Source organism: Phyllobates terribilis, unplaced genomic scaffold, assembly GCF_046119375.1.
Source record: "Phyllobates terribilis strain yellow unplaced genomic scaffold, ASM4611937v1 Scaffold_13__5_contigs__length_258822181, whole genome shotgun sequence".
Taxonomy (NCBI): domain Eukaryota; kingdom Metazoa; phylum Chordata; class Amphibia; order Anura; family Dendrobatidae; genus Phyllobates; species Phyllobates terribilis.
In genome coordinates, this window is record NW_027362773.1 from 135,474,784 (window position 1) to 135,618,962 (window position 144,179).

A 144,179-nucleotide genomic window follows, 5' to 3' on the forward strand; every position below is an offset into this window, starting at 1 on the left:
TGCAGATAAAAATTATTCTTAATTTGCAACCTGATGGAGGTCAGTATAGATGGACTAATAGAGAAAGTCCCACACACTGCTAGAAGGCCAAATATTTTTTCAGAGCTAGATGCAGAAAAAAATTATATTCAGTTTGCAACCTGATGGAGGTCAGTATAGATGGACTAATAGAACAAGTCCCACACACAGCTAGAAGCCCAAATATTTTTTCAGAGATAGATGCAGATAAAAATTATTTTTAATTTGCAACCTGATGGAGGTCAGTATAGATGGACTAATAGAGAAAGTCCCACACACTGCTAGAAGGCCAAATATTTTTTCAGAGCAAGATGCAGAAAAAAATTATATTCAGTTTGCAACCTGATGGAGGTCAGTATAGATGGACTAATAGAACAAGTCCCACACACAGCTAGAAGCCCAATATTTTTTCAGAGGTAGATGCAGAAAAAAAATATATTCAGTTTGCAACCTGATGGAGGTCAGTATAGATGGATTAATAGAACAAGTCCCACACACAGCTAGAAGCCTAAATATTTTTTCAGAGGTAGATGCAGAAAAAAATTATATTCAGTTTGCAACCTGATGGAGGTCAGTATAGATGGACTAATAGAACAAGTCCCACACACAGCTAGAAGCCCAAATATTTTTTCAGAGGTAGATGCAGATAAAAATTATTTTTAATTTGCAACCTGATGGAGGTCAGTATAGATGGACTAATAGAGAAAGTCCCACACACTGCTAGAAGGCCAAATATTTTTTCAGAGCTAGATGCAGAAAAAAATTATATTCAGTTTGCAACCTGATGGAGGTCAGTATAGATGGACTAATAGAACAAGTCCCACACACAGCTAGAAGCCCAAATATTTTTTCAGAGGCAGATGCAGATAAAAATTATTTTTAATTTGCAACCTGATGGAGGTCAGTATAGATGGACTAATAGAGAAAGTCCCACACACTGCTAGAAGGCCAAATATTTTTTCAGAGGTAGATGCAGAAAAAAATTATATTCAGTTTGCAACCTGATGGAGGTCAGTATAGATGGACTAATAGAACAAGTCCCACACACAGCTAGAAGCCCAATATTTTTTCAGAGGTAGATGCAGAAAAAAAATATATTCAGTTTGCAACCTGATGGAGGTCAGTATAGATGGATTAATAGAACAAGTCCCACACACAGCTAGAAGCCCAAATATTTTTTCAGAGGTAGATGCAGAAAAAAATTATATTCAGTTTGCAACCTGATGGAGGTCAGTATAGATGGACTAATAGAACAAGTCCCACACACAGCTAGAAGCCCAAATATTTTTTCAGAGGTAGATGCAGATAAAAATTATTTTTAATTTGCAACCTGATGGAGGTCAGTATAGATGGACTAATAGAGAAAGTCCCACACACTGCAAGAAGGCCAAACATTTTTTCAGAGCTAGATGCAGATAAAAATTATTTTTAATTTGCAACCTGATGGAGGTCAGTAAAGATTGACTAATAGAGAAAGTCCCACACACTGCTAGAAAGCCAAATATTTTTTCAGAGCTAGATGCAGATAAAAATTATTTTTAATTTGCAACCTGATGGAGGTCAGTATAGATGGACTAATAGAGAAAGTCCCACACACTGCTAGAAGGCCAAATATTTTTTCAGAGCTAGATGCAGAAAAAAAATATATTCAGTTTGCAACCTGATGGAGGTCAGTATAGATGGACTAATAGAGAAAGTCCCACACACTGCTAGAAGGCCAAATAGTTTTTCAGAGCTAGATGCAGACAAAAAATTATTTTTAATTTGCAACCTGATGGAGGTCAGTATAGATGGACTAATAGAGAATGTCCCACACACTGCTAGAAGGCCAAATATTTTTTCAGAGCTAGATGCAGAAAAAAATTATATTCAGTTTGCAACCTGATGGAGGTCAGTATAGATGGACTAATAGAACAAGTCCCACACACAGCTAGAAGCCCAAATATTTTTTCAGAGGTAGATGCAGATAAAAATTATTTTTAATTTGCAACCTGATGGAGGTCAGTATAGATGGACTAATAGAGAAAGTCCCACACACTGCTAGAAGGCCAAACATTTTTACAGAGCTAGATGCAGATAAAAATTATTTTTAATTTGCAACCTGATGGAGGTCAGTATAGATGGACTAATAGAGAAAGTCCCACACACTGCTAGAAGGCCAAATATTTTTTCAGAGCTAGATGCAGAAAAAAATTATATTCAGTTTGCAACCTGATGGAGGTCAGTATAGATGGACTAATAGAACGAGTCCCACACACAGCTAGAAGCCCAAATATTTTTTCAGAGGTAGATGCAGATAAAAATAATTTTTAATTTGCAACCTGATGGAGGTCAGTATAGATGGACTAATAGAGAAAGTCCCACACACTGCTAGAAGGCCAAATAGTTTTTCAGAGCTAGATGCAGACAAAAAATTATTTTTAATTTGCAACCTGATGGAGGTCAGTATAGATGGACTAATAGAGAATGTCCCACACACTGCTAGAAGGCCAAATATTTTTTCAGAGCTAGATGTAGAAAAAAATTATATTCAGTTTGCAATCTGATGGAGGTCAGTATAGATGGACTAATAGAACAAGTCCCACACACAGCTAGAAGCCCAAATATTTTTTCAGAGGTAAATGCAGATAAAAATTATTTTTAATTTGCAACCTGATGGAGGTCAGTATAGATGGACTAATAGAGAAAGTCCCACACACAGCTAGAAGCCCAAATATTTTTTCAGAGGTAGATGCAGATAAAAATTATTTTTAATTTGCAACCTGATGGAGGTCAGTATAGATGGACTAATAGAGAAAGTCCCACACACTGCTAGAAGGCCAAATATTTTTTTCAGAGCTAGATGCAGAAAAAAATTAAATTCAGTTTGCAACCTGATGGAGGTCTGTAAAGATGGAAAAATAGAGAAAGTCCAACACACTGCTAGAAGCCCAAATATTTTTTCAGAGGTAGATGCAGAAAAAAATTATATTCAGTTTGCAACCTGATGGAGGTCTGTATAGATGGATTAATAGAACAAGTCCCACACACAGCTACAAGCCCAATATTTTTTCAGAGGTAGATGCAGAAAAAAAATATATTCAGTTTGCAACCTGATGGAGGTCAGTATAGATGGACTAATAGAGAAAGTCCTACACACTGCTAGAAGGCCAAATAGTTTTTCAGAGCTAGATGCAGACAAAAAAATATTTTTAATTTGCAACCTGATGGAGGTCAGTATAGATGGACTAATAGAGAAAGTCCCACACACTGCTAGAAGGCCAAATATTTTTTCAGAGCTAGATGCAGAAAAAAATTATATTCAGTTTGCAACCTGATGGAGGTCAGTAGAGATGGACTAATAGAACAAGTCCCACTCACAGCTAGAAGCCCAAATATTTTTTCAGAGGTAGATGCAGATAAAAATTATTTTTAATTTGAAACCTGATGGAGGTCAGTATAGATGGACTTATAGAGAAAGTCCCACACACTGCTAGAAGGCCAAATATTTTTTCAGAGCTAGATGCAGAAAAAAATTATATTCAGTTTGCAACCTGATGGAGGTCAGTATAGATGGACTAATAGAACAAGTCCCACACACAGCTAGAAGCCCAAATATTTTTTCAGAGGTAGATGCAGATAAAAAATATTTTTAATTTGCAAACTGATGGAGGTCAGTATAGATGGACTAATAGAGAAAGTCCCACACACTGCTAGAAGGCCAAATATTTTTTCAGAGCTAGATGCAGAAAAAAATTATATTCAGTTTGCAACCTGATGGAGGTCAGTATAGATGGACTAATAGAACAAGTCCCACACACAGCTACAAGCCCAATATTTTTTCAGAGGTAGATGCAGAAAAAAAATATATTCAGTTTGCAACCTGATGGAGGTCAGTATAGATGGACTAATAGAGAAAGTCCTACACACTGCTAGAAGGCCAAATAGATTTTAGAGCTACATGCAGACAAAAAATTATTTTTAATTTGCAACCTGATGGAGGTCAGTATAGATGGACTAATAGAGAAAGTCCCACACACTGCTAGAAGGCCAAATATTTTTTCAGAGCTAGGTGCAGAAAAAAATTATATTCAGTTTGCAACCTGATGGAGGTCAGTATAGATGGACTAATAGAACAAGTCCCACACACAGCTAGAAGCCCAAATATTTTTTCAGAGGTAGATGCAGATAAAAATTATTTTTAATTTGCAACCTGATGGAGGTCAGTATAGATGGACTAATAGAGAAAGTCCCACACACTGCTAGAAGGCCAAATATTTTTTCAGAGGTAGATGCAGAAAAAAATTATATTCAGTTTGCAACCTGATGGAGGTCAGTATAGATGGACTAATAGAACAAGTCCCACACACAGCTAGAAGCCCAATATTTTTTCAGAGGTAAATGCAGAAAAAAAATATATTCAGTTTGCAACCTGATGGAGGTCAGTATAGATGGATTAATAGAACAAGTCCCACACACAGCTAGAAGCCCAAATATTTTTTCAGAGGTAGATGCAGAAAAAAATTATATTCAGTTTGCAACCTGATGGAGGTAAGTATAGATGGACTAATAGAACAAGTCCCACACACAGCTAGAATCCCAAATATTTTTTCAGAGGTAGATGCAGATAAAAATTATTTTTAATTTGCAACCTGATGGAGGTCAGTATAGATGGACTAATAGAGAAAGTCCCACACACTGCTAGAAGGCCAAACATTTTTTCAGAGCTAGATGCAGATAAAAATTATTTTTAATTTGCAACCTGATGGAGGTCAGTAAAGATTGACTACTAGAGAAAGTCCCACACACTGCTAGAAAGCCAAATATTTTTTCAGAGCAAGATGCAGATAAAAATTATTTTTAATTTGCAACCTGATGGAGGTCAGTATAGATGGACTAATAGAGAAAGTCCCACACACTGCTAGAAGGCCAAATATTTTTTCAGAGCTAGATGCAGAAAAAAAATATATTTAGTTTGCAACCTGATGGAGGTCAGTATAGATGGACTAATAGAGAAAGTCCCACACACTGCTAGAAGGCCAAATAGTTTTTCAGAGCTAGATGCAGACAAAAAATTATTTTTAATTTGCAACCTGATGGAGGTCAGTATAGATGGACTAATAGAGAATGTCCCACACACTGCTAGAAGGCCAAATATTTTTTCAGAGCTAGATGCAGAAAAAAATTATATTCAGTTTGCAACCTGATGGAGGTCAGTATAGATGGACTAATAGAACTAGTCCCACACACAGCTAGAAGCCCAAATATTTTTTCAGAGGTAGATGCAGATAAAAATAATTTTTAATTTGCAACCTGATGGAGGTCAGTATAGATGGACTAATAGAACAAGTCCCACACACAGCTAGAATCCCAAATATTTTTTCAGAGGTAGATGCAGATAAAAATAATTTTTAATTTGCAACCTGATGGAGGTCAGTATAGATGGACTAATAGAGAAAGTCCCACACACTGCTAGAAGGCCAAATAGTTTTTCAGAGCTAGATGCAGACAAAAAATTATTTTTAATTTGCAACCTGATGGAGGTCAGTATAGATGGACTAATAGAGAATGTCCCACACACTGCTAGAAGGCCAAATATTTTTTCAGAGCTAGATGCAGAAAAAAATTATATTCAGTTTGCAACCTGATGGAGGTCAGTATAGATGGACTAATAGAACAAGTCCCACACACAGCTAGAAGCCCAAATATTTTTTCAGAGGTAAATGCAGATAAAAATTATTTTTAATTTGCAACCTGATGGAGGTCAGTATAGATGGACTAATAGAGAAAGTCCCACACACTGCTAGAAGGCCAAATAGTTTTTCAGAGCTAGATGCAGACAAAAAATTATTTTTAATTTGCAACCTGATGGAGGTCAGTATAGATGGACTAATAGAGAATGTCCCACACACTGCTAGAAGGCCAAATATTTTTTCAGAGCTAGATGCAGAAAAAAATTATATTCAGTTTGCAACCTGATGGAGGTCAGTATAGATGGACTAATAGAACAAGTCCCACACACAGCTAGAAGCCCAAATATTTTTTCAGAGGTAAATGCAGAAAAAAATTATTTTTAATTTGCAACCTGATGGAGGTCAGTATAGATGGACTAATAGAACAAGTCCCACACACAGCTAGAAGCCCAAATATTTTTTCAGAGGTAGATGCAAATAAAAATTATTTTTAATTTGCAACCTGATGGAGGTCAGTATAGATGGACTAATAGAGAAAGTCTCACACACTGCTAGAAGGCCAAATATTTTTTCAGAGCTTGATTCAGATAAAAATTATTTTTAATTTGCAACCTGATGGAGGTCAGTATAGATGGACTAATAGAGAAAGTCCCACACACTACTAGAAGGCCAAATATTTTTTCAGAGGTAGATGCAGAAAAAAATTATATTCAGTTTGCAACCTGATGGAGGTCTGTATAGATGGACTAATAGAGAAAGTCCCACACACAACAAGAAGCCCAAATATTTTTTCAGAGGTAGATGCAGAAAAAAATTATATTCAGTTTGCAACCTGATGGAGGTCTGTATAGATGGATTAATAGAACAAGTCCCACACACAGCTACAAGCCCAATATTTTTTCAGAGGTAGATGCAGAAAAAAAATATATTCAGTTTGCAACCTGATGGAGGTCAGTATAGATGGACTAATAGAGAAAGTCCCACACAATGCTAGAAGGCCAAATAGTTTTTCAGAGCTAGATGCAGACAAAAAATTCTTTTTAATTTGCAACCTGATGGAGGTCAGTATAGATGGACTAATAGAGAAAGTCCCACACACTGCTAGAAGGCCAAATATTTTTTCAGAGCTAGATGCAGAAAAAAATTATATTCAGTTTGCAACCTGATGGAGGTCAGTATAGGTGGACTAATAGAACAAGTCCCACACACAGCTACAAGCCCAATATTTTTTCAGAGGTAGATGCAGAAAAAAAATATATTCAGTTTGCAACCTGATGGAGGTCAGTATAGATGGACTAATAGAGAAAGTCCTACACACTGCTAGAAGGCCAAATAGATTTTAGAGCTACATGCAGACAAAAAATTATTTTTAATTTGCAACCTGATGGAGGTCAGTATAGATGGACTAATAGAGAAAGTCCCACACACTGCTAGAAGGCCAAATATTTTTTCAGAGCTAGGTGCAGAAAAAAATTATATTCAGTTTGCAACCTGATGGAGGTCAGTATAGATGGACTAATAGAACAAGTCCCACACACAGCTAGAAGCCCAAATATTTTTTCAGAGGTAGATGCAGATAAAAATTATTTTTAATTTGCAACCTGATGGAGGTCAGTATAGATGGACTAATAGAGAAAGTCCCACACACTGCTAGAAGGCCAAATATTTTTTCAGAGCTAGATGCAGAAAAAAATTATATTCAGTTTGCAACCTGATGGAGGTCAGTATAGATGGACTAATAGAACAAGTCCCACACACAGCTAGAAGCCCAATATTTTTTCAGAGGTAGATGCAGAAAAAAAATATATTCAGTTTGCAACCTGATGGAGGTCAGTATAGATGGATTAATAGAACAAGTCCCACACACAGCTAGAAGCCCAAATATTTTTTCAGAGGCAGATGCAGATAAAAATTATTTTTAATTTGCAACCTGATGGAGGTCAGTATAGATGGACTAATAGAGAAAGTCCCACACACTGCTAGAAGGCCAAATATTTTTTCAGAGGTAGATGCAGAAAAAAATTATATTCAGTTTGCAACCTGATGGAGGTCAGTATAGATGGACTAATAGAACAAGTCCCACACACAGCTAGAAGCCCAATATTTTTTCAGAGGTAGATGCAGAAAAAAAATATATTCAGTTTGCAACCTGATGGAGGTCAGTATAGATGGATTAATAGAACAAGTCCCACACACAGCTAGAAGCCCAAATATTTTTTCAGAGGTAGATGCAGAAAAAAATTATATTCAGTTTGCAACCTGATGGAGGTCAGTATAGATGGACTAATAGAACAAGTCCCACACACAGCTAGAATCCCAAATATTTTTTCAGAGGTAGATGCAGATAAAAATTATTTTTAATTTGCAACCTGATGGAGGTCAGTATAGATGGACTAATAGAGAAAGTCCCACACACTGCTAGAAGGCCAAACATTTTTTCAGAGCTAGATGCAGATAAAAATTATTTTTAATTTGCAACCTGATGGAGGTCAGTAAAGATTGACTAATAGAGAAAGTCCCACACACTGCTAGAAAGCCAAATATTTTTTCAGAGCAAGATGCAGATAAAAATTATTTTTAATTTGCAACCTGATGGAGGTCAGTATAGATGGACTAATAGAGAAAGTCCCACACACTGCTAGAAGGCCAAATATTTTTTCAGAGCTAGATGCAGAAAAAAAATATATTTAGTTTGCAACCTGATGGAGGTCAGTATAGATGGACTAATAGAGAAAGTCCCACACACTGCTAGAAGGCCAAATAGTTTTTCAGAGCTAGATGCAGACAAAAAATTATTTTTAATTTGCAACCTGATGGAGGTCAGTATAGATGGACTAATAGAGAATGTCCCACACACTGCTAGAAGGCCAAATATTTTTTCAGAGCTAGATGCAGAAAAAAATTATATTCAGTTTGCAACCTGATGGAGGTCAGTATAGATGGACTAATAGAACTAGTCCCACACACAGCTAGAAGCCCAAATATTTTTTCAGAGGTAGATGCAGATAAAAATAATTTTTAATTTGCAACCTGATGGAGGTCAGTATAGATGGACTAATAGAGAAAGTCCCACACACTGCTAGAAGGCCAAATAGTTTTTCAGAGCTAGATGCAGACAAAAAATTATTTTTAATTTGCAACCTGATGGAGGTCAGTATAGATGGACTAATAGAGAATGTCCCACACACTGTTAGAAGGCCAAATATTTTTTCAGAGCTAGATGCAGAAAAAAAATATATTCAGTTTGCAACCTGATGGAGGTCAGTATAGATGGACTAATAGAACAAGTCCCACACACAGCTAGAAGCCCAAATATTTTTTCAGAGGTAAATGCAGATAAAAATTATTTTTAATTTGCAACCTGATGGAGGTCAGTATAGATGGACTAATAGAGAAAGTCCCACACACTGCTAGAAGGCCAAATAGTTTTTCAGAGCTAGATGCAGACAAAAAATTATTTTTAATTTGCAACCTGATGGAGGTCAGTATAGATGGACTAATAGAACAAGTCCCACACACAGCTAGAAGCCCAAATATTTTTTCAGAGGTAAATGCAGAAAAAAATTATTTTTAATTTGCAACCTGATGGAGGTCAGTATAGATGGACTAATAGAACAAGTCCCACACACAGCTAGAAGCCCAAATATTTTTTCAGAGGTAGATGCAAATAAAAATTATTTTTAATTTGCAACCTGATGGAGGTCAGTATAGATGGACTAATAGAGAAAGTCCCACACACTGCTAGAAGGCCAAATATTTTTTCAGAGCTTGATTCAGATAAAAATTATTTTTAATTTGCAACCTGATGGAGGTCAGTATAGATGGACTAATAGAGAATGTCCCACACACTGTTAGAAGGCCAAATATTTTTTCAGAGCTAGATGCAGAAAAAAAATATATTCAGTTTGCAACCTGATGGAGGTCAGTATAGATGGACTAATAGAACAAGTCCCACACACAGCTAGAAGCCCAAATATTTTTTCAGAGGTAAATGCAGATAAAAATTATTTTTAATTTGCAACCTGATGGAGGTCAGTATAGATGGACTAATAGAGAATGTCCCACACACTGCTAGAAGGCCAAATATTTTTTCAGAGCTAGATGCAGAAAAAAATTATATTCAGTTTGCAACCTGATGGAGGTCAGTATAGATGGACTAATAGAACAAGTCCCACACACAGCTAGAAGCCCAAATATTTTTTCAGAGGTAAATGCAGAAAAAAATTATTTTTAATTTGCAACCTGATGGAGGTCAGTATAGATGGACTAATAGAACAAGTCCCACACACAGCTAGAAGCCCAAATATTTTTTCAGAGGTAGATGCAAATAAAAATTATTTTTAATTTGCAACCTGATGGAGGTCAGTATAGATGGACTAATAGAGAAAGTCCCACACACTGCTAGAAGGCCAAATATTTTTTCAGAGCTTGATTCAGATAAAAATTATTTTTAATTTGCAACCTGATGGAGGTCAGTATAGATGGACTAATAGAGAAAGTCCCACACACTACTAGAAGGCCAAATATTTTTTCAGAGGTAGATGCAGAAAAAAATTATATTCAGTTTGCAACCTGATGGAGGTCTGTATAGATGGACTAATAGAGAAAGTCCCACACACAACAAGAAGCCCAAATATTTTTTCAGAGGTAGATGCAGAAAAAAATTATATTCAGTTTGCAACCTGATGGAGGTCTGTATAGATGGATTGATAGAACAAGTCCCACACACAGCTACAAGCCCAATATTTTTTCAGAGGTAGATGCAGAAAAAAAATATATTCAGTTTGCAACCTGATGGAGGTCAGTATAGATGGACTAATAGAGAAAGTCCCACACAATGCTAGAAGGCCAAATAGTTTTTCAGAGCTAGATGCAGACAAAAAATTCTTTTTAATTTGCAACCTGATGGAGGTCAGTATAGATGGACTAATAGAGAAAGTCCCACACACTGCTAGAAGGCCAAATATTTTTTCAGAGCTAGATGCAGAAAAAAATTATATTCAGTTTGCAACCTGATGGAGGTCAGTATAGATGGACTAATAGAACAAGTCCCACACACAGCTAGAAGCCCAAATATTTTTTCAGAGGTAGATGCAGATAAAAATTATTTTTAATTTGCAACCTGATGGAGGTCAGTATAGATGGACTAATAGAGAAAGTCCCACACACTGCTAGAAGGCCAAATATTTTTTCAGAGCTAGATGCAGAAAAAAATTATATTCAGTTTGCAATCTGATGGAGGTCAGTATAGATGGACTAATAGAACAAGTCCCACACACAGCTAGAAGCCCAATGTTTTTTCAGAGGTAGATGCAGAAAAAAAATATATTCAGTTTGCAACCTGATGGAGGTCAGTATAGATTGATTAATAGAACAAGTCCCACACACAGCTAGAAGCCCAAATATTTTTTCAGAGGTAGATGCAGAAAAAAATTATATTCAGTTTGCAACCTGATGGAGGTCAGTATAGATGGACTAGTAGAACAAGTCCCACAGACAGCTAGAAGCCCAAATATTTTTTCAGAGGTAGATGCAGATAAAAATTATTTTTAATTTGCAACCTGATGGAGGTTAGTATAGATGGACTAATAGACCAAGTCCCATACACTGCTACAAGGCCAAATATTTTTTCAGAGCTAGATGCAGAAAAAAATTATATTCAATTTGCATCCTGATGGAGGTCAGTATAGATGGACTAATAGAATGATGCTATGCCCAAAAGATTTTACTTCACTAGGTGCAGTAAAAAAATTGGTATTCTATACACAGGTGGTATATCTTGCAACACAGATAGGCTACTCCACTGACTAACACACTCTGCAATAAGCCAAAAAGGATTAGCTTTGCTAGATTCAGCCAAATGCTGTGAAAAAAACTTGCACAGCACTGGCACAGACCTGCCTGGCAAAAACTGATAGGAACTGATGTAACCTAGTCCTGAAAAGGACTGCAATTACAATTAGTCTTTACTCCCACAATCTATCTATTTAAGAGCACAGACCTGCCTGATAAAAGTCATAGGAAATGCTGTAACCTAGTCCTTAAAAGGACTGCAATCACAACTATTCCCTACTCCCAAGCTATCTGTAGATTTGTGCGAAAATTGGCTTGAAATTAACAAGGTATAGAGCACACAGCAACAGCGGTGCCGTCTAACACGCAGCTGCAGCAGTGAGAAAATGGTGGCGATGGGGAAAATGGCTGGGTCTTACAGGGCAAGGACATGTGACATACACTGCCAATGACACATGCCCTTGCTTGTGTGAAAAAAAGCACTTCGCTCCGTGTGTGCGCTGCTGATAGGCTGACAGATTGCACCTCCCCACTGTAAATGCGGGAAAGAGAAAAAAAAATGGAGATCTTCATTATTCCTGCAGAGATCCATCCCCTGCCCCTCCCCCCGCCCCGCTGTACACTCAAACTGCGGATTAACATTAATTTTCATCATTACTGAGAAAAATTCCAGCTATGATTTTGGTGCACGAACAGTTATCGAACATAACCTCGAACAGCCAAATTTTTCTGAAATCGTTCGTGTTCGCCGAACGACTCGAACACCGCCCAAAACAGCTCGAATTTGAGATTGGCGAACAATTCGAGTCGAACAACGCTCATCTCTAATCTATACTAACCTCCACCAGGTTGCAAATTCAATATAATTTTTATCTGCATCTAGCTCTGAAAAAATATTTCGGCTTGTAGCAGTGTGTGGGACTTGTTTTATTAGTCAATCTGTACTAACCTCCACCAGGTTGCAAATTCAATAAAATTTTTATCTGCATCTAGCACTGAAAAAATATTTGGGCTTGTAGCAGTGTGTGGGACATGTTCTATTAGTCCATCTATATTAACCTCCACCAGGTTGCAAATTCAATATAATTTTTATCTGCATCTAGCTCTGAAAAAATATTTTGGCTTGTAGCAGTGTGTGGGACTTGTTCTATTAGTCCATCTATACTAACCTCCACCAGGTTGCAAATTCAATATAATTTTTATCTGCATCTAGCTCTGAAAAAATATTTCGGCTTGTAGCAGTGTGTGGGACTTGTTTTATTAGTCCATCTGCACTAACCTCCACCAGGTTGCAAATTCAATATAATTTTTATCTGCATCTAGCAATGAAAAAAAATTTCGGCTTGTAGCAGTGTGTGGGACTTGTTCTATTAGTCCATCTATATTAACCTCCACCAGGTTGCAAATTCAATATAATTTTTATCTGCATCTAGCTCTGAAAAAAATATTTTGGCTTGTAGCAGTGTGTGGGACTTGTTCTATTAGTCCATCTATACTAACCTCCACCAGGTTGCAAATTCAATATAATTTTTATCTGCATCTAGCGCTGAAAAAATATTTTGGCTTGTAGCAGTGTGTAGGACTTGTTCTATTAGTCCATATATAATAACCTCCACCAGGTTGCAAATTCAATATAATTTTTTTCTGCATCTAGCTCTGAAAAAATATTTCGGCTTCGGCTTGTAGCAGTGTGTGGGACTTGTTCTATTAGTCCATCTATACTAACCTCCACCAAGTTGCAAATTCAAAATAATTTTTATCTGCATCTAACCCAGCCAATACTTTTGGGCTAATACCACAATTTGGCCACTCAACTCTGCTCCGTTCCCATCCATTGTTTTTTGTGCAAACAACTCCAGAGTTGTCAATTAGTTAACCTCCAAAATGAGTGGAAAAAGGCCTGCTGCTGGTGGAAAGGGGAATAGGCATGTTGGGAAGGGAAAAAAAGGTTGTGTTCGTGGGGTAGGTGTTAAAGCAACAGTAACATCTGCAGAAGAAAGACCATCTTCCAGCCAAACTAAAATGTCTACTTCTTTTAGCGGACAATGTGATAAGATCCCTTTCTTACGGCCACGCCAATCGCTACAAATTCCAGATGAGGCACAAAAACAGCAGGTGCTTCAACGGATATCAAGTGCTCCTTTAAGTGGGCTCTCCTCCACATCAACTACAACATCACAAATACTCCAGTCCTCAAAGGTGTCACCCCAATCGCACTTGCTTCCTCACAGCTCCCAAGTCCCCAGCTGTCCGTCTGAATATGGGGTAGAACAGATGGTTGAGTCTGCAGAGCTGTTTACTCATACTATAGCCTGGGAATCAGAGGTCGGCTCCAGAGCTTCTGTGAATCCAGATGAGGAAATGTTCTGCACTGATGCCCAGAATATTTAAGAGTCGGATCCAGGACCAGACGCAGAAGGTTCTGACCATAATGTAGACCCTCATTCCCAAACTGTAACTCCTGTTGGTATAGACAATGAGGAAGATGATGATGAGACTCAAATACCTGATTGGAGCGACAACTTGAGTTTTTTGTCAGGGCAGGAAGAGGTTTGCTCTGAGGACGATGGGTGTGATAACACACAGGGTGATGATGACGAGGTTGGAGATCCCACTTACTGTCATCCCACAGTTAGCCAGTCGATGAGGTCAGTAGAGGAGGTGGAGGAGGATGCTAGTGAAGACAAGGTCAGGTTGCGCCTTCCGGGACAGAGACGTAGTACTGGAAGCACGGCAACAACTGCATCCTCAAACTCAACTCTGCCTCTGACCACAAGTCGTGGTGGCTCTTCAGGTCGCATGGGTTCTAAGCCTTGCATAGCCTGGGCATTTTTTCAGATAGATAAGGATGACCCAACTCATGTTATCTGTAACATTTGTCAGCAAAAGCTAAGCAGAGGCCAAAAAATACATAGTTTGAGTACTACATGCATGAACCATTACATGGATATGAAGCAAAAGTTGCTGTGGGAAGCTCACTGTGCTACAATGCGGCCCAGCCGGCCGGGCCAACCACCGTCTGCCACATCTTGTGCATCCGCGGCCTCTTCACCTCTGTGACTTGGGGGACAGCAGTCACACCTGTTTTGGGATGCAGACCTGCCACCTCTTTACCCGCAACAGCCAGCGTGATTGGCAGGTCATCATTTTCTTTGGAGGTGGAAACACCAGCTGGTGTTCAGCGCTGTCCGACATCGATAGCACCACCTTTGGATCAAGGCAACCTAACATGTCCGCCTACATCTTCCTCACAGACAGGCAGTTTGCCGCGGACACCCTTCTCAACCCCGTCTAAGCACAACAGCCAGCCCTCGGTCTCTCAGATGTGGACAAGTAAAAGACCATTTCCTCCTAGCCATGAGAAAGCTAAGAGGTTGAATTTCACCATCCGCAACCTCTTGGCTACAGAAATGCTGCCATTCCGCCTGGTGGACACAGATGATTTCAAAACCTTATGTCCGTCGCAGTGCCCCAGTACCAGATGCCCAGTCGGCACTACTTCTCAAAGAATGATGTGCCTGCGCTCCACCAGCATGTCGCACACAACATCACCGCTTCTTTGAGAAACTCTGTGTGTGTCAGTGTGTATTTCACCACAGACACTTGGACGAGTAGGCATGGATAGGGGCGTTTCATGTCGCTGACTGGGCACTGGGTAACTATGGTGACAGTAGGACAAGGGGCTGCTGTCCAAGTATTCCCGTCCCCACGACTTGTGCGTCAATCCTCTTTATCTCGAAGTTACTTCACTGCTTCTGCCTCCTCAACCTCCTCTGGGTCCTCCACCTGCACCCAAAGCCTGTCTGGTCATGCCACAAGCTTTCTAACTGCGCAGAAGGGATCCTGCACACCTCCTTACTATGCTGGCAGCAGGGCTCAACCTCATCAGGCAGTTTTTACTTTGAAATGTCTGGGAAATGTAAGTCACAAAGCTGAGGAGTTGTGGTCAGCTCTGGAGAACAAGTTTCATGAATGGTTGTCTCCACGGGACCTGAAACCAGGGAAGGTCGTGTGTGACAATGCTGCAAACCTGGGTGCAGCCCTTCACCGGGGCAATGTCACACACGTGCCTTGTATGGCTCACGTGTTGAACCTGGTTGTCCAGCAATTTTTAGCCCACTATCCAGGACTAGATGGCCTTCTGCAGAGGGCACGGTCGCTGTGTGCTCACTTCCGCCGTTCGCATCCCGCAGCTCAGTGACTTACATCTCTACAGAAGTCATTGGGCCTGCCACTTCACCGGCTAAAATGCGATGTGCCTACCCGGTGGAATTCAACTCTGCACATGTTGCAGCGACTGTGGCAGCACCGACAAGCCCTGGTGCAATACATTCTGACGTATAGACTGGGGCAAATCACGCTGGAGGAGTGGTCTCAGATCAGGGACCTATGCACCCTTCTGCACAGTTTTGAAATGGCGACGAAGATGTTTAGTGCTGACGATGCCATTATCAGCATGACTATTCCGGTGATTTACATGCTGGAGCATATGTTAAACAGAATTCGGAGTCAGATGGTGGCACAAGAGGAGGTGGAGGAAGTAGAGGAGGAGGAGTTGTATGCAGAAGGGCTAACATCTGCAAGGTCCAGACGGTCGGCAGCACCACGGCGGCAGGCATGTGAGGGTGAGGGAGATGGTTTTACCAGGGCGCATGATAGCAGCCAAACTAGTGAGCAAGGTGCAGGAGCCCAGGAATAAGTGGAGGACGAACTGATGGAAAACTCATCAGATGAGGGAGACCTTGATCACATTTCTGTTGTGCGAGGTTGGGGGGAGAGGGCAGAGGAAGGAAGCATGATTGTTACCTCGCCACCAACACAACAGGGACTTGGTGCTCCTGGATGCGCAAGACACATGAGTGCCTTCTTGCTGCACTACCTGCAACATGACCCTCGAATTATGAGAATTAGAAATATTCCTGACTACTGGGTTGCCACACTGTTAGATCCCCGGTACAAAAGTAAATTTGCAGAAATTATTCCTGCCATAGAAAGAGATGCACGCATGCAGGAGTATCAGGAGACTGTTGCAGAATCTTACATGTACTTTTCCACAAAACAATAGTGGTGCACATAGTGAATCTCACAGTTCCAACTTGCCAACTATGGGACTGTCGAGTTTTCAGCACTCAAAACTTAACAGAAACACAGTATCTGCTGGTAACATCAATTTTGCGGAATCATTTCACAACTTTTTTAGCCCATCCTTTGCAATGCCACAGGAGACAAGAAGTCTGACACATAGTCAACGCCTAGAGACGATGGTACAGGAGTATCTTCAAGTAAACATTGAAGCCATGACTGTGTCACTGGACCTTTGCTCTTTTTGGGCTTCCAATCTGGATAATTGGCCGGAGCTCGCCACTTATGCCTTGTAGATCTTGTCATACCCCGCAGCCAGCGTTCTGTCTGAACGTGTGTTCAGCGCTGCTGGTATTGTGCTGACAGATAAGCGCATGCGGCACTCCACTGATAAGTAGACAAACTCACGTTCATAAAGATGAACAAATCATGGATCCGAAATGACTTTTCTACCCCTGTGTCATCCTGGGGAGAGTAAAAGCTTGATGATTTGTTATAATAACCTCACCAACCGTTTTAAGCTTTCAAATTACTAATCATGTTTATCTGTATCTTGCCTGGAAAATAATTTGGGCCTTGTAGTAGTGTGCAGTACTGATTCAATTAGGCCATCTATACTAAACTCCACCAGATTTAAAATTACTAATCATGTTTAACTTTATCTTGGCTGGAAAATAATTTGGGCCTTGTAGCAGTTTGCAGTACTGATTCTATTAGGCCATCTATACTAAACTCCACCAGCTTTCAAATTAATATTAATTTTTAGCTGCATCTAGCCCGGAAAATAATTTTGGGGCTCATAGATGCGCAAGACACATGAGTGCCTTCTTGCTGCACTATCTGCAACATGACCTTCAGATTGTCAGAATTCGAAATAATCCTGACTACTGGGTTGCCACACTCTTAGATCCCCCACACTCCTCGATCAACCTTTTCATTTTAAAAAATAACAATAAAAATCGTCATTTTTGAAATTATAAGCATTAGCAGGTTATTAGAAACTGAAATCAAACAGTTTTCATCTCAAAACTTTATTCTAGGTGATGTTGCATTTGCACATAGGACCCCTTGTTCGAAAGGAGCTTCTGAACTCTCTCGTCCATTGAATTTGTCAGGTTTTGGATGGCTTCTGCTTCAATTGTTTTGCATGAGGACAGAATACCCTCCCAGAGCTGTTGCTTAGATGTGAACTGCCTCCCGCCATCATAGACACTCCTTTTGATGATGCTCCAGAGGTTCTCAATGGGGTTGAGGTCAGGGGAGCATGGGGGTCACACCATAAGTTTGTCCCCTTTTATGCCCATATCAGCCAGAGATGCAGATGTGTTATGTGCAGCATGAGATGGTGCATTATCATGCATGAAAATGATCTTGCTGCGGAATACATGGTTCTTCTTTTTGAACCATGGCAGGAAGTGCTGTTTGAGAAACTCCACATATATTATGGAGTTCATCTTTACCCCTTCAGGGATCCTAAAGGGGCTGACAATCTCTCTCCCCATGATTCCAGCCCAAAATATTACTCCACCTCCTCCTTGTTGGTGCCGTAGCCGTGTTTGCATGGAGTGTCCATCAACCATCCATCCTCCACTCCATCCATCTGGACCATCGAGCGTTGCATTGCACTCATCGGTGAACAAAACAGTTTTGAAGTCAGTCTTCATGTATTGTTTGGCCCACTGGAGCCATTTCTGCTTGTGTACAGTGGATAGAGGAGGTCGACAGGATGACTTACGCACAGCTGCAAACCTCTGAAGGACCCTGAATCTTGTTGTTTGGGGGACGTTGGAGGCACCAGCAGCTTCAAAAACTTGTCTGCTGCTATGACAAGGCTTTTTTGCCGCTGCTCTTTTAACCTGACGTAATTGCCTGTAGGAAAGAGTCCTCAATTTTCCCTTATCAGCACGCACACGTGTGTACTGTGAATCAGCTACATACTTCTTGATTGTGCGATGATCAGGATGAAGTGTCTTGGCAATGTTGATTGTAGTCATGCCTTGACCTACACACTCCACAATTTGTTGCTTCTCAGCATTCAGCACATCCTTTTTCTTTCCCATTTTGGCAGAAAATGTAGGCTGCTTAATAATGTGGGACATCCTTCTTAAGTAGTCTTGCCTTTCATTGGACACACCTGCCAAACTAATTAGCACAGGTGTCTGCAATTGCTTACAGTGATATAAAGAGCCCTGACACACATCACCATCAATGAGTTTAACTGACAAACAAACAAATTCTTACCTTATCACTCCTAAACATTTTTCCATAATAATTTGGAACACAGTGTACATGTGCTTTTCCACAAAACACCAGTGGTTCACGTAGTGAATCTTACAGTTCTAACTTACCAACCATGTTCTGTATGGAGTTGTTTAATAAAGGGCCCAAAATTAAGACAACATAGACGGGAGAGGTCTCTATGAATACGAAATCCTAAGTATTTGATACCCTGTGAGGGCCAGGCAAAGGGAAATTTGGATTGGATGGAATCCTGTATGGATTTGGGGAGGGAGACATCGAGGGCCTCAGACTTCGCTGCATTAGTTTTAAAATTTGACCATGTAACAAAGTGATCTATTTCAGCCATAACAGCAGGGATGGATACATGTGATTGAGTGATATATACTAGGACATCATCAGCAAATAGAGAGCACTTGTACTCGGTGCCTCCCACCTCAATCCACCTAATATTGGGGTTATGGCGAATTGATGAGAGCAGGTGCTCCATCACTAGGATGTATAAGAGAGGGGACAGAGGACATCCCTGCCTTGTCCTATTGGTGATTATGAAAGGTGATGAAAATGTTCCATTTATCTTCAGCCTAGGTGACGTATTGCGATACAGGGCCGTGATTTTGCCTATAAAAGGGTCCCCTAGACCCCTACCCCAAGCTTTTTAAGAGAATAATATATGGCGTGCCAGGAGCCTCTATGGAATGCTTTCTCAGCATCCAACGAGAGTATCTTATTACAATTTTTTAACTGCATCTAGCCCAGGAAATACTTTGTGCCTAGTAGCAGTGTCTGCTAGTCAGCGGATTATCCCAGCTATTAAGAAAGCTACACCACCTGTAGTTTGGACACTTAATTTTTTCATAGGAAATGGTTCGGGCCCCCGGGACACTCAATGAAGAGCATCGGGGAGGCACACCAAGGCACAGGGTCTGGGACTGGCGGTAGGACGCCTTGCGGTGAAGCGCCAAGCTCGATCCTTATAAAAGCTTTTAAACTGCAGCAACTTTAGTGGACGCTACTGGAGCTGGAATTACGCGGCTGCTGGCATGAGACTTGTCGTCCAATAGATCCTTGTAAAAGGATTTAAAGTGTACTCATTCAAATTAGAGAGGCAATTTAAATTAAAAAGATTAGACTTGCCTCCACCGCAGGGGGGCTCGCTCGACCCACCTGCGGACAGGCACCAGTATTGGGAGAGGGGGGCTGGCCGTCAGGATCCACCGCGGCTCTGTCACAAACCCGGCGACACGGAGGTCGCACGGGCAGGAACGGACTGGCCGTGTCGGCTTCGCACTTTTTTGGTTTTAGAAGGGCATGACATGCCTATATTTGTGTTTCCCCCTCCTTTTACTCCTCCACCTCTTTTCTTTTCGCATGACTATATGTACTTGTCACTTTTCCATGTGTTAGTTTGTCTTCTGAGCAGTTTGTCAGCTTTTGGACACCTTTGAAGGTGTTTTCTATGTGTTTCTATGTGTTTTTGTTTGCCTGCAATTGGTTTTAACGGTGTTCGACGAACAGTTCGGCGAACATACGGGTGTTCGACGAACCGAACCGAACTCGAACACTACGGGGGTGGCTCAACACTAGTCTTGATCCCATATGATGGGCATAAAACCTAATGAATCCCTGGAGATTAGTTGTTCTAATTGGGGGTTCAACCTGTTGCCTTGAATATTAGAGAACATTTTTAAGTCAACATCAGGGGGGATATTGATTGATGTATTTGACAAAAGAAAGCATCTGTCCCAACCTTCAAGATAACTGTAATGTTGGCATGCAGGGTATTATTCAGCATCTTTCTCCCTCTAGAAAACAACCAGAAAACTAACCAGAAGTGTTGTTTAAACTGATAAAATCTAAACTGATAAAACATAAAATAATTTATAATTGGAGAAGAAAAACAATCTGGGCCATCAACTTTTGCAATTTGGATGTCTCAAAGTATAAGATAATTCTAATTCTGAAATGTGCTGGTCCACAATTTACAAAGCCTCTGAGAAGAATGTGCGAAAACTTGATCATTGGAGGTTCTCTTGATGGGAGTTATTGGGTCTGTATGACAGTTTTTGCATTAGAAAGCAAAGTGTACCATAAAGAATCATGTAGTTTTGTAAATTCAGCACCTTGTGTGGGGTCTAATGATTCTTTGTGGACCTTTTAAAGGATATTATGTGAGACAGGGCCGGCGTCAGCACCCGGCGTACCCGGGCAAGTGCCGGGGCCCTGGAAAATCAGAGGGGCCCAGCCGCCCACTCACTGTCGGGGCCCGGCCCACACACCCGCCCGCCCACTCACTCACTGTCGGGGCCGGGCCCACACACCCACCCGCCCACTCACTGTCGGGGCCATGGCCGCATCTTCGGCACCTGTTCAGTGACGCAGGCGCTGCTTGATTGCCGGCACTTCCCCCAGTCCCAGAAATGGCCGCGCACTGTCAGGCTGTGTCTGCTAGTAATGACACGGCAGGGTCGACGGCACTGCACCTTTAATTGTGCTTGTGTGTCGCCCCTGCCGCGTCATTACTAGCAGACACAGTCGCACAGCGCGCGGCCATGTCTGGGGGAGTGCCATCAAACACCGTCGGAGCGGAGGTCCTGCACAGATGGGGGGGGAGCGGCCCGGACCCGACCGCAAGTGGGCCCCTCTGATGGTCCAGGGCCATGAAGTCTGTGACACGCCGGGGGCCCTGCACTGCCCCATACCTGAGGAGCTGCTGGACAGGACACTGGACCGGGGACAGGTGAGTGAGGCTTCCCCAATCCCCATATTAAAAATACTTGTAATGGGTCTGTGTGAGTGCATGTATGTGAATGTCAGTGTGTATGACTGTGTATATATATTTGTCTGTTTTATATGTCTTTAAGAATTTGTGTAAAAATATGTGTTTGTCTGTATGTGTGCGCGTCTGCGTACCGTGTGCGCGCGTCTGCGTACCGTGTGCGCGCGTGTGTCTGCGTACCGTGTCTGCATACCGTGTGTGCGTGCGCATGTCTGCATATGTGAAGGATGAGGTGGCAGGCTGGGCCCTGTGTACTATATATATATATATTTCTCCGCCGTATCTGTGCATCATGAATCGTGTATGTGTTAAAAGGGCCCACTGAGACTCTTTCGCCCGGGGCCCAGAAAAACCTGGAGCCGGCCCTGATGTGAGAGACTGAATTAGAAAGATAAGTTGTTTTTTTTACGATGGGTACTTATTAAAAAAGACCTCTAATTTATGGACTTCCCATATTGGCACAGGATTGTTCATAGATTTTATTTCTGACAAGGTAAAACTCAATGTCCTTCTTGACTGCTCTAAGTATTGATGGATCATCTAGCAAAGTCTCACTGCCACCCCTTGGAGTGTATAGTGGGTAAGGTGAGGTGCACTGAGATCAAGACATGAACCGAGAAAGAGTTAAAGTCTATGCCTGCTGATGATAAGAGAGAAAGTTGAGAATGATGGAGAAATATCTAGTAAATATATAATCTACGCAGTAAGGGTTCGCTCATGATAGCGTATAAATTGAACAACTACAATCCAATAAAACAATCAGATTGCACTCAGAACAATGTTATTCAATGAGACAGTGCAGATCTGCATATTTTTTCTCAGCTGTATTTGGACAGTGTGAGAAAAAAATCGTATGCCATACACACCATCAGTAAAGCATCCAATTTTTACAGATTCATTACAATTCTGTAGATAAGGAAACTGTATTTGGTCCTCTTAAATATTAATAGCTGCTGGGTAAAAAAATTGATAGCATATGGACAGCACATGGATGACAAGTGAGAAAAAAATACCCCACTCTCCTGGATGAAAATGGGACCCATTTTATACACTATTGTGAGCGAACCCTCATAGAGAATATGTAGAGAGGAAAAGAAAGAATCATCCATCAGACCCTAGTGCCTTAGGGAAATGCTGCTACATAAATAGATAGTAGTATTAAATTGTTGCATGGCATGTGGAGTGAGGGATGGGGGGGGGTTACAGATTTGGCTGGAGGATTCAAGTTCACCTCTAGTTGAAGTGATGTACCAGAGAATTTGGTGTAAAATAATCACTAAACGTTCTAAGGGAAGTCTAGTTAATAGTGATGAGTGTGTATGTTTTGTTAACCCTTTCGCCGAGTATACTCGGGCGAGCACCGAGTATTTATAGCGTGCTCGGGGATAGGTTTGAATCACTCCCGTGTGCATGATTTGCTACGGTTTGACAGCTTTAATACATGTGAGGAATGTGTAAGAAGCAGACATTCCTCACATGTATTAAAGCTGTCAAACAGTCACAAATCATGCACACGGGAGTGATTCAAACATATCACCGAGCAGCTGTAACTACTCGGTGCTCGCCCGAGTATACTCGGCAAAAGGGTTAACAAAACATACTCGCTCATCACTACTAGTTAACATTAACAATGATTATACTACTGCATATGTGTTCAGTGAAGTAAAATCATAATAAAACTAGGTTAATCTTGATCGTATATCTCATCAAGATTATACAGTGATAGATGCAGGGTTCAACTGCGATATTGTCTGTGTAAGAACAATCACAATTGTCTTCAGGGACTGTGTTTAAAGGACAGGTGATCAGTACATTGTGTTTCAGAAGATTTAGTAGAACAATGACAGGTCAGACAATGTCACTTGTCCTCTGTTGCTTGCTTTTTACATCTGCAAATGTCGTGTTTGCTCTTTATCGACAAAATAGAAACTAGAAGAAAAAAAGGGAATTCAACTAACTTAAATATAAAATATTGACTAATGGATAATGACTTTATAACCTCATTAATACTGTTATCATCTTTGCCAGGGCTTTTATTTCATAAATCAAAGCAGGAATGTCAGCACCACAGAAAGATAAGAGACTATACATGGGTACGGAAAGTATTCAAACCCCTTTAAATTTTTCACTCTTTGTTTCATTGCAGCCATTTGGTAAATTCTAAAAGTTATTTTTTTTTCTAATTAATTACACTCTGCACCCCATCTTGACTGAAAAAAATCAGAAATGTAGAAATTTTTGCAAATTTATTAAAAAAGAAAAACTGAAATATCACATGGTCATAAGTATTCAGACCCTTTGCTCAGTATTGAGTAGGAGCACCTTTTTGAGCTAGTACAGCCATGAGTCTTCTTGGGAATGATGCAACAAGTTTTTCACACCTGGATTTGGGGATCCTCTGCCATTCTTCCTTGCAGATCCTCTCCAGTTCTATCAGGTTGGATGGTGAACGTTGGTGGACAGCCATTTTCAGGTCTCTCCAGAGATGCTCAATTGGGTTTAGGTCAGGGTTCTGGCTGGGCCAGTCAAGAATGGTCACAGAGTTGTTCTGAAGCCACTCCTTTGTTATTTTAGCTGTGTGCTTAGGGTCATTGTTTTGTAGGAAGGTGAACCTTCGGCCAAGTCTGAGGTCCAGAGCACTCTGGAAGAGGTTTTCATCCAGGATATCTCTGTACTTGGACGCATTCATGTTTCCTTCAATTGCAACCAGTCGTCCTTTCCCTGCAGCTCAAAACACCCCCATAGCATGATGCTGCCACCACCATGTTTCACTGTTGGGATTGTATTGGGCAGGTGATGAGCAGTGCCTGGTTTTCTCCACACATACCACTTAGAATTCTCACCAAAAAGTTCTATCTTCATCTTATCAGACCAGAGAATCTTATTTCTCATAGTCTTGGAGTCCTTCATGTGTTTTGAGCAAACTCTATGCCGGCTTTCATATGTCTTGAACTGAGGAAAGGCTTTCCTTGGGCCACACTGCCATAAAGGCCCAACAGGTGGAGGGCTGTAGTGATAATTGACTTTGTGGATCTTTCTCTCATCTCCCTACTGCATCTCTCGAGTTCTGCCACAGTGATCTTGGTGTTCTTCTTTACCTCTTTCACAAAGGCTCTTCTCCCACGATTGCTCAGTTTGGCTGGACGGCCAGGTCTAGGAAGACTTCTGGTGGTCCCAAACTTCTTCCATTTAAGGATTATGGAGACCACTGTGCTCTTCAGAACCTTGAGTACTGCAGAAATTCTTTTGTAACCTTGGCCAGATCTGTGCCTTGCCACAATTCTGTCTCAAGAGCTCTTTGGGCGGTTCCTTTGAGCTCATGATTCTCATGTGGTCTGACATGCACTGTGAGCTGTGTGGTCTTATATAGACAGGTGTGTGCCTTTCCAAATCAAGTTCTATCAGTTTAATTAAACACATCTGGACTCCAATGAAGGAGTAGAATCATCTCAGGGAGGATCACAAGGAAATGGACAGCATGTGACTTAAATATGAGTGTTTGAGCAAAGGGTCTGAATACTTATGACCATGTGATATTTCAGTTTTTCTTTTTTAATAAATTTGCAAAAATTTCTACATTTCATTTTTTTTTCAGTCAAGACGGGGTGCAGAGTGTACTTTAATGAGAAAAGAAATTAACTCTAGAATTTACCAAATGGCTGCAATGAAACAAAGAGTGAAAAATTTAAAGGGGTCTGAATACTTTCCGTACCCACTGTATACTGTAGCTCTTGCTGCAAGTGCTACTTGTTTTGATCAGGCAAGGAGTCAAAACAGATATGGTCCCAAGTTTTGACTGGGATCACACCTTGCCGCATTTTCTGATTTACGGCTCTTGCAACACACAAATATCCTTGACAAAGATCTCTCCTGATTTAAATGTTGGACCATATCTGTTTTGACTCGTTGCTGGACAAAAATAAATAACAGTTGCAGCAAGACCTATAATCTCTTATTCTTTCTGTGATGCTTAGGTTCCTACTTTGAGGATTCTGAACCACAAGTCCCTTTCTCGAGCACACTGTATATAGTGATGCCGGTCTTCCTTGTTCTGTCGAATTTTGTTCAAGAAAGACATCGATCTGCAGTCGTTTAAAGAGAACTTGCCATCACGATTTAGGATTTAAAGTACAGGCATGGCCATAATAGTGCTTTTATACAGATCAAATAGATATATTTATTGAAGAAATACGCATGGTGGTTGTTCTTTAATCCACATTTGAATTTTGGGTGTAATAACATTTTGGTGCATGGGGGCTGGACTGTCGGTAGGATCTCAAGTTTCTTTCTGCCCTGGCCCCTCCACCTGCCTCTAATGTCTGTAGTTACTTCCTTTATAAAGTTCATACTGGCTCCATCCCTGCTGTGGTTGGTGCTTGCACTGATTCATCTCAAGACAGTCTTCAGTAAAATGGCACCATTGGTGGCACCTACGCAGATTGAGATCTTGGCTCGTCATTGAGCCGAGATCTAAATATGCCTATGCGCTGCCACCAACACCATTTTACTGAAGACCACAGGGAGGCCATTCTGCACATATGCCACCACCGGCGCCATATTATTAAAAACTGCTTGAGATGAATCTGAGCAAGCACCGTCCCTGGCAAGGACAGTGCCGGTGCAAACTTTATAAAAGGAGAAATCTATAGACTCCAGAGGCAGGCGTAGGGGCTGGGGCAGGGGCTGGGGCAGGGTCTAAATACCATACCCACATTCCCACTCCTATGTACGGAAAATTATTAAACCCAAACTTCAAATGCAGATTAAAGAACAACCAGGATACAGATTTCTTCACTAAAGGTATCTATTTAATCTGTTTAATAGCTCCATTATGGCCATGCCTTTAACCCCTTAATGACTTATGATGTACCATGTAGTACGCTGAGCCCGCATCTTTCCCAGCAGATAATGTCTGATTTAATCAGCTGCCATGAGTTTGTAATGCACTGCTATGCATTGCCCAAGTGATCAGACGATCGCAACTTTAAGTCCCCTAAGGGGACAAACACATACAGTGAAAAGTTAAAAATAAATGTTTTAAAAATATGAAAAAATATATATAAAATTAAATAAATAAAAAAATGAAAAAATACACATATTTGGTATCGCTGCGTTCCGAAAATTCCAACCTATCAGAATATAAAGTAAATTAATCTGATCAGTAAATGATGTAATGAGAAAATAAATCGAAACGCCATAATTGATTTTTTTTGGGCTGCCACAGCAACAGAAAAATATGCAATAAGAGGGGAACAAAACATCATATATACCCCAAAATTATATCAATAAAACATTGGAAAATCATGCAAAATCATGATGGCAGCTTCTCTTTAATAGCCTGAACACACAAGCAGACCACAGTAAATGATGCATCCTTGGTGATCTGTGATAGATCCCTCCTTGCATAGGCTTCTATTGTTCTTGGCAGTGCCAGTGCATTGCATAAAAGATTATTTCACCCGATGAATGGAAATTGATGGTCATCGGGTGAACAGAAGCCTGTTTACACTGAAAAATTATTATGAAATGAGCGTTCTTGAGAATGCTCATTTTACAAAAATTTTGTAGTGTAAATGCAGCTTGAATGAGGCACCAGCTCATGTGCATATTATTCTGTGCTGGCATATTGTATTGATATATAGAAAGAAAATCAGTTACTGACATAGAGTAGGAAAAAGAGTTACATATCTAATTAGCCTAAATTTCTATTTAAATTATTTAATAAATGTTTAAAACATTTTTATTTCTATAAAAATACTTCATTAACCCCTTTAACCCCGAGGGTGGTTTGCACGTTAATGACCAGGCCAATTTTTACAATTCTGACCGCTGTCACTTTATGAGGTAATTACTCTGGAACGCTTCAACGGATCCCCCTAATTCTGAGACTGTTTTTTCGTGACATATTGTACTTCATGATAGTGGTAAAATTTCTTTGATATCACTTGAGTTTATGTATGAAAAAATCAGAAATTTGGCAACAATTTTGAAAATGTCGCAATTTTCAAAACTTTAATTTTTATCCCTTAAATCAGAGAGATACAGCACAGACCAAAAGTTTGGACACACCTTCTCATTTAAAGATTTTTCTGCATTTTCATGACAATGAAAATTGTACATTCACACTGAAGGCATCAAAACTATGAATTAACACATGTGGAATTATATACTTAACAAAAAAGTGTGAAACAACTGAAAATATGTCTTATATTCTAGGTTCTTCAAAGTAGCCACCTTTTGCTTTGATGACTGCTTTGCACACTCTTGGCAGTCTCTTGATGAGCTTCAAGAGGTAGTCACCGAAAATGGTTTTCACTTCACAGGTGTGCCCAGTCAGGTTTAATATGTGGAATTTATTGCCTTATAACTGGGGTTGGGACCATCAGTTGTGTTGTGCAGAAGTCTGGTGGATACACAGCTGATAGTCCTACTGAATAGACTGTTAGAATTTGTATTATGGCAAGAAAAAAGCAGCTAAGTAAAGGAAAACGAGTGGCAATCATGAACCAGCATGGCTACCACAGCCTCTTGCAGCGGCATGCTATTCCATCCGGTTTGCGTTTAGTTGGACAATCATTTATTTTTCAACAGGACAATGACCCCAAACACACCACCAGGCTGTGTAAGGGCTATTTCACCAAGGAGGAGAGTGATAGGGTGCTACACCAGATGACCTGGCCTCCACAATCACCAGACCTGAACCCAATCGAGATGGTTTGGGGTGAGCTGGACCGCAGAGTGAAGGCAAAAGGGCCAACAAGTGCTAAGCATCTCTGGGAACTGCTTCAAGATTGTTGGAAGACCATTTCCGGTGACTACCTCTTGAAGCTCATCAAGAGAATGCCAAGAGTGTGCAAAGCAGTCATCAAAGCAAAAGGTGGCTACTTTGAAGAACCTAGAATATAAGACATATTTTCAGTTGTTTCACACTTTTTTGTTAAGTATATAATTCCACATGTGTTAATTCATAGTTTTGATGCCTTCAGTGTGAATGTACAATTTTCATAGTCTTGAAAATACAGAAAAATCTTTAAATGAGAAGGTGTGTCCAAACTTTTGGTCTGTACTGTATATTACACAAAATAGTTAATAAATAACATTTCCCACATGTCTACTTTACATCAGCACAATTTTGGAACCAACATTTTTTTTTAATAGGGAGCTATAAAGTTTAGAAGTTGACCTGTGATTTCTCATTTTTACAACAAAATTTTCAAAACCATTTTTTCAGAAACCACATGACATTTGACGTGACTTTGAGAAGTCTTTATGATAGAAAATACACAAAAGTGACACTGTTCTAAAAAGTGCACCCTCAAGGTGCTCAAAACCACATTCAAGAAGTTTATTAACCCTTTAAGTGCTTCACAGGAATTTTTGGAAGGTGGAAGAAAAAAATTTAACTTTTTTCACAAAAATGTTAATTGAGACCCAATTTTTTTTATTTTTGCAGGAGTAACAGGAAAAAATGGACCACAAAATTTGTTGTGCAATTTCCCATGAGCATACAGATACCCCATATGTGAGGAAAAAACACTGTTTGGGTGCACGGCAGGGCTCGGAAGGGAAGGAGTGCCATTTGACTTTTTGAATGTAAAATTTGCTTTAATAATTAGAGGACACCATGTTGCGTTAGGGAAGCCCCTGATGTGCCTAAACAGTGGAAACCCACCACAACTGACACCATTTTGGAAATTAGACCACCCAGGAAACTTATCTAGATGTGTGGTGACCACCTTGTACCCCCAGGTGCTTCGCAAAAGTTTATAACATTGAGCCATAAAAATAAAATTTTCACATTTTTTCAACAAAAATGTTTTTCAGCCCCCAATTCTGCATTTTCACAAGGGTAACAGGAGAAATTGCACCATGTAATTTGTTGTACAATTTCTCCTGAGTAAGCCAATACCCTGTATGTGGGGGAAAACTACTGTTTGGGTGCACGGCAGGGTTCGGAAGGGAAGGAGTGCCATTTGACTTTTGGAAAGTAAAATTTACTTGAATAATTAGCGGACGCCGTGTTGCATTTGGGGAGTCCCTGATGTGCTTAAATAGTGGAAACCACCCCACCTCCCCCCAGTGACTCCATTTTGGAAACAACACCCCTCAAGGATTTTATTAAGGGGTATAGTGAACATTTTTAACCCAGAATTTGATAACATTAGGTCATCATATTGAATAAGTTATCATTAGTCTTGAGTGTAAGTGCTCGCTATTTGAGTTTGCATCGGGTGCTTGGGTATGCACCAAGTATTGCGGGTGCTCAAGTGACATGCTCGAGTCCCTGCCCCACATGTTTCATTGTTATTAGACACCCAAAAAAAAATATGCGGGGATCGCTCGTGCATGGCAGGCAATCCTCGCAAGGTTTTTTTGGCTGTATAACAGCTGCAAAACATTTGGGGAGGAGACTCGAGCATGTCACTCGAGCACCCGCTATACTCTGTACATACCCGAGCACCCGATGCAAACTAAAGTAACGAGCACTTGCGCTCAACATTAGTCGCCATATCGTCATTTGTTTACTTTACTTCTGAAAAAATCCCAACCCCAACCCTAACCTTAGCCCAACTCTAACCCTAGCCCAACCCTTGCCCAACTATAACCCTAGCCTAACCCCAACATTAGCCTAACCCTATCCTAACCCTAGCCTAACCCTAGCACAACCCTAACCCTAGCCCAACCCTAACCCTAGCCCAATCTTAACCCTACCCTAACGCTAGCACTACCCTAACCCTAGCCCAACCCTAACCCTAGCCTAACCCTATCCCTAGCACAACAGTAACCCTAGCCAAACCCTAACCCTAGCGCAACCCTAACCCTAGCACAACTCAAACCCTAAATTTTATTTTTTATGTCATTCCACGTGAGGTATATGCGATTAGATGTCTTTATTCTTTGGGTTGGTGCGATTACAGCGAAGCCAGAATCATATTGGGTGTTTATGATTGACAGCTGTCACACACTAAAAGACGCATTTTTTGCAAAGACTAGTTTTTGCACCGCCATATTTTGAGAGTTATAATTTTTCCATATTTCGTCCGACAGAGTCATGTGATTGCTTATTTTTTGCGGGACAAGTTGACGTTTTTATTGGTACCATTTTCGGGCACGTGACATTTTTTTGATCGCTTTCTATTTTGATTTTTAGAAGGCAGAATAAACAAAAACCAACAATTCAGGGATTTTTTTTTTTATATAATCCAGCAGAGACCAAAAGACTTATTATGAAGATATCAACTAGATATAGCAAATAAGTACATAAAATATAACTTTTATTAATGAAAAGTCTAAAAAGAAATTTATAACATGATGCCCATATGGTGTATCATAAGTAAAAAGATATAAATATCTACGATATAGCTGGACAGAATATCAGGCCCTATTAGGTCCAGCATAAGTAAGAATAATGAAGGTATTCAAGCTATGAAGTCCAAAAAGAGAACCCCACAGATACGCAAAAAAACAAGGTATATCTCACCAAATGCCCATATAGCAATATAGACGGTGATTATACCTATATCTGTGTATACCCATAGACAAAACCAGCCATTATTAAATGGTAAATAAGTATACAATCAAATAGAGCTATGAGGGGCCTTCTATTATCATCCAGGCACTCAATCCTCATAAAACATGGAAACATCTCACCCGGGGTCTTTTTATATATATCTGCTCCCCCTTTACATTCCAGGTGATAAGTTAATCCATGGAACATCCCAAGCCGAGGTATACCTCACCAAATACCCATATAGCAATATATACGGTGATCATACCTATATCTGCATATACCCATAGACATAACAAGCCATTATTAAATGGTAGGTATGTATACAGAAATAGAACTATGAGGAGCCTTCTATTACCATCCAGGCATTTAAATCCTCATAGAACATGGAAACATCTCACCCGGGGTCTTTTTATGTCTGCTCCCCCTTTACATTATAGGTGATCAGTTTGTCCACGGAACATCCCGACGCGTTTCAATCCTTCATCAGGGGTATATAGTTCCTCTTCATTAAGGGTATATCATTCCTCATTCCTGCATTGGTTCCTTAATCATATCCTAATGCCTCAAGTAGGTACACATTATGCCCTGCTTTATATGCGTGCGTTAAGCCGCGCTCCTTCATAATTACCGCGCTGACCGTGACGTGTTTCCGGTCCCAGAATACCACACTGCCGGAAGTAAACATCACGCGTTACCATGGGCATGGAACGCACTTCCGGTCCCAGAATACCCCGTTACCGGAAGTCAACGTCACGCGTTCCCATGGATATGGAACGCAAGCGTGCTGCTAGGAAACACGCATCACCTTACCAATACGTGGTGCCGCCTCACGCCATGCTGGACCCCACAGGTTCCTCCCCCATGCGATCCAGCAATCATATTAAGTGGGATAAAGGATTTTCAACAGCGGGAAAAGGCCACCCTCCGTTGTCCACATCTCTATCAAAACAAATACCCCAAATAATAATAATGTGTAAGAAGGCTCTATCTGTTAGTCACCAGAAAAACTGCCTAATTGTCTAAGTAAACACGTACAGTTCTCTCCATAAATTTATACAAATAGATCATGGATTAAAAAGGTTTTTATCGAGATAGAAAAGACCATATAAGTGCAATGCTTCGGTATGTTACATGGGGGTTCCCGTGGGACAAATAGTTTCAAAGAATAATATATTAATCAATCACCAAAGCCACAGCGGACCTCTCAAGAGAAACAGAAGAAAAAAGGGGGGGAGGCCCTAATGAAACAACTATAGTAATAACTAATCTGCTTACCCTACCTACGTGGAGGTTGGCACCCTACAAATCCTGCGCAAATGGCGCCCCCACTCTACGGTGGCTTTCCCTATCTACTTAACCCTATTCTGTCCCTATTCTGTAAGGAATGGGGCAAAGGAAAGAATCTCATTCATACCAAGTGGGGTAGTGGTGCCCAGGGTTAAGATCCAACGAGTTTCCTTTTGTAAAATGCGTAAATCCCAGTTTCCTCCTCTTATCGAAGGTGTCACCTTTTCAATGCCCATAAATTTAATGACATTGGCATCCCCCTGGTGCATAGTATTTATATGATTAGCTATTGTTGTATCTTTCTTGTTTTTTATATCACGTAAGTGTTCTAATATCCTTTTCTTAAACTCCCTTCGTGTCTTCCCAATATATTCCAATTTACATATACAAGTCGCTTTGTATATCACTCCCTTCGATCGACAATTTATGAGTTCCCTAATCTTGAACTCCCTCCCCTTGACAAAGCTCCTGAAAGTATTACCCTGGGTCATGGCAGAACATGCCTTGCAGTTATTACACCGATAGCAGCCAGAAACCCCTCGATCCAACCATGTGGGACTACGCTCAGACATAAAATGACTATGGACGAGACGATCCCTAAGGGACCTCCCTCTACGATAGGTAATTTGTGGTTGTGAGGCCAATTTATCTCCAACGTCCTCATCCATACGAAGGATACCCCAATGTTTCTTAAAAATCTGTTTGACCTGTTGAGATTTATTACAGAATCGTGTTATGAATCTAATTGTAGACTCTTCTTGATGTTTGGCTTTTGGAACCAATAGCTCACTTCTCTCTCTCACCAAAGACTCTCTATAGGCCTGATTCAGAACCTTTTTAGGGTATCCTCTATCTAGAAATCTGTTTCTCAAGTCCCAAGCTTGTCTTTCATAGTCATTAACATCAGAGCAATTCCTCCTGAGCCTTAAAATTTGACCCTTTGGGATACCTCTCTTGAGTGGGACTGGATGATTGCGTTCCCATCTCAGGAGGGTATTAGTTGCTGTTGGTTTTCTATAGGTTTCTGTCCTTAATTCGCCATTAGCCTCTCTGTGAACCAATACATCTAAAAAGGCCAATTTTGTTCTATTCACTTCCGATGTAAATAGTAGACCAATCGGGTTGTCATTAAGTCTTGCGACGAATTCCCGGAAACTATCCGGTGTTCCGTTCCATATCACAAAAACATCGTCAATAAATCGCAGCCACATGACAACCCCGTTGGCTAGGTCACACTCATTAAAAACCATGGTTTCTTCCCACCAGCCCAGGAGCAAATTAGCATAAGAGGGAGCACATGGGCTCCCCATTGCTGTGCCCCTGAGCTGGTGGAAATATTCCCCATCGAACGTGAAGACGTTGTTATTGAGACAAAATTCAAGGAGTTTCAAGGTGAACTCATTATGTATAGTGAATTGTCTACCCCTTGATCTTAGGTAGTAGTCAACGGCTCTTAAACCAAATTCATGGGGGATCGAGGAGTATAAGGCTTCTACATCCACACTCCCCAAAATCATGTCTTGCTCCAATACAACACCCTCGAGTTTCCTCAAGAGGTCCGCTGTGTCACGCACATACGAATTTAAAGCTATCACAAATGGTCTCAGAATTTTATCAATATATGTGCCTGCCTTATGTGTGAGGCTGTTAATTCCAGACACAATGGGTCTTGCTTTTAGTGGTTCCAGACCTTTATGGACTTTAGGAAGACCATAAAAAGTCGCTGTGATCGGGTAGGCTGGGACCAGATAGTCCTTTTCATTTTTATCAATCACTTTGTTAATGAAACCTTCCTGTACCAACTCCCTGAGTTTGTTATGTAAATCCTTAGTTGGGTTATGTGATAGTCTCCGATAACCCTCCTCCTGTTCGAGTAACCCCAAACACATTGCACGATAATGGTCAGTATCCATGATGACTAAATTCCCGCCTTTGTCAGACGGTTTTATTACAATATTTTTGTCCCCTTCCAATCTCAGCAAACATTCCATTTCCCCCTTAGATAGATTATGGCTTCGATCGTTTCTACCGTACTCAAGGTCAACCAAGTCTTTTGTCACTAGATTTAAAAATACGTCTATAGAGCAAATGTCACCAGATGATGGTGGTATCTTCTGACTCCTATTCTTTAAGGCCGTAAATGGGCCTTTTCCATCAATATTGGGGTTTAAATCTCCCAAGTGGTACAGAAGTCTAACGTCCTCCAGTAGATCTTCTTCAATCCCCAAGTCCCTACTACTTTTCTTGCCTTCCCTAATAAAGTGCTTTTTCCATTTTAATTTACGAACAAACAAATGTAAATCCTTAACCACTTCAAAAGCATCAAAATCGGTAGTAGGGACGAAGGATAGGCCCTTGCTGAGGACACACATTTCGTTTTCTAACAACTGTCTTTTAGAGAGATTAATAATCTGAAGCTCTAGTTGGGGTTGTTGAATCTGCTTCTGAGAGGATATTGTAGGTCTAAAAAATTGCTCCTCTGTGGTGATCTCTTACTGGAGCTCCTCCCCTGATTAAATCCTCTACCTCTCCCCCTAATTTTGTGATTTTTACCCTTCCCCTCAGTTTCCGATACCTCAGTTTCCGAAGAAGAAGGGTCAATATCAGTGGTCCTTGTATTTCTAATCACTGGAAAGGTGTAGGCCTTATTATCTTTAAATTCTGCCAGATCTTTACTGAAGAACTTATGTTTTCTCTCTTTTAGATGGAACTGAAAACGTTCAATCGTATTCTGCAAACTTAATTCCTTCTGTATAAATTCTGGCTCTGAGGAAAATTTTTTTGTGACCTCTATCTGCTCTTTCAAAGACTCATTAAGTGTGAATAAAGTTGATTTTTCTTCTTCCAATAGTATCTTCATAAACCTGATCGAGCTCTCAGTGGCTTCCCTTTCCCACTTAGTCATTAAGGTAGAACTCTTATAGCGATATCCAGGTGAGAGGGCAATCCGCAGGTGTCTAGGTACAATACCCGCCTTAATATAATTTTCAAGAGACTGTACCTCCCACCAGGATGCTATTTGATCCTTATAGAGTTTTGTAAGTTCTTTGAACGCTGAATTGAAAGAGGGAGTATATATTTTTTTTTTTTTTTGAGTGAACAATCTATCTGAGAATACCTCCTTTGCTTCATCTATCCATTGATCAGTATTGATACCAACAGTGAGAAAGCCTGCCATGCTATAATATAAATATAATCCAGCAGAGACCAAAAGACTTATTATGAAGATATCAACTAGATATAGCAAATAAGTACATAAAATATAACTTTTATTAATGAAAAGTCTAAAAAGAAATTTATAACATGATGCCCATATGGTGTATCATAAGTAAAAAGATATAAATATCTACGATATAGCTGGACAGAATATCAGGCCCTATTAGGTCCAGCATAAGTAAGAATAATGAAGGTATTCAAGCTATGAAGTCCAAAAAGAGAACCCCACAGATACGCAAAAAAACAAGGTATATCTCACCAAATGCCCATATAGCAATATAGACGGTGATTATACCTATATCTGTGTATACCCATAGACAAAACCAGCCATTATTAAATGGTAAATAAGTATACAATCAAATAGAGCTATGAGGGGCCTTCTATTATCATCCAGGCACTCAATCCTCATAAAACATGGAAACATCTCACCCGGGGTCTTTTTATATATATCTGCTCCCCCTTTACATTCCAGGTGATAAGTTAATCCATGGAACATCCCAAGCCGAGGTATACCTCACCAAATACCCATATAGCAATATATACGGTGATCATACCTATATCTGCATATACCCATAGACATAACAAGCCATTATTAAATGGTAGGTATGTATACAGAAATAGAACTATGAGGAGCCTTCTATTACCATCCAGGCATTTAAATCCTCATAGAACATGGAAACTTCTCACCCGGGGTCTTTTTATGTCTGCTCCCCCTTTACATTATAGGTGATCAGTTTGTCCACGGAACATCCCGACGCGTTTCAATCCTTCATCAGGGGTATATAGTTCCTCTTCATTAAGGGTATATCATTCCTCATTCCTGCATTGGTTCCTTAATCATATCCTAATGCCTCAAGTGGGTACACATTATGCCCTGCTTTATATGCGTGCGTTAAGCCGCGCTCCTTCATAATTACCGCGCTGACCGTGACGTGTTTCCGGTCCCAGAATACCACACTGCCGGAAGTAAACATCACGCGTTACCATGGGCATGGAACGCACTTCCGGTCCCAGAATACCCCGTTACCGGAAGTCAACGTCACGCGTTCCCATGGATATGGAACGCAAGCGTGCTGCTAGGAAACACGCATCACCTTACCAATACGTGGTGCCGCCTCACGCCATGCTGGACCCCACAGGTTCCTCCCCCATGCGATCCAGCAATCATATTAAGTGGGATAAAGGATTTTCAACAGCGGGAAAAGGCCACCCTCCGTTGTCCACATCTCTATCAAAACAAATACCCCAAATAATAATAATGTGTAAGAAGGCTCTATCTGTTAGTCACCAGAAAAACTGCCTAATTGTCTAAGTAAACACGTACAGTTCTCTCCATAAATTTATACAAATAGATCATGGATTAAAAAGGTTTTTATCGAGATAGAAAAGACCATATAAGTGCAATGCTTCGGTATGTTACATGGGGGTTCCCGTGGGACAAATAGTTTCAAAGAATAATATATTAATCAATCACCAAAGCCACAGCGGACCTCTCAAGAGAAACAGAAGAAAAAAGGGGGGGAGGCCCTAATGAAACAACTATAGTAATAACTAATCTGCTTACCCTACCTACGTGGAGGTTGGCACCCTACAAATCCTGCGCAAATGGCGCCCCCACTCTACGGTGGCTTTCCCTATCTACTTAACCCTATTCTGTCCCTATTCTGGAAGGAATGGGGCAAAGGAAAGATTTGTAGGGTGCCAACCTCCACGTAGGTAGGGTAAGCAGATTAGTTATTACTATAGTTGTTTCATTAGGGCCTCCCCCCCTTTTTTCTTCTGTTTCTCTTGAGAGGTCCGCTGTGGCTTTGGTGATTGATTAATATATTATTCTTTGAAACTATTTGTCCCACGGGAACCCCCATGTAACATACCGAAGCATTGCACTTATATGGTCTTTTCTATCTCGATGAAAACCTTTTTAATCCATGATCTATTTGTATAAATTTATGGAGAGAACTGTACGTGTTTACTTAGACAATTAGGCAGTTTTTCTGGTGACTAACAGATAGAGCCTTCTTACACATTATTATTATTTGGGGTATTTGTTTTGATAGAGATGTGGACAACGGAGGGTGGCCTTTTCCCGCTGTTGAAAATCCTTTATCCCACTTAATATGATTGCTGGATCGCATGGGGGAGGAACCTGTGGGGTCCAGCATGGCGTGAGGCGGCACCACGTATTGGTAAGGTGATGCGTGTTTCCTAGCAGCACGCTTGCGTTCCATATCCATGGGAACGCGTGACGTTGACTTCCGGTAACGGGGTATTCTGGGACCGGAAGTGCGTTCCATGCCCATGGTAACGCGTGATGTTTACTTCCGGCAGTGTGGTATTCTGGGACCGGAAACACGTCACGGTCAGCGCGGTAATTATGAAGGAGCGCGGCTTAACGCACGCATATAAAGCAGGGCATAATGTGTACCCATTTGAGGCATTAGGATATGATTAAGGAACCAATGCAGGAATGAGGAATGATATACCCTTAATGAAGAGGAACTATATACCCCTGATGAAGGATTGAAACGCGTCGGGATGTTCCGTGGACAAACTGATCACCTATAATGTAAAGGGGGAGCAGACATAAAAAGACCCCGGGTGAGATGTTTCCATGTTCTATGAGGATTTAAATGCCTGGATGGTAATAGAAGGCTCCTCATAGTTCTATTTCTGTATACATACCTACCATTTAATAATGGCTTGTTATGTCTATGGGTATATGCAGATATAGGTATGATCACCATATATATTGCTATATGGGTATTTGGTGAGGTATACCTCGGTTTCAGATGTTCCATGGATTAACTTATCACCTGGAATGTAAAGGGGGAGCAGATATATATAAAAAGACCCCGGGTGAGATGTTTCCATGTTTTATGAGGATTGAGTGCCTGGATGATAATAGAAGGCCCCTCATAGCTCTATTTGATTGTATACTTATTTACCATTTAATAATGGCTGGTTTTGTCTATGGGTATACACAGATATAGGTATAATCACCGTCTATATTGCTATATGGGCATTTGGTGAGATATACCTTGTTTTTTTGCGTATCTGTGGGGTTCTCTTTTTGGACTTCATAGCTTGAATACCTTCATTATTCTTACTTATGCTGGACCTAATAGGGCCTGATATTCTGTCCAGCTATATCGTAGATATTTATATCTTTTTACTTATGATACACCATATGGGCATCATGTTATAAATTTCTTTTTAGACTTTTCATTAATAAAAGTTATATTTTATGTACTTATTTGCTATATCTAGTTGACATCTTCATAATAAGTCTTTTGGTCTCTGCTGGATTATATTTATATTATAGCATGGCAGGCTTTCTCACTGTTGGTATCAATACTGATCAATGGATAGATGAAGCAAAGGAGGTATTCTCAGATAGATTGTTCACTCAAAAAAAAAGATACTCCCTCTTTCAATTCAGCGTTCAAAGAACTTACAAAGCTCTATAAGGATCAAATAGCATCCTGGTGGGAGGTACAGTCTCTTGAAAATTATATTAAGGCGGGTATTGTACCTAGACACCTGCGGATTGCCCTCTCACCTGGATATCGCTATAAGAGTTCTACCTTAATGACTAAGTGGGAAAGGGAAGCCACTGAGAGCTCGATCAGGTTTATGAAGATACTATTGGAAGAAGAAAAATCAACTTTATTCACACTTAATGAGTCTTTGAAAGAGCAGATAGAGGTCACAAAAAAATTTTCCTCAGAGCCAGAATTTATACAGAAGGAATTAAGTTTGCAGAATACGATTGAACGTTTTCAGTTCCATCTAAAAGAGAGAAAACATAAGTTCTTCAGTAAAGATCTGGCAGAATTTAAAGATAATAAGGCCTACACCTTTCCAGTGATTAGAAATACAAGGACCACTGATATTGACCCTTCTTCTTTGGAAACTGAGGTATCGGAAACTGAGGGGAAGGGTAAAAATCACAAAATTAGGGGGAGAGGTAGAGGATTTAATCAGGGGAGGAGCTCCAGTAAGAGATCACCACAGAGGAGCAATTTTTTAGACCTACAATATCCTCTCAGAAGCAGATTCAACAACCCCAACTAGAGCTTCAGATTATTAATCTCTCTAAAAGACAGTTGTTAGAAAACGAAATGTGTGTCCTCAGCAAGGGCCTATCCTTCGTCCCTACTACCGATTTTGATGCTTTTGAAGTGGTTAAGGATTTACATTTGTTTGTTCGTAAATTAAAATGGAAAAAGCACTTTATTAGGGAAGGCAAGAAAAGTAGTAGGGACTTGGGGATTGAAGAAGATCTACTGGAGGACGTTAGACTTCTGTACCACTTGGGAGATTTAAACCCCAATATTGATGGAAAAGGCCCATTTACGGCCTTAAAGAATAGGAGTCAGAAGATACCACCATCATCTGGTGACATTTGCTCTATAGACGTATTTTTAAATCTAGTGACAAAAGACTTGGTTGACCTTGAGTACGGTAGAAACGATCGAAGCCATAATCTATCTAAGGGGGAAATGGAATGTTTGCTGAGATTGGAAGGGGACAAAAATATTGTAATAAAACCGTCTGACAAAGGCGGGAATTTAGTCATCATGGATACTGACCATTATCGTGCAATGTGTTTGGGGTTACTCGAACAGGAGGAGGGTTATCGGAGACTATCACATAACCCAACTAAGGATTTACATAACAAACTCAGGGAGTTGGTACAGGAAGGTTTCATTAACAAAGTGATTGATAAAAATGAAAAGGACTATCTGGTCCCAGCCTACCCGATCACAGCGACTTTTTATGGTCTTCCTAAAGTCCATAAAGGTCTGGAACCACTAAAAGCAAGACCCATTGTGTCTGGAATTAACAGCCTCACACATAAGGCAGGCACATATATTGATAAAATTCTGAGACCATTTGTGATAGCTTTAAATTCGTATGTGCGTGACACAGCGGACCTCTTGAGGAAACTCGAGGGTGTTGTATTGGAGCAAGACATGATTTTGGGGAGTGTGGATGTAGAAGCCTTATACTCCTCGATCCCCCATGAATTTGGTTTAAGAGCCGTTGACTACTACCTAAGATCAAGGGGTAGACAATTCACTATACATAATGAGTTCACCTTGAAACTCCTTGAATTTTGTCTCAATAACAACGTCTTCACGTTCGATGGGGAATATTTCCACCAGCTCAGGGGCACAGCAATGGGGAGCCCATGTGCTCCCTCTTATGCTAATTTGCTCCTGGGCTGGTGGGAAGAAACCATGGTTTTTAATGAGTGTGACCTAGCCAACGGGGTTGTCATGTGGCTGCGATTTATTGACGATGTTTTTGTGATATGGAACGGAACACCGGATAGTTTCCGGGAATTCGTCGCAAGACTTAATGACAACCCGATTGGTCTACTATTTACATCGGAAGTGAATAGAACAAAATTGGCCTTTTTAGATGTATTGGTTCACAGAGAGGCTAATGGCGAATTAAGGACAGAAACCTATAGAAAACCAACAGCAACTAATACCCTCCTGAGATGGGAAAGCAATCATCCAGTCCCACTCAAGAGAGGTATCCCAAAGGGTCAATTTTTAAGGCTCAGGAGGAATTGCTCTGATGTTAATGACTATGAAAGACAAGCTTGGGACTTGAGAAACAGATTTCTAGATAGAGGATACCCTAAAAAGGTTCTGAATCAGGCCTATAGAGAGTCTTTGGTGAGAGAGAGAAGTGAGCTATTGGTTCCAAAAGCCAAACATCAAGAAGAGTCTACAATTAGATTCATAACACGATTCTGTAATAAATCTCAACAGGTCAAACAGATTTTTAAGAAACATTGGGGTATCCTTCGTATGGATGAGGACGTTGGAGATAAATTGGCCTCACAACCACAAATTACCTATCGTAGAGGGAGGTCCCTTAGGGATCGTCTCGTCCATAGTCATTTTATGTCTGAGCGTAGTCCCACATGGTTGGATCGAGGGGTTTCTGGCTGCTATCGGTGTAATAACTGCAAGGCATGTTCTGCAATGACCCAGGGTAATACTTTCAGGAGCTTTGTCAAGGGGAGGGAGTTCAAGATTAGGGAACTCATAAATTGTCGATCGAAGGGAGTGATATACAAAGCGACTTGTATATGTAAATTGGAATATATTGGGAAGACACGAAGGGAGTTTAAGAAAAGGATATTAGAACACTTACGTGATATAAAAAACAAGAAAGATACCCCAATAGCTAATCATGTAAATACTATGCACCAGGGGGATGCCAATGTCATTAAATTTATGGGCATTGAAAAGGTGACACCTTCGATAAGAGGAGGAAACTGGGATTTACGCATTTTACAAAAGGAAACTCGTTGGATCTTTATCCTGGGCACCACTACCCCACTTGGTATGAATGAGATTCTTTCCTTTGCCCCATTCCTTCCAGAATAGGGACAGAATAGGGTTAAGTAGATAGGGAAAGCCACCGTAGAGTGGGGGCGCCATTTGCGCAGGATTTGTAGGGTGCCAACCTCCACGTAGGTAGGGTAAGCAGATTAGTTATTACTATAGTTGTTTCATTAGGGCCTCCCCCCCTTTTTTCTTCTGTTTCTCTTGAGAGGTCCGCTGTGGCTTTGGAGATTGATTAATATATTATTCTTTGAAACTATTTGTCCCACGGGAACCCCCATGTAACATACCGAAGCATTGCACTTATATGGTCTTTTCTATCTCGATAAAAACCTTTTTAATCCATGATCTATTTGTATAAATTTATGGAGAGAACTGTACGTGTTTACTTAGACAATTAGGCAGTTTTTCTGGTGACTAACAGATAGAGCCTTCTTACACATTATTATTATTTGGGGTATTTGTTTTGATAGAGATGTGGACAACGGAGGGTGGCCTTTTCCCGCTGTTGAAAATCCTTTATCCCACTTAATATGATTGCTGGATCGCATGGGGGAGGAACCTGTGGGGTCCAGCATGGCGTGAGGCGGCACCACGTATTGGTAAGGTGATGCGTGTTTCCTAGCAGCACGCTTGCGTTCCATATCCATGGGAACGCGTGACGTTGACTTCCGGTAACGGGGTATTCTGGGACCGGAAGTGCGTTCCATGCCCATGGTAACGCGTGATGTTTACTTCCGGCAGTGTGGTATTCTGGGACCGGAAACACGTCACGGTCAGCGCGGTAATTATGAAGGAGCGCGGCTTAACGCACGCATATAAAGCAGGGCATAATGTGTACCCACTTGAGGCATTAGGATATGATTAAGGAACCAATGCAGGAATGAGGAATGATATACCCTTAATGAAGAGGAACTATATACCCCTGATTAAGGATTGAAATGCGTCGGGATGTTCCGTGGACAAACTGATCACCTATAATGTAAAGGGGGAGCAGACATAAAAAGACCCCGGGTGAGATGTTTCCATGTTCTATGAGGATTTAAATGCCTGGATGGTAATAGAAGGCTCCTCATAGTTCTATTTCTGTATACATACCTACCATTTAATAATGGCTTGTTATCTCTATGGGTATATGCAGATATAGGTATGATCACCGTATATATTGCTATATGGGTATTTGGTGAGGTATACCTCGGCTTGGGATGTTCCATGGATTAACTTATCACCTGGAATGTAAAGGGGGAGCAGATATATATAAAAAGACCCCGGGTGAGATGTTTCCATGTTTTATGAGGATTGAGTGCCTGGATGATAATAGAAGGCCCCTCATAGCTCTATTTGATTGTATACTTATTTACCATTTAATAATGGCTGGTTTTGTCTATGGGTATACACAGATATAGGTATAATCACCGTCTATATTGCTATATGGGCATTTGGTGAGATATACCTTGTTTTTTTGCGTATCTGTGGGGTTCTCTTTTTGGACTTCATAGCTTGAATACCTTCATTATTCTTACTTATGCTGGACCTAATAGGGCCTGATATTCTGTCCAGCTATATCGTAGATATTTATATCTTTTTACTTATGATACACCATATGGGCATCATGTTATAAATTTCTTTTTAGACTTTTCATTAATAAAAGTTATATTTTTTTTTTATGCCTTTCTGAATGTGATAAAATTGTTAAGGCAGCTTTATTCTTCGGTTCAGTACGTTTACAGCGGTACCGCATTTATATATTTTTTTTGTATTTTGACGCTTTTACACAATAAAAACAATTTTATAGAAAAAAGAATTGTTTCTGCATCGCTTTATTCTGAGAGCTATTTTTGTACTTTTTTAATTTTCGGTTGTTGGAGCTGTATGGCAGCTTATTTTTTGCGGAACAAGATGACGTTTTCAGCGGTACCATTTTTATTTACATTCGTCTGTTTGATCACATTTTATTCAATTTTTTGTTTGGCGGTATGATGATAAAACATCGTTTTATGTTTCGCTTTCTATTTATTTTTTTTACCGTGTTCACTAAAGGGGTTCACTAGCGGGACAGTTTTATAGGTCAGATCGTTCTGGATGCGGCGATACCAAATATGTGTACTTCTATTGGTTTATTTTTTTTCATAAGATTATTTATTTATGGATACAATATAAACTGCTCAAAAAAATAAAGGGAAAACTCAAATAACACATCCTAGATATGAATGAATGAAATATTCTCATTGAATACTTTGTTCTGTACAAAGTTGAATGTGTTGACAACAAAATAACACAAAAATCATTGATGGAAATCAAATTTATTAACCATTAGAGGCCTGGATTTGGAGTCACCCCCAAAATTAAAGTGGAAAAACACACTACAGGCTGATCCAACTTTGATGTAATGTCCTTAAAACAAGTCAAAATGAGGCTCAGTATTGTGTGTGGCCTCTATGTGCCTGTATGACCTCCCTACAATGCCTGGGCATGCTCCTGATGAGGTTGCGGATGGTCTCCTGTGGGATCTCCTTCCAGACCTGGACTAAAGCATCCGCCAAATCCTGGAAGTCTGTGGTGCAACATGACGATGGTGGATGGAGCGAGACATGATGTCCCAGATGTGCTCAATCGGATTCAGGTCTGGGGAACGGGCGGGCCAGTCCATCCATAGCTTCAATGCCTTCATCTTGCAGGAACTGCTGACACACTCCAGCCACATGAGGTCTGGCATTGTCCTGCATTAGGAGGAACCCATGGCCAACCGCACCAGCATATGGTCTCACAAGGGGTCTGAGGATCTCATCTTGATACCTAATGGCAGTCAGGCTACCTCTGGCGAGCTCATGGAGGGCTGTGCGGCCCTCCAAAGAAATGCCACCCCACGCCATTACTGACCCACTGCCAAACCGGTCATGCTGAAGGATGTTTCAGGCAGGAGATCGCTCTCCACGGCATCTCCAGACTCTGTCACGTCTGTCATATGTGCTCAGTGTGAACCTGCTTTCATTTGTGAAGATCACAGGGCGCCAGTGGCGACTTTGCCAATCCTGGTGTTCTGTGGCAGATTCCAAGCATCCTGCACAGTGTTGGGCTGTAAGCACAACCCCCATCTGTGGACGTCAGGCCCTCATACCACCCTCATGGAGTCGTTTTCTAACCGTTTGTGCAGACACATGCACATTTGTGGCCTGCTGGAGGTCATTTTGCAGGGTTCTGGCAGTGCTCCTCTGGTTCTTCCTTGCACAAAGGCAGAGGTAGCAGTCCTGCTGCTGGGTTTTTGCCCTCCTATGGCCCCCTCCATGTCTCCTGGTTTACTGGCCTATCTCCTGGTAGCGCCTCCAGCCTCTGGACACTACGCTGACAGACACAGCAAACCTTCTTGCCACAGCTCGCATTGATGTGCCATCATCGATGAGCTGCATGACCTGAGCAACTTCTTTGGGTTGTAGAGTCAGTCTCATGCTTCCATGAGTGTGAAAGCACAACCAACATTCAAAAGTGACCAAAACATCAGCCAGAAAGCATTGTTACTGAGATGTGGTCTGTGGTCCCCACCTGCACAACCACTCCTTTATTGAGTTTGTCTTGATAATTGCCAATAATTTCCATCTATTGTCTATTCCATTTGCACAACAGCATGTGAAATTGATTGTCAATCAGTGTTACTTCCTAAGTGGACAGTTTGATTTCACAGAAGTTTGATCTACTTGGAGTTATATTCTGTAGTTTAAGTGCTCCCTTTATTTTTTTGAGCAGTATATGTATGTATATTTTTTTTATTTTTTTTTTTTCATTTTTTTTATATTTTTACAAATTTTTTTTTTCACTTTCTGACATTTTTATTACTTTTACACTTTGTCCCACTATGGGACTTTCACTTTTTGCCGTATAATCGGCTGTATAGCGCAGGAGTACAGAACCATCCCTGTGCTATGCAGCCTGTCAGCACTGAACAGGGAGAAGTTACTTTGGTCGTGCACTGCGCATGACCAAAGCAACTTCCTGCCTCCTCGTGACCCGGATGTTGTCATGATGACATCGAGTCACCATGGCAACATCCGGGACCGGACTCAGACACCGCGGGACGTCGGCAGAGAAGGTAAATATAGCGCTTACCTCCTCTTGCCACCGGAATGCTGCGATTGATTTTGATATATCTCATACCCTACCATCATTATATATAAATGTAAAGCAAAGTTGCATAATAAATATAGGGTACTTAGTGAACTATTTTTGATCAAAAAAAGTATACAAGCCGTCCCACCAGCGGCAAGGTGACCCTAAATTGGGACGGTACCTATACTGTCTATATTAAAAACCTTACTGTATATCAAAGTTGAAGCAATGCATATAAAAGGGTAGACAAATAGGACCGGATCCCAACTCCAGACCACCTAGGCCCGTGGTAAGCTACATATATACTAATCAGCTCAACAAAGGGGATGCCACACCCTTAAATTACACAGAATGCAAACAAGACAAAAAACCAAGCAATGTGAACTGAGGTCTAAGATGGTAGACATGCAAGAAATAGGAGCATGTTCACACTAGCAAAAAGAAGCAAAACCTACAAAAGACAAAAAATATATCTCATACCCTACCATCATTATATATAAATGTAAAGCAAAGTTGCATAATAAATATAGGGTACTTAGTGAACTATTTTTGATCAAAAAAAGTATACAAGCCGTCCCACCAGCGGCAAGGTGACCCTAAATTGGGACGGTACCTATACTGTCTATATTAAAAACCTTACTGTATATCAAAGTTGAAGTAATGCATATAAAAGGGTAGACAAATAGGACCGGGTCCCAACTCCAGACCACCTAGGCCCTGGGTAAGCTACATATATACTAATCAGCTCAACAAAGGGGATGCCACACCCTTAAATTGCACAGAATGCAAACAAGACAAAAAAACAAGCAATGTGAACTGAGGTCTAAGATGGTAGACATGCAAGAAATAGGAGCATGTTCACACTAGCAAAAAGAAGCAAAACCTACAAAAGACAAAAAATATATCTCATACCCTACCATCATTATATATAAATGTAAAGCAAAGTTGCATAATAAATATAGGGTACTTAGTGAACTATTTTTGATCAAAAAAAAGTATACAAGCCGTCCCACCAGCGGCAAGGTGACCCTAAATTGGGACGGTACCTATACTGTCTATATTAAAAACCTTACTGTATATCAAAGTTGAAGTAATGCATATAAAAGGGTAGACAAATAGGACCGGGTCCCAACTCCAGACCACCTAGGCCCGGGCCTACCACGTAGGCCTCATTTATTAATGAGGCAATCATGGAGCATCTTGACGCTAATAATCTATTAACCCCGAACCAACATGGATTCATGAGGAATCGCTCCTGCCAAACAAACCTGATTGACTTCTACGAGGAGGTTAGCTCTCGAGTAGATCAGGGGGAACCAGTGGATGTCGTGTATCTCGACTTCTCAAAAGCGTTCGATAGCGTGCCACATAATAGGTTGGTATACAAAATGAGAATGATGGGGCTTTGGGAAAATGTCTGCAAGTGGGTAGCTAACTGGCTAAAGGATAGAAGGCAGAGGGTGGTTATAAATGGAATATACTCAGATTGGGTAAGCGTCACTAGTGGGGTACCACAGGGGTCTGTACTAGGCCCAATGTTATTTAATATCTTTATTAACGACATAGTCAACGGGATAAATAGTAAAATATCAATATTTGCAGATGACACAAAGTTATGTAAAACAATTAATACAAAAGAGGATAGTGAAGACCTACAGAGGGATTTGGATAAGCTGGGTAGGTGGAGCATTAAATGGCAAATGAGGTTTAACGAGGAGAAATGTAAGGTCATACATATGGGAAGGAAAAATGGAAGTCACCAGTACTCACTGAATGGGAAATCATTGGGGAATTCAGAGATGGAGAAGGACTTGGGCATCTTGATTGATAGCAAACTAAATTGGAGTGCCCAAAGTCAGGCCGCTGCTGTAAGGGCAAACAGGGTAATGGGATGTATCAGAAGAGGTATAGCTGCAAAGGATGAGAACATTGTTCTTCCACTGTACAAAGCACTGGTCAGACCACACTTGGAATACTGTGCTCAGTTATGGGCCCCAATATATAGAAAGGATATAAATGAGCTTGAAAAGGTACAAAGGAGGGCAACAAAATTAATAAGGGGAATGGAGGGACTGCAATACCCAGAGAGGTTGGCAAAACTAGGACTATTCAGCCTGGAAAAGAGAAGGTTGAGGGGGGACATAATAAATGTGTACAAATATGTTAGGGGACAGTATAGAGACCTTGCCCGGGATTTGTTCAAAAGGAGGGATATTACGGTAACAAGAGGGCATTCACTAAGACTGGAAGAGAAAAGGTTTCAGCACCAGCATAGGAAAGGGTTCTTTACGGTAAGAGCAGTGAGAATATGGAATTCACTGAGTGAGGAGACGGTAATGTCGGATTCACTAAACCAGTTCAAGCGGGGACTGGATGCATTTCTAGATACCAGACAGATTTCAGCATATACTTAAAAATAGAATAAAATAGTAGGTTGATACAGGGATTTATTCTGACAGCTGGTTTCAGAGTCGGGAGGGAATTTTTCCTCAGGTGAAGATTGGCTAAATCATTTGGGGTTTTTGCCCTCCTCTGGATCAACTTTAGCAATTACAGAACTAACAGGTCGAACTTGATGGACGCAAGTCTTTATTCGGCTTTACTAACTATGTAACTATGTAACTATTTCTTGCATGTCTACCATCTTAGACCTCAGTTCACATTGCTTGGTTTTTTGTCTTGTTTGCATTCTGTGCAATTTAAGGGTGTGGCATCCCCTTTGTTGAGCTGATTAGTATATATGTAGCTTACCACGGGCCTAGGTGGTCTGGAGTTGGGATCCGGTCCTATTTGTCTACCCTTTTATATGCATTACTTCAACTTTGATATACAGTAAGGTTTTTAATATAGACAATATAGGTACCGTCCCAATTTAGGGTCACCTTGCCGCTGGTGGGACGGCTTGTATACTTTTTTTGATCAAAAATAGTTCACTAAGTACCCTATATTTATTATGCAACTTTGCTTTACATTTATATATAATGATGGTAGGGTATGAGATATATTTTTTGTCTTTTGTAGGTTTTGCTTCTTTTTGCTAGTGTGAACATGCTCCTATTTCTTGCATGTCTACCATCTTAGACCTCAGTTCACATTGCTTGGTTTTTTGTCTTGTTTGCATTCTGTGCAATTTAAGGGTGTGGCATCCCCTTTGTTGAGCTGATTAGTATATATGTAGCTTACCATGGGCCTAGGTGGTCTGGAGTTGGGACCCGGTCCTATTTGTCTACCCTTTTATATGCATTACTTCAACTTTGATATAGAGTAAGGTTTTTAATATAGACAGTATAGGTACCGTCCCAATTTAGGGTCACCTTGCCGCTGGTGGGACGGCTTGTATACTTTTTTTGATCAAAAATAGTTCACTAAGTACCCTATATTTTTTATGCAACTTTGCTTTACATTTATATATAATGATGGTAGGGTATGAGATATATTTTTTGTCTTTTGTAGGTTTTGCTTCTTTTTGCTAGTGTGAACATGCTCCTATTTCTTGCATGTCTACCATCTTAGACCTCAGTTCACATTGCTTGGTTTTTTGTCTTGTTTGCATTCTGTGCAATTTAAGGGTGTGGCATCCCCTTTGTTGAGCTGATTAGTATATATGCAGCTTACCACGGGCCTAGGTGGTCTGGAGTTGGGACCCGGTCCTATTTGTCTACCCTTTTATATGCATTACTTCAACTTTGATATACAGTAAGGTTTTTAATATAGACAGTATAGGTACCGTCCCAATTTAGGGTCACCTTGCCGCTGGTGGGACGGCTTGTATACTTTTTTTGATCAAAAATAGTTCACTAAGTACCCTATATTTATTATGCAACTTTGCTTTACATTTATATATAATGATGGTAGGGTATGAGATATATTTTTTGTCTTTTGTAGGTTTTGCTTCTTTTTGCTAGTGTGAACATGCTCCTATTTCTTGCATGTCTACCATCTTAGACCTCAGTTCACATTGCTTGATTGATTTTGATAGCAGCATTTCGGGGGTTAATGTGCAGGGAGCGGTGCGGGACCGCTCCTGGCATATAGCAACGGGTGTCAACTGTAACAGTCAGCTGACACCCGGCGGCGATCTCGCCCGCACCGCTTGTGTGCGCGTGAAATCGCCAGGGCGTACTAATACGTATCAGGCCCATAAGGCCCAGGGCACAGATACGTATTAGTGTGCCCTGGGCCAGAAAGTTGTTAAGCCATAAAAATATTAACAGCAATATTTATATTTCCTTTCCCAAAATAGGTTCAATATGATGATGATTATTATTATCATTAATAGTGGAAAGGAATTTATTTTATAAGCATTCCACCATTATAAGACATGTATCTAAATTTAAAGCTTTATAGTATCTAATCTACTTCCTGGGAGTATTAGTTCTCTTTAAAGAAGCACTCTCATCAATGTTTTTATCCGTTAATGTATTGCAATCTTCATAATATATAGTGGTGTACTTACAATTGCTCTTTTTGCTTGTCTACCCATTTAATTCTTCTCTTATCCATTAGGTCTATGACATCACATATTAAAAGCTGACTAACTAAATCCTTCTGTGAAGATCTGGTGTCTTCCGTGAGCATAATACAAATCAGACAACACAGGGTGAGGCTAAAACAGTGTGGCAATATTTTATTGAACCACAAAGCGGACAATAAACACATAGAACAGTCCCAGCAAATACACAAGATGGTACAACATTACACAGTCCTCATACTTCCGCTGGCCCGCCTGGGATAGAATAGCTGCAACTTTGAGACTTCCAGGGCCAACTACCTCAACCAGTGGCCCCCGCTTCTGAAGGGTCACCACAGAGAGGAGGTAGCGGCAAGCCTAGGAAGCTAGCAGTCCATCAAGGTACAAGGCCAGGAGACCAAAGGGTCCCACCCTGGCCTCTCCGAGAGTTTACATGGGGCCAGTTGACCGGCTGGTCCCAATCTGGCTTCTCCTAATGTCTCCATGGGTTCCAAGGCAACCGGAGGGTGCCACCTGGCAACCCCAAAAACATATCCATGGGGCCAGGAGACTTCATCATTCCAACCTGACCTCCCCAAATGTATCCATGAGCAGATCCCTATCTTTCCAGTCACGGCGAAATATCCTTAGGCTGGAAATATGTAGAATCCAAATCTGTGTCTCTTTGCGTAAAGCCATGCTACCAAGCTAGCTAATGGTCTGATAGAGTCTGTGTGATCTTTTGCTTCTCCCTGATACTCTTTGCAGCTGGATAGAAAAACCCTTTTCATATTTACACATGTGGCTAAGGTCACCAGTCACAGGTTGGGGGAAAGAGCTCAGGTCTCACTGTTTGAACATTTAATGAATTTGCATAGTTTGTCCTTCTGTCTTGTGAGTCAACAATCCACAGGGTCCACATAAAGGTTAATCAACATATTTATCAAAAATTCATTGTTCCACAGACCATTAAAAGTCAACATTCAGGGTTATACAAATGCTGTTCTGTCCTTTTTGACCAGCCACTGAAATATACATACATTTACAAGTCAAAATGAACACAATAGTGTATTTCTCTTGGATTAACTAATCTAATTGTCTGTCTGATTAAGAATATAAGTTGTATAGTCACATTACTCCCCAATCTTAATCAGCCAGACATGATAGAATTCCAATCATCCTTCTTTACTTATTGGAGACAATCCATCAGCATGTCTTTAAACACAGACACGAATGTAAGAGGTCTCACTTTCTTGAGAACAAAACTTTGCATCATCCAGTTTCCTCAGAGCATATTCCATGTCTTTCTTGCGAATAAACTTTACAAATAATTTACGGAAAAAGACTGGTATCCATTACGTCCACACATGCCATCCTCTGGATCCTATAGCTCTTGAATTAAATCTTATGAGTGTCGCTGGCCTCGTATTCAATCCATTGAAGCTGGCACAGCTCCTGTAATTGCCGTATCTTGCTGCTGCTGTATATTCTCTCCACGCCTCCTCCCAAGGCCGGGCTGGTAAGGTTGGACATGGTAGCATCCGAAACCCACTGTGTATGCCTCATCTATGGTCTGCAGGGTCTGTCTATATGCCTCCCTCATTGTGGAGCCCTTTGGATGATGTGTGCTAACACCAGTCCCCTGCAGCTCCCCAAGATCTGCTGGGCTGAGAAGTATCCCACTGTTGCCATCAAAATCTGAAGACCCAGGGTCTTCCGTGGGTGTAAAACTACTCAGACGACACAGGGTGAGGGTAAAACAGCATGGCAATACTTTATTGAACCACAAAGTGGACAATAAACACCTAGAACAGTCCCAGCAAATACCCAAGATGGTACAACATTACACAGTCCTCACCCTTCTGCTGGCCGACCTGGGATAGAACAGCTGCAACTTTGAGACTTCCAGGGCCAACTACCTCAACCAGTGACCGCCTGCTTCTGGCGGGCCACCACAGAAAGGAGGTAGAGGCAAGTATAGGAAGTTAGCAGTCCATCGAGGTACAAGGCCAGGAGACCCGAGGGTCCCATCCTTGCCTTTCTGAGAGTTTTCATGGGGCCACATGACCGGCTGGTCCTAATCTGGCTTCTCTGAATGTCTCCATGGGTTCCAGGCGACTGGAGGGTCCCAAACCTGGTCTCCCCAAACGTATCCATGGGCTCTCTGATGGTCAATGGAGCAGATCCATATCTTTCCAATCAGGGCCAAATATCCTTAGGCTTGAATCATGTAGAATCCAAATCTGTGTCTCTTTGGGTTAAGCCATGCTACCAAGCAAGCTGATGGTCTGAGAGAATCTGTGTGATATTTTGCTTCTCCTTGATTCTCTTTGCAGAAGGATATAAAAAACCCTTTTTATATTTAAATATGTGGCTAAGGTCATCAGTCACAGATTGGGGGGAAAGGGCAGCACTCAGGTTTCATTGTTTGACCATTTAATGCATTTGCATAGTTTGACCTCCGGTCTTGTGAGTCAACAAGCCACAGGGTCCACATAAAGGTTAATAAAAATATTTAGCAAACATTCATTGTTCAACAGACCAATAAAAGTCAACATTCAGGGTTATACAAATACTGGTCTGTCCTTCTTGACCAACCACAGAAATACACATGCATTTACAAGTCAGCATGAACACAATAGTGTATTTCTCTTGGCTTAACTAATCTAATTGTCTGGCTGATTATGATTAGAAGCTGTGTTGTCACACCTTCTAAGCTCTATATAGAAACAGGAAGTCAATTTTCCCCTCCTGACTCATGAGTCACTGCAAAAGTCCCCGGCAGTGAGGAGGAGGGAGCAGCTGGGTAAGGAGATGAAGAGAGCAATGATAAATGCAGAGAAAATAGACTTCCTGTTTCTACATAGAGCAGAAAAAAGAATAATTATTTGGGTGAAAATGCAAAATGAGCAATTGTAAGTACATAGCGCTATATAATATGATAGCATTATATTAAGAGGATAAAAACTTTGATGGGAGTGCTTCTTTAAAGATACCAGGTGAATATACCTTCAGTGGCTCAATGGAGAAAAGTATCCAAATTAGCTCTCTCACAGAATGAACTTGCAAGTGGCACTTATGCAAAGAAGCTAGTGTTACCCTGTAAGTCAATGTCCGACCTTTTAATAAACCGTGCAACATGACTAGAGATTATTGCCAAGCTCAATACTCTTTTAAAGACAGCCTTCTCGGGGGGTGTTGGCCCTCTATGAGAGTGGAGCAGAGATTGGCTTGCTAATTGGGACAACCTCGAGGTAATGAGGGGTAAGTACTGGTTCTCGTTAGAAAGACATGCTGATTAAGGAGTCTTTACAGGAAATACTAAATGGGAGAAATGTCTGAAAAACAGCTCTTCTATGAAGTTATCTTGCAAGGAGAGACAGATACTCTATAAGTAGAGTTGACAAAAAAGATTTGTGGCTCTCTGGTCCGGCATCCAGTCTGATCATCAGTGACACCTAGAAAAGAGTAATTTTTATTTCAGCAGCGGACATCCTCAACCTGGCATCCTGGGTGTCTTTGACATTTATTAAACTACATAACGTCATGACATTGTGGCACCTACTAGATGCTAGAGGCACCTAGGATTCTCGGAAGGCTTCTATGGTCAAGTTGCTAGTCAGCATAAAGCATTTTTGTTCAACTTTGCCAAAAAGTCAATGTATGGCCCATAAACAAGCCTTAAAACATGACACGGGATCCATGCTAGTGATGAATGAATCTGCCAAGGTTAGAATTTGTTATGAATATTCTCTTTGGCCTCTTCATTCCAGGACAGGACTTCCATCTAAATTAAGCCTTGGTTATAACAGCACGTGCTGTTTTGTCACTTGGGCCACATGCTTCTTAACCTTTTGCCATCACAATGTTCATCTGCACAGCATGCTGTGGCGTACGATGCCTAAATAAAGTGGAAGCCTCAACCTCAAATGAAGAGTCCAAAGAGACTATGCTAAAAAAGGAAAGGGAAAAGAAGAGGCGCCAAGGACCAGTCATAGACTAAGACCGTGTAGGTTGAAACTCGTAGGACTTGTTCTCTGCACTGGGATTGCTCACTTCTGCTTGTCTGTGCTTTTTAACATGATGGCTAAATAAACGGCAAGTTTTAAAAACCTAATCTCCTGTGGTTGCTGGGGACAACTCTTCTTGCAGATTGGATTTCCTTACTGCTGGGACCAGGGCAGCTCCATCCGCCGATGACCAGCCAAGGAACCAGGACATAATGGGGTGAGCTGAACATTTTTCTTTCTCCATATTCTCATAACTGGTTGTCAAATTGAGAGTGGCGCAGAGAATATGTAAAACGATGGTTCCTGCATTCAATTGTACTCTTGTCTTTCAAGCATGAGTAAATTGAAGCTGTGACCATGAGCACTTTCGGGTAAGGGCAATGTTAGCAGTGTTATCAGGTTGTTGGATGGCAATAATGTAAGCACTTCAATCAAGCTGAAGAAACAGGAATGTTAGTGGGAAGGGATCTTTTGAGAGTACAGTATATTGGATAATCTTATGAGGGGACAATTTGGGGGTATTATGAGGGGATCGTGTGAGGAGAAAAAAATGAGAGGGGACAAGATTAGAAAAATCTTTTGAGGGTACAGTATAGATGGAAATCTTGTGAGTGCATAGCATGGGGAGAATTTTGTGAGGGGTCAGAATGGGGAGGAATCTTGTGAGGTGAAAGTATGATGGTGAAAGTGTGATGGAAAACTATAAGGGTGGGAGAATGTCAGGAAACAGTATGGGGAGAACCTTGTAAGGAGACAGTATGAGTGGAGAATCTTGTGAGGGAACAGTATGGGGAAAAAAATGTGGGGGAACAATATGGGGAGGATCTTGTGTGGGAACAGTATGGGGGTATAAATATGAGAGGACAGTATTGAGGGGAATAGTTTGACAGGACAGTATGGGGAGAAAAGTGTGATGGGACCATATGGGAGAAAGTGTGAGTGGCCAGTATTAGGGGAAAAATATGTGAATTGCCAGTATGGAGAAGAAAGCTGAGAAGAGTATATTGAGGGAAAATAGTGTGAGGGGACAGAATGGTGGGGAATAGTATGAGGTGGCATTATGGTGTAGAATAGTGTGTGGAAATATTATTGGGGAGAAATGTGCGAGGGGGAAACAGTATGGAAGGTAATAGTGTGCAAAGACATTATGGAGGGAGAAATATAATAGGGCACAGTATGGCGGAGTGGGAATGGACACTTATAGGGGAGAAATATGTGAGGAGACATTTTTGGAGGAGGAAACTGAGAAGGGACTGTATAGGGCAAAATGTGTGAGGGGACAGTATTGAGAAGACTTGTGTGAAGGGACAGTATGGGTGAGAAAAGTGTTAGGGGGCAGTATGGGGGAAATGTGTGGGGACAGTATGAGTTAAATATAGGATAGTAAAGAGACAGGGCAGTATGTGGGAGCATTATAGAGAAGGCATAGCATGGGGGGACACTGAGAGGGTACCGCAAGGAGGGGACAGTATTCCATGTGTCAACTAACTTCTCTTCCTATTTCTCTTCAGGAAGAGTAGTTAGTCGGCATGTGACTGTAAGTATGCCAATCATATATGAGTGGTCACATTATAACTACTCAAAACATTTAAGCAATGTATAGGAAGGGGCGCTAAACTAAATTTTTGCCCAGGTGAAAGAAAAGCTTGATTCTCTTCTGTTATGATGAATATTTTAAGATTGACAATAGAATTTAAAAGGAACCTATCAGATGATTCATGCTGTCAAAAGGGACAAAACACAAAATATATAAAGCTCACAAAATTTGTTAATAGTTATATTAACATGATATCTGAAAACATGAATGCATAGTATACATATATGCCTACATTTTGCAAAGCCCACAAAAAAATGTTAGGCATACTAGCCAGTAAATTCAACAAGTACGGTATATACATAGCTTAAACGGGCGGTTCAAAATACAAATTAATTTTCATTCTTAATGGCCATCTATTTAATCCCATAATCTAATCTATTTTCTAGTATCCTTTAATTATAAATTCCCTATCCTTCCCTTACTACACTATCTAACGGCGTTTCTTTTTCATTTTTACAGCTTCCTTTTTGACGGCGCTTTAAGAATCCAACTGCATGCTGGAATACTCAAACAATGACAGTGCACTCTCTTGCTGGCTCAAATCAATAGTAGTGAGCCATCAACAGAGCCCACTGTGAACATATGTTGAAAGAATACCCAGCATGCAGAGACCAGAGGGGGAAGCCATCACTTGCTGGGTAAGTCTTGGTCCCTACACACCGGATATTTGTTTTACAATGCGCACTGACAGTGTGCTCTTTTTCCGGCTCATGACTGCTCATCTGAGCTGAAGAGAGAGTGCAGTGTAATTGTACTCATTGCACAGTGACAGACCAGGGACTAGCCCTGACTGTGGAATGAAGGTCACCGATGATGCTTTGTTTCAAGGAATGGACAGGAGCTGCAGTAGTAACTGCAGCCTCTGCCCCCTGATGAAGCTTCATTTGAGTATCCCACCATGCACTGGGATTCTCAAATGAAGCGTCATCAAAAATAAAATTGTAAATAAAAAGAAAAGCAGTTAGCTAGTGTATTTAGGGAAGGATAGATAATTTTTAATTAAAGCACATTAGAAAAAAGATTATATTATGGCATTAAATAGATAGAGATTTATGATTAAAATGAATTTGTATTTCTCACATCCCCATTTAATAGGTAGCAAAAGGGGGAACTTGATACAATATAAAAAATAATTCATATTCCGATGAACATAATTCAATATGATTTACTGGGCACTACAATGGCAGTTTGCAATTTTCATTCAGCAATTTCCACTGCTTCTTGCTTCTGGAAAACTCACCAATGGAGTTAAAATCATCACTGTACCTGTAGATAAACTCCCAGAGGGGTAAAATTACCAAAATGTGGTCACTTGAGGGGGAATTCTACTCTTCTAGCACATAGGGGTTCTATATATGGAGTCCACACACTATTCTAGGAAAATCTGCGATCTAAGAGGCAAATAGTGCTCCGTGCCTCTCGAGTTTCACCATATGGGTAGGAAGTACTGTACAGCCACATATTCGGTATTTCTACATTCAGCAGAAATTGTGGGATGAATTTTGGCACCATTTTTACCCATTTCCCCATGTGAAAAATTAAAATCTGTGGCTAAAACAAAATTTTGGAGGTAAAAAATGTAATTATTTATTCTTCACTTCTCAATGGTATAAAATTTTGTGACACACCCGTGTTGTCAATATGATCACTGTACCCTTAGGTGAATGCATTGAGAGGGGGAGTTCTGCTGTGCTGGCACCTCAGGGGTTCTCCCACTGGGTCATGGCACTCACAAACCATAACAGTAAAATTTACACTATAATATGGCATTCGTTCCCTTCTGAGCTTTGCACTGTGCCTGAAAAGAATTTCCCGATTACATGTAAGGTATTGGCGCACTCATGAGAAATTTTTGCAACAAACTGAGGTCCATTTTTTCCTACTAGCCCTTAGAAAAATTAAAAAATTAGGGCTAAAACAACATTTTAATGGAAAAAATGAAATTATTCTTTCTTCACCGCCCAATGGTATAAAATTCTTTGTGGCACATGTAGTATGACGCTGCACCCCTAGATGAATTCATTGGGGGTGCAGTTTGTAAAATGAGGTCACTTATTGGGGTTTCTGCTGTTCTAGCACCTCAGGGGCTCTGGCAATGTGACATGGCCCCCTAAATAAATTCCAGCAACATCTATACCCCTTATTGCACAATGTTATCTATACACTCATTCAGACTTTCTGGAGTGAGCGTGGACAATTTGAAAATCCAATAGGATTCCCTATTGATCAGTCTCTGGAATCTATTAGAAACATTTTCTGGTATATGTTCCAGAATGATACTGTAAGTTTTAAATTAGTGGGATATTATTTGTGTTCTATAAGAAAATGTCTTGACAAACTATAGCAACTTACAACTTTCCTTATGTTATATCTATAGCTGTTCATCCTATTATGAATTGCTTGAGTCATGCGACCTACATGCTGTAAATTACAGTTGCTTTTTAATAAATACATTGCAAAATTGGTATCACAATTGAGAAATTGTTGAATATAAAACACCTCTCCTGTTGTAGAGGAAAATTCTGTACAGCCATGAGGGATCATTTTACAGCAAATACATGTGTTAATGCCACAGCAGTATACTCCCTTGGTGACAGCTGGTGAAGGGGAAATGGATGTGGGAAAAAATGTGATTTTTTATTTTCACAGCTCAACGTTATAAACTTCTGTGAAGCACCTGAGAATTCAAATTGGTCACCACACATCTAGGTACATTCCTTGAGGAGTCTAGTTTCCAAAATGGGGTCACTTAATGGGGGTTTCCACTGTTTAGGTACATCAAGGGTTCTCCAAAATGGCGTCCACTAATGATTCCAGTAAATTTTGCATTCAAAAAGTCAAACGGTGCTCCTTCCTTTCCGAGCCCTGCCATGCGCCCAAACAGCAGTTTTCTCCTGTATATGGAGTATCGGTATACTCAGGTGAATTTGCACGACAAATTTTGAGGTCCATTTTTGACTGTTACCCTTGTGAAAATAAACAAATTTGGGTCTAAAATAACATTTTTGTGAAAAAAAAGTTAAAAGTTCACTTTTTATTTCCACATTGCTTCAGTTCCTGTGCAGCACCTGAAGGGTTAATAAACTTCTTGAATGTGGTTTGAAGCACTTTCAGGGGTGTAGTTTTTAGAATGCTTTACATTTTTGCCATTTTCTGTCATATATGCCCCTGAAAGTCACTTCAAATTGGATGTAGTCTCTAAAAAAAAGGTTTTGTGAATTTTGGTAAAAAGTGAAATATAGATGGTCAATTTTAACCCTTCTAACTTATTATCAAAAAGTATACGTTTCAAAAATAGTACTGATGTAGACATTTGTGAAATATTGTTTAACTATTTTGTGTGACATAACTCTCTTGTTTAAGGGCATAAAAGTTAAAAGATGGAAAATTGCAAAATTTTCTACATTTTTGCCAAATGTTCAATTTTTTTCACAAATAAACGCTAGTCATATCGAACAAATTTTAGCATTATCATAAGGTACAATTAGAAATGAGCGTTGTTCTACTCGAACTGTTCACCAATCTCAAATTCGAGCTGTTTTGGGCGGTGTTCGAGCCGTTCGGCGAACACGAACAATTTGAGAAAAATTCGGCTGTTCGAGGTTATGTTCGATAACTGTTCGTGCACCAAAATCATAACTGGATTTTTTCTCAGTAATGATGAAAATTAATGTTAATACGCAGTTTGAGTGTACAGCGGGGTGGGGGAAGGGGCAGGGGATGGATCTCTGCAGGAACAATGAAGATCTCCATTTTTTTTTCTCTTTCCCGCATTTGCAGTGGGGAGGTGCAATCTGTCAGCCTATCAGCAGCGCACACACGGAGCGAAGTGCTTTTTTTCACACAAGCAAGGGCATGTGTCATTGGCAGTGTATGTCACATGTCCTTGCCCTATAAGACCAAGCCATTTTCCCCGTCGCCACCATTTTCTCACTGCTGCAGCTGCGTGTTAGGCGGCACCGCTGTTGCTGTGTGCGCTATACCTTGTTAATTTCAAGCCAATTTTCGCACAAATATACAGATAGCTTGGGAGTAGGGAATAGTTGTGATTGCAGTCCTTTTAAGGACTAGGTTACAGCATTTCCTACGACTTTTATCAGGGAGGTCTGTGCTCTTAAATAGATAGGTTGTGGGAGTAAAGACTAATTGTAATTGGAGTCCTTTTCAGGACTAGGTTACATCAGTTCCTATCAGTTTTTGCCAGGCAGGTCTGTGCCAGTGCTGTGCAAGTTTTTTTCACAGCATTTGGCTGAATCTAGCAAAGCTAATCCTTTTTGGCCTATTGCAGAGTGTGTTAGTCAGTGGAGTAGCCTATCTGTGTTGCAAGATATACCACCTGTGTATAGAATACCAATTTTTTTACTGCACCTAGTGAAGTAAAATCTTTTGGGCATAGCATCATTGTATTAGTCCATCTATACTGACCTCCATCAGGTTGCAAATTAAAACTATTTTTTATCTGCATCTACAGTACCTCTGAAAAAATATTTGGGCTTCTACCTGTGTGTGGGACTTGTTGTATTAGTCCATCTATACTGACCTGAATCAGGTTGCAAACTGAATATATTTTTTTCCTGCATCTACCTCTGAAAAAATATTGGGCTTCTAGCTGTGTGTGGGTCTTGTTCTATTAATCCATCTATACTGACCTCCATCAGGTTGCAAACTGAATATAATTTTTTTCTGCATCTAGCTCTGAAAAAATATTTGGCCTTCTAGTAGTGTGTCGGACTTTCTCTATTAGTCCATCTATACTGACCTCCATCAGGTTGCAAACTGAATATAATTTTTTTCTGCATCTAGCTCTGAAAAAATATTTGGCCTTCTAGTAGTGTGTCGGACTTTCTCTATTAGTCCATCTATACTGACCTCCATCAGGTTGCAAATTAAAACTAATTTTTATCTGCATCTACAGTACCTCTGAAAAAATATTTGGGCTTCTAGCTGTGTGTGGGACTTGTTGTATTAGTCCATCTATACTGACCTCCATCAGGTTGCAAACTGAATATATATTTTTTCTGCATCTACCTCTGAAAAAATATTGGGCTTCTAGCTGTGTGTGGGACTTGTTGTATTAGTCCATCTATACTGACCTCCATCAGGTTGCAAACTGAATATATTTTTTTCTGCATCTACCTCTGAAAAAATATTGGGCTTCTAGCTGTGTGTGGGTCTTGTTCTATTAATCCATCTATACTGACCTCCATCAGGTTGCAAACTGAATATAATTTTTTCTGCATCTAGCTCTGAAAAAATCTTTGGCCTTCTAGTAGTGTGTCGGACTTTCTCTATTAGTCCATCTATACTGACCTCCATCAGTTTGCAAACTGAATATAATTTTTTTCTGCATCTAGCTCTGAAAAAATATTTGGCCTTCTAGTAGTGTGTCGGACTTTCTGTATTAGTCCATCTATACTGACCTCCATCAGGTTGCAAATTAAAACTAATTTTTATCTGCATCTACAGTACCTCTGAAAAAATATTTGGGCTTCTAGCTGTGTGTGGGACTTGTTGTATTAGTCCATCTATACTGACCTCCATCAGGTTGCAAACTGAATATATTTTTTTCTGCATCTACCTCTGAAAAAATATTGGGCTTCTAGCTGTGTGTGGGACTTGTTGTATTAGTCCATCTATACTGACCTCCATCAGGTTGCAAACTGAATATATTTTTTTCTGCATCTACCTCTGAAAAAATATTGGGCTTCTAGCTGTGTGTGTGTCTTGTTCTATTAATCCATCTATACTGACCTCCATCAGCTTGCAAACTGAATATAATTTTTTTCTGCATCTAGCTCTGAAAAAATATTTGGCCTTCTAGTAGTGTGTCGGACTTTCTCTATTAGTCCATCTATACTGACCTCCATCAGGTTGCAAATTAAAACTAATTTTTATCTGCATCTACAGTACCTCTGAAAAAATATTTGGGCTTCTAGCTGTGTGTGGGACTTGTTGTATTAGTCCATCTATACTGACCTCCATCAGGTTGCAAACTGAATATATTTTTTTCTGCATCTACCTCTGAAAAAAATTGGGCTTCTAGCTGTGTGTGGGACTTGTTGTATTAGTCCATCTATACTGACCTCCATCAGGTTGCAAACTGAATATATTTTTTTCTGCATCTACCTCTGAAAAAATATTGGGCTTCTAGCTGTGTGTGGGTCTTGTTCTATTAATCCATCTATACTGACCTCCATCAGGTTGCAAATTCAAAATAATTTTTTTCTGCATCTAACCCAGCCAATAGTTTTGGCCTAATACCACAGTTTGGCCACTCAGCTCTGCTCGGTTACCATCCATTGTTTTTTTGTGCAAACAACTCCAGAGTTGTGAATTAGTTAACCACCAAAATGAGTGGAAAAAGGCCTGCTGCTGGTGGAAAGGGGAATAGGCGTGTTGGGAAGGGGAAAAAATGTTGTGTCCGTGGGGTAGGTGTTAAAGCAACAGTAACATCTGCAGAAGAAAGACCATCTTCCAGCCAAACTAAAATGTCTACTTCTTTTAGCGGACAATGTGATAAGATCCCTTTCTTACGGCCACGCCAATCGCTACAAATTCCAGATGAGGCACAAAAACAGCAGGTGCTTCAACGGATATCAAGTGCTCCTTTAAGTGGGCTCTCCTCCACATCAACTTCAACATCACAAATACTCCAGTCCTCAAAGGTGTCACCCAAATCGCAATTGCTTCCTCACAGCTCCCAAATCTCCAGCTGCCCGTCTGAGTATGAGGTAGAACAGATGGTTGAGTCTGCAGAGCTGTTTACTCATACTATAGCCTGGGAATCAGAGGTCGACTCCAGCGCTTCTGTGAATCCAGACGAGGAAATGATCTGCACTGATGCCCAGAATCTTTATGAGTCGGATACAGGACCAGACGCAGAAGGTTCTGACCATAATGTAGACCCTCATTCCCAAACTGTAACTCCTGTTGGTGGAGACAATGAGGAAGACGATGATAAGACTCAAATACCTGATTGGAGCGACAACTTTAGTTTTTTGTCAGGGCAGGAACAGGTTGGCTCTGAGGACGACGGGGGTGATAACGCACAGGGTGATGATGATGAGGTCGGAGATCCCACTTACTGTCAACCCACAGTCAGCCAGTCGATGAGGTCAGCAGAGGAGGTGGAGAAAGATGCTAGTGACGACGAGGTCAGGTTGCGCCTTCCTGGACAGAGACGTAGTACTGGAAGCACGTCAACAACTGCATCCTCAAACACAACTCTGCCTCTCACCACAAGTCGTGGTGGCTCTTCAGGTCGCATGGGTGCTAAGCCTTGCATAGCCTGGGCATTTTTTCAGATCGATAAAGATGACCCAACTCGTGTTATCTGTAACATTTGTCAGCAAAAGCTAAGTAGAGGCCAAAAAATACATAGTTTGAGTACTTCATGCATGAACCGGCACATGGACATGAAGCATAAGTTGCAGTGGGAAGCTCAGTGTGCTACAATGCGGCCTAGCCGGCCGGGCCAACCACCGTCTGCCATATCTTGTGCATCCGCGGCCTCTTCATCCTCTGTGACTGGGGGGACAGCAGTCACACCTGTTTTGGGGCGCAGACCTGCCACCTCTTTACCCGCAACAGCCAGCGTGATTGGCAGGTCATTATTTTCTTTGGAGGTGGTAACACCAGCTGGTGTTGAGCGCTGTCCGACATCGATAGCACCACCTTTGGATCAAGGCAACCTAACATGTCCGCCTGCATCTTCCACACAGACCGGCAGTTTGCCGGGGACACCCTTATCAACCCCGTCTAAGCACAATAGCCAGCCCTCGGTCCCTCAGATGTGGACAAGTAAAAGACCATTTCCTCCTAGCCATGAGAAAGCTAAGAGGTTGAATTTCACCATCTGCAAGCTCTTGGCTACAGAAATGCTGCCTTTCCGCCTGGTGGACACAGAGGATTTTCGAGACCTTATGTCCGTCGCAGTGCCCCAGTACCAGATGCCCAGTCGGCACTACTTCTCAAAGAAAGGTGTGCCTGCGCTCCACCAGCATGTCGCACATAACATCACCGCTTCTTTGAGAAACTCTGTGTGTGACAGGGTGCATTTCACCACAGACACTTGGACGAGTAGGCATGGACAGGGGCGTTACATGTCGCTGACTGGGCACTGGGTAACTATGGTGACAGCAGGACAAGGGGCTGCTGTCCAAGTCTTGCCGTCCCCACGAGTTGTGCGTCAATCCTCTTTATGTCAAAGTTCCTCCACTGCTTCTACCTCCTCAACCTCCTCGCGGTCTTCCACCTGACCCAAAGCCTGTCTGGTCATGCCACAAGCTTTCTAACTGCGCAGAAGGGATCCTGCACACCTCCTTACTATGCTGGCAGTAGGGCTCAACGTCATCAGGCGGTTTTTACATTGAAATGTCTGGGAAATGTGAGTCACACAGCTGAGGAGTTGTGGTCAGCTCTGGAGAACCAATTTCATGAATGGTTGTCTCCACTGGACCTGAAACCAGGGAAGGCCGTGTGCGACAATGCTGCAAACCTGGGTGCGGCCCTTCGCCGGGGCAATGTCACACACGTGCCTTGTATGGCTCACGTGTTGAACCTGGTTGTCCAGCAATTTTTAGCCCACTATCCCAGACTAGATGGCCTTCTGCAGAGGGCACGGTCGCTGTGTGCTCACTTCCGCCGGTCGCATCCCGCAGCTCAGCGACTTACATCTCTACAGAAGTCGTTGGGCCTGCCACTTCACCGGCTAAAATGCGATGTGCCTACCCGGTGGAATTCAACTCTGCACATGTTGCAGCGACTGTGGCAGCACCGACAAGCCCTGGTGCAATACGTTCTGACGTATAGCCTGGGCCAACGAGATTCAGAGGTGGGGCAAATCACGCTGGAGGAGTGGTCTCAGATCAGGGACCTATGCACCCTTCTGCACAGTTTTGAAATGGTGACGAAGATGTTTAGTGCTGACGATGCCATTATCAGCATGACTATTCCGGTGATTTACATGCTGGAGCACATGTTAAACAGAATTCGGAGTCAGGTGGTGGCACAAGAGGAGGTGGAGGAAGTAGAGGAGGAGGAGTTGTGTGCGGAAGGGCTAACATCTGCAAGGTCCAGACGGTCGGCAGCACCAAGGCGGCAGGCATGTGAGGGTGGGGGAGATGGTTTTACCAGGGCGCATGGTAGCAGCCAAACTAGTGAGGAAGGTGCAGGAGCCCAGGAAGAAGTGGAGGACGAACTGATGGAAGACTCATCAGATGAGGGAGACCTTGATCACATTTCTGTTGTGCGAGGTTGGGGGGAGAGGACAGAGGAAGGAAGCATGATTGTTACCTCGCCACCAACACAACAGGGACTTGGTGCTCCTGGATGCGCAACACACATGAGTGCCTTCTTGCTGCACTACCTGCAACATGACCCTCGAATTGTGAGAATTAGAAATAATCCTGACTACTGGGTTGCCACACTGTTAGATCCCCGGTACAAAAGTAAATTTGCAGAAATTATTCCTGCCATAGAAAGGGATGCACGCATGCAGGAGTATCAGCAGAGACTGTTGCAGAATCTTACATGAGCTTTTCCACAAAATACCAGTGGTGCACGTAGTGAATCTCACAGTTCCAACTTGCCAACCGTGGGACCGTCAAGTGTTCAGCACTCAAACCGTAACAGAACCACAGTATCTGCTGGTAACATCAATTTTGCGGAATCATTTCACCACTTTTTTAGCCCATCCTTTGCAAGGCCACAGGAGACAAGAAGTCTGACACATAGTCAACGCCTAGAGACGATGGTACAGGAGTATCTCCAAGTAAACATTGAAGCCACGACTGTGTCACTGGACCCTTGCTCTTTTTGGGCTTCCAATCTGGATAAATGGCCGGAGCTAGCCACTTACGCCTTGGAGATCTTGTCATGCCCCGCAGCCAGCGTTCTGTCTGAACGTGTGTTCAGCGCTGCTGGTGGTGTGCTGACAGATAAGTGCACGCGGCTCTCCACTCATAATGTAGACAGACTCACGTTCATAAAGATGAACAAATCATGGATCCGAAACGACTTTTCTACCCCTGTGTCATCCTGGGGAGAGTAAAAGCTTGATGATTGGTTAAAATCACCCTACCAACCGTTTTAAGCTTTCAAATTACTAATCATGTTTATCTGTATCTTGACTGGAAAATAATTTGGGCTTTGTAGCAGTGTGCAGCACTGATCCTATTAGGCCATCTATACTAAAGCTTCACCAGATTTAAAATTAAAAATAATTTTTAGCTGCATCTAGCCCGGAAAATAATTTTGGGGCTCCGAGATGCGCAAGGCACATAAGTGCCTTCTTGCTGCACTACCTGCAGCATGACCCTCATATTGTCAGAATTCGAAGTAATCATGACTACTGGGTTGCCACACTCTTAGATCCCCCAAACTTTTCGATCAACCTTTTCATTTTAATAAAGACCAAAAAAATGGTCATTTTTGAAATTATAAGCATTAGCAGGTTGTTAGAAACTGAAATCAAACAGTTTTCAACTCAAAACTTTATTCTAGGTGATGTTACATTTTCACATAGGACCCCTTGTTCGAAAGGAGCTTCTGAACTCTCTCGTCCATTGAATTTGTCAGGTTTTGGATGGTTTCTGCTTCAATTGTTTTGCATGAGGACAGAATACGATCCCAGAGCTGTTGCTTAGATGTGAACTGCCTCCCGCCATCATAGACACTCCTTTTAATGATGCTCCAAAGGTTCTGAATGGGGTAGAGGTCAGGGGAGCATGGGGGTCACACCATAAGTTTGTCCCCTTTTATGCCCATATCAGCCAGAGATGCAGATGTTTTATGTGCAGCATGAGATGGTGCATTATCATGCAGAAAAATGATCTTGCTGTGAAATACACGGTTCTTCTTCTTGAACCATGGCAGGAAGTGCTGTTTGAGAAAATCCACATACATTATGGAGTTCATCTTTAGCGCCTTCAGGGATCCTAAAGGGGCCGACAATCTCTCTCCCCATGATTCCAGCCCAAAACATTACTCCACCTCCTCCTTGTTGGCGCTGTAGCCGTGTTTGCGTGGGGTTTCCATCAACCAGCCATCCTCCACTCCATCCATCTGGACCATCGAGCGCTGCACAGCACTCATCCGTGAACAAAACAGTTTTGAAATCAGTCTTCATGTAATGTTTGGCCCACTGGAGCCGTTTCTGCTTGTGTGAAGTGGATAGAGGAGGTCGACAGGATGGCGCATGCACAGCTGCAAACCTCTGAAGGACCCTGCATCTTGTTGTTCGGGGGATGTTGGAGGCACAAGCAGCTTCAAAAACTTGTCTGCTGCTATGACAAGGCTTTTTTGCCGCTGCTCTTTCAACCTGACGTAATTGCCTGTAGGAAAGAGTCCTCAATTTGCCCTTATCAGCACGCACACGTGTGTACTGTGAATCAGCTACATACTTCTTGATTGCCAAGACACTTCATCCTGATCATCGCACAATGTTGATTGTAGTCATGCCTTGACCTAAACACTCCACAATTTGTTGATTCTCAGCAGCCGACACATCCTTTTATTTTCCCCTTTTGGCAGAAAATGTAGGCTGCTTAATAATGTGAGAGAGCCTTCTTAAGTAGAGATGAGCGTTGTTCTACTCGAACTGTTCGCCAATCTCAAATTCGAGCTGTTTTGGGCGGTGTTCGAGCCGGTCGGCGAACACGAACAATTTGAGAAAAATTCGGCTGTTCGAGGTTATGTTCGATAACTGTTCGTGCACCAAAATCATAACTGGATTTTTTCTCAGTAATGATGAAAATTAATGTTAATACGCAGTTTGAGTGTACAGCGGAGCGGGGAGAGGGGCAGGGGATGGATCTCTGCAGGAACAATGAAGATCTCCATTTTTTTTTCTCTTTCCCGCATTTGCAGTGGGGAGGTGCAATCTGTCAGCCTATCAGCAGCGCACACACGGAGCGAAGTGCTTTTTTTCACACAAGCAAGGGCATGTGTGATTGGCAGTGTATGTCACATGTCCTTGCCCTATAAGACCAAGCCATTTTCCCCGTCGCCACCATTTTCTCACTGCTGCAGCTGCGTGTTAGACGGCACCGCTGTTGCTGTGTGTGCTATACCTTGTTAATTTCAAGCCAATTTTCTCTGAAATCTACAGATAGCTTGGGAGTAGGGAATAGTTGTGATTGCAGTCCTTTTAAGGACTAGGTTACAGCATTTCCTACGACTTTTATCAGGGAGGTCTGTGCTCTTAAATAGATAATTTGAGGGAGTAAAGACTAATTGTAATTGGAGTTCTTTTCAGGACTAGGTTACATGAGTTCCTATCAGTTTTTGCCAGGCAGGTCTGTGCCAGTGCTGTGCAAGTTTTTTTCACAGCATTTGGCTGAATCTAGCAAAGCTAATCCTTTTTGGCCTATTGCAGAGTGTGTTAGTCAGTGGAGTAGCCTATCTGTGTTGCAAGATATAACACCTGTGTATAGAATACCAATTTTTTTACTGCACCTAGTGAAGTAAAATCTTTTGGGCATAGCATCATTGTATTAGTCCATCTATACTGACCTCCATCAGGTTGCAAACTGAATATAATTTTTTTCTGCATCTAGCTCTGAAAAAATATTTGGGCTTCTAGCGGTGTGTGGGACTTGGTCTATTAGTCCATCTATACTGACCTCCATCAGGTTGCAAATTAAAAATAATTTTTTTCTGCATCTAGCTCTGAAAAAATATTTGGGCTTCTAGCGGTGTGTGGGACTTGGTCTATTAGTCCATCTATACTGACCTCCATCAGGTTGCAAATTAAAAATAATTTTTTTCTGCATCTAGCTCTGAAAAAATATTTGGGCTTCTAGCAGTGTGTGGGACTTGGTCTATTAGTCCATCTATACTGACCTACATCAGGTTGCAAATTAAAAATAATTTTTTTCTGCATCTAGCTCTGAAAAAATATTTGGGCTTCTAGCGGTGTGTGGGACTTGGTCTATTAGTCCATCTATACTGACCTCCATCAGGTTGCAAATTAAAAATAATTTTTTTCTGCATCTAGCTCTGAAAAAATATTTCTGCTTCTAGCAGTGTGTGGGACTTGGTCTATTAGTCCATCTATACTGACCTCCATCAGGTTGCAAATTAAAAATAATTTTTTTCTGCATCTAGCTCTGAAAAAATATTTGGGCTTCTAGCAGTGTGTGGGACTTGGTCTATTAGTCCATCTATACTGACCTCCATCAGGTTGCAAATTGAATAAAAAAAATTTCTGCATCTAGCTCTGAAAAAATATTTGGGCTTCTAGCGGTGTGTGGGACTTGGTCTATTAGTCCATCTATACTGACCTCCATCAGGTTGCAAATTAAAAATAATTTTTTTCTTCATTTAGCTCTGAAAAAATATTTGGGCTTCTAGCAGTGTGTGGGACTTGTTCTATTAGTCCTTCTATACTGACCTCCAGCAGGTTGCAAATTAAATATAATTTTTTTCTGCATCTAGCTCTGAAAAAATATTTGGGCTTCTAGCGGTGTGTGGGACTTGGTCTATTAGTCCATCTATACTGACCTCCATCAGGTTGCAAATTAAAAATATTTTTTTTCTTCATTTATCTCTGAAAAAATATTTGGGCTTCTAGCAGCGTGTGGGACTTGTTCTATTAGTCCATCTATACTGACCTCCATCAGGTTGCAAATTAAAAATAATTTTTTTCTGCATCTAGCTCTGAAAAAATATTTGGGCTTCTAGCAGTGTGTGGGACTTGGTCTATTAGTCCATCTATACTGACCTCCATCAGGTTGCAAATTAAAAATAATTTTTTTCTGCATCTAGCTCTGAAAAAATATTTGGGCTTCTAGCGGTGTGTGGGACTTTGTCTATTAGTCCATCTATACTGACCTCCATCAGGTTGCAAATTAAAAATAATTTTTTTCTGCATCTAACCCAGCCAATAGTTTTGGCCTAATACCACAGTTTGGCCACTCAGCTCTGCTCGGTTACCATCCATTGTTTTTTTGTGCAAACAACTCCAGAGTTGTGAATTAGTTAACCACCAAAATGAGTGGAAAAAGGCCTGCTGCTGGTGGAAAGGGGAATAGGCGTGTTGGGAAGGGGAAAAAAGGTTGTGTCCGTGGGGTAGGTGCAGAAGAAAGACCATCTTCCAGCCAAACTAAAATGTCTACTTCTTTTAGCGGACAATGTGATAAGATCCGTTTCTTACGGCCACGCCAATCGCTACAAATTCCAGATGAGGCACAAAAACAGCAGGTGTTTCAACGGATATCAAGTGCTCCTTTAAGTGGGCTCTCCTCCACATCAACTTCAACATCACAAATACTCCAGTCCTCAAAGGTGTCACCCAAATCGCACTTGCTTCCTCACAGCTCCCAAATCTCCAGCTGCCCGTCTGAGTATGAGGTAGAACAGATGGTTGAGTCTGCAGAGCTGTTTACTCATACTATAGCCTGGGAATCAGAGGTCGACTCCAGCGCTTCTGTGAATCCAGAAGAGGAAATGATCTACACTGATGCCCAGAATCTTTATGAGTCGGATCCAGGACCAGACGCAGAAGGTTCTGACCATAATGTAGACCCTCATTCCCAAACTGTAACTCCTGTTGGTGGAGACAATGAGGAAGACGATGATAAGACTCAAATACCTGATTGGAGCGACAACTTTAGTTTTTTGTCAGGGCAGGAACAGGTTGGCTCTGAGGACGATGGGTGTGATAACGCACAGGGTGATGATGATGAGGTCGGAGATCCCACTTACTGTCAACCCACAGTCAGCCAAGAGATGAGGTCAGCAGAGGAGGTGGAGGAAGATGCTAGTGACTACGAGGTCAGGTTGCGCCTTCCTGGACAGAGACGTAGTACTGGAAGCACGTCAACAACAGCATCCTCAAACACAACTCTGCCTCTCACCACAAGTCGTGGTGGCTCTTCAGGTCGCATGGGTGCTAAGCCTTGCATAGCCTGGGCATTTTTTCAGATCGATAAAGATGACCCAACTCGTGTTATCTGTAACATTTGTCAGCAAAAGCTAAGTAGAGGCCAAAAAATACATAGTTTGAGTACTTCATGCATGAACCGGCACATGGACATGAAGCATAAGTTGCAGTGGGAAGCTCAGTGTGCTACAATGCGGTCTAGCCGGCCGGGCCAACCACCGTTTGCCATATCTTGTGCATCCGCGGCCTCTTCATCCTCTGTGACTGGGGGGGACAGCAGTCACACCTGTTTTGGGGCGCAGACCTGCCACCTCTTTACCCGCAACAGCCAGCGTGATTGGCAGGTCATCATTTTCTTTGGAGGTGGTAACACCAGCTGGTCTTGAGCGCTGTCCGACATCGATAGCACCACCTTTGGATCAAGGCAACCTAACATGTCCGCCTGCATCTTCCTCACAGACCGGCAGTTTGCCGGGGACACCCTTATCAACCCCGTCTAAGCACAATAGCCAGCCCTCGGTCCCTCAGATGTGGACAAGTAAAAGACCATTTCCTCCTAGCCATGAGAAAGCTAAGAGGTTGAATTTCACCATCTGCAAGCTCTTGGCTACAGAAATGCTGCCTTTCCGCCTGGTGGACACAGAGGATTTTCGAGACCTTATGTCCGTCGCAGTGCCCCAGTACCAGATGCCCAGTCGGCACTACTTCTCAAAGAAAGGTGTGCCTGCGCTCCACCAGCATGTCGCACACAACATCACCGCTTCTTTGAGAAACTCTGTGTGTGACAGGGTGCATTTCACCACAGACACTTGGACGAGTAGGCATGGACAGGGGCGTTACATGTCGCTGACTGGGCACTGGGTAACTATGGTGACAGCAGGACAAGGGGCTGCTGTCCAAGTCTTGCCGTCCCCACGAGTTGTGCGTCAATCCTCTTTATGTCATTTTTCCACCACTGCTTCTGCCTCCTCAACCTCCTCTCGGTCTTCCACCTGCACCCAAAGCCTGTCTGGTCATGCCACAAGCTTTCTAACTGCGCAGAAGGGATCCTGCACACCTCCTTACTATGCTGGCAGTAGGGCTCAACGTCATCAGGCGGTTTTTACATTGAAATGTCTGGGAAATGTGAGTCACACAGCTGAGGAGTTGTGGTCAGCTCTGGAGAACCAATTTCATGAATGGTTGTCTCCACTGGACCTGAAACCAGGGAAGGCCGTGTGCGACAATGCTGCAAACCTGGGTGCGGCCCTTCGCCGGGGCAATGTCACACACGTGCCTTGTATGGCTCACGTGTTGAACCTGGTTGTCCAGCAATTTTTAGCCCACTATCCCAGACTAGATGGCCTTCTGCAGAGGGCACGGTCGCTGTGTGCTCACTTCCGCCGTTCGCATCCCGCAGCTCAGCGACTTACATCTCTACAGAAGTCGTTGGGCCTGCCACTTCACCGGCTAAAATGCGATGTGCCTACCCGGTGGAATTCAACTCTGCACATGTTGCAGCGACTGTGGCAGCACCGACAAGCCCTGGTGCAATACGTTCTGACGTATAGCCTGGGCCAACGAGATTCAGAGGTGGGGCAAATCACGCTGGAGGAGTGGTCTCAGATCAGGGACCTATGCACCCTTCTGCACAGTTTTGAAATGGCGACGAAGATGTTTAGTGCTGACGATGCCATTATCAGCATGACTATTCCGGTGATTTACATGCTGGAGCACATGTTAAACAGAATTCGGAGTCAGGTGGTGGCACAAGAGGAGGTGGAGGAAGTAGAGGAGGAGGAGTTGTATGCGGAAGGGCTAACATCTGCAAGGTCCAGACGGTTGGCAGCACCAGGGCGGCAGGCATGTGAGGGTGGGGGAGATGATTTTACCAGGGCGCATGGTAGCAGCCAAACTAGTGAGGAAGGTGCAGGAGCCCAGGAAGAAGTGGAGGACGAACTGATGGAAGACTCATCAGATGAGGGAGACCTTGATCACATTTCTGTTGTGCGAGGTTGGGGGGAGAGGACAAAGGAAGGAAGCATGATTGTTACCTCGCCACCAACACAACAGGGACTTGGTGCTCCTGGATGCGCAACACACATGAGTGCCTTCTTGCTGCACTACCTGCAACATGACCCTCGAATTGTGAGAATTAGAAATAATCCTGACTACTGGGTTGCCACACTGTTAGATCCCCGGTACAAAAGTAAATTTGCAGAAATTATTCCTGCCATAGAAAGGGATGCACGCATGCAGGAGTATCAGCAGAGACTGTTGCAGAATCTTACATGTGCTTTTCCACAAAATACCAGTGGTGCACGTAGTGAATCTCACAGTTCCAACTTGCCAACCGTGGTCTGTATGGAATTGTTCAATAAAGGGCCCAAAATTAAGATAACATAGATGGGAGAGGTCTCTATGAATAGGAATTCCTAAGTATTTGATACCCTGCGAGGGCCAGGCAAAGGGAAAGTTGGACTGGATGGAATCCTATATGGATTTAGGGAGGGATACATCGAGGGCCTCAGACTTCGCTGCATTGATTTTAAAATTTTACCATGTAACAAAGTGATCTATTTCAGCCATAACAGCAGGGATGGATATATGTGATTGAGTGATATATCCTAGGACATCATCAGCAAATAGAGAGCACTTGTACTCGGTGCCTCCCACCTCAATCCACCTAATATTGGGGTTATGGCGAATTGATGAGAGCAGGTGCTCCGTCACTAGGATGTATAAGAGAGGGGACAGAGGAAATCCCTGCCTTGTCCCATTGGTGATTGTGAAAGGTGATGAAAATGTTCTGACGCACCCCCTGGGCCTTGGGACACCCGGAGCCGGACCCTTTTTGGTGGATGCTGGTGGTTGTAGTCTTCGTGGCGGCGATCCGGTTCCGTGGCTCAGGGCGGTCAAACCAGTGGCGGAACTATTTATGTGGTTTTGATGTTTAAATGTCCGACTACGCCACCCGTGGATTGCGGTCAGAGTGAACCGCCGCTACAGGGCAGACCGCTAAGGCTGGTGTTGTGGGTGCAGCAGAGCGTAGCATAACTCCCCACGGGAGGAGTATAGCCTCAGGGCAGTGTATGCGGAGGATGGGGGTGATGGTGCAGGGCAGCAGCAGTAACGACACGGAGTCAGTGATGCAGTTCAGGGCCTTTTCTCACAGTTCTTATTATCCAGACCACGTCTGCAGGTAACGGTTGCCCACGTCGTACTGTGCTCACCAGGTGAGGGGCTCAGACAACTCCCAGATAACTTTGGAGCGCTTCACAGGACCCCCTTTGTGTGTCCTTTGTCTGGCCTTTCTTACCAACCCTTCTGTCCGGCTGCCTCGGGCCTCCTCTTGGTAAACTTGGCGCCAGTTTCCCTGACCCTATGTGGTGCCTTCCTAGCGGGTGTAGCGAGGGGCTGCGCCACATAAAATGTCAGAGCCTCCGGTTTCTAGCTGAGGGTCGTTTCCTGCCTCCACTAGTTCGGGGACCGGTCTCCCCCTTTGGCCTGACCCCTCCACGCAGGTGGATTCGGGCGTGCGGTGGCGACTCGCCCGTCCGCACCCCTGGGATCCCTTCATTCCTCGTTCCTGGAGCCTTCTCCGCTCCTCTTCCTTCCTTCTCCCTCTTCCAGGCCTGGGCCTCTGTTACTAGGCCCGCCTCCGGAGCAGAGCTCATGCAGAGCCCCTGCTCCCTGCCACTTCTGCTCAGACTTCTCTGCACTGAACTAAGATGGTGCCCACCTTTTATACTCCCTTCTCAATGCACCCAGGAACTGCTTCCTCCCTGCTCCTGCACTACAGAGTTCCCCTTCCTCAGTGTTCCCTCCCCCCACTCCAGCCAGGGACAGGGACTGTCGTGCCCATCTCAGGGGCATATTGGTCGCCCTGCCCCACGGCAATGTGGTGTAATGCATGCAGGTGTCGGGTCCTGATCCACACTCCATCCTTACCTGAGAGTGAGATATCACACCTCTGGGTGAGGTGCAATACGTCTGTAGCAACCGAGCCCTCAGGGTGCTACAGTTCCATTCATCTTCAGCCTAGGTGACGTATTGCGATACAGGGCTGTGATTTTGGCTATAAAAGGGTCCCCTAGACCCCTACCCCAAGCTTTTTAAGAGAATCATATATGGCGTGCCAGGAGACTCTATGGAATGCTTTCTCAGCATCCAACGAGAGTATCTAATTACAAATTTTTAACTGCATCTAGCCCAGGAAATACTTTGTGCCTAGTAGCAGTGTCTGCTAGTGAGCGGATTATCCCGGCTGTTAAGCAAGCTGCACCACCTGTAGTTTAGACACTTAATTTTTTCAAAGGAAATGCTTCGGGACCATGGGATACTTAGTGAAGAGCATCAGGAGGCACCCCAAGGCATAGGGGCTGGGACTGGCAGTAGGATGCCTTGCGGTGGACAGCCGAGCTCGATCCTTATAAAAGCTTTTTAACTGCAGCAGCTTTAGTGGACGCTACTGGAGCTGGAATTACCGCGGCTGCTGGCATGAGACTTGCCCTCCAATAGATCCTTGTAAATGGATTTAAAGTGTATTCATTCAAATTAGAGAGACAATTTAAATTAAAAAGCTTAGAGCTGCCTCCACCACAGGGGGGCTCGCTCGACCCACCAGCGGACAGGCACCAGTATTGGGAGAGGGGGGCTGGCCGTCAGGGTTCACCGCGGCTCTGGCACAAACCCGGCGACACGGAGGTGGCACGGGCAGGAGCGGACTGGCCGTGTCGGCTTCTCACTTTTTGGATTTTAGAAGGGCATGACATGCCTATATCTGTGTCTCCCCCTACTTTTACTCCTCCACCTCTTTTATTTTTGCATGACTATATGTACTTGTCACTTTTCCATGTGTTAGTTATGTCTTCTGAGCAGTTTGTCAGCTTTTGGACACCTTTGAAGGTGTTTTCTATGTGTTTCTATGTGTTTTTGTTTGCCTGCCATTGGTTTTAACGGTGTTCGAAGGTGTTCGACGAACAGTTCGGCGAACAGTTCGGCGAACACACGGGTGTTCGACGAACCGAACCGAACTCGAACACTACGGGGGTGGCTCAACACTAGGTACAATATGTCATGAAAAAACAGTCTCAGAATCAATGGGATCCGTTGAAGCTTTCCAGAGTTATTACCACATGAAGTGACAGAGGTCAGAATTGTAAAATTTGGACTGGTCATAAAGGTGAAAAAGGGCTTGAGGGGTAAAGGGGTTAATGTTATTAATAATATAGCATTTTAATATAATTACTAATACATTTTTTGAGTTTTAGATATTTTTTGTGTTTTGTCCAAATTGGGTGTGCTTGTTTTTAAATACCCTATTCCCTTTTCTTTAATATTTTTAGAGAATTAGGAGGCAGAGACGCCGACGCTACAGAAAGAACCTCGTACATATGTGGTCTCCTCCTCTCTGGAGTGTCGATTGGGGAAACAGAGGACCTCTATTTTTCTGATAAGTTGGAGTTCTATAAGTGGACCTTTCATGTAATAGAGATTTAAAGCATATACTTTTGATATACCATACATGTATCATATGAGAATACCCCTTTAAATGTTATTGCCGTCCTTGGGAGTGTTTCAGCAGCCCAGTGTTTCCCTTGGACCAGAACAGGTTGTGTAACCCTTGAATTTGAAGCAGTAATCCATGGACTATACAATTTTCTAAAATATGGGACAGGTATCTACTGGGATAGATAGATAGAGAGATAGATAGAGAGATAGATAGAGAGATAGAGAGATAGATTGATCATGTGACAAAAGTGGCTCCTTTCATCTTCAAAGAAAAAAAATTCACACTCTTTTACAACTATAACAATCTAAATGTAAACGTAACATAATAATAAATTCTAATAATAAAAAAATATTTTACAGAAATAACTGAAATAAATTCAGAAATTTGTTTTTGTTCTTCCACAAATAGTTTTTTGCTTTTCTTTGTTTACAATATTATGACTAATTTATTGTGATCAAAGGTTCACTGATTATAAAGTAGCACACTGTCCTCTGTTCTGCATAGATCGATATCTTAACTGCAATGTTACATATTCAAATTACTTTGCCAAAGAATTGAAATTGTATTTACAGAGCCGAGAAACATTCACAATATTCAAAGCAAATCACTTAAAGAATTAATAGTCTAGCAGCCTCACATTAATGAAATCCGATTTGAAAATAGCATCATGAATATTTCAAATGTGGGATAAGCAAAAGTTGCATAGCCATATAATTAGTAGGGTACAGTAAATTATGTTGAATTATTGCTGCGATGTGTAAATTATTATAAAAATTTTGCAGAAGGAGAGTCATTTTAAGTAATTTATCATAAGGTTGACACCTACCTTTTGTCTGGCCCATACTTAATATTAAGACCCATAATGGGATCCCAATAAAGAATCCCATATCGTACTCAGTTGAATTAGAAGCAGACCAACAATGAGCAGAGTGTCAAAACCCAGAGCTAAGCTTTTATATTGTGTACTTGGTAGGTTGGCATAATACTTAGCTGAGGTGTGGCTTCACTGACTATTACTAATGATAACATTAATATTGTCAAATATGAACAAATAGGTATGAAGGGAGAGAAGTATAGTTACTGTAAGAATAGACTATCCTTCAATATCCTGTTTTGTCATAGCTTTTCTTATACATTTATAGATTTTATTTTAGAAAGTTTATACTCATAATGAATCACTTTATATTAAACTGGATTAGGAATATACACAGTAAGTCAGATGTAAGTTACTTGTAGCTTGAGATGATTGAATTGATTTGATGCAAATCGAATTCATATAACATTTTATGAAATTTGCTGATGCCAGTGAATTTAAACAATGTGTGACTTGATTCCGGGGAATCACCACTAAAAAATGCCCAATGTTATTTTACATGTTGCAGAAAATTGTATCAGTCAAGTGAGTGGACTTCCCCTTAATGCCTAGCAAAACCAATCAGGAATGGCTATCATCTCCTGTTTAGAAGCCTAGGCAGGAAATACAGCAAACATTCTAAAGTAATTTTAGGATAGTGAAAGTACATCAGAACTCACAGTTCAGCAATAGAGATAGGAAGAGAAAACCCTAAAACATTGGACAAATACTTCAATCAGTAATGTGTCATATAACTGCAGTACTGAAGAAGATGAGAGTATTAATGTGGTAATAATACAGAGATTCAATTAAAAGGGGAAGGAGAGACTTCTGTTTTACTATTCAAATTGTATGTCCAAACATGTCACATTAACACAGTGCACTTCTGGCTGCTGCAGGTGCTGCTTTTTTGGACATGTACCTAATAAGGGTTTTTATATTGTAATTTTGGGGAGAAAGGTTTAATTTTGATGAAAAAAATAGAAAAAAATAAAATCATGTACACATTTAACTGAATTTGTACACCTGCTTTCCTAGCCCAATTCGACAACCATAGGCATCACAACTATACTGTGACTTGCTTACACATTTTGCTTTCTTTGTTATATGTAATATTGAGCAGTGACACACAGACAAAGGATTGAACAAATGAAGGAAAGAGATGTGCAAAAAAAAACAAAACAAGAAAAATCATGACACCAGCTGAAATCTATCAGTAATTTGAAAGCAATCCTGCTGCTAAGTGAAAAATAATATCAGATGGTTGACCTGATGGTCTTTGAAAAGATAACTCATTTCCAAGATTTCACACATGAAACATCACATGATGGGTAAAACCAGTGAGCTGTCTAAAGACCTTAGCAACCTTATTGTTGGAAAATATAATGATGTCATTGGTTACAGAAGAAATTCTAAACTACAGAAGGTGACAGTGAGCACTGTTAGGGCCATAATTCGGAAGTGGAAAGAACATAATTTCACCATAAACCACCCTTGACCAGGTGCTCTCCACAAGATTTCAGACAGATGAGTGAAAGAATTATCAGAAGAGTTGTCCTAGAGCCAATGACTACCTGTGGAGAACTACAGAAAGACCTGGAATCAACAGGTACAATTGCTTTTAAAAAAAAACAATAAGTAATGCACTCAACCTCCATGGCCTGTATGCACGCTAACCATGCAAGACTCCATTGCTGAACAAAAAGCATGTTCAAGCACATTTAAAGTTTGTTCAGCAACTGTTAAACAAGGAGAATATAATCTGGTCAGAAGAGACCAAAATTGAAATCTTTGGATGCCATAATACACACCATGTGTGGAAGCTCAAAGGCACTGCATATCATCCCAAAAACATCATACCAAGAGTAAAGTTAGGAGGTGGGAACATCATGGTGTGGGGCTGTTTTTCAGCATACGGCACTTGCAAACTTCATATAGTTGAAGGAAGGATGAATGGACAAATGTACCAAGACATTCTTGAGATAAATATGCTGCCATCTATCAGGATGATATAGATGAAACGAGGCTGGACATTTCACACAGCCAAGGAAACTCTCAATTGGTTTCTGAGAAAGAAAAGAAAGCTGCTGGAATGGCCCAGCCAATCAGCTGACCTGAATCCAATAGAAAATTTATGGAAGGAGCTAAAGCTCTGAGCTCATAGAAGGAGCCCAGTGAACCTTCAAGTTTTGAAAAGTATTAGTGTGGAAGAATGGGCCAAAATCACACCTGAGCAATGTGACGCGCCCCCTGGGACATATTCCTTTTTGAGGGGAATACCCGGCACCGGATCAGATGGGGGGTTGTAGTCTCCGAGCGGCTGTGACCCGGCCCCGTGCCCAGGGCGTCAAGCTCAGTGTTATGTGGCAGTCCTACAGATGTTATTAAGAGTTCTTTTGTGTCGACTACGCCACCCGTTGTGATGCGGTCACTGTGGCCGCCGCTGCAGCAGGGTCCGCTGAGGCTGATGGTGGGTGCGCAGCTTGGTGAGATAACCCCCAACGGGAGGGGTATAGCCTCAGAGGGGACAGGCGCAGAGGATGGGGGTTGTGGTGGTGTAGTGCAGACGGCAGTGAAGACAGAGTCGGGTTGTGCAGTTAAGGGTGTTTACTTACTGCAGATGTTGGACTGGTCACTCCAGCTGCTAGTGACCACCCGAGCCGTGCTGCGTCCACCAGGTCCTGGATCCAGCCAACCCCCAAACAAGTCCGGAGCGTGGCCCTGAGCTCTCTTTCTGTCCCGTTCTCTGGCCGTCCCCACCAGTGATCCACCTAGGTCCAGCTCCCTCGGGCCTTCTGTTGGGACACCCTTGGCCTTGGGTTCCCTGACCCTTCATGTGGTGTGCCTTCGGGGTGGATGTGATGGGTGACCGTGACAAACGCTGCCCACGGTCTCCGGTCTCTGGCTGGGGTGTGTTTTCTGCCCCCACCAGCTTGGGATCCGGTACCCTGTGCCGACTCCTCACCCAGTGCTTTAATTTGGGTTCTTGGGTCCTCTCTGTTTTCCCCTCTGGGTACTCCTTCTTTGCTCCTCTCTCACTCAGGGTCTCTCTCTTGCTGCAGGCTGACTTCCTCTCTGCTTGCTGTCTTGTTCTCTGCATCTGACCCTGATCTTTGATGGTGCCCACCTTATATACACCCTCTATGTGTGAGCTCAGGTGACCAGCACCCAATGAGCTCCTATCTTTACCCAGGCTGCTCCCCCTATCTGCCCCTACACTACATGGGATGTACCACCCCCCTCCCACTCCAGCCAGGAACAGACTCGGTCGTACCTGCACATTTCTAAGTGGGAGTACCGTCGGTCTGCTCCTCGGAAATGGGATGTGTGTAGTGCATGCAGCCTACCGAGCTCAGATCCACACTCCATCCTTACCCGGGAGTGGAATATCACACCTCAGGATTGAGGTGCAATACCCCTGTAGCAGCCGAATCCTCAGGGTGCTACATTCCCCCCTGGTAAATCACAGCACGTCCTCGGGCTGTAAGACATAACACCAAAAACATACAAAATTTTTCATATAAACATAATAAAACATATAAAACATTATATATATAAAACTTTTCATATAAACATTCTCGTAGTCGTTTCTTGTTTCTGGTTCCTCCTCCGGACACTGTGCAACGTGTGTCCGGGAAAAGTGCGACAGTCTCTTAGAAAAACTGGTTTTCTATAAAACCGGTAGGGGGCGCTTTAGGAAGCGCAACTATATACAAGGAATATGGCCGCTCTCAGTCCTCGGCCAGTTAAGGAGGGAAAGGGAATGGCTGCTCACAGTCCTCAGCCTGTAGGATGAAGGGGTTAACGGGTAAACAGTTCACTCAGCTGGTCCCAACGGGGACTATTTTAGCAGCAACGGTTCACTGTGCCCCGACGGGCAACTATATACAGTCTCTACTCTGCTGTACTTAACGACGGCGTCCTCCTGCTCTTTCTTTATGGACAGTTTCAGTTTCAGACCCGTTCGGGCACGTATGCTGGGCAAACAGGTCCTCTCCCAGATGTGGCACCCTTGGTTTTACGGGCGCGGGCGCGGTGGTGGTGGCGCCCGGGTTGCCCAGGCCTTGCGGCCAGGCCTGGGGCACCTGGAAGGTGAAGGGCACCGTTAGGACGGCGGCGCCCTGGGCTACCTGGCCTTGCGGCCAGGCCGGAGGCTCCGCGGAGGTAGGGGGCGCTGTTGGTGATGCGGCGCCCGGGGGTACTAGGCCTTGCGACCAGGCTGGTGGTATTTCCTGCTTTGTCACGCTCCGGGTCGAGGCGCGTGACGTCACAGGGGTCGCTGCGGCGGCTTCCGGTCGGGGCGTAGTCCATAGCGGTGACATGGCGGCTACGGGCACAGCAGGGGGACTTTCGGGCTCTGCGACGGGGAGCTGGGGCAGGTGGGCGGTTTCTCGGCTTGGGGTATAGGCGTCCCCTTTACCTGCCTCCATGCGTTCGGCTCCCTTCTCGGCGCCGTCTCCGGCCTTGGGTCCTCCCGCGCCATCCTCAGAGGCGGTCTGCTTCCTCTTCCAGGGTAGCGTGCTCCGTTGACTGGTCTCTGCTTGCTGGGTCATCTCCCGGCTCCACTCCGCCAGTATCTCGCGCTGTACCCGGGCCATCCTCCGTGCGAGGCCCTCCAGGGCAGTCTGTGCACACTCCCGGTCTCGGGGGAGCTGTGCAAGGACCTCCACTAGGCCTAGTGGGGTCGTGGTGTCCAGCAGGCTCCTGACCAACGGGTCGGTGCTGCTCTGCTCTTCTTCCAGCAGGCTCCTGGCCAGCGGGCCGGTGCTGCTCTGCCCTCCTTCCTCGGTCTCTAGCAGACTCCTGGCCAGCGGGCCGGTGCTGTTCTGCTTTCTCTCCATCTCCGGGTGAGCTCCTCCGATATTCTTCGTTAGACCTCTTGCCTCCGGGTGCGCTCGCTCCAGACTGCTCCAGGCGGCACCCATCTTTGTTCTCTCCTTTCGTCTCCTCCCACTTCGAGGGCGGTCCCGGGGCAACTCGGTGACTGTCAGCTCCAGGGGTAGTTCTTTCACGCTGACAGACACCTCCAGCATCACAGTCTCTGTTGGTGGGGGCGGTTTCCACTTTTGGCGCCATTTTCTGTCCTGGCCCACGATGGGAGGTGGCCTCTTGCTCTCCTTTGGCACGCCCATAATGGCGTCCGCTGCTCTTCCAAGGCGGGAAATCTGCGGTTTTGGCGGGAAGCGTCGCCCAGTGGCGGGAAACTCTGCAGATGGCGGGAACAAGTTGGAAATGGCGGACAATCGGCGGGAAACGACTGGTGATGGAGTCCGATGGCGTGGACCCTCCGGAACCGGCGGGAGACTTCTTTCTGAGGTAAACTTGCACTTTTCTTCAGGCACGCAGTACCCGGGTGTTGCGGGCACGTAATCCTGCTGACTACGCCAAAGTTGACGCGCCCCCTGGGACATATTCCTTTTTGAGGGGAATACCCGGCACCGGATCAGATGGGGGGTTGTAGTCTCCGAGCGGCTGTGACCCGGCCCCGTGCCCAGGGCGTCAAGCTCAGTGTTATGTGGCAGTCCTACAGATGTTATTAAGAGTTCTTTTGTGTCGACTACGCCACCCGTTGTGATGCGGTCACTGTGGCCGCCGCTGCAGCAGGGTCCGCTGAGGCTGATGGTGGGTGTGCAGCTTGGTGAGATAACCCCCAACGGGAGGGGTATAGCCTCAGAGGGGACAGGCGCAGAGGATGGGGGTTGTGGTGGTGTAGTGCAGACGGCAGTGAAGACAGAGTCGGGTTGTGCAGTTAAGGGTGTTTACTTACTGCAGATGTTGGACTGGTCACTCCAGCTGCTAGTGACCACCCGAGCCGTGCTGCGTCCACCAGGTCCTGGATCCAGCCAACCCCCAAACAAGTCCGGAGCGTGGCCCTGAGCTCTCTTTCTGTCCCGTTCTCTGGCCGTCCCCACCAGTGATCCACCTAGGTCCAGCTCCCTCGGGCCTTCTGTTGGGACACCCTTGGCCTTGGGTTCCCTGACCCTTCATGTGGTGTGCCTTCGGGGTGGATGTGATGGGTGACCGTGACAAACGCTGCCCACGGTCTCCGGTCTCTGGCTGGGGTGTGTTTTCTGCCCCCACCAGCTTGGGATCCGGTACCCTGTGCCGACTCCTCACCCAGTGCTTTAATTTGGGTTCTTGGGTCCTCTCTGTTTTCCCCTCTGGGTACTCCTTCTTTGCTCCTCTCTCACTCAGGGTCTCTCTCTTGCTGCAGGCTGACTTCCTCTCTGCTTGCTGTCTTGTTCTCTGCATCTGACCCTGATCTTTGATGGTGCCCACCTTATATACACCCTCTATGTGTGAGCTCAGGTGACCAGCACCCAATGAGCTCCTATCTTTACCCAGGCTGCTCCCCCTATCTGCCCCTACACTACATGGGATGTACCACCCCCCTCCCACTCCAGCCAGGAACAGACTCGGTCGTACCTGCACATTTCTAAGTGGGAGTACCGTCGGTCTGCTCCTCGGAAATGGGATGTGTGTAGTGCATGCAGCCTACCGAGCTCAGATCCACACTCCATCCTTACCCGGGAGTGGAATATCACACCTCAGGATTGAGGTGCAATACCCCTGTAGCAGCCGAATCCTCAGGGTGCTACAAATGCATGTGACTATTTTCTCCATACAGGTTTCGTCTTGAAGCTGTCATCACCAACAATAGTTTTTGTGTCAAGTACTAAATAATTTCAGTAGATGTGTTCAATACTTTTTCCATATGTCATTTCTCATTATTACATGATATAACTTAACTTAAGGACATCTATGCTTTGATTTTCTTTGCCTGTGTGGATTGGATGGGTTGTTTTACCAATATCTAGTGAGAATTTTATGTCAATAGCACCTTTAGAAATATATTTACTTAAAAAATTGGTGACATGTTGAATACTTATTTCACCTGATGTATGTGAACACCCACCTCTATATCAAATAGTCCACCCTAATAAATAGGTAAACCTACCACTACCTCTGCTATTCCATTGCAACTTTTCCTTTATGCAACTTCCAGTGTTTGTTGCAAGAAACCTTCTGACACTCTCTGACAGATATCTGTCAAATAAGTGCTGACAATGTTAAGCTGCATTTACACTGAAAGATTATTGGGAACAAGCATTCTTAAAAAAAAATCATCATCCTTGGTTGTACATCGTCCTGTGTAAGCAGGACTCGCACTACCAAGATGTCAAGGACAATAACAGCCTATGCACATTGAGCGATCTATTACACATTGCTCAGTGTGCTTCATTTACTCTCATCTGCCTGTGTAAAAAGGCAATTTAACAACCACCAATAGGTAAGTGTTAACCAATCTTTTAGGCTAAACTTGTCCATACATCCTCAATAACTGATAGCTGAACTGGCTATTCCACCTAATGCTGCCTTACACATGCCTTTGACAAGCATGACTATGTTCTAATTGGAGAGAAGGGGGTTAGAGACCCAATACACAATGCACCAAGTTCAAAATTATTATGCAAATTGGATTGAAATATTATAAAGATGTAATTTTTTTTTCAAATAAGCTGAGGTGCTTTGTCTCAGGGCTCTTTTGATCACTGAAATCACTCTTAAACACCTGTGATAATTAGTTTGCCAGGTGAGTGCATTTAAAGGAAAATTACTTAAGAAGGACGTTTCACATTATTAAGCAGACCACAGATTTCAAGCAACATGGGAAAGAAAAATGATCTCTATGCTGCCGAAAAGCTTCAAATAGTGCAATGCCTTGGACAAGGTATACAAATATTAGATATTTCACGAAAACTTAAGTGTGATCATTATACTGTGAAGAGATTTGTGACTGATACAGAGAACAGATGGGTTTGTGCAGATAGAGGCATAATCAGAAAGGTTTCTACTAGTAAAATTTATCAGATAAAAAGAGCATCTACTAAAATACCATCACAGAGCAGCAAACAGGTATTATAAGCTAGAGAAAAAACAAAAACAAGCAAAATACATAAATAACTGGAAGTAAATGGATAAATTGCACAGTGCAAAAATAATGATAAATAACAAAGGGTATTTAGTTAACATAATTTTGATCAAAATAATGTAAAAGCCATCCCGCCACATCACGGTAACCATTATGGGACAGTCCTAACTCTAATATTAAAACCTTACCATTTGTCAAGTGACATATACAGTCATATGAAAAAAGTTTGGGCACCCCTATTAATCTTAAGCTTAATTTTTTATAAAAATTGGTGTTTTTGCAACAGCTATTTCAGTTTGATATATGTAATAACTGTTGGACACAGTAATGTTTCTGCCTTGAAGTGAGGTTTATTGTACTAACAGAAAATGTGCAATCTGCATTCAAACAAAATTTGACAGGTGCATAAGTATGGGCACTCTTATCATTTTCTTGTTTTAAATACTCCTACCTACTTTTTACTGATGTACTAAAGCACTTTTTTTGGTTTTGTAACCTCATTGAGCTTTGAACTTCATAGCCAGGTGTATGCAATCATGAGAAAAGCTACTTAAAGTTGCCACTTGCAAGTTGTTCTCCTGTTTGAATCTCCTCTGAAGAGTGGCAGCATGGGCTCCTCAAAACAACTGTCAAATGATCTGAAAACATGAAAGATTATTCAACATAGTTGTTCAGGGGAAGGATACAAAAAGCTGTCTCAGAAATTTAACCTGTCAGTTTCCACTGTGAGGAACATAGTAAGGAAATGGAAGAACACAGGGACAGTTCTTGTTAAGGCCAGAAGTGGCAGGCCAAGAAAAAAATGAGAAAGGCAGAGAAGAAGAATGGTGAGATCAGTCAAGGAAAATTCTCAGACCACCTCCAGAGAGCTGCAGCATCAACTTGCTGCAGATGGTGTCACTGTGCATCGGTCAACTATACAACGCACTTTGCACAAGGAGAAGTTGTATGGGAGAGTGATGCGAAAGAAGCCGTTTCTGCAAGCACGCCACAAACAGAGTCGGCTGAGGTATTCAAAAGCACATTTGGAGAAGCCAATTACTTTTTGGAAGAAGGTCCTGTGGACTGATGAAACCAAGATTGAGTTGTTTGGTCATACAAAAAGGCGTTATGCATGGCGACAAAAAAACACAACATTCCAAGAAAAACACTTGCTACCCACAGTAAAATTTGCTGGAGGTTCCATCATGCTTTGGGGCTGTGTGGCCAATGCCGGCATCGGAAATCTTGTTAAAGTTGAGGGACGCATGGATTCCACTCAGTATCAGCAGATTCTTGACAATAATGTTCAAGAATCAGTGATAAAGTTGAGGTTACGCAGGGGATGGATCTTTCAGCAAGACAATGATCCAAAACACCGCTCCAAATCTACTCAGACATTCATGCAGAGGAACAATTACAATGTTCTGGAATGGCCATCCCAGTCCCCAGACCTGAATATCATTGAACATCTGTGGGATCATTTGAAGAGGGCTGTCCATGCTCGGCGACCATCAAACTTAACTGAACTGGAATTGTTTTGTAAAGAGGAATGGTCAAAAATACCTTCATCCAGGATCCAGGAACTCATTAAAAGCTACAGGAAGCGACTAGAGGCTGTTATTTTTGCAAAAGGAGGATCTACTAAATATTAATGTCACTTTTCTGGTGAAGTGCCCATACTTTTGCACCTGTCAAATTTTGTTTGAATGCAGATTGCACATTTTCTGTTAGTACAATAAACCTCATTTCAAGGCAGAAACATTACTGTGTCCAACAGTTATTACATATATCAAACAGAAATAGCTGTTGCAAAAACACCAATTTTTATAAAACATTAAGCTTAAGATTAATAGGGGTGCCCAAACTTTTTCATATAACTGTATATGGATAAGGGCAGAGAGACTGAACCCTTAGTGGAAGCGTAGACCTGAGAGGCAGAATGAACCCTTCAGCTCAGACAAAGGGCGACCACACCCTTAAATGCACTAAAGCACCCTAAACTGTAAAGAAAAAACCTGGGAGTCTGAACTGAAATGCAAATTGATGTGCATGCAAAATGTAAATGTATGTTCACATAAGGCCACCAGAAAGGTTTCTACTAGTAAAATTTATCAGACACAAAGAACATCTACCAAAATACCACCACAGAGCAGCAAACAGGTATTAGAAGCTACTGGTACCCCTGGAGTCCCACAAACATCATGGTGTAAGATCCTCCAAAAGTTTGCAGTTGTTCATAAACATACTTGTTAAGGAGACGGTTGCAAACAACTTTATTAAATAATGTAAAGCAACTGAACCCGGGGTCCACGATGCAGACTAGAGGACTGCGGCCAAACACCTTCCGGGTAAGAAGGTAAAACAACCAACTAGTGTATAAATTCCTCCAGTGTTACTTCACACCGGGACGGGAAAAGGGATTCGCACTATCTCCGTTAACTGCACGAGAGATGTGCGACAAATAATGTAGCCGTAGCCCTGTTAACTGCACAGAGGCTACGCAGCAGGCACTAGGAAGTTTGTGTGACTCATGCCGGCGTGTACGTGCTCCCAGCCGGTGTGCGACTGGACTGCGGAGTAACTCTCCACGCGACTAACAGGCGGTACCACTGTATACGGAGCCCGCAGTCTGCTTGGAGTGTATAGAAACCCCCTTGACGAAGCCAGACTGTCAAACGGAAACTACCTGCCTCCCTCCAGGTAAGACTGCCTATCCCCAGCTAAACCTGCCTGCCCGAAGCTAGGCCTGCCTAGGCGACCTGTGCTAAACAGCCGAGCGAACTCTGGCATCGGCAGGTCACGGAGAGAGTAGCTAGAGAGCACATGGAGCCCAAACAGACAAGCATCCACACGGGAATACAACCTTAGCTCAATGATCAGAGCGCGCCGCCATGCTTGTGGGCGGCCTATTTAAAGACTAAGCCCTGCCCACTGTCACATTATTGGTCGCACTACTGATGACGTCACCCATGGCCAATCCGGCGGTGCCAGGTCACCAGATCAGCTGACACCAAAGCATCAATCACGGTCCGCCATATCACGGGCATGCTCAGTGCAGTGCATCCTGGACTTAGGCTGTAGCAGCCCTTGTTCCCCTCCGCAACCTATGCTTAACACTACTAGGAACAAGGACCCAAGAGACAGCCTGTACTTCTCGTGCACTGGCTAGGCGTTGGGATCAATGGTGATGCTAAGCAGCATCTGCCTTGGCTGGACCATAATGAGAGACCACAGATGATTCTGACCAAATTTCAGGTCCATCAACCACCTAACACATACTATTTGACTACACCTAACTAGTGCTCACAAGCATAAACATTTGCAGTGGGCCCAGATGTACATGGAGACTAATTTTAAAATAGCCTTGTTAACTGATGAGTGATAGGTATCCTTGGATCATCCAGATGGATGGAGCAGTGGCTGGTTGGTGGATGCGACATCAGCAAAGAGGTAGCGAAGTCATATTTTGGGTTAGAAATATGTGGAGAGAGATTGTAGGCACCTTTTAGGTTCCTTGAATATGTGAAAATTACCTATATGCAGAGTTTCTGACTGACCACTTTCTTTCATGGCACAAAAAGAACTGTGCCATTTGTAGCAAAATCATCTTAATGCATGACAATTCGTCATCCCATGCTGATAAAAATACCTCTGAGTCATTGACTGCTAGCGGCATAAAAGGAGAGAAACTCATGGCATGGCCACCATCCTCCCCTGACCTCAACCCTATTGAGAACATCTGGCGTATCCTCAAGCAAAAGATCTATGAGTGTGGGAGGCAGTTACATCAAAACAGTAGCTCTGGGAGGCTATTCAGACATTCTGCAAAGAAATTCAAGCAGAAGCTAGTCAAAAACTCACAAGTTCAATGGATGCAAGAATTATGAAGGTGATATGAAAGAAGTGGTCTTATGTTAACAGCCTGTTAAGATGTTTTTAATTAAAAAAGCTTTTGATTTCAGTAAATGTAACAGCACAGCAATACCTTAACAGCATTTTTACAAAAAAAAGTCACAAACTACAAATGCAAACAAGGAGGGCAGTTTAATATACAGTTGTGCTCAAAAGTTTATGTACCCCGGCAGAATTTTTCCTTTATTGGCCTTGTTTCAGAGAATATGAATGATAACAAAAAAAGTTTTCTCCACTCATGGTTATTGGTTGGGTGAAGCCATTTATTGTAAAACTACTGTGTTTTCTCTTTTTAAATCTTAACGACAACCAAAAACATCCAAATGACCCTGATCAAAAGTTCATATATATAGAAAAAGTAAAATCCGGTGCCACAAGCGATAAATCCTTTATTCCAAATATTAAAAATCACATGTCCCTAGGAGGGGAACAACTTCATGTGATTTTTAATATTTGGAATAAAGGATTTATCGCTTGTGGCACCGGATTTTACTTTTTCTATATATCCTTACAAGTGTATGCTGGACACTAATCTATGAGCCTGGGATTCCTGTGAGTATCAGGTGATATGAGCTAATTACCTTTTTTTCAGTCCAAAAGTACATATACCCTGGTGATTTTGGCCTGATAAAATGCACACAATTTGACAAAAATGGTTTTGAATGGCTACTAAAGGTAACATCCTCACCTGTGACCTGTTTGCTTGTATTCAGTGTGTGTGCATGAAAGCTGAGTGAGTTTTTGGATCCAGACAGACTCTTGCATCTTTCATCCAGCCACTGACGTTTCTGGATTGTGAGTCATGGGGAAAGCAAAAGAATTGTCAATGGATCTACAGGAAAAGGCAGTTGAAAAGTATAACACAGGAAAGGGATACAAAAAAATATCCAAGGAATTGATAATGCCAGTCAGCAGCATTCTAACTGTGATTAACAAATGGAAAATCAGGGGCTCTGTAAAAACCAAACCACGGTCAGGTAGACCAACAGAAATTTCGGTCACAAGTGCCAGGAAAATTGTTCAGGATGCAAAGCAAAACTCACAAATAATATCAGCTGAAATTCAGGACTCTGACTGTTTCAAGATGCACAAAAAGGAGGCACTTGAAGAAAAATGGGCTGCATGGTCAAGTAGCTGGAAGAAAGCCATTACTGCGCAAATGCCACAAAGTAACTCGCTTACAATATGGCAAACAGCACAGAGACAAGCCGCAAAACTTCTGGAACAAGAACAATTTGGAGTGATGAGACCAAAATTTAACTTTTTGGCCACAACCATAAACTTTACATTTGGAGAGAGGTTAACAAGGTCTATGATGAAAGGAACACCATTCCTACAGTAAAGCACGTAGGTGGATCGCTGATGTTTTGGGGATGTGTGAGCTACAAAGGTACAGGAAACTTAGTAAAAGTTGAAGGAAAGATGAATGCAGCACGTTATCAGCAAATACTGAAGGCAAATTTGCAGTCATCAGCCCGTAAGCTGCGCATGGGACATACTTGGACGTTCCAACATGACTACGATCCAAAACACAAGGCCAAGTCGACCTGTCATTGGCTACAGCAGAACAAAGTGAAGGCTCTGGAGTGGCCATCTCAGTATCCTGACTAGTGTTGAGCCACCCCCGTAGTGTTCGAGTTCAGTTCGGTTCGTCGAACACCCGTGTGTTCGCCGAACTGTTCGTCGAACTGTTCGTCGAACACCTTCGAACACCGTTAAAACCAATGGCAGGCAAACAAAAACACATATAAACACATAGAAAACACCTTCAAAGGTGTCCAAAAGCTGACAAACTGCTCAGAAGACATAACTAACACATGGAAAAGTGACAAGTACATATAGTCATGCGAAAATAAAAGAGGTGGAGGAGTAAAAGGAGGGGGAGACACAGATATAGGCATGTCATGCCCTTCTAAAATCCAAAAAGTGAGAAGCCGACACGGCCAGTCCGCTCCTGCCCGTGCCACCTCCGTGTCGCCGGGTTTGTGCCAGAGCCGCGGTGAACCCTGACGGCCAGCCCCCCTCTCCCAATACTGGTGCCTGTCCGCTGGTGGGTCGAGCGAGCCCCCCTGTGGTGGAGGCAGCTCTAAGCTTTTTAATTTAAATTGTCTCTCTAATTTGAATGAATACACTTTAAATCCATTTACAAGGATCTATTGGAGGGCAAGTCTCATGCCAGCAGCCGCGGTAATTCCAGCTCCAGTAGCGTCCACTAAAGCTGCTGCAGTTAAAAAGCTTTTATAAGGATCGAGCTCGGCTGTCCACCGCAAGGCATCCTACTGCCAGTCCCAGCCCCTATGCCTTGGGGTGCCTCCTGATGCTCTTCACTAAGTATCCCATGGTCCCGAAGCATTTCCTTTGAAAAAATTAAGTGTCTAAACTACAGGTGGTGCAGCTTGCTTAACAGCCGGGATAATCCGCTCACTAGCAGACACTGCTACTAGGCACAAAGTATTTCCTGGGCTAGATGCAGTTAAAAATTTGTAATTAGATACTCTCGTTGGATGCTGAGAAAGCATTCCATAGAGTCTCCTGGCACGCCATATATGATTCTCTTAAAAAGCTTGGGGTAGGGGTCTAGGGGACCCTTTTATAGCCAAAATCACGGCCCTGTATCGCAATACGTCACCTAGGCTGAAGATAAATGGAACTGTAGCACCCTGAGGGCTCGGTTGCTACAGACGTATTGCACCTCACCCAGAGGTGTGATATCTCACTCTCAGGTAAGGATGGAGTGTGGATCAGGACCCGACACCTGCATGCATTACACCACATTGCCGTGGGGCAGGGCGACCAATATGCCCCTGAGATGGGTACGACAGTCCCTGTGCCTGGCTGGAGTGGGGGGAGGGAACACTGAGGAAGGGGAACCCTGTAGTGCAGGAGCAGGGAGGAAGCAGTTCCTGGGTGCATTGAGAAGGGAGTATAAAAGGTGGGCACCATCTTAGTTCAGTGCAGAGAAGTCTGAGCAGAAGTGGCAGGGAGCAGGGGCTCTGCATGAGCTCTGCTCCGGAGGCGGGCCTAGTAACAGAGGCCCAGGCCTGGAAGAGGGAGAAGGAAGGAAGAGGAGCGGAGAAGGCTCCAGGAACGAGGAATGAAGGGATCCCAGGGGTGCGGACGGGCGAGTCGCCACCGCACGCCCGAATCCACCTGCGTGGTGGGGTCAGGCCAAAGGGGGAGACCGGTCCCCGAACTAGTGGAGGCAGGAAACGACCCTCAGCTAGAAACCGGAGGCTCTGACATTTTATGTGGCGCAGCCCCTCGCTACACCCGCTAGGAAGGCACCACATAGGGTCAGGGAAACTGGCGCCAAGTTTACCAAGAGGAGGCCCGAGGCAGCCGGACAGAAGTGTTGGTAAGAAAGGCCAGACAAAGGACAAACAAAGGGGGTCCTGTGAAGTGCTCCAAAGTTATCTGGGAGTTGTCTGAGCCCCTCACCTGGTGAGCACAGTACGACGTGGGCAGCCGTTACCTGCAGACGTGGTCTGGATAATAAGAACTGTGAGTAAAGGCCCTGATCTGCATCACTGACTCCGTGTCGTTACTGCTGCTGCCCTGCACCATCACCCCCATCCTCCGCATACACTGCCCTGAGGCTATACTCCTCCCGTGGGGAGTTATGCTACGCTCTGCTGCACCCACAACACCAGCCTCAGTGGTCTGCCCTGTAGCGGCGGTTCACTCTGACCGCAATCCACGGGTGGCGTAGTCGGACATTTAAACATGAAAACCACATAAATAGTTCCGCCACTGGTTTGACCGCCCTGAGCCACGGAACTGGGTCGCCGCCACGAAGACTACAACCACCAGCATCCACCAAAAAGGGTCCGGCTCCGGGTGTCCCAAGGCCCAGGGGGTGCGTCAGAACATTTTCATCACCTATCACAATCACCAATGGGACAAGGCAGTGATGTCCTCTGTCCCTTCTCTTATACATCCTAGTGACGGAGCACCTGCTCTCATCAATTCGCCATAACCCCAATATTAGGTGGATTGAGGTGGGAGGCACCGAGTACAAGTGCTCTCTATTTGCTGATGATGTCCTAGTATATATCACTCAATCACATATATCCATCCATGCTGTTATGGCTGAAATAGATCACTTTGTTACATGGTAAAATTTTAAAATCAATGCAGCGAAGTCTGAGGCCCTCGATGTCTCCCTCCCCAAATCCATATAGGATTCCATCCAGTCCAACTTTCCCTTTGCCTGGCCCTCACAGGGTATCAAATACTTAGGAATTCCTATTCATAGAGACCTCTCCCATCTATGTTATCTTAATTTTGGGCCCTTTATTGAACAACTCCATACAGACCACGGTTGGCAAGTTAGAACTGTAAGATTCACTACGTGAACCACTGGTGTTTTGTGGAAAAGCACATGTACACTGCGTTCCAAATTATTATACAAAAAGTGTTTAGGAGTGATAAGGGAAGAATTTGTTTGTTTGTCAGTTAAACTCATTGATGGTGATGTGTGTCAGGGCTCTTTATATCACTGTAAGCAATTGCAGACACCTGTGCTAATTAGTTTGGCAGGTGTGTCCAATGAAAGGCAAGACTACTTAAGAAGGCTCTCTCACATTATTAAGCAGCCTACATTTTCTGCCAAAATGGGAAAGAAAAAGGATGTGTCGGCTGCTGAGAAGCAACAAATTGTGGAGTGTTTAGGTCAAGGCATGACTACAATCAACATTGTGCGATGATCAGGATGAAGTGTCTTGGCAATCAAGAAGTATGTAGCTGATTCACAGTACACACGTGTGCGTGCTGATAAGGGCAAATTGAGGACTCTTTCCTACAGGCAATTACGTCAGGTTGAAAGAGCAGCGGCAAAAAAGCCTTGTCATAGCAGCAGACAAGTTTTTGAAGCTGCTTGTGCCTCCAACGTCCCCCGAACAACAAGATGCAGGGTCCTTCAGAGGTTTGCAGCTGTGCATGCGCCATCCTGTCGACCTCCTCTATCCACTTCACACAAGCAGAAACGGCTCCAGTGGGCCAAATATTACATGAAGACTGATTTCAAAACTGTTTTGTTCACGGATGAGTGCCGTGCAGCGCTCGATGGTCCAGATGGATGGAGTGGATGATGGCTGGTTGATGGACACCCCACGCAAACACGGCTACAGCGCCAACAAGGAGGAGGTGGAGTAATGTTTTGGGCTGGAATCATGGGGAGAGAGATTGTCGGCCCCTTTAGGATCCCTGAAGGCGCTAAAGATGAACTCCATAATGTATGTGGATTTTCTCAAACAGCACTTCCTGCCATGGTTCAAGAAGAAGAACCGTGTATTTCACAGCAAGATCATTTTTCTGCATGATAATGCACCATCTCATGCTGCACATAAAACATCTGCATCTCTGGCTGATATGGGCATAAAAGGGGACAAACTTATGGTGTGACCCCCATGCTCCCCTGACCTCTACCCCATTCAGAACCTTTGGAGCATCATTAAAAGGAGTGTCTATGATGGCGGGAGGCAGTTCACATCTAAGTATTCTGTCCTCATGCAAAACAATTGAAGCAGAAACCATCCAAAACCTGACAAATTCAATGGATGAGAGAGTTCAGATTCTCCTTTCGAACAAGAGGTCCTATGTGAAAATGTAACATCACCTAGAATAAAGTTTTGAGTTGAAAACTGTTTGATTTCAGTTTCTAACAACCTGCTAATGCTTATAATTTCAAAAATGACCATTTTTTTGGTCTTTATTAAAATGAAAAGGTTGATCGAAAAGTTTGGGGGATCTAAGAGTGTGGCAACCCAGTAGTCATGATTACTTCGAATTCTGACAATATGAGGGTCATGCTGCAGGTAGTGCAGCAAGAAGGCACTTATGTGCCTTGCGCATCTCGGAGCCCCAAAATTATTTTCCGGGCTAGATGCAGCTATAAATTATTTTTAATTTTAAATCTGGTGAAGCTTTAGTATAGATGGCCTAATAGGATCAGTGCTGCACACTGCTACAAAGCCCAAATTATTTTCCAGTCAAGATACAGATAAACATGATTAGTAATTTGAAAGCTTAAAACGGTTGGTAGGGTGATTTTAACCAATCATCAAGCTTTTACTCTCCCCAGGATGACACAGGGGTAGAAAAGTCGTTTCGGATCCATGATTTGTTCATCTTTATGAACGTGAGTCTGTCTACATTATCAGTGGAGAGCCGCGTGCGCTTATCTGTCAGCACACCACCAGCAGCGCTGAACACACGTTCAGACAGAACGCTGGCTGCGGGGCATGACAAGATCTCCAAGGCGTAAGTGGCTAGCTCCGGCCATTTATCCAGATTGGAAGCCCAAAAAGAGCAAGGGTCCAGTGACACAGTCGTGGCTTCAATGTTTACTTGGAGATACTCCTGTACCATCGTCTCTAGGCGTTGACTATGTGTCAGACTTCTTGTCTCCTGTGGCCTTGCAAAGGATGGGCTAAAAAAGTGGTGAAATGATTCCGCAAAATTGATGTTACCAGCAGATACTGTGGTTCTGTCACGGTTTGAGTGCTGAACACTTGACGGTCCCACGGTTGGCAAGTTGGAACTGTGAGATTCACTACGTGCACCACTGGTATTTTGTGGAAAAGCACATGTAAGATTCTGCAACAGTCTCTGCTGATACTCCTGCATGCGTGCATCCCTTTCTATGGCAGGAATAATTTCTGCAAATTTACTTTTGTACCGGGGATCTAACAGTGTGGCAACCCAGTAGTCAGGATTATTTCTAATTCTCACAATTCGAGGGTCATGTTGCAGGTAGTGCAGCAATAAGGCACTCATGTGTGTTGCGCATCCAGGAGCACCAAGTCCCTGTTGTGTTGGTGGCGAGGTAACAATCATGCTTCCTTCCTCTGTCCTCTCCCCCCAACCTCGCACAACAGAAATGTGATCAAGGTCTCCCTCATCTGATGAGTCTTCCATCAGTTCGTCCTTCACTTCTTCCTAGGCTCCTGCACCTTCCTCACTAGTTTGGCTGCTACCATGCGCCCTGGTAAAACCATCTCCCCCACCCTCACATGCCTGCCGCCTTGGTGCTGCCGACCGTCTGGACCTTGCAGATGTTAGCCGTTCCGCATACAACTCCTCCTCCTCTACTTCCTCCACCTCCTCTTGTGCCACCACCTGACTCCGAATTCTGTTTAACATGTGCTCCAGCATGTAAATCACCGGAATAGTCATGCTGATAATGGCATCGTCAGCACTAAACATCTTCGTCGCCATTTCAAAACTGTGCAGAAGGGTGCATAGGTCCCTGATCTGAGACCACTCCTCCAGCGTGATTTTTCCCCACCTCTGAATCTCGTTGGCCCAGGCTATACGTCAGAACGTATTGCACCAGGGCTTGTCGGTGCTGCCACAGTCGCTGCAACATGTGCAGAGTTAAATTCCACCGGGTAGGCACATCGCATTTTAGCCGGTGAAGTGGCAGGCCCAACGACTTCTGTAGAGATGTAAGTCGCTGAGCTGCGGGATGCGAACGGCGGAAGTGAGCACACAGCGACCGTGCCCTCTGCAGAAGGCCATCTAGTCTGGGATAGTGGGCTAAAAATTGCTGGACAACCAGGTTCAACACGTGAGCCATACAAGGTACGTGTGTGACATTGCCCCGGCGAAGGGCCGCACCCAGGTTTGCAGCATTGTCGCACACGGCCTTCCCTGGTTTCAGGTCCAGTGGAGACAACCATTCATGAAATTGGTTCTCCAGAGCTGACCACAACTCCTCAGCTGTGTGACTCACATTTCCCAGACATTTCAATGTAAAAACCGCCTGATGACGTTGAGCCCTACTGCCAGCATAGTAAGGAGGTGTGCAGGATCCCTTCTGCGCAGTTAGAAAGCTTGTGGCATGACCAGACAGGCTTTGGGTGCAGGTGGAAGACTGAGAGGAGGTTGAGGAGGCAGAAGCAGTGGAGGAACTTTGACATAAAGAGGATTGACGCACAACTCGTGGGGACGGCAAGACTTGGACAGCAGCCCCTTGTCCTGCTGTCACCATAGTTACCCAGTGCCCAGTCAGCGACATGTAACGCCCCTGTCCATGCCTACTCGTCCAAGTGTCTGTGGTGAAATGCACCCTGTCACACACACAGTTTCTCAAAGAAGCGGTGATGTTGTGTGCGACATGCTGGTGGAGCGCAGGCACACCTTTCTTTGAGAAGTAGTGCCGACTGGGCATCTGGTACTGGGGCACTGCGACGGACATAAGGTCTCGAAAATCCTCTGTGTCCACCAGGCGGAAAGGCAGCATTTCTGTAGCCAAGAGCTTGCAGATGGTGAAATTCAACCTCTTAGCTTTCTCATGGCTAGGAGGAAATGGTCTTTTACTTGTCCACATCTGAGGGACCGAGGGCTGGCTATTGTGCTTAGACGGGGTTGATAAGGGTGTCCCCGGCAAACTGCCGGTCTGTGAGGAAGATGCAGGCGGACATGTTAGGTTGCCTTGATCCAAAGGTGGTGCTATCGATGTCGGACAGCGCTCAACACCAGCTGGTGTTACCACCTCCAAAGAAAATGATGACCTGCCAATCACGCTGGCTGTTGCGGGTAAAGAGGTGGCAGGTCTGCGCCCCAAAACAGGTGTGACTGCTGTCCCCCCAGTCACAGAGGATGAAGAGGCCGCGGATGCACAAGATATGGCAGACGGTGATTGGCCCGGCCGGCTAGGCCGCATTGTAGCACACTGAGCTTCCCACTGCAACTTATGCTTCATGTCCATGTGCCGGTTCATGCATGAAGTACTCAAACTATGTATTTTTTGGCCTCTACTTAGCTTTTGCTGACAAATGTTACAGATAACACGAGTTGGGTCATCTTTATCGATCTGAAAAAATGCCCAGGCTATGCAAGGCTTAGCACCCATGCGACCTGAAGAGCCACCACGACTTGTGGTGAGAGGCAGAGTTGTGTTTGAGGATGCAGTTGTTGACGTGCTTCCAGTACTACGTCTCTGTCCAGGAAGGCGCAACCTGACCTCGTCGTCACTAGCATCTTCCTCCACCTCCTCTGCTGACCTCATCTCTTGGCTGACTGTGGGTTGACAGTAAGTGGGATCTCCGACCTCATCATCATCACCCTGTGCATTATCACACCCGTCGTCCTCAGAGCCAACCTGTTCCTGCCCTGACAAAAAACTAAAGTTGTCGCTCCAATCAGGTATTTGAGTCTTATCATCGTCTTCCTCATTGTCTCCACCAACAGGAGTTACAGTTTGGGAATGAGGGTCTACATTATGGTCAGAACCTTCTGCGTCTGGTCCTGGATCCGACTCATAAAGATTCTGGGCATCAGTGCAGATCATTTCCTCGTCTGGATTCACAGAAGCGCTGGAGTCGACCTCTGATTCCCAGGCTATAGTATGAGTAAACAGCTCTGCAGACTCAACCATCTGTTCTACCTCACACTCAGACGGGCAGCTGGAGATTTGGGAGCTGTGAGGAAGCAAGTGCGATTTGGGTGACACCTTTGAGGACTGGAGTATTTGTGATGTTGAAGTTGATGTGGAGGAGAGCCCACTTAAAGGAGCACTTGATATCCGTTGAAGCACCTGCTGTTTTTGTGCCTCATCTGGAATTTGTAGCGATTGGCGTGGCCGTAAGAAAGGGATCTTATCACATTGTCCGCTAAAAGAAGTAGACATTTTAGTTTGGCTGGAAGATGGTCTTTCTTCTGCACCTACCCCACGGACACAACCTTTTTTCCCCTTCCCAACACGCCTATTCCCCTTTCCACCAGCAGCAGGCCTTTTTCCACTCATTTTGGTGGTTAACTAATTCACAACTCTGGAGTTGTTTGCACAAAAAAACAATGGATGGTAACCGAGCAGAGCTGAGTGGCCAAACTGTGGTATTAGGCCAAAACTATTGGCTGGGTTAGATGCAGAAAAAAATTATTTTTAATTTGCAACCTGATGGAGGTCAGTATAGATGGACTAATAGAACAAGTCCCACACGCTGCTAGAAGCCCAAATATTTTTTCAGAGATAAATGAAGAAAAAAATTATTTTTAATTTGCAACCTGATGGAGGTCAGTATAGATGGACTAATAGACCAAGTCCCACACACTGCTAGAAGCCCAAATATTTTTTCAGAGCTAGATGCAGAAAAAAATTATTTTTAATTTGCAACCTGATGGAGGTCAGTATAGATGGACTAATAGACCAAGTCCCACACACCGCTAGAAGCCCAAATATTTTTTCAGAGCTAGATGCAGAAAAAAATTATTTTTAATTTGCAACCTGATGTAGGTCAGTATAGATGGACTAATAGACCAAGTCCCACACACTGCTAGAAGCCCAAATATTTTTTCAGAGCTAGATGCAGAAAAAAATTATTTTTAATTTGCAACCTGATGGAGGTCAGTATAGATGGACTAATAGACCAAGTCCCACACACCGCTAGAAGCCCAAATATTTTTTCAGAGCTAGATGCAGAAAAAAATTATTTTTAATTTGCAACCTGATGTAGGTCAGTATAGATGGACTAATAGACCAAGTCCCACACACTGCTAGAAGCCCAAATATTTTTTCAGAGCTAGATGCAGAAAAAAATTATTTTTAATTTGCAACCTGATGGAGGTCAGTATAGATGGACTAATAGACCAAGTCCCACACACCGCTAGAAGCCCAAATATTTTTTCAGAGCTAGATGCAGAAAAAAATTATTTTTAATTTGCAACCTGATGGAGGTCAGTATAGATGGACTAATAGACCAAGTCCCACACACTGCTAGAAGCCCAAATATTTTTTCAGAGCTAGATGCAGAAAAAAATTATTTTTAATTTGCAACCTGATGGAGGTCAGTATAGATGGACTAATAGACCAAGTCCCACACACCGCTAGAAGCCCAAATATTTTTTCAGAGCTAGATGCAGAAAAAAATTATTTTTAATTTGCAACCTGATGTAGGTCAGTATAGATGGACTAATAGACCAAGTCCCACACACTGCTAGAAGCCCAAATATTTTTTCAGAGCTAGATGCAGAAAAAAATTATTTTTAATTTGCAACCTGATGGAGGTCAGTATAGATGGACTAATAGACCAAGTCCCACACACCGCTAGAAGCCCAAATATTTTTTCAGAGCTAGATGCAGAAAAAAATTATTTTTAATTTGCAACCTGATGGAGGTCAGTATAGATGGACTAATAGACCAAGTCCCACACACTGCTAGAAGCCCAAATATTTTTTCAGAGCTAGATGCAGAAAAAAATTATTTTTAATTTGCAACCTGATGGAGGTCAGTATAGATGGACTAATAGACCAAGTCCCACACACCGCTAGAAGCCCAAATATTTTTTCAGAGCTAGATGCAGAAAAAAATTATTTTTAATTTGCAACCTGATGGAGGTCAGTATAGATGGACTAATAGACCAAGTCCCACACACTGCTAGAAGCCCAAATATTTTTTCAGAGCTAGATGCAGAAAAAAATTATTTTTAATTTGCAACCTGATGGAGGTCAGTATAGATGGACTAATAGACCAAGTCCCACACACTGCTAGAAGCCCAAATATTTTTTCAGAGCTAGATGCAGAAAAAAATTATTTTTAATTTGCAACCTGATGGAGGTCAGTATAGATGGACTAATAGACCAAGTCCCACACACCGCTAGAAGCCCAAATATTTTTTCAGAGCTAGATGCAGAAAAAAATTATTTTTAATTTGCAACCTGATGGAGGTCAGTATAGATGGACTAATAGACCAAGTCCCACACACCGCTAGAAGCCCAAATATTTTTTCAGAGCTAGATGCAGAAAAAAATTATATTCAGTTTGCAACCTGATGGAGGTCAGTATAGATGGACTAATAGAATGATGCTATGCCCAAAAGATTTTACTTCACTAGGTGCAGTAAAAAAATTGGTATTCTATACACAGGTGTTATATCTTGCAACACAGATAGGCTACTCCACTGACTAACACACTCTGCAATAGGCCAAAAAGGATTAGCTTTGCTAGATTCAGCCAAATGCTGTGAAAAAAACTTGCACAGCACTGGCACAGACCTGCCTGGCAAAAACTGATAGGAACTCATGTAACCTAGTCCTGAAAAGGACTCCAATTACAATTAGTCTTTACTCCCACAACCTATCTATTTAAGAGCACAGACCTCCCTGATAAAAGTCGTAGGAAATGCTGTAACCTAGTCCTTAAAAGGACTGCAATCACAACTATTCCCTACTCCCAAGCTATCTGTATATTTGTGCGAAAATTGGCTTGAAATTAACAAGGTATAGCACACACAGCAACAGCGGTGCCGTCTAACACGCAGCTGCAGCAGTGAGAAAATGGTGGCGACGGGGAAAATGGCTTGGTCTTATAGGGCAAGGACATGTGACATACACTGCCAATGACACATGCCCTTGCTTGTGTGAAAAAAAGCACTTCGCTCCGTGTGTGCGCTGCTGATAGGCTGACAGATTGCACCTCCCCACTGCAAATGCGGGAAAGAGAAAAAAAAATGGAGATCTTCATTGTTCCTGCAGAGATCCATCCCCTGCCCCTCCCCCCGCCCCGCTGTACACTCAAACTGCGTATTAACATTAATTTTCATCATTACTGAGAAAAAATCCAGTTATGATTTTGGTGCACGAACAGTTATCGAACATAACCTCGAACAGCCGAATTTTTCTCAAATTGTTCGTGTTCGCCGACTGGCTCGAACACCGCCCAAAACAGCTCGAATTTGAGATTGGCGAACAGTTCGAGTAGAACAACGCTCATCTCTAGTAAAGAGGTGGCAGGTCTGCGCCCCAAAACAGGTGTGACTGCTGTCCCCCCAGTCACAGAGGATGAAGAGGCCGCGGATGCACAAGATATGGCAGACGGTGATTGACCCGGCCGGCTAGGCCGCATTGTAGCACACTGAGCTTCCCACTGCAACTTATGCTTCATGTCCATGTGCCGGTTCATGCATGAAGTACTCAAACTATGTATTTTTTGGCCTCTACTTAGCTTTTGCTGACAAATGTTACAGATAACACGAGTTGGGTCATCTTTATCGATCTGAAAAAATGCCCAGGCTATGCAAGGCTTAGCACCCATGCGACCTGAAGAGCCACCACGACTTGTGGTGAGAGGCAGAGTTGTGTTTGAGGATGCAGTTGTTGACGTGCTTCCAGTACTACATCTCTGTCCAAGAAGGCGCAACCTGACCTCGTCGTCACTAGCATCTTCCTCCACCTCCTCTGCTGACCTCATCTCTTGGCTGACTGTGGGTTGACAGTAAGTGGGATCTCCGACCTCATCATCATCACCCTGTGCGTTATCACACCCGTCGTCCTCAGAGCCAACCTGTTCCTGCCCTGACAAAAAACTAAAGTTGTCGCTCCAATCAGGTATTTGAGTCTTATCATCGTCTTCCTCATTGTCTCCACCAACAGGAGTTACAGTTTGGGAATGAGGGTCTACATTATGGTCAGAACCTTCTGCGTCTGGTCCTGGATCCGACTCATAAAGATTCTGGGCATCAGTGCAGATCATTTCCTCGTCTGGATTCACAGAAGCGCTGGAGTCGACCTCTGATTCCCAGGCTATAGTATGAGTAAACAGCTCTGCAGACTCAACCATCTGTTCTACCTCATACTCAGACGGGCAGCTGGAGATTTGGGAGCTGTGAGGAAGCAAGTGCGATTTGGGTGACACCTTTGAGGACTGGAGTATTTGTGATGTTGAAGTTGATGTGGAGGAGAGCCCACTTAAAGGAGCACTTGATATCCGTTGAAGCACCTGCTGTTTTTGTGCCTCATCTGGAATTTGTAGCGATTGGCGTGGCCGTAAGAAAGGGATCTTATCACATTGTCCGCTAAAAGAAGTAGACATTTTAGTTTGGCTGGAAGATGGTCTTTCTTCTGCAGATGTTACTGTTGCTTTAACACCTACCCCACGGACACTACCTTTTTTCCCCTTCCCAACACGCCTATTCCCCTTTCCACCAGCAGCAGGCCTTTTTCCACTCATTTTGGTGGTTAACTAATTCACAACTCTGGAGTTGTTTGCACAAAAAAACAATGGATGGTAACCGAGCAGAGCTGAGTGGCCAAACTGTGGTATTAGGCCAAAACTATTGGCTGGGTTAGATGCAGAAAAAAATTATTTTGAATTTGCAACCTGATGGAGGTCAGTATAGATGGACTAATACAAATAGTCCCACACACTGCTAGAAGCCCAAATATTTTTTCAGAGGTACTGTAGATGCAGATAAAAATTATTTTTAATTTGCAACCTGATGGAGGTCAGTATAGATGGACTAATAGACCAAGTCCCACACACTGCTAGAAGCCCAAATATTTTTTCAGAGCTAGATGCAGAAAAAAATTATTTTTAATTTGCAACCTGATGGAGGTCAGTATAGATGGACTAATAGACCAAGTCCCACACACCGCTAGAAGCCCAAATATTTTTTCAGAGCTAGATGCAGAAAAAAATTATTTTTAATTTGCAACCTGATGGAGGTCAGTATAGATGGACTAATAGACCAAGTCCCACACACTGCTAGAAGCCCAAATATTTTTTCAGATCTAGATGCAGAAAAAAATTATTTTTAATTTGCAACCTGATGGAGGTCAGTATAGATGGACTAATAGACCAAGTCCCACACACCGCTAGAAGCCCAAATATTTTTTCAGAGCTAGATGCAGAAAAAAATTATTTTTAATTTGCAACCTGATGGAGGTCAGTATAGATGGACTAATAGACCAAGTCCCACACACTGCTAGAAGCCCAAATATTTTTTCAGAGCTAGATGCAGAAAAAAATTATTTTTAATTTGCAACCTGATGGAGGTCAGTATAGATGGACTAATAGACCAAGTCCCACACACCGCTAAAAGCCCAACTATTTTTTCAGAGCTAGATGCAGAAAAAAATTATATTCAATTTGCAACCTGCTGGAGGTCAGTATAGAAGGACTAATAGAACAAGTCCCACACACTGCTAGAAGCCCAAATATTTTTTCAGAGCTAAATGAAGAAAAAAATTATTTTTAATTTGCAACCTGATGGAGGTCAGTATAGATGGACTAATAGACCAAGTCCCACACACTGCTAGAAGCCCAAATATTTTTTCAGAGCTAGATGCAGAAAAAAATTATTTTTAATTTGCAACCTGATGGAGGTCAGTATAGATGGACTAATAGACCAAGTCCCACACACTGCTAGAAGCCCAAATATTTTTTCAGAGCTAGATGCAGAAAAAAATTATTTTTAATTTGCAACCTGATGGAGGTCAGTATAGATGGACTAATAGACCAAGTCCCACACACTGCTAGAAGCCCAAATATTTTTTCAGAGCTAGATGCAGAAAAAAAATATTTTTAATTTGCAACCTGATGGAGGTCAGTATAGATGGACTAATAGACCAAGTCCCACACACCGCTAGAAGCCCAACTATTTTTTCAGAGCTAGATGCAGAAAAAAATTATATTCAATTTGCAACCTGCTGGAGGTCAGTATAGAAGGACTAATAGAACAAGTCCCACACACTGCTAGAAGCCCAAATATTTTTTCAGAGCTAAATGAAGAAAAAAATTATTTTTAATTTTCAACCTGATGGAGGTCAGTATAGATGGACTAATAGACCAAGTCCCACACACTGCTAGAAGCCCAAATATTTTTTCAGAGCTAGATGCAGAAAAAAATTATATTCAGTTTGCAACCTGATGGAGGTCAGTATAGATGGACTAATAGAATGATGCTATGCCCAAAAGATTTTACTTCACTAGGTGCAGTAAAAAAATTGGTATTCTATACACAGGTGTTATATCTTGCAACACAGATAGGCTACTCCACTGACTAACACACTCTGCAATAGGCCAAAAAGGATTAGCTTTGCTAGATTCAGCCAAATGCTGTGAAAAAAACTTGCACAGCACTGGCACAGACCTGCCTGGCAAAAACTGATAGGAACTCATGTAACCTAGTCCTGAAAAGGACTCCAATTACAATTAGTCTTTACTCCCACAACCTATCTATTTAAGAGCACAGACCTCCCTGATAAAAGTCGTAGGAAATGCTGTAACCTAGTCCTTAAAAGGACTGCAATCACAACTATTCCCTACTCCCAAGCTATCTGTATATTTATGCGAAAATTGGCTTGAAATTAACAAGGTATAGCGCACACAGCAACAGCGGTGCCGTCTAACACGCAGCTGCAGCAGTGAGAAAATGGTGGCGACGGGGAAAATGGCTTGGTCTTATAGGGCAAGGACATGTGACATACACTGCCAATGACACATGCCCTTGCTTGTGTGAAAAAAAGCACTTCGCTCCGTGTGTGCGCTGCTGATAGGCTGACAGATTGCACCTCCCCACTGCAAATGTGGGAAAGAGAAAAAAAAATGGAGATCTTCATTGTTCCTGCAGAAATCCATCCCCTGCCCCTCCCCCCGCCCCGCTGTACACCCAAACTGCGTATTAACATTAATTTTCATCATTACTGAGAAAAAATCCAGTTATGATTTTGGTGCACGAACAGTTATCGAACATAACCTCGAACAGCCGAATTTTTCTCAAATTGTTCGTGTTCGCCGAACGGCTCGAACACCGCCCAAAACAGCTCGAATTTGAGATTGGCGAACAGTTCGAGTAGAACAACGCTCATCTCTAATCCTGACCTCAATATCATTGAGGCACTCTAGGGAGATATCAATTGCGAGGTTCATGCTAGACAGCCCAGGAATTATCAGGAACTGGAGGCTTTTTGCCAAGAAGAATGGGCAGCATTACCATCTGAGAAAATAAAGAACCTCATCCACAACTACCACAATACACTTCAAGCTGCCATTGATGTTAGAGGGGGCAATACACAGTATTAAGAACTGGGGTATGTGAACGTTTGATCAGGGTCATTTGGATGTTTTTGGTTGTCATTAAGATTTTAAAAGAGAAAAACAGTAGTTTGATAATAAATGGCTTCACCCAACCAATAAGCATGAGTGGAGAAAAATTTTTTTTGTTATCATTCATATTCTCTGAAACAAGGCCAAGAAAGGAAAAATTCTTCCGGGGCATGTAAACTTTTGAGCACAACTGTAGTATGTTCTAATTTTGCTAGCAAAGAAGAATCACAAAACCAAAGCTTTTGTATCACAGGCAAGGAAGCCATATTTATTTTTATAATACAAATCAAAAATCTCCAGAATCCAGAAATTTTAATTAATCGTCTACCCCAAAAATTGTGTGTTGTTAAAAAACGTATTATTTTTTGAACACTTCTTTGTTGTTGTAGTCTAATATTAAACTCGCACACACCATATGAGTACAGCGGCTTGTTGCTTGTACTCGCTTTTCAGATGCAAAGTTGACAAGCTTTTCATTTCCATCCTCTTTTTGGAAAGTACTAAGCCTACAATATTTTTAAGGGCATGTGCCATGATGCAGATTTTAATCAGAAATTTCCTGATCGTTTTTTTCTGCTAGGGATAGGAAAAAATGCTCAGGAAATTTCTGCTTAAAATCTGCATCATGGGCACATACCCTTAAAAAATTGCATGCATATTTTACATGCTTTTTTTGTGCCAGTGAGAAGCGTTTTTTTAAGCGTTTTTACATGCGTTTATGCATGCGTTTTTCAAGCACTTTTCCAAGAGATTTTGAGCATCACTTGGAAAAGGGCTTGACAAGTTGGTCACATAATATAAATCCATGCAACTGGCATGGATTTATATTGTGTGACCAAGATTTCTGCTTAAAATACTGCACCTATAGTAAAAAAAAAAGAATTCTAAAGTAAAAAATAAAAAAAATTATTCATATACACCTCTCCACTGGCCCCCAATATGCTCCAGGCGTTGTCCTCTCTCCTCGGCGGCCCACGGTGTTCTGCCAGGAAGTCAGTGGTCGCGTGACCATCAGCTGACTAAATGACACCACCGCAGGTCCTGCCAGTACACCGTAGGCTGCCGAGGATAGAGAATGCCGCCTGGAGCAGATCGGGGGCCGCGAGAGAGGTGTGTATGAATATTTTTTTTTATTTTTTACTTTAGAATTCTTTTTTAACTTGCAGGTACCATGTTACCCGGGTTGGAGGAGAGTCTCCTCTTCTCCAGACCCGGGTACCATCCGCGCATTGAACCGCATAACATTCACATGTATACATGGGGATGTTATGCAGTTCAATGCAAGTCAATAGCAACGATTTCACCGCGAAATCGCATAATAAATGGTTGCGCTGCGGATTTTTCCGCAATGATATTCAGCAGCCGAAATTTCCGCAGCATGTGCCCAGCACATGCGGATTATCATTAGGGAACATGGCGGACATCTTAACAAGCGATTTTAATGCGTTTCCGTGGTGGAAATGCCACAGTGGAAACGAATTAAATCCGCATCGTGGGCACGCAGCCTAAATCTTTAATATAATGGATACAATTTATTTTTTTCAATATCTGTTCTAACATTCTAATTTATCAACCCTTCATCGTAAAACCATATTGCATGCTGTTCGCTATTTCTAATTCCAGGTATGAACATATAATTCCAGGTATCATTCCATGTATGAACATAATTGTACATACTTTGCAATGTAGCATTTAGGGTTACATTGCATTGTTGGTCAGGAGGAAGAGTAACTTAAAAATAAATAAATAAGACAAAAGGGTAAGGTTTTACAACTGTTTTAATAGTCACATTTAACCTCTATACCCGTCAAAAGAATACTGCTGGCTGTTGTCAGAAATTAGTTTCCAGTGTGTGCGTACCTAGTTTTTTAGGGTAACATTCGTTTAATTTTTTGGTGAAGCAGGGATAAATTAAAAAAGTTTAAAGTGTTGCAGCTGTTTTTGTAGTCAAATTTAACAATAGTACACTCCATAACAATACTGTTGGCTGTTGCCATAAATTAATTACCGTGAGTGTCGCTTACACACAGAATAGCATTCTGGGTTAAGTTTTTTAGTCGGGGGAATAAAAGTGTTTTTAGAGCCGCAGGGGGATTTATAACTGATAAGTGCACTCACCTGTCAACTGACAATGCTGACAAGCTGACCCTTATCAAAATGAACAAGGGCTGGATTGGGCCAGACTTCTCATCACCACCAACTGACAGCAGAGTAACAAAGTCAAATCCACTGTGTTATTTCGGGAGGTGTATTCACATGCACTGCTTCACACCCACACATGGGTATACACTTCCTCATTTCGGCTGTTTTATGATCTTCTCCTTTTCCACAGCCTCCACCACCACTATACCAACAGGGTGACCATGGTCCATGTTGCCATTATTGGAAGTTCCTCCGTACTTATTTTTGTCAGCTTTTGCTTGGAAGGCATAAGCAAAGACTGTGGGAGACCCATTCCCCAAAAATGGGAATAATATTTTTAAGATGCTGTACTGTATGGCTCTTGGAAGGGGCATTAAAAGCGTCTTGTTAAGCTACTGCTACCTCCACCACTTTTCCAAGGGTCATTAAAAGCGACTTGTTAAACCACTCTGAACTCCACAGCTCTTCCGAGGGGCATTGAAATGTTGTTTTTAATTAACTCTAACCTCCACGACTCTTCGAACGGGCATTGCATTTCCTCCTAATTTTTGGCAGCTTTTGCATGGAAGGCATAAGCAAATACTATGGGAGACCCACTCCCCAATAATGGGAATAATGTTTGTAATATGGTGTACTGCATGGCTCTTGTAAGGGGCATTGCAAGTTCCTCCGTCCTAATTTTTGGCAGCTTTTGCTTTGAAGGCATAAGCAAATACTATGGAAGACCCACTCCCCAATAATGGGAATAATGTTTGTAATATGCTGTACTGCATGGCTCTTGTAAGGGGCATTGCAAGTTCCTCCATCCTAATTTTTGGCAGATTTTGATTGGAAGGCTTAAGCAAAGACTATGGGAAACACACTCCCCAATAATGGGAATAATGTTTTTAATATGCTGTCCTGTATGGTTCTTGTAAGGGGCATTGCAAGTTCCTCTGTCCTATTTTTTGGGAGCTTTTGCTTGGAAGGCATAAGCATAGACTATGGGAGACCCACTCCCTAATAATGGGAATAAGGTTTGTAATATGCTGTACTGCTTGGCTCTTGTAAGGGGCATTGCAAGTTCATCCATCCTAATTTTTGGCAGCTTTTGCTTGGAAGGCATTAGCAAATACTATGGGAGACCCACTCCCCAATGATGGGAATAATGTTTCTAATATGCTGTACTGCATGGCTCTTGTAAGGGGCATTGAAAATTCCTCCATCCTATTTTTTGGCAGCTTTTGCTTGGAAGGCATAAGCAAAGACTATGGGAGACACACTCTCCAATAATGGGAATGATGTTTGTAATATGCTGTACTGCATGGCTCTTGTAAGGGGCATTGCAATTTCCTCCATCCTAATTATTTGCAGCTTTTGCTTGGAAGGCATAAGCAAAGACTATGGGAGACACACTCCCCAATAATGGGAATAATGTTTGTAATATGGTGTACTGCATGGCTCTTGTAAGGGGCATTGCAAGTTCCTCCGTCCTAATTTTTGGCAGCTTTTGCTTTGAAGGCATAAGCAAATACTATGGGAGACCCACTCCCCAATAATGGGAATAATGTTTGTAATATGCTGTACTGCATGGCTCTTGTAAGGGGCATTGAAAGTTCCTCCCTCCTAATTTTTGGCAGCCTTTGCTTGGAAGGTATAAGTAAAGACTATGGGAGACACACTCCCCAAAAATGGGAATAATGTTTGTAATATGCTGTACTGCATGGCTCTTGTAAGGGACATTGCAAGTTCCTCCATCCTAATTTTTGGCAGCTTTTGCTTGGAAGGGGCATTAAAAGCATCTTGTTAAGAAACTGCGACCTCCACCAATTTTCCGAGGGGGATTATAACCGTCTTTTTAAGCTACTGTGACCTCCACGTCTTTTCCAAGGGACATTCAAACCATCTTGTTAAGCTACTGGGACCTCCACCTCTTTTCCGAGGGGCATTAAAACCTTCTTGTTAAGCTACTGTGACCTCCACGTCTCTTCAAAGTGGCATTAAAAGCACCTTCTTAAGAAACTCTGAACTCCACAGCTCTTCCAAGTTGCATTGAAATGTTGTTTTTAATTACCTCTAACCTCCATGACTCTTCAAACGGTCATTGCATTTCCTCCTAATTTTAGTCAGCTTTTGCTATTCAATGCAAAGGCAAAAACTAAGGGAGACCCACTCCCCAATATTGGGTAGAAGGTTTTTAGTATGCTGTAATCCACGTCTGTTTCAAGGGGCATTGAAGTTCCTCATAATTTTTGGAAAGCCTTCCATTCACTGCTTAGGCCAGCAGTGTACAGGAGACCCAGTTGCTATAAATGGAAAAAACTGTTTAGTTAAGGCCCTCTGACCTCCATGTCATTTCCAAGGGGCTTTGGAGTGCCTCAAAATTTGTGGTAGGCATTGCACTCACTGTATGCCCTATAACTGTGTAGCCGAACTGCTCCTTTTGTTACAGAAACATATCCTACAAGACATATGTGGTTGACTGGCCTGATATTGATGTGAATGGTCCCTGTTCCTCCTGCTCTTTCTCCTTTGCCATTACCTCATCCATCATTTATCACCTGAAGCTTTGTTTTAACGGGAGTCATAGAACTGGGATAGTAGCAGGAAAACATCCAGCAATCCACGGAGGAGGTAGGATATGCACCAAAACGCTGACCACCTCAGGCCTAGCCGCTACTACATACATGAGCTTGCATTCCAAGAAAGCAAAGCAGATGCTAACTTGTATCATCATTGACGCGCCCCCTGGGCCTGTGCTGTGCAGGGGGAATACCCGGAGCCGGATCGCTGTTGTAGAATGCTGGGGGTTGTAGTCTCCGTGTGGCGGTGACCCGGTCCGTGCCCAGGGTGGTCAAACCAGTGGCAGTCTATTTGTATGGTAATAAGTGTCCGACTACGCCACCCGTGGATTGTGGTCAGTGGGGACCGCCGCTGCGCTGCAGACCGCTGAGGCTGATGTTGTTTGCGCAGCTGAGTATGGGATGACTCCCCACGGGAGAAGTATTGCCTCAGGGCAGCTAATGTGGAAGATGATGGGAGTGATGGTGTGAGGGTCCCAGTGCTAATGGTGCTGGAGCGGCAAGGAATCACAGAGACGTGAGGTGCAGTTCAGGGTCTTTACTGATGGTACAAGGCAGACCCTCCCGGGAGTACTGGCTAGTATAAGGGGCCTGGTCAGTCTGCGAGCAAGCAGGAGTTCCCCTGGCCAGGTGGAGTTGTAGGCCTCCCCGTTAATCTGCACTCTTCCTGGCTACCTTGCTGTCAGCGGTTACAAATAGCCCACGTCCCTGAGTATACCGTGTGGTGCTCACCCGTATGGCTGGTGACTTGGGGCCTTCTGTTAGCCTCCGCTCCTGGATGGCGGCGCTGGTCCCTTCTCTGTGACTGAGCCTCCGGGCTTCTATGGCCAGAGGACCTGGAATCCCCTGCCGGCTGGTTTCTGCTGCTGGGTTTATATCAGTCCCCACAGCCTCGGACTCCTGTGTCCGGTTTTAGTGTCCTTGTCCAGGGCGAGCTCTGCTCAGCTCCAGCCCCTGGACTTCTGCTACGGCTCCTACAGAGCTCCTAGTTCTTCCTTTCCCTCTCCAGGCTCTGACTCTCTAATCCCGCCCCAGACCCAGTTTAAAAGGGCAGATTCCTCCCCTCCCAGGTCTGGGCGGACCGTGTTGCATGCTTAGGGATCCTGACCAGAGAAACCTCCCACTTGCTCTCAGACATAATATCTCTATTACTGCGGCAACCAGACCCCTGGGGTGTCGCATTCCCCCCTAGTAAATTTTAGTACTCCGGGACTAAACACATTTTTTAAGAAACATAAATACAAGGTATAACAATAACAAGACAACATATTTACAAGAAGCTTTAGTCTGTAGAGGTCACAGCGTTTCCGTGACCGGGTGTCCATATCACCCAAGGTGAAGTTTGTAAAACAAGGGGGTGTCCATGTCACCCAACAAGGCGAAGTCTTGGCACAGAATAGGGGACCCCTTGCATTGTCCTTGGGCGTGGCTGCAAGGGTAGAGCTAGCTACTTTGGGCCGCAAGTAGGCCACGCCAGACAGGTTTTCTCTTCTGCGACCGTCTTCGCAAGAGGCACCAAGGTGCAACTATCTACAAAACTGTTCCGGTTATCCAGTGTCCATAACCTGTTAGTCCAAATAAATCTGCAGGGTAACTGAGAAACATAATTAGTAACAGGCAACAAACATAAACCATAAACATTTTTCAATAAACAGGTAAATTTACAGTGCATTGGTTTAGATTCTCCAGTGAGCGGGCATCTGACCTCTAGTGACTCTAGTGGACCTACGGAGCTCACTAACTGGGTCTGCACTACAGGGTGTAGGGGATGTTATAGGTAAGCTGGGCAGCTGTCTGCGCACTCTTTGGCTCACTAGGGGCACGGCAGGCTCACTACTAGCAGAGGGTTGATCCTCCTGTACTGCTGGTGTGGACTCTTCTGCCTCTTGGGCCGGCTGCTCTCTCAGCTCTACCGGTTCCTCTGTAGGCACTTGCGGGGCTGGCTGGAGAAAGGTGAGGACGGGTACCACGACAGCGCCGTTTACTTGTGTCCAAGACCGGGGGAAGTCTCCGAGTACGGTACTGATCATTTCTTCCCTTTCCTCTGCGGGTTGAGGGTTTTCTTGATCTTCTTCAGGGCTTTGCAGCTGCTCGGGACACTTCTTCAGGTGGTCTCTGGAGACAATGGCTGTGGTTTCTCCTCCATCCTTACTGATTATGCAGATTTTTGGGTTCTCATGGCTTGATGGCAGTACGGTGTACGGGTCCTTCTCCCACTGGTCGTCCAACTTGTGGAGCTGCCTCTTCCTCTTCAAGACCTGCTCTCCAGGTACCAGGGGAACAGCGGGAGCATACTGGTTATAAGCCTTCTCTTGCCTTTCTCTAGCTTGAGACAGACTTCGCTCGACGCTCTCCTGCACTTTCCGATACTGCTGCTGCCGTTCTGTATCCCAGTCTGCCTCTGGTGAGGTGTCCTCAGGCGTCAGGACTCCCATATCCAGGTCGATAGGCAGCTTACCAGGTCTTGCTCTCATTAGGTAAGCCGGGGTACAGTTGGTGGAACCTACAGGGATGTGGTTATACAGGTCCACCAGATCGGGCAGTTTCTCAGGCCACAGACTGCGTTCTTCCAGGGGCAATGTTTTTAGCAGATCTATCACCACCTGGTTCATCTTCTCGCAGAGTCCATTGGTTTGAGGGTGATAGGGCGTTGTTCTTATCTTCTTGCAGCCATACAGGTTGCAGAACTCCTGGAAGACCTCCGCTTCAAAGGCTGGTCCTTGGTCTGTCAACACTTGGTCCGGGTACCCGTGTGGACGGCAGAAGTGCTGCTGGAAGGCTCTAGCTGCTGTTTGAGCCATTAAGTCCTTGACCGGGACCACCACCAGGAACCGGGAGTAATGATCTACGATTGTGAGGGCGTAGACATACCCAGATCTGCTTGGAACCAGTTTCACATGGTCCAGGGCTACCAGTTCCAGTGGCTGTCTGGTGATGATGGGCTGCAAGGGAGTCTTCTGGCTGGCACGGTCCTTTCTTCTCATGTGGCACGGGCCACAGTCTCTGCACCACCTCTCGATGGCTCCTCTCATGCCTACCCAGTAGAACCGTTCACGCAACAAGAACTCCAGCTTCTTCCATCCGAAGTGCCCTGCTCCGTTGTGGTATGCCTCCAGAACCATAGCCGCATCTCGTCTTGGGACCACTACCTGCCAGGTCAACTCATGTGTTCGAGAGTTAACCATTCTCCGGCACAGCTTCTCCCTATAGAGGAACAGCTTACTTTTCTCCTTCCACAGTTGCTTGGTCTCCTCCGGAGCGTCTGGGTCAAGACTGGCATCGGCCTGGGTCAGCATTTCCTTCACCAAATGGACTGCGGGATCACTGTCTTGCGTCTCCGCCCAGTTGTAGTGGGGCAAGGGATTGAACGTCACGGAGCGCCTGTCCTTCACACGGTGGGAATACAGGGTAATCCCATGACGGTGGAACGCAGGGAGCTCAACTTCTTCCAGATCTTCTGGATCTTCCCCTACGTCCGGTAAGTTCGGCATTCTAGACAGGGCATCCGCGTTGGCATTTGATCGTCCTGCCCGGTATTTGATGGTGAATTCAAAATTGGACAGGCGGGCCATCCATCTCTGTTCCAGGGCACCGAGCCTTGCAGTGTCCAGGTGTGTCAACGGATTGTTATCCGTGTACACGGTGAATTTGGAGGAGGCAAGGTAATACTTGAAACGTTCGGTCACTGCCCACACTACTGCCAGGAACTCCAGCTTGAATGAGCTATAATTCTCAGGGTTCCTCTCCGTGGGCCGTAGCTTTCGGCTGGCGTAAGCGATTACCCGTTCTTTCCCTTGCTGGATCTGGGACAGTACGGCTCCTAGTCCGATGTTGCTTGCGTCTGTGTGGAGGATAAAGGGCTGGCTGTAGTCTGGATATGCCAGGATTTCATCCCCTGTGAGGGCCATCTTCAGCTGACAGAAGGACTCCTCTTCCAGCTTTTCCCACCTAAAGGGCGGCTTCTGGTTTTTGGCTTTCCGAGATTGACCTATCAGGAGGTCCTGCATAGGGGCTGCCATTTTGGTGAAACCGGGAATGAATCTTCGGTAGTAGCCTACCAACCCGAGGAACTGCCGCACTTCCTTTATGCTGGAGGGTCTTGGCCAGTCCTTAATTACGGTGATCTTATCAGGGTCGGGAGCCACTCCGTCAGCACTCACCACGTGTCCCAGGTACTGCACCTTTGGTTTCAGGAGGTGACACTTGGAGGGTTTCACCTTTAAGCCATAGTTTGCCAGAGCTTCAAACACTTCTGCCAGGTGTTTCAGGTGGTCCTCGTAGGTCTTGGAATAGACGATGACATCGTCCAGGTATAACAGGACCGTCTCGAAGTTCCGGTGTCCCAGACAGCATTCCATCAACCGTTGGAAGGTTCCTGGTGCGTTGCAGAGCCCGAACGGCATACAGTTAAATTCACTGAGACCCATCGGGGTAGTGAATGTGGTCTTCTCCCGGTCCGCCTCTGCTACAGGAACCTGCCAGTACCCGCTAGTGAGATCCAAAGTAGAGAAGAAGTTAGCAGATTTTAATGCAGCTAAGGACTCTTCTATCCTTGGTAACGGGTACGCATCTTTGTGTGTGATACGGTTGACCTTCCTGTAGTCTACACACATTCTCATAGTGTTGTCTTTCTTTTTCACTAAGACTAGTGGAGCTGCCCAGGGGCTACAGCTGTCCCTGATTACCCCAGCCTCCTTCATGTCTCTAAGCATCCCCTTGGCGTGTTGGTAGTGTGCAGGGGGTACGGGTCGGTATCTCTCCTTTATGGGAGGATGGTCTCCCGTGGGGATGTGGTGTTCTACCCCCTTTACTCGCCCGAAGTCTAACGGGTGTTTACTAAACACTCTCTCGTACTCTTGAACCACCCGATAGACTCCCTGTTTCTGGTGTGAGGGAGTGGAGTCAGTACCCAAATGTAGTTGCTGACACCAGTCCTCCATTGGTTTCTTAGAGCCGTTACCTTCCTCTGGTTGAGATGGAGGCAAGGGTTCCACGGCCTGTACAGAATTCTGGTTTATAGTGAACAATTTGGCTAGCGTGGCATACCGGGGCAGGTGTACTTCTCTCTCCCAGATATTTATGATGCGAACGGGCACCCTCCCATGGCGTACATCGACCACCCCCCGTGCTGTCAAAATGGTGGGCCTACTGTCTGAGTAGACGGGTTCTACCATTGCTTGGTAGTCTCTACCTCTTAGACCAATAGCTGCCCGACACCAAATCATCATCTCACTTTTTGGGGGCATGGCAATAGGGAACGGGTCACACATTCTCACGCTACCTATCTCACCACCAGATAGTTCCACCTGTTGCCGCTTCATCAGTGCCCGGATCTCTTTTAGGAGCACACGCTGCTGGCCGGAACTGGCGTTCTTGGCAACCTGCTGTAAAATGAGAATCACCTCTGCAAGAAAATTTTCAATCACATTAGTTCCCAAGGTTATTCTAGGGTGACTCTCATGACGGTCTATGTCCACTATAATCAGTCCCTGTGCCGCCAGTTCGACTTTACCGATCTTAATGGTCACCTCCTTGAATCCCACCTGCGGCACGGGCTGACCATTGCTGGCGATGATACTCAGGTCGTCATCTGGGTAGCGGGTTATGTCCGAGTCATTCCAGTACTGCTTAAAGAGCACGTACGGGATGGTGGTCACCTGTGACCCAGTGTCTAGTAGGGCACTCATAGGAATACCATCCAGTACCACAGGCAAGATTGGACATCCCCCTACGTATTTATCACGCCAGTTCGATGGGCCTGATGATCTTATGCCTGGGGGTTGGCCCTCTACCCCAGGTTGTGCCCGTTTAAATGACAGTACCTTGCCACATGTCCGGGTTGATTGCAGCGGCGGCAGATGGGTCGTCCATCCTCGTTGTATCTGTCGCTGGGTCTTCCTCTGGCCGGTGGGGTCCTCCTCAGTCGGCGCCACGGGACGTCCTCCGGTCCGGATGCCAGCTGGATCTTTCCTGGAGAAGAGACCTGTAAAGACTGCACAGTTCTGGTTAGCGCGGCAACGCTCTTAGTCAGCTCTTGGACCTGATGGTGCAGGTCTGTAGCCGGGTCACTGTTTAAAGCCTGCGCATCAGCTCCCACAGGCTCTGCAGACAAGGGTGCCGTCCCCTGGTGGTAAGTGATAGCAGGGCACCTGTGGGTCACAGCGCCACCTGGTGCCGGTTCTCGGAGCACCCGGATGGCTCTGTCCTTGAACTGTGCAAAGTCCAGGTCAGGGTCCTGTAAGGCCATTGCCCGCAACTGGGTTCGGTGGGCATTGCACAGTAGACCCTCAATAAATTGTTCAGTCAACAGCTTATCTTCATTTCCCACGCTGTCAGGGTCTGCCTGCTTAATGGCTCTCAGGGCCTCTTGTAGGTTTAGCGCATAGTCTCTTATACTCTCATGTGCCTGTTGTTTGCACCCATAAAATCTTAGTTTTATTTCGGCTGAGGTGCGGGTGTCAAATGTGTCTTTCAGCCGGGTTAGTATGTCTCTGACAGTCCTCTTCCTCCCAGGTAGCCAGGACTTTACCTCCCTTTGGGCTGCCCCGATTAATTGGGCCACCAGGATGCTCACTTTTTGCTCTTCTGTGAGGGGGTACACCTGGAAGAGGCTATCCAGTCTTTCTCTAAAGTCATTTAGGGTATGTGACTCCCCTGAGTACTGGGGTAGCCAGGCTGCCCCCGGGATATAGGGCATGGTGAAGGGCATGACCGCAGCAGCGGTTGCGCTGGCGGTGGCTGTGGCAGTGGAGCTCCCCTCGGTATCCGGCATCCTCCTCCCCCCTAGTGGACCGTGGCCTACCTTGCGATGCTCTTCTTCCATAGGCCGCGGCTCCGCAGTCGATCGTCGGGGTTGAGGACCTGGCGTCGCGCTCCGATGACGTCAACGTCGCTCTTCCTCCCTTCCAGGACCTTACGCAGCATCAGAGCGTGGGGCGGAGCTTCGGGTCTCGCGCGCTTTCGGCGTCCACGCCCCTCTTCTTCCTGCTCGGCGTCCTGAAGATGGCGTCCGAAGGCGGGAAGCAGCTGCGGATGGCGGGAAGAAGGCAGAAGACGGCGGGAAACGGTCCAAGATGGCGTCTGATGGCGGGAATCGGCTCCGGATGGCGGGAAACGACTCCGGACGGCGGGAAACTTCACCACAGGTAAGTATAAAAGTCTCTTTTTCAGGCACGCAGTACCCGGTGGTTGCGGGCACGAAATCCTGCCGACTACGCCAAAGTTGACGCGCCCCCTGGGCCTGTGCGCTGCTGCTGTGCAGGGGGAATACCCGGAGCCGGATCGCTGGGGGTTGTAGTTCTCCGTGGCGGTGACCCGGTCCGTGCCCAGGGCGGTCAAACCAGTGGCAGTCTGTTTGTATGGTAATAAGTGTCCGACTACGCCACCCGTGGATTGCGGCCCGTGGGGACCGCCGCTGCGCTGCAGACCGCTGAGGCTGATGTTGTTTGCGCAGCTGAGTATGGGATGACTCCCCACGGGAGAAGTATTGCCTCAGGGCAGCTAATGTGGAATATGATGGGAGTGATGGTGTGAGGGTCCCAGTGCTAATGGTGCTGGAGCGGCAAGGAATCACAGAGACGTGAGGTGCAGTTCAGGGTCTTTACTGATGGTACAAGGCAGACCCTCCCGGGAGTACTGGCTAGTATAAGGGGCCTGGTCAGTCTGCGAGCAAGCAGGAGTTCCCCTGGCCAGGTGGAGTTGTAGGCCTCCCCGTTAATCTGCACTCTTCCTGGCTACCTTGCTGTCAGCGGTTACAAATAGCCCACGTCCCTAAGTATACCGTGTGGTGCTCACCCGCATGGCTGGTGACTTGGGGCCTTCTGTTAGCCTCCGCTCCTGGATGGCGGCGCTGGTCCCTTCTCTGTGACTGAGCCTCCGGGCTTCTATGGCCAGAGGACCTGGAATCCCCTGCCGGCTGGTTTCTGCTTCTGGGTGTATATCAGTCCCCACAGCCTCGGACTCCTGTGTCCGGTTTTAGTGTCCTTGTCCAGGGCGAGCTCTGCTCAGCTCCAGCCCCTGGACTTCTGCTACGGCTCCTACAGAGCTCCTAGTTCTTCCTTTCCCTCTCCAGGCTCTGACTCTCTAATCCCGCCCCAGACCCAGTTTAAAAGGGCAGATTCCTCCCCTCCCAGGTCTGAGCGGACTGTGTTGCATGCTTAGGGATCCTGACCAGAGAAACCTCCCACTTGCTCTCAGACATAATATCTCTATTACTGCGGCAACCAGACCCCTGGGGTGTCGCATCATCATCATGGTCCTCTCATCTCAACTCCCCTGATGGAGAAGCCAGGGCCCACCGGAGGAGTCTGGTTCGCTGGTGGGCTTGTCCAATGCTGCCCTATAGCAGGCCAGGCTACGAAAAGTGTGTGAGGGGATGTTCTAAGAAGAAATAGGGGAGGCTGGGGACCGAGTATTGACACCCGGCCGCCCCTGGCGACTGGGCACCGAGTGTGGACACCCAGCCGCCGAGCGGCTGGGGACTGAGTATGGATTCCAGGCCACCAGCGCAGCCATGACGTGGTGGCCCGATTCCGCCTCCACATGCCTAAAGGGCCCAATTTCAAGTGCAAGCAAGCAAGCAGCCTGGGGGTGGGTGGGTGCCAGGCTACATACTTGTGCTTGCATTGCAAGGAATGGGAGAAGTACAATTGAACACTGCCCTCGGACAAGGACTTGAACGAGGATAGTTGCAAATCTGCAACGACAGGTGCAGGGTGGGAGGCATCTTCGCATGTACCATGAACAGGGGTTTGGCATACACACACTACAGCAGAATAACCTGTCCTTCCCACTAAATGCACTGGAGAGGGCACAGGTAATGTTTTGGTATGGGCGCTTAATCTTATGTATAAGGCACACCGGGACAAATAGGGGCGGCTGGGGACTGACTATGGATACCTCGCTGCCGAAGCAGCCATGAAGTAGTGGCCAGCTTCCGACTCCACATGCCTAAAAGGCCCAATTTCAAGTGCAAGCAAGCAGTATGGTATTGCAGCCTGGGGGTGGGTGGGTGGCAGGCTGCATATTTGCGATTGCATTGCAAGGAATGGGGGAGGTACAATTGACAACTTCCCTGGGACAAGAACTTGCATGGGGATAGTTGCAAGTCTGCATCTTCTGATGCGGCAAGGATGACTTCTGATGGGCACACTTTTAGGCAGTGACCTGGGTGTCAGAGATGCTTCCAGGGGTCTTCCCCATGCTGTTCCCATGTCTTTTCAGCACTGTATGCATGTGTCACACAGCACATGGCCAGATAAGGTTGTAAAATGTTAAAATGACATTTCCCGGTAAATGCATTTGTCACGGTTGAATGCCATACAAAAGTGCAAAAAAGCATAAAAAATGCTACTTGTGAACATAGCCCAAGGTGTGGAGGAGTATTTTTTTTTGTTATTTATTTTACCTTATACACAAGTCTTTACCCTGGAAAGGAACTTCCTTAACATATTTCACAGGAAAGCAGTTTCAGTTTTGTTTTTGAACATTTTATTGTGAGCCCTTAAAAGTGGCTTAATACCTCTGACTACGTTGTTGACAGTAGTGACCTGGGGGTCAGAAATGCTTCCTGGGGCAATCCCAATGCTGTCCCCATGTCATTTGAGCACTGTCACTATCGTTTTGGGCACTTGTTAGGCTTTTAAAGACTGCCGGGGGTGCCGCCGCAAAAATGCTCGGGTCTCCCATAGACTAACATTGGGCTCGTTGCTCGGGTCGAGCACCCAAGAATCACGGCGAGCTCGGCCCAAGCTTCAACCACCCGAGCATTTTAGTGCTCGCTTAACCCTATTAATTATGAAATTTCAGCTGACATATCTTACATTTGTTTGAAAACTACTGTTTGACCACACTGCAGAACTCGAAAGGGAAGAAATGCTATATGGCTTTAGGAGATCAAATTTGCCTGGAAGAGTCTGTGGATGCTACTTCCAAAAGAATATAACCCGATAAAAAGGTCAGATGTGAATTAGAATAAAAAAACCTTTATTTACACAGTAGGGTGCGTGGTGGCAAAGAGAAGGAGCACACAAACACATGATAAAATAATGTATATACATCAGTTTAAATTGAATGAAGTATAATAAAATACATCAAGTGCAGGACAGACGCCAGAGCAAGGTAAGAAGAACTGATTATGAGTGCAAAATTGGCAGGGCATGTCTAGTACTAAATCAATAGATATAGATTTAGTAAAAAAGATAAATACTATACAAAAGTTGATCACTTCTGACCAAGGAGCATCATATATATCAATGGAATCATTAATAGGAGGTAAATTATGCGAGAGGTAATCACTCAAAGTGATTGCACTAATCCCTAAGCCAAAGGTGTATCCTCCAAAAGGGGTTTATGGCGTTAATCAAACAATACAATTTATTGATCCATACTATAAACAGTACAGGCCAAAAGTTTGGACACACCTTCTCCTGCAAAGATTTTTCTGTATTATCATGACTATGAAAATTGTACATTCACACTGAAGGCATCAAAACTATGAATTAACACATGTGGAATTATATACTTAACAAAAAAGTGTGAAACAACTGAAAATATGTCTTATATTCTAGGTTCTTCAAAGTAGCCACCTTTTATTTTGATGAGTGCTTTGCACACTCTTGGCATTCTCTTGATAAGCTTCAAGGGGTAGTCACCGGAAATGGTTTTCACTTCACAGGTGTGCCCTGTCAGGTTTAATAAGTGGGATTTCTTGCCTTATAAATGGGGTTGGGACCATCATTTGTGTTGTGCAGAAGTCAGGTGGATACATAACTGATAGTCCTACTGAATAGACTGTTAGAATTTGTATTATGGCAAGAAAAAAGCAGCTAAGTAAAGAAAAACGAGTGGCCATCATTACTTTAAGAAATGAAGGTTAGTCAATCTGAAAAATTGGGAAAACTTTGAAAGTGCCCCCAAGTGCAGTTGCAAAAACCATCAAGTGCTACAAAGAAACTGGCTCACATGAGGACCGCCCCAGGAAAGCAAGACCAAGAGTCACCTCTGCTTCTGAGGATAAGTTTATCTGAGTCATCAGCCTCAGAAATCGCAGGTTGATAGCAGCTCAGATTAGAGACCAGGTCAATTCCACACAGAGTTCTAGAAGCAGACACATGTCTTCAACAACTGTTAAGAGGAGACTTTGTGCAGCAGGCCTTCATGGTAAAATAGCTGCTAGGAAACCACTGCTAAGGACAGGCAACAAGCAGAAGAGATTTGTTTGGGCTAAAAAACACAAGGAATGGACATTAGACCAGTGGAAATCTGTGCTTTGGTCTGATGAGTCCAAATTTGAGATCTTTGGTTCCAACCACCGTGTCTTTGTGCGACGCAGAAAAGGTGAACGGATGGATTCTACATGCCTGGTTCCCACCGTGAAGCATGGAAGAGGAGGTGTGATGGTGTGGGGGTGCTTTACTGGTGACACTGTTGGGGATTTATCCAAAATTGAAGGCATACTGAACCAGCATGGCTACCACAGCATCTTGCAGCGGCATGCTATTCCATCCGGTTTGTGTTTAGTTGGACCACCATTTATTTTTCAACAGAACAATGACCCCAAACACACCTCTAGGCTGTGTAAGGGCTATTTGACCAAGAGGGAGAGTAATGGGGTACTACGCCAGATGACTTGGCCTCTACAGTCACACCTGAACCCAATCGAGATGGTTTGGGGTGAGCTGGACTGCAGAGTGAAGGCAAAAGGGCCAACAAGTACTAAGCATCTCTGGGAACTCTTTCAAGATTGTTGGAAGACCATTTCCGGTGACTACCTCTCAAAGCTCATCAAGAGAATGTCAAGAGTGTGCAAAGCAGTCATCAAAGCAAAAGGTGGCTACTTTGAAGAACCTAGAATATAAGACATATTTTCAGTTGTTTCACACTTTTTGTTAAGTATATAATTCCCCATGTGTTAATTCATAGTTTTGATGCCTTCAGTGTGAATGTACAACTTTCAAAGTCATGAAAATACAGAAAAATCTTTAAATGAGAAGGTGTGTCCAAAGTTTTGGTTTATACTGTATGCCCTATACATATATGTATCTATGCATAGGATTGTAACTGTGTTTGTACCTTGTTGTTTTTAGAACAGTTATTGCACAAGCCCTGGGCCGAATAGTGTCCTGCTGCTGGTGTGGTGCTCATCCAGCGTGCGTTTCGGTGTGTCCTTCATCGGGGGTTTAGTGGATGCTACTTGTAGAGCCCTCAAGGTGCTAGAAAATAAGAAAACCCTCAAAGATGATCCCATTTAGGAAAATACAGGGAATTAATTTAGAGGTATTTACAATAATTTTTTTTTGCATCACAATATTCTGATAACTATTAGTTTATTATCTTTTCACCAACAGAGTTGAATGAGGGCGGCTGAATTTTGTGGGACAAATATTGTGCAATGTAACTCCACCCAAAGAGAATGTGATGGATGAGTAGTACATGCCATTATGGTTACTTTCAATGACAATAAATGGTAGGGGGGGGTAGTGAGAATAGTGAAAATGATACGATAGATTATAACTGCAAATTATTGTTACTATGGTAAGAAACAGGGATATGAATGATTATTGCAATAATTACAGTGATTATAATTTATAAGATGATGATACTGGAATGTTCACTGTGATTGCGTATGTGGTTTATTCACTGTTTCCTGCTGATATATATTTATGTTTACAGATTTTGTCTTTGATGGATGCTGGTATATTTTTTTGCATACTGTCTCTTCACTGCTGATATTTGTGGGCAAAGTTTATTCTGGATACTAGTATATATGACTTTTTTATTGTTTTTATAGATTTGTGTGTATGTTTTATTCATTGCTAGATGCTATTTTATGCTTATGTATGTGGTTTCCTCACTGCTGATGAATATTTGTGTGTATGTTTGGCTCATTGCTGGATGCTTGCATATACTTATGTATGGAGATGATCAAATATTCAGAAATTCAAATTAACCAGGTATGGCAAATTTTTCCTAAGGATCGAAGATACTCTAACTTCCCTGAAGAAATGTGAATTACACTCTGAGATATCCTAGGACTGTGTCCAATACCTTTCAGTTTCTTTAATGCAAACACAGCTTGAGTAATGTCAAAGTGACCTCACCTTAGAGATGGATTGTAATATGGTAGTAACCAAAAGTCCATATAATAACATAACGCACTGATAGACTTGTTTTTTTTTTTTTAAATGAAAATGAAAAAAGGCTAAAAAAATTATCCCTCTTAGTAATGTATGATCAAGCAGAATAATATGTGCAGAATACTCACTCAAACTGATGATATCACTGTAAGAGATCAGAGGTTAGATTTAAGATTATCCTGCTGTGACTGAGATGGGTGAATTGCCATATCTTCTATAATGCTCTTTGCTTTCTCCCCAGTAATACGCATGGCTCAGAGTATGTATCCAGCCAATTGAGCGCTCCCAGGGTCACAAGGAATGATTATCCAAAAAAGGATTTACTTCTTCAGAAGATTTATTCAAGTTAATAAATAGATAAAACTTATAAATAAAACAACGCGTTTCGGCTATTAAAATTAAAGATATATAGCCTTCCTCAGGTCTAATGTAAGAGAGTCAATAGTGGTGGTTATATAGTCACTATAAAAACCTGCCTAGTGAAATAATTATCCTAATCACATGTAAATTTAAAATTTACAATTTACATGTGATTAGGATAATTATTCTGAAGAAGTAAATCCTTTTTTGGATAATCATTCCTTGTGACCCTGGGAGCGCTCAATTGGCTGGATACATACTCTGAACCTTACGGACTCCAGCTGGGAGATCCGTTTAATCCAGATAGAAGCTGCATACCAGTGGACCAGCTACCCACATTAGACAAGAATTGGTTGATAAGCCTTGGTACAAGATCTGCTAAAGGTGAGCAGTTCATTTTTCTTCTGTTTCTATATATATATATATATATACATCTACACTTAGATCTGCGCCTGTTTTTTGTTTCTCCCCCCACCAGACCTACAGCCTTGGGGTCGAATACATTGCAGTAATACGCATGGACAGACAAATTAGTCCAGTATAGGTATGGCCTGTACGGTTGTTAAATTAGACTAGATGGTGGCCCGATTCTAATGCATCGGGTATTCTAGAATATGTGTAACATACCTGGCGGCGTCCTTGCATAGTGGTCCATCTCCCACTGTGCAAGAGCGCGCACTTGATCTCCAATCCAGAATGTCTTTCTGGCTTCCCTCCATGCTGTCTGTTTGCCTCTGTGTCTGCTGCCTAAGGGCGGCGCCCGATCACTTCCTGCTTTTTGTACCTGCTGCAGGCACACCCCTTGTGCGTCCTCAGCCTATTGCTGTCTGTCACCTGGTATTTAAACCAGCTGCTCCAATTAACCCATGCCTGAGCATTGTGTTTCATTCAGTGTGCTTTTTCACTCTGAATGTGCCAGGTCCCTTTCTGTGTTTGCTTGCCTTTCTTGTAGGCTGTATTTCCAGTCCTGTCTGAACACGCTCCTTGCCTGTTCGTTCCGCCTTCCAGGGGCCGCATACCTAGACCCGCTCCCGTATCTTGTCTGTCCTGTCTGAACACGCTCCTAGCCTGTTCCTCCCGCCTTCTAGGGGCTGCATACCTAGACCCGCTCCTGTATCTTGCTACTGTGTCTGTTCTTGTCTGTATACTCTTCTAGCCTGTTTCCTGTTTTTCTCTACAGTATGTCCGTACCTTTCCTTTTTCTGCAGAGTCTGAACTCGTCCCTAACTCCTGCTCGTTGTCACTGTACTTCCGTTTGTGAGTTTGTGGTCCACTCGCTACATCACTGCAAGTACCCTGTGGGTATCTGGTTCTGCCTTTCCCTTCCTGTATGTTCCGTGTGTACAGAGCTCTGTTCCCCCTGCTCTGCCTTTGCTCACCGCTCCGGCAGTTCTAGCCTGCTTTGCCTTTGCTCACCGCTCTGGCGGTTCTAGCCTTCTCTGCCTTTGCTCACCGCTCTGGTGGTTCTAGCCTGCTCTGCCTTTGCTCACCGCTCCGACGGTTCTAGCCTGCTCTGCCTTTGCTCACCGCTCCGGTGGTTCTAGCCTGCTCTGCCTTTGCTCACCGCTCTGGCGGTTCTAGCCTGCTCTGCCTGTGCTCAACGCTCTGGCGGTTCTAGCCTGCTCTGCCTTTGCTCACCGCTCCGGCGGTTCTAGCCTGCTCTGCCCTTGCTCACCGCTCTGGCAGTTCTAGCCTGCTCTGACTTTGCTCACCGCTCCGGCGGTTCTAGCCTGCTATGCCTTTGCTCACCGCTCCGGCGGTTCTAGCCTGCTCTGCCTTTGCTCACCGCTCCGGCGGTTCTAGCCTGCTCTGCCTTTGCTCACCGCTCCGGCGGTTCTAGCCTGCTCTGCCTTTGCTCACCGCTCCGGCTGTTCTAGCCTGCTCTGCCTTTGCTCACCGCTCCGGCGGTTCTAGCCTGCTCTGCAATTGCTCACCGCTCTGGCGGTTCTAGCCTGCTCTGCCTTTGCTCACCACTCTGGTGGTTCTAGCCTGCTCTGCCTTTGCTCACCGCTCCGGCGGTTCTAGCCTACTCTGCCTTTGCTCACCGCTCCAGGCGGCCTCGTCCTGCTCTGCTTTTGCTCACCGCTCCAGGTGGCCTCGTCCTGATCTACTCTCACTCACCGCTCCAGGCGGCCTCGTCCTACTCTACTCTCGCTCACCGCTCCAGGCGGCCTCGTCCTGCTCTACTCTCGCTCACCGCTCCAGGCGGCCTCGTCCTGCTCTACTCTCGCTCACCGCTCCAGGCGGCCTCGGCCTGCTCTACTCTCTCTCACCGCTCCAGGCGGCCTCGTCCTGCTCTACTCTTGCTCACCGCTCCAGGCGGCCTCGTCCTGCTCTACTCTAGCTCACTGCTCCAGGCGGCCTCGTCCTGTTCTACTCTTGCTCAACGCACCAGGCGGCCTCGTCCTGCTCTACTCTTGCTCACCGCTCCAGGTGTCCTCGTCCTGCGCTACTCTCGCTCACCACTCTAGGCGGTCTCATCTTACCCTGCTCTCGCTCACCACTCTGGGCGGCCTTACTCTGCTGTGTTTGTCCACCACATCTGTGGTTCTGTTCCTGAGTCCCAGTGTGTACTGGGTCCTATCCCGCCTGTATTCCTACCAGCTAGTGCCTACCTGTCTGCACTCTAGCCGTGCTTGCCTGTACCCCCCTGCCTGCACACACGCCTGCCTGCATACCAGTCGTGCCTGCCTATACTAACCAGTCTGTTCCTGTATTCCCCTGTGTGGGTCAACAGCCGTGTCCGGGGTCTGTCCTGGAGCAGCACCTGGTCCCTCTGCTCGGTTCCTCCTTGGTGCACTGGCATAGTATGCCGTCGTGCGACCCTGGTTGGATCGGGTGACTACCTAGTTACGCCCCTCCAGGCATTCACTCTCCGGCATGGTCCAGTGGAATGACACGCACACGCTGCTCAGCCCAGGTGTGTGCATTACAGCATGTATGCGGCCGAACGGGCGTAAACAGCAGAGAGTTGTTTAAATTTGGCGCTAAAATCGCTGATTGGTCGCGGTTGCCAGCCGCGACCAATCAGCAAAGCGGTGTTTAAATTTGGCGGCAAAATCGCTGATTAGTCGCGACCGCAACCAATCAGCAAAGCGGTGTTTAAATTTGGCGCCAATATCACGGATTTGTTGCGGCCGGCGACCACGACCAATCAGCAGAGCGGTGTTTAAATTTGGCGTCAATGTCGTTGATTGGTCGCAGCCGGCGGTTGCGACCAATCAGCATAGCGATGTTTAAATTTGGCGCCAATAATGCTGATTGGTTGCGGCCGGCGACCGCGATAAATCAGCAGACCGCAACCAATCAGCAGAGCGGGGTTTAAATTTGGCGCCAATAATGCTAATTGCTCGCGGCCGGCGGTTGCGACCAATCAGCAAAGCGGAGTTTAAATTTGGCGCCAATATCGCAGATTGGTCGCGGCAGGTGGTCGCAACCAATCAGCAAAGCGGTGTTTAAATTTGCTGCTAATATCGCTGTATTGGTCGCAGCCGGCGACCGCGACCAATCAGCAGAGCGGGGTTAGTGAGGGCCGGAGAGCGTGTTCTTGTCTGTATACTCTTCTAGCTTGTTTCCTGTGTTTCTCTATGTCCGTACCTTTCCTTTTTCTGCAGAGTCTGAACTCGTCCCTAACTCCTGCTCGTTGTCACTGTACTTCCGTTTGTGAGTTTGTGGTCCACTCGCTACTTCACTGCAAGTACGCTGTGGGTATCTGGTTCTGCCTTTCCCTTCCTGTCTGTTCCGTGTGTACAGAGCCCTGTTCCCCCTGCTCTGCCTTTTCTCACCGCTCCAGCTGTTCTAGCCTGCTCTGCCTTTGCTCACTGCTCCGGCGGTTCTAGCCTGCTCTGCCCTTGCTCACCGCTCCGGCGGTTCTAGCCTGCTCGGCCTTTGCTCAATGCTCCGGTGGTTCTAGCCTGCTCTGCCTTTGCTCACCGCTCTGTGCGGTTCTAGCCTGCTCTAGCTTTGTTCACCGCTCTGGTGATTCTAGCCTGCTCTACCTTTGCTCACCGCTCCGGCGGTTCTAGCCTGCTCTGCCTTTGCTCACCGCTCCAAGCGGCCTCGTCCTGCTCTGCTCTTGCTCACCGCTCCAGGCGGCCTCGTCCTGCTTTACTCTCGCTCACCACTCCAGGCGGCCTCGTCCTGCTCTACTCTTGCTCACTGCTCCAGGCGGCCTCGTCCTGCTCTACTCTCGCTCACAGCTCAACGTGGCCTCGTCCTGCTCTACTCTCACTCACCGCTCCAAGCGGCCTCGGCCTGCTCTACTCTCGCTCACTGCTCCAGGCGGCCTCGTCCTGCTCTACTCTTGCTCACCGCTCCAGGTGGCCTCGTCCTGCTCTACTCTAGCTCACCGCTCAAGGCGTCCTCGTCCTGCTCTACTCTTGCTCACCGCTCCAGGCGGCCTCGTCCTGCTCTACTCTTGCTCACCGCTCCAGGTGTCCTCGTCCTGCGCTACTCTCGCTCACCACTCTAGGCGGTCTCATCTTGCCCTGCTCTCGCTCACCACTCTGGGCGGCCTTACTCTGCTGTGTTTGTCCACCACATCTGTGGTTCTGTTCCTGAGTCCCAGTGTGTACTGGGTCATATCCCGCCTGTATTCCTACCAGCTAGTGCCTACCTGTCTGCACTCTAGCCGTGCTTGCCTGTACCCCCCTGCCTGCATACCCGCCTGCCTGCATACCCGCCTGCCTGCATACCAGTCCTGCCTGCCTATACTAACCAGTCTGTTCCTGTATTCCCCTGTGTGGGTCAACAGCCGTGTCCGGGGTCTGTCCTGGAGTAGCACCTGGTCCCTCTGCTCGGTTCCTCCTTCGAGCACTGGCATAGTATGCCGTCGTGCGACCCTGGTTGGATCGGGTGAATACCTAGTTACGCCCCTCCAGGCATTCACTCTCCGGCATGGTCCAGTGGAATGACACGCACACGCCGCTCAGCCCGGGCGTGTGCATTACAGCATGTTAGCGGCCGAACGGGCGCAAACAGCAGAGCGTTGTTTAAATTTGGCGCTAAAATCGCTGATTAGTCGCGACCGCAACCAATCAGAAAAGCGGTGTTTAAATTTGGCGCTAATATCACAGATTTGTTGCGGCCGGCGACCACGATCAATCAGCAGAGCGGTGTTTAAATTTGGCGCCAAGGTCGTTGATTGGTCGCAGCCGGCGGTTGCGACCAATCAGCATAGCGATGTTTAAATTTGGCGCCAATAATGCTGATTGGTTACTGCCGGCAACCGCGATAAATCAGCAGACCGCGACCCGACCAATCAGCAGAGCGGGGTTTAAATTTGGCGCCAATAATGCTAATTGCTCGCGGCCGGCGGTTGCGACCAATCAGCAGAGCGGTGTTTAAATTTGGCGCCAATATCGCAGATTGGTCGCGGCCGGTGGTCGCAACCAATCAGCAAAGCAGTGTTTAAATTTGCTGCCAATATCGCTGTATTGGTCGCGGCCGGCGACCGCGACCAATCAGCAGAGCGGGGTTAGTGAGGGCCGGAGAGCGTGTTCTTGTCTGTATACTCTTCTAGCTTGTTTCCTGTGTTTCTCTATGTCCGTACCTTTCCTTTTTCTGCAGAGTCTGAACTCGTCCCTAACTCCTGCTCGTTGTCACTGTACTTCCGTTTGTGAGTTTGTGGTCCACTCGCTACTTCACTGCAAGTACGCTGTGGGTATCTGGTTCTGCCTTTACCTTCCTGTCTGTTCCGTGTGTACAGAGCCCTGTTCCCCCTGCTTTGCCTTTGCTCACCGCTCCGGCAGTTCTAGCCTGCTCTGCCTTTGCTCACCGCTCCGGCGGTTCTAGCCTACTCTGCCTTTGCTCACCGCTCCGGCGGTTCTAGACTGCTCTGCCTTTGCTCACCGCTCCGGCTGTTCTAGCCTGCTCTGCCTTTGCTCACCGCTCCGGCGGTTCTATCCTGCTCTGCCTTTGCTCACCGCTCCGGCGGTTCTAGCCTGCTCTGCCTTTGCTCACCGGTCCGGCGGTTCTAGCCTGCTCTGCCTTTGCTCACCGTTCCAGACAGCCTCGTCCTGCTCTGCTCTTGCTCACCGCTCCAGGCGGCCTCGTCCTGCTCTACTCTCGCTCACCGCTCCAGGCGGCCTCGGCCTGCTCTACACTCTCTCACCGCTCCAGGCGGCCTCGTCCTGCTCTACTCTTGCTCACCGCTCCAGGCGGCCTCGTCCTGCTCTACTCTAGCTCACTGCTCCAGGCGGCCTCGTCCTTTTCTTCTCTTGCTCACCGCACCAGGCGGCCTCGTCCTGCTCTCCTCTTGCTCACCGCTCCAGGTGTCCTCGTCCTGCGCTACTCTCGCTCACCACTCTAGGCGGTCTCATCTTACCCTGCTCTCGCTCACCACTCTGGGCGGCCTTACTCTGCTGTGTTTGTCCACCACATCTGTGGTTCTGTTCCTGAGTCCCAGTGTGTACTGGGTCCTATCCCGCCTGTATTCCTACCAGCTAGTGCCTACCTGTCTGCACTCTAGCCGTGCTTGCCTGTACCCCCCTGCCTGCATACCCGCCTGCCTGCATACCAGTCGTGCCTGCCTATACTAACCAGTCTGTTCCTGTATTCCCCTGTGTGGGTCAACAGTCGTGTCCGGGGTCTGTCCTGGAGCAGCACCTGGTCCCTCTGCTCGGTTCCTCCTTGGTGCACTGGCATAGTATGCCGTCGTGCGACCCTGGTTGGATCGGGTGAATACCTAGTTACGCCCCTCCAGGCATTCACTCTCCGGCATGGTCCAGTGGAATGACACGCACACGCTGCTCAGCCCGGGTGTGTGCATTACAGCATGTATGCGGCCAAACGGGTGCAAACAGCAGAGAGTTGTTTAAATTTGGCGCTAAAATCGCTGATTGGTCGCGGTTGCCAGCCGCGACCAATCAGCAAAGCGGTGTTTAAATTTGGCGGCAAAATCGCTGATTAGTCGCGACCGCAACCAATCAGCAAAGCGGTGTTTAAATTTGGCGCCAATATCACGGATTTGTTGCGGCCAGCGACCACGACCAATCAGCAGAGCGGTGTTTAAATTTGGCGTCAATGTCGTTGATTGGTCGCAGCCGGCGGTTGCGACCAATCAGCATAGCGATGTTTAAATTTGGCGCCAATAATGCTGATTGGTTGCGGCCGGCGACCGCGATAAATCAGCAGACCGCGACCAATCAGCAGAGCGGGGTTTAAATTTGGCGCCAATAATGCTAATTGCTCGCGGCCGGCGGTTGCGACCAATAAGCAAAGCGGAGTTTAAATTTGGCGCCAATATCGCAGATTGGTCGCGGCAGGTGGTCGCAACCAATCAGCAAAGCGGTGTTTAAATTTGCTGCTAATATCGCTGTATTGGTCGCAGCCGGCGACCGCGACCAATCAGCAGAGCGGGGTTAGTGAGGGCCGGAGAGCGTGTTCTTGTCTGTATACTCTTCTAGCTTGTTTCCTGTGTTTCTCTATGTCCGTACCTTTCCTTTTTCTGCAGAGTCTGAACTCGTCCCTAACTCCTGCTCGTTGTCACTGTACTTCCGTTTGTGAGTTTGTGGTCCACTCGCTACTTCACTGCAAGTACGCTGTGGGTATCTGGTTCTGCCTTTCCCTTCCTGTCTGTTCCGTGTGTACAGAGCCCTGTTCCCCCTGCTCTGCCTTTGCTCACCGCTCCGGCTGTTCTAGCCTGCTCTGCCTTTGCTCACTGCTCCGGCGGTTCTAGCCTGCTCTGCCCTTGCTCACCGCTCCTGCGGTTCTAGCCTGCTCGGCCTTTGCTCACCGCTCCGGCCGTTCTAGCCTGCTCTGCCTTTGCTCACCGCTCTGTGCGGTTCTAGCCTGCTCTGCCTTTGTTCACCGCTCTGGTGGTTCTAGCCTGCTCTGCCTTTGCTCACCGCTCCGGCGGTTCTTCCTGCTCTGCCTTTGCTCACCGCTCCAGGCGGCCTCGTCCTGCTCTGCTCTTGCTCACCGCTCCAGGCGGCCTCGTCCTGCTCTACTCTTGCTCACCGCTCCAGGCGGCCTCGTCCTGCTCTACTCTTGCTCACCGCTCCAGGCGGCCTCGTCCTCCTCTACTCTCGCTCACCGCTCCAGGCGGCCTCGTCCTGCTTTACTCTCGCTCACCACTCCAGGCGGCCTCGTCCTGCTCTACTCTTGCTCACTGCTCCAGGCGGCCTCGTCCTGCTCTACTCTCGCTCACAGCTCAACGCGGCCTCGTCCTGCTCTACTCTCACTCACCGCTCCAGGCGGCCTCGGCCTGCTCTACTCTCGCTCACCGCTCCAGGCGGCCTCGTCCTGCTCTACTCTTGCTCACCGCTCCAGGCGGCCTCGTCCTGCTCTACTCTAGCTCACCGCTCAAGGCGTCCTCGTCCTGCTCTACTCTTGCTCACCGCTCCAGGCGGCCTCGTCCTGCTCTACTCTTGCTCACCGCTCCAGGTGTCCTCGTCCTGCACTACTCTCGCTCACCACTCTAGGCGGTCTCATCTTGCCCTGCTCTCGCTCACCACTCTGGGCGGCCTTACTCTGCTGTGTTTGTCCACCACATCTGTGGTTCTGTTCCTGAGTCCCAGTGTGTACTGGGTCCTATCCCGCCTGTATTCCTACCAGCTAGTGCCTACCTGTCTGCACTCTAGCCGTGCTTGCCTGTACCCCCCTGCCTGCATACCCGCCTGCCTGCATACCCGCCTGCCTGCATACCAGTCCTGCCTGCCTATACTAACCAGTCTGTTCCTGTATTCCCCTGTGTGGGTCAACAGCCGTGTCCGGGGTCTGTCCTGGAGTAGCACCTGGTCCCTCTGCTCGGTTCCTCCTTGGTGCACTGGCATAGTATGCCGTCGTGCGACCCTGGTTGGATCGGGTGAATACCTAGTTACGCCCCTCCAGGCATTCACTCTCCGGCATGGTCCAGTGGAATGACACGCACACGCCGCTCAGCCCGGGCGTGTGCACTACAGCATGTAAGCGGCCGAACGGGCGCAAACAGCAGAGCGTTGTTTAAATTTGGCGCTAAAATCGCTGATTAGTCGCGACCGCAACCAATCAGAAAAGCGGTGTTTAATTTTGGCGCCAATATCACAGATTTGTTGCGGCCGGCGACCACGACCAATCAGCAGAGCGGTGTTTAAATTTGGCGTCAATGTCGTTGATTGGTCGCAGCCGGCGGTTGCGACCAATCAGCATAGCGATGTTTAAATTTGGCGCCAATAATGCTGATTGGTTGCGGCCGGCGACCGCGATAAATCAGCAGACCGCGACCAATCAGCAGAGCGGGGTTTAAATTTGGCGTCAATAATGCTAATTGCTCGCGGCCGGCGGTTGCGACCAATCAGCAAAGCGGAGTTTAAATTTGGCGCCAATATCGCAGATTGGTCGCGGCAGGTGGTCGCAACCAATCAGCAAAGCGGTGTTTAAATTTGCTGCTAATATCGCTGTATTGGTCGCAGCCGGCGACCGCGACCAATCAGCAGAGCGGAGTTAGTGAGGGCCGGAGAGCGTGTTCTTGTCTGTATACTCTTCTAGCTTGTTTCCTGTGTTTCTCTATGTCCGTACCTTTCCTTTTTCTGCAGAGTCTGAACTCGTCCCTAACTCCTGCTCGTTGTCACTGTACTTCCGTTTGTGAGTTTGTGGTCCACTCGCTACTTCACTGCAAGTACGCTGTGGGTATCTGGTTCTGCCTTTCCCTTCCTGTCTGTTCCGTGTGTACAGAGCCCTGTTCCCCCTGCTCTGCCTTTGCTCACCGCTCTGGCTGTCCTAGCCTGCTCTGCCTTTGCTCACTGCTCCGGCGGTTCTAGCCTGCTCTGCCCTTGCTCACCGCTCCGGCGGTTCTAGCCTGCTCGGCCTTTGCTCACCGCTCCGGCGGTTCTAGCCTGCTCTGCCTTTGCTCACCGCTCTGTGCGGTTCTAGCCTGCTCTGCCTTTGTTCACCGCTCTGGTGGTTCTAGCCTGCTCTGCCTTTGCTCACCGCTCCGGCGGTTCTAGCCTGCTCTGCCTTTGCTCACCGCTCCAGGCGGCCTCGTCCTGCTCTGCTCTTGCTCACCACTCCAGGCGGCCTCGTCCTGCTCTACTCTTGCTCACCGCTCCAGGCGGCCTCGTCCTGCTCTACTCTTGCTCACCGCTCCAGGCGGCCTCGTCCTCCTCTACTCTCGCTCACCGCTCCAGGCGGCCTCGTCCTGCTTTACTCTCGCTCACCACTCCAGGCGGCCTCGTCCTGCTCTACTCTTGCTCACTGCTCCAGGCGGCCTCGTCCTGCTCTACTCTCGCTCACAGCTCAACGCGGCCTCGTCCTGCTCTACTCTCACTCACCGCTCCAGGTGGCCTCGGCCTGCTCTACTCTTGCTCACCGCTCCAGGCGGCCTCGTCCTGCTCTACTCTTGCTCACCGCTCCAGGCGGTCTCGTCCTGCTCTACTCTAGCTCACCGCTCAAGGCGTCCTCGTCCTGCTCTACTCTTGCTCACCGCTCCAGGCGGCCTCGTCCTGCTCTACTCTTGCTCACCTCTCCAGGTGTCCTCGTCCTGCGCTACTCTCGCTCACCACTCTAGGCGGTCTCATCTTGCCCTGCTATCGCTCACCACTCTGGGCGGCCTTACTCTGCTGTGTTTGTCCACCGCATCTGTGGTTCTGTTCCTGAGTCCCAGTGTGTACTGGGTCCTATCCCGCCTGTATTCCTACCAGCTAGTGCCTACCTGTCTGCACTCTAGCCGTGCTTGCCTGTACCCCCCTGCCTGCATACCCGCCTGCCTGCATACCCGCCTGCCTGCATACCAGTCCTGCCTGCCTATACTAACCAGTCTGTTCCTGTATTCCCCTGTGTGGGTCAACAGCCGTGTCCGGGGTCTGTCTTGGAGTAGCACCTTGTCCCTCTGCTCGGTTCCTCCTTGGTGCACTGGCATAGTATGCCGTCGTGCGACCCTGGTTGGATCGGGTGAATACCTAGTTACGCCCCTCCAGGCATTCACTCTCCGGCATGGTCCAGTGGAATGACACGCACACGCCGCTCAGCCCGGGCGTGTGCATTACAGCATGTAAGCGGCCGAACGGGCGCAAACAGCAGAGCGTTGTTTAAATTTGGCGCTAAAATCCCTGATTAGTCGCGACCGCAACCAATCAGAAAAGCGGTGTTTAAATTTGGCGCCAATATCACAGATTTGTTGCGGCCGGCGACCACGACCAATCAGCAGAGCGGTGTTTAAATTTGGCGCCAATGTTGTTGATTGGTCACAGCCGGCGGTTGCGACCAATCAGCATAGCGATGTTTAAATTTGGCGCCAATAATGCTGATTGGTTACTGCCGGCAACCGCGATAAATCAGCAGACCGCGACCGCGACCAATCAGCAGAGCGGGGTTTAAATTTGGCGCCAATAATGCTAATTGCTCGCGGCCGGCGGTTGCGACCAATCAGCAGAGCGGTGTTTAAATTTGGCGCCAATATCGCAGATTGGTCGCGGCCGGTGGTCGCAACCAATCAGCAAAGCGGTGTTTAAATTTGCTGCCAATATCGCTGTATTGGTCGCGGCCGGCGACCGCGACCAATCAGCAGAGCGGGGTTAGTGAGGGCCGGAGAGCGTGTTCTTGTCTGTATACTCTTCTAGCTTGTTTCCTGTGTTTCTCTATGTCCGTACCTTTCCTTTTTCTGCAGAGTCTGAACTCGTCCCTAACTCCTGCTCGTTGTCACTGTACTTCCGTTTGTGAGTTTGTGGTCCACTCGCTACTTCACTGCAAGTACGCTGTGGGTATCTGGTTCTGCCTTTCCCTTCCTGTCTGTTCCGTGTGTACAGAGCCCTGTTCCCCCTGCTCTGCCTTTGCTCACCGCTCCGGCAGTTCTAGCCTGCTCTGCCTTTGCTCACCGCTCCGGCGGTTCTAGCCTACTCTGCCTTTGCTCACCGTTCCGGCGGTTCTAGCCTGCTCTGCCTTTGCTCACCGCTCCGGCTGTTCTAGCCTGCTCTGCCTTTGCTCACCGCTCCGGCGGTTCTATCCTGCTCTGCCTTTGCTCACCGCTCCGGCGGTTCTAGCCTGCTCTGCCTTTGCTCACCGGTCCGGCGGTTCTAGCCTGCTCTGCCTTTGCTAACCGTTCCAGACAGCCTCGTCCTGCTCTGCTCTTGCTCACCGTTCCAGGTGGCCTCGTCCTGCTCTGCTCTTGCTCACCGCTCCAGGCGGCCTCGTCCTGCTCTACTCTTGCTCACCGCTCCTGGCGGCCTCGTCCTGCTCTACTCTTGCTCACCGCTCCAGGCGGCCTCGTCCTGCTCTACTCTCGCTCACCGCTCCAGGCGGCCTCGTCCTGCTCTACTCTCGCTCACCGCTCTAGGCGGCCTCGTCCTGCTCCACTCTAGCTCACCGCTCTAGTCGGTATCGTCCTGCTCTACTCTCGCTCACAGCTCTGGTCGGTCTCATCTTGCCCTGCTCTCGCTCACCACTCTGGGCGGCCTTACTCTGCTGTGTTTGTCCACCACATCTGTGGTTCTGTTCCTGAGTCCCAGTGTGTACTGGGTCCTATCCCGCCTGTATTCCTACCAGCTAGTGCCTACCTGTCTGCACTCTAGCCGTGCTTGCCTGTACCCCCCTGCCTGCATACCCGCCTGCCTGCATACCAGTCGTGCCTGCCTATACTAACCAGTCTGTTCCTGTGTTCCCCTGTGTGGGTCAACAGCCGTGTCCGGGGTCTGTCCTGGCGTAGTACCTGGTCCCTCTGCTCGGTTCCTCCTTGGTGCACTGGCATAGTATGCCGTCGTGCGACCCTGGTTGGATCGGGTGAATACCTAGTTACGCCCCTCCAGGCATTCACTTTCCGGCATGGTCCAGTGGAATGACACGCACACGCCGCTCAGCCCGGGCGTGTGCATTACAGCATGTATGCGGCCGAACGGGCGCAAACAGCAGAGCGTTGTTTAAATTTGGCGCTAAAATCGCTGATTGGTCGCGGTTGCCAGCCACGACCAATCAGCAAAGCGGTGTTTAAATTTGACGGCAAAATCTCTGATTAGTCGCGACCGCAACCAATCAGCAAAGCGGTGTTTAAATTTGGCGCCAATATCACGGATTTGTTGTGGCCGGCGACCACGACCAATCAGCAGAGCGGTGTTTAAATTTGGCGCCAATGTCGTTGATTGGTCGCAGCCGGCGGTTGCGACCAATCAGCATAGCAATGTTTAAATTTGGCGCCAATAATGCTGATTGGTTGCGGCCGGCGACCGTGATAAATCAGCAGACCGCGACCATTCAGCAGAGCGGGGCTTAAATTTGGCGCCAATAATGCTAATTGCTCGCGGCCGGCGGTTGCGACCGATCAGCAGAGCGGTGTTTAAATTTGGCGCCAATATCGCAGATTTGTCGCGGCCGGTGGTCGCAACCAATCAGCAAAGCGGTGTTTAAATATGCTGCCAATATCGCTGTATTGGTCGCGGCCGGCGACCGCGACCAATCAGCAGAGCGGGGTTAGTGAGGGCCGGAGAGCGTGTTCTTGTCTGTATACTCTTCTAGCTTGTTTCCTGTGTTTCTCTATGTCCGTATGACGCGCCCCCTGGGCCATGTTGTGCTGCGTTGCCCATGCGGGGGATACTCGGAGCCGGATCTGACAGGGGTAGCAGTCCTCGTGGCGGTGACCCGGTCCGTGCCCAGGGTGTCAAACTAAGTGGCAGTGCTCGGCATTAAGATGTTATAGAGTTCGACTACGCCACCCGTTGATTGCGGCTATGAAGCCGCCGCTGCAGGGCAGACCGCTGAGGCCGGTGGTACGTTGGTGCAGCGTGGATGGTATAACCCCCAACGGGAGGGGTATAGCCTCAGGGCAGCTGGTGAAGCAGGGAGTAATGATGGTGGTAGTGGTGGTGTGACAAGGAATCACTGCGACGTGCGGTTGCAGTTTTCACAGCTTTACTCACAGTTCTTTATCAGGTCACTTGTGCGCAGTAAGGACCACCCGAGCCGTGCTACGCCCACCAGGTGAGGGACTCGGTTAACTCCCAGGCAATTCCGGAGCGTGGTCCAGAGCTCCCCTCTCTTCCTTCCTACTGGCCGTCCCCACCAGGGACCCACCTTTGTCCGGCTTCCTCGGGCCTTATGGGGGTAAAACCTCTCTCCGGTTTCCCTGACCCTATGTGGCGTGCCTTCCTGGTGGATGTGGTGAGGGGTCGTGCCAAAACTTGACCACGACCTCCGGTTCCTGGCTAAGGATAATTGGCCTCCACCAGTTTGGGATCCGGTACCCTGCTCTGCCAAACCTTCACCCGTTATCTTGTGGGATTTCAGGGTTCCCTCTATGCTTGCGTCTCTGGGCCTTTCTTTGTGTTTCTCTTCTTTCTCCTTCTTCCTTCTCTCTCTCTCTGCTTCAGGCCTCCTCTCCAGGCCTGGCTCTGGAGCTGGGCCCAGACTGAGCCACAGCTCCCTGTCAGCCCTCTCTGGCTGAGCTCCTCTCTGAACCGACAGACAGCCAGACCGACCCTGTCCTAAGATGGTGCCCACCTTATATACTCCCTTCTGACACCCGAGCCCAGGTGACCAGCACCCAATGGGCTCCTACCTATGCCCAGAGTCCCTCCCCTTTCTGCTCCTACACCACTGGGATGTTCCCCCCCCCCACTCCAGCCAGGGACAGACGCTGTCGTACCTGCACATCTATCTGGTGAGAGTACCGTTGATCTGTCCCCCGGAAATGGGGTGAGTGTAGTGCATGCAGCTAACTGAGCTCTGTTCCACACTCCATCCTTACCACACCTCTGGTTCGAGGTCCAATACCCCTGTAGCAGCCGAGTCCTCGGGGTGCTACACGTACCTTTCCTTTTTCTGCAGAGTCTGAACTCGTCCCTAACTCCTGCTCGTTGTCACTGTACTTCCGTTTGTGAGTTTGTGGTCCACTCGCTACTTCACTGCAAGTACGCTGTGGGTATCTGGTTCTGCCTTTCCCTTCCTGTCTGTTCCGTGTGTACAGAGCCCTGTTCCCCCTGCTCTGCCTTTTCTCACCGCTCCAGCTGTTCTAGCCTGCTCTGCCTTTGCTCACCGCTCCGGCAGTTCTAGCCTGCTCTGCCTTTGCTCACCACTCCGGCGGTTCTAGCCTGCTCTGCCTTTGCTCACCGCTCCGGCGGTTCTAGCCTGCTCTGCCTTTGCTCACCGCTCCGGCAGTTCTAGCCTGCTCTGCCTTTGCTCACCGCTCCGGCGGTTCTAGCCTGCTCTGCCTTTGCTCACCGTTCCAGACAGCCTCGTCCTGCTCTGCTCTTGCTCACCACTCCAGGCGGCCTCGTCCTGCTCTACTCTTGCTCACCGCTCCAGGCGGCCTCGTCCTGCTCTACTCTCGCTCACCACTTCAGGCGGCCTCGTCCTGTTCTACTCTCGCTCACCGCTCTAGGCGGCCTCATCCTGCTCCACTCTCGCTCACCGCTCTAGGCGGTATCGTCCTGCTCTACTCTCGCTCACAGCTCTGGTCGGTCTCATCTTGCCCTGCTCTCACCACTCTTGGCGGCCTTACTCTGCTGTATTTGTCCGCCACATCTGTGGTTCTGTTCCTGAGTCCCAGTGTGTACTGGGTCCTATCCGCCTGTGTTCCTACCTGCTAGTGCCTCCCTGTCTGCACTCTAGCCGTGCTTGCCTGTACCCCCCTGCCTGCATACCCGCCTGCCTGCATACTCAGCCCGGGCGTGTGCATTACAGCATATATGCGGCCGAAAGGGCGCAAACAGCAGAGCGTTGTTTAAATTTGGCGCTAAAATCGCTGATTGGTCGCTGTTGCCAGCCGCGACCAATCAGCAAAGCGGTGTTTAAATTTGGCTGCAAAATCGCTGATTAGTCGCGACCGCGACGAGTGTTGAGCATTCCGATACTGAAATATCGGGTATCGGCTGATATTCGCGGTATCGGAATTCCGATACTTAATTCCGATACTTTTACAATATCGAATACCGGAATCGGAAGTTCCCATAATGCTGCGCTCTGCAGTGTCTCTGAACGATGACAAGCTGGATGGCAGCGCTCAGCTGAGATCCAGCCTGTCATCAGAATGCCATCCCAGCGGGGGAGAATTCGCCTGATTGTTTAAAAGCCGGCGCGCGGTAAAAAGCCGCCGGCTTTTAAACAATCACACAGCCCCATACTGCTTCCCCGCAGCCTCCCACCCCGATCCTTCGCTCCCCTCGCCACCTCCCATCCCGATCGTAAGTTAGGACCGGGCGGGGAGCGCAGCTCCAAGGAGCGGGGAGCGAAGGACCCGGGCGGGGAAGCCAGCAGTGAAAAGACTTCACTGCCGGCTTTCCTGTTCTGTGCTGCGCTTTCCCGCCGGTTATTTCAAATGAACAGCTGAGGTATCAGCTGATGCCGATCAGCTGTTCATTTGAAGTCGCCGCGGTGCCCTCAGAGGGTTCATGTGAGTTCATGCTTGACTGCATGAACTCACATGAACTTTCCCACGGCGGCACAGGTCAGCCTCACCTCCAAGACCATCAGACCGGTCATGATTAGTGTGTGTGCGGGTGTCTGTGCGGGTGTATGCGAGTGTGTGCGGGGTGTCTGTGCGTGTGTATGCGAGTGTATGCGGGGTGTGTGTGCGATGTCTGCGTGTGTGTGCGGGGTGTCTGTGCGATGTTTGTGGGTGTGTGCGGGGTGTCTGTGCGATGTTTGTGGGTGTGTGCGTTGTCTGTGCGATGTTTGTGGGTGTGTGCGGGTGTGCGCGGTGTCTGTGCATGCAGGCAGACATAGGCCGATGTGACACTACTACTCCCATCGGCCTATGTCTGTCCCCCGTCCACTCGTGCCAGCAGGATCAGCTCGATGGGAGCAGTAGTTCCCATCAGCCTGATCCTGCTATTTAAATTGCCCTACTGTGTCCCCAATAAATTTTAAATACATGTCATTGGTGGCCAGTGGTTACCTACAATAAATTAGTTCATACATTACCTGTCCCCGCCGATCGCCACCTAAAATAAAGTAAAAAATAAAAAACTACATCTATACTCACCTAGACACCTAATTCCCCAAAGCCATCGATCTCCTGTAATAAAATATAAAATAATAAACCACAACCTTATCCTTACCCCTCCGTAGTAGTCCACGAGTGTCCCACGAAGATCTCCAGTTCAGAGCAGCCACATAGAATGTGACCGCTCTGAACCGCTGCCGCCGCTAGAATGACGGGGCCGTAAGGGTTCACCGGAGTTCAGGTAGCGCTGCTCCGGTTAGCTCCTTTACGGCCCTGCTGTATCGTGAGAAATTCCCACGGTACAGCACTGCCGTAAAGGAGGTCTCCGGAGCAGCGCTGACTGAATGCACTCCGGTGACCTCAGTCAGGGGCTCCCGCTGCCGGGAGCGGACGTGTTCCCGGCAGCGTGAGCTTACAGCAGCCATGCACAGCTGTCACCATCTCCAGATGTGACAGCTGTGCATGGGAGATCAGCGCAGGAACGTGGACAGGTAACTATTATTTTTAGTAAACTAAGAATTAAATAAAATGGTGTGTTTTATTTCAAATAAATTATTTTTTTCTGGGTGTAGTGTGTTTTTTCATTTTAACACTTTGTAGGTTAGTAATGGGGGTGTCTTATAGACGCCCATCATTACTAACCTGGGCTTCATGGCAGCTGGCGCTGACATGAACCCCACCAACCAGGTATAAATAGGCAGCTGGTGGTTGGGGGCAGTCCGTTCCTGCCTGCTGTACCTGGCTGGACACAAATATAGGGCGAAGCCCCACGTCAATTTTTTTTTAATTATTTCAGGAAATTCATGAAATAATTAAAAAAAATGTATGTGGGGCTTCGCCCTATATTTGTGTCCAGTCAGGTACAGCAGGCAGGAACGGGCTGCCCCCAACCACCAGCTGCCTATTTGTACCTAGCCGGACACAACAATATAGGGAAGCCCTTTTTTTCTTAATTATTCCATGAATTTCATGAAATAATTTAAAAAAAAAAAAACGTGGAGCTTCTCCCTATTTTTGTGTCCAGCCAGGTACAACTAGGCAGCTGGGGGCTGGAATCTGCAGCGCAGGGAGGCCCAAGCTTTCTGCCCCCCCCCCGCTGAAAATTGCAGTCCGCAGCCACCCTGGAAAATGGCGCGTTCATAGAAGCTGGATGCTGTACCTGGCTGGCATACAAATATATGGCGAAGCCCACGTCAAAAGTTTTGGGAAAAATTAATTAAAAAATAAATAATAATTTAGGGACTGCATCTTTATTAACTCCTCAAATGTCATTTAGTGTTAAAATAAAGTATTTATTTTAAAAAAAATTGATGTGGGGCTTCGCCCTATATTTGTGTCCAGCCAGGTACAGCAGGCAGGAACGGGCTGCCCCCAACCACCAGCTGCCTATTTGTACCTGGCCGGACACAACAATAAAGGGAAGCCCTTTTTTTAAAAAATTATTTCATGAAATAATTTTAAAAAAATTGACGTTGGGCTTCGCTCTATATTTGTGTCCAGCCAGGTACAGCAGGCAGGAACGGGCTGCCCCCAACCACCAGCTGCCTATTTGTACCTGGTTGGACACAACAATATAGGGAAGCCCTTTTTTTCTTAATTATTCCATGAATTTCATGAAATAATTAAAAAAAAAAATGCGTGGTGCTTCGCCCTATTTTTGTGCCCAGCCAGGTACAACTAGGCAGCTGGGGGCTGGAATCTGCAGCGCAGGGAGGCCCAAGCTTTCTGGGCCCCACCCGCTGCAAATTGCAGTCCGCAGCCGCCCCAGAAAATGGCGCGTTCATAGAAGCGCCATCTTCTGGCGCTGTACCCAACTCATCCAGGGCCCTGGTGCGGTGGCTCACTGGGTAATAAAGGGGTTAAGGCCAGCTTGGCATTATCAGCTGGTCCTAAGCCCGAAATTCATGGGGTCACGCCAATATTAGACATGACCACCATGAATTTCTAGTAAAGTATTTAAAAAAACACAAACACCCAGAAAAAAGTCCTTTAATTGAAATAAACACACAATTCTTTATTGTTCTAAATTAAACCATACTTACCGTCACGCCCATTCCAGCTGAAGCCAACGATCTCCTGCAATAAAAGTAAAATAATAAAGCAACCTCATCCTTACCTTTCCATGGTTCCCACGACAGCTTCAGCACTGCTACATCGAGATGACAGGCTGGACCGCAGCAGAACGCTGCCATGCAGCCTGTCATCCCGCAGACACTGAGAAGCGCAGGCATACTTGCACTCCTCAGTGTCTGGCTGTGACGGCATAAAGATGAGACGAGGTCCTGTCCAATGAACTCAGCTCACCTCATGCACGTCTCTGACAGCGTGGGAAAATTCTCCTGCACTCAGCCCTTCAGCGTGAGAATTTTCCCACGCTGTCTGTGACGTGCATGAGGCGAGTTGAGTTCATTGGACATGACCTCACCTCATGTATGTCACTGACAGCGTGGGAGAATTCTCACGCTGAAGCGCTGAGTGCAGGAGAATTTTCCCACGCTGTCAGTCACGTGCATGAGGTGAGCTGAGTTCATTGTCGGCTCATCTGGATGCCGTCACAGCCAGACACTGAGGAGCGCAAGCATGCCTGCGCTTCTCAGTGTCCGCGGGATGACAGGCTGGATGGCAGCTTTCTGCTGCGGTCCAGTCTGTCATCTCGATGTAGCAGAGCTGGAGCCATCGTGGGAACCATGGAAAGGTAAGGATGATGTTGGTTTATTATTTTTCTTTTATTGCAGGAGATCGTTGGCTTCAGCTGGAATGGGCGTGGATGTAAGTATGGTTTAATTTAGAACAATAAAGAATTGTGTGTTTATTTCAATTAAAGGACTTTATTCTGGGTGTTTGTGTTTTTTTTTAACTTTGACTATGGGGTTAGTAATGGGGGCGTCTTATAGACGCCTCTCCATTACTAACCTGGGCTTGATGTCAGCTGGCATTATAAGCTGACATCAACCCCAGCCCTATTACCCCATTGCCACCGCTACAGGGCAGTGGGAAGAGCGAGGCTAAGTGCCAGAATTGGCACAACCTATGGATGCGCCATTTCTGGGGCGGCTGACGGCTGGTGTTTCTAGCCTGGGAGGGGGCCAATATTCATGGCACCCTTCCTGGGCTATTAAAATCAGC